At 44.3% G+C, this 142877-nt stretch overlaps 4 protein-coding genes and 1 long non-coding RNA gene across 5 annotated transcripts in view; 2 read left to right on the top strand and 3 right to left on the bottom strand.

The window, feature by feature from the left end:
• Positions 1-9481: 9481 nt before the first annotated feature.
• AP2S1 (adaptor related protein complex 2 subunit sigma 1) lies at positions 9482-16898 on the bottom strand. The gene is made up of 5 exons (XM_006208524.4): positions 16743-16898; positions 14105-14254; positions 10392-10505; positions 10074-10133; positions 9482-9866 (listed from the first exon to the last, which is right to left on the bottom strand). Exons 1-5 carry the CDS (start codon positions 16743-16745, stop codon positions 9765-9767), a joined length of 429 nt encoding a protein of 142 aa, XP_006208586.1. The 5' UTR covers positions 16746-16898; the 3' UTR covers positions 9482-9764.
• An 8248-nt stretch (positions 16899-25146) lies between these two features.
• Positions 25147-134206, top strand: ARHGAP35 (Rho GTPase activating protein 35). Its single transcript, XM_072966792.1, has 7 exons — positions 25147-25372; positions 61384-65259; positions 76915-77059; positions 119433-119510; positions 121314-121445; positions 128036-128141; positions 129008-134206. Exons 2-7 carry the CDS (start codon positions 61576-61578, stop codon positions 129363-129365), a joined length of 4503 nt encoding a protein of 1500 aa, XP_072822893.1. The 5' UTR covers positions 25147-25372; positions 61384-61575; the 3' UTR covers positions 129366-134206.
• On the bottom strand, positions 81273-82229 carry LOC140698048 (uncharacterized). Its single transcript, XR_012075449.1, has 2 exons — positions 82152-82229; positions 81273-81831 (listed from the first exon to the last, which is right to left on the bottom strand). It is a non-coding gene; the product is annotated as an uncharacterized lncRNA (long non-coding RNA).
• An 812-nt stretch (positions 134207-135018) lies between the features above and the next one.
• LOC102536435 (thymosin beta-4-like) lies at positions 135019-136331 on the bottom strand. Its single transcript, XM_072966396.1, has 2 exons — positions 136174-136331; positions 135019-135041 (listed from the first exon to the last, which is right to left on the bottom strand). Exons 1-2 carry the CDS (start codon positions 136304-136306, stop codon positions 135019-135021), a joined length of 156 nt encoding a protein of 51 aa, XP_072822497.1. The 5' UTR covers positions 136307-136331.
• Positions 136332-141927: 5596 nt separating this feature from the next.
• NPAS1 (neuronal PAS domain protein 1) overlaps positions 141928-142877 on the top strand; it is a 14896-nt gene continuing 13946 nt past the window's right edge. The window contains exons 1-2 of the mRNA XM_072968757.1: positions 141928-142049; positions 142476-142711. Of these exons, the coding sequence (XP_072824858.1) occupies positions 141928-142049; positions 142476-142711 (358 nt within the window). The remainder of the gene's footprint in view (positions 142050-142475; positions 142712-142877) is intronic.

Here is a 142877-nt window from a genome sequence, read left to right as displayed (position 1 = left end):
CAGTGCCTTGAGCTGCATGTAGACTGTTGCAGACAACCTCATAATTTCAGAGAAACTAAACTTACTCATTTAGAAAGTCTGACCACATACATTGTGGTGAAAACCTTACGAGAATCTGTTGAAAGACCACTTTTCGTGGTTCCTCAGAGGGGCCAAACAGTGCTTCCTCTTTTTTTAAATTAAACTTTTTAATTTTGAGTTAATTGTAGATTCATATACAGTTTTGAGAAATAGGAGGGAGAGTATAGCTCAGTGGTAGAGCATATCCCTAGCATGCACGAGGTCCTGGGTTCAATCCCCAGTACCTCTGTTAAAATAAATAAATAAACAAACCTAAATACCTCCCCCCCAAAAAATTTTTTTAAAAAATTAAGAGAGCACATGGAGAAATACAAAGCAAAATGCCAAAATGTTAGCAAGGGTTACATCTAACTGGAGGATACATGAGTGCTAATTGTATTATTCTTTTAACTTTTCTAGTATCTGTGAAATTTTCCATAATAAAAAATTGGGGTGTTGGGGAGGGTATAGCTCAAGTGGTAGAGCACATGCTTAGCATGCGCGAGGTCTTGGATTCAATCCCCAGTACCTCCTCCAAATAGAAATAAATAAATAAACTTAATTACCTCCCCCTCATAAAACAAACCAAAAAATACTGGGGGAAAAAATTTTTTAGAGAAATAATACAGAAAGATTTTGTGTGCCTTATACCCAGTCTCCCCCATGGGAACATCGTATAAAACTATAGAGCAGTTGATTCTCCTTATTCAAGTTATGTTCTATAAAGTTACTGCAACCCTGAGTTAGCAGATGCTGAACCACTGCTCCCGGGCCAACACAGAGGTAGGTTCCTGTGAAATTTCGGCCAGGACATCTCATGAACCTGTCAATATATAACTTTGCAGTGTGTGTTTCTATTTGAAGATACTTCCTGCAATGTACATTGTTCATTCTCTCATATTGAACTCAGGCCAACAGCACTATGACTAGTGCCTGAAGGAAGTTTACTTAACACATACGAAAGTCCTAAGGGTAGGGGAGAGGGTATAGCTCAATGGTAGAGTGCATGCTTAACATACATTAAAAAAATAAGTAAATAAACCTAATTACCTCCCTCGTCCCCCCACAAAAATAAAACAAAAATCTTATTTGGGGATGGGAGGGATAAACTAGGAGTTAGGGATTAACCTATACACAGCACTATATATAAAATAGATAACCAACACGGACTTACTGCACAGCACAGGGAACTGTACTCAGTATCTTGTAATAACCGCTAATGGAAAAGACTGAAAAAGAATATATGTATGTGTATATATCCGAATCACTTTTCTGTACACCTGAAACTAATACAACATTGTAAATTATCTAGACTTCAATTTTTTAAAAAGTTAGCAGTTAAAAAATAAACAAATGGGGGGTATAGCTCAATGGTAGGGCGCATACTTAGTATGCAGGAGGTCCTGAGTTCAATCCCCAGTACCTCCAATTAAAACAATAAGTTAAAAGAAATAAAGGCAATCTGTTTTTTATCTGTTTAAAAAAAAAATCTTCCGTATTTTCTTCTCAAGGCGCATCACAGCCTGCTTAGGAAATCAGGACAATTCCTCACCACTATGGGTTGGGAGTCATTTTAAACTGCAAAATCACCAAAAGAAAAAAAAAAGTCACAAAAATGTGAAAAACGTGGCACCAAATAGACCGTGAAAGGGATGCTTGTTTACAGTGTGAGAGCTGAAAGGAACAGGCAGAGCTTTGCCTCGGTCGACCTCAGCTGGGAATGTGTGTGTTGGGCGACTCAACTTTTTTGGCTTCTCTGCTCATGTCTGGAAATGACCTCGAAAGCACCGGGAGCGCTGATTTGGGTTTTTTTCCAGATCTGCATTCACAAATGGGGAATCTGCAGATAATGAGGATCCACTGGCTGTTCAGTACCACATCCAGGATGCTGAAACTGATGTGGTCTGGAAATAGGCATTTCCATCGCCAGGATTCCCCCTACCCCCAGCCCTTTTATAGCCACACCCGCTTTCTCTACTCCCACCCTCTCCTTAACCCCTGGGGACCACTAATCTAGTCTCCATTTCTAGAATTTTGTCATGTTAAGAATTTTAGCTGGGGGAGGGTGTAGCTCAGTGGTAGAGTGTGTGCTTAGCTTGCAGGAGGTCCTAGGTTCAATCTCCAGGACCTCCATTAAAGATAAATTTTAAAAAATTTTTTAAATAAGAAAATAAATAAACCTAATTACCTCCCCCCTCAAACAAACAACATAAATAAATAAAAATTTTAAAAAGAATTTTATATAATTCCATTTATGGAATCACATAGCATATAACTTTAGGGGGGTCCTTTTAAAGTGTACAATTCAATGGTTTTGTTTTTTTTTAATTTACTGTTTTTTAACACATTCGCTGAGGTAGGCAATCATCACCACCATTAATTTTAGAACATTTTCTTTACCTCCCAAAAGAAACCTCATACTTCTTAGCTGTCATTTCTCTCTCTCTCCATCCTTCCCAGCCCTTGGTAACCACTAATCTACTTTCTGGGTCTATGGATTTGCCTATACTGGAGATTTCATAGAAATGGAATCACCGGCTATGCGATCTTTTGTGTCTGGCTTCTTTCACTTAACATAATGTTCTCAAATTTCATCCATGTTGTAGCAGGGATCAGTACTTCATTGCTTTTCAAGTCTGAACAATATTGCACTGTTTGGACCTATCACATTTCTTTTGTCCATCAGTGATGGGTTGAACTTGATTCTTTTTTTATTTTTTAACAGAGGCACTGGGGATTGAACCCAGGACGTAATGCATGCTAAGCACCCGCCCTACCACTGAGCTATACCCACCTCTAGAGCGTACTCTTAAGGTCTAAAACCCACGGAGAAGATGGAGATCAAACACCATCTTTCCTTTTCTTCATTCCAATAAAAAAAAATATTCGTGTTACTAATAGCATTTTTCAAAATATGTGCGGAAATACTGGTTGAATCACCTACACTGACAATGCCACAGGCAATTGTGTTCTGGTGTTTGTTTTGGATGATTGCTGGAAATTGGATGGCTCAAGGAAGCAAGGATCTGAAATCTTAAAGGTAAATATTTTCTCTCACTCAATGCAGCTGCTGTTCTAAGTGCTCGGTGCCTATTCACTCACTTAAACCCCCCAATAGTCCTGTGAAGGAGAGGTTGTTATTATCCTCCCATTTGACAGATGAGAAAACTGAGGCTCTCTCCTGAGCCCACACAGCCAGTGAGTGGAGAGGCTGGGTTTGAACCCAGGCCGTCTGGCTTGAGTGGCTTCACTGTTGGTCACAGCTCTAACAAATTGCACAAAGTAAATCAGCATTGAGGAGGTCCTGGCATCACCTCCAGAGGCTGACCAGCCTGTCATTTTGTGACTCTCACGTTCAAAGATTCAGCAATTCTAAGGCTGCCTGGACACCAGGGAGTGGGTGGATGGATGTTAGGACTCTTGGGATTTGCTTCCAAAAAAATGCAGGCGTGGGCACTGGATGGGGTAGGGAGGGCACAGGGTCAGCCAATGAGTTAATAATGGAAAACAAACAGTCAAAACAACATCAGGTGAAATGAAGATGCTCAATCTTTCAACGAAGGCTTTGGCACAGAGACTCTCCAGCAGCAAAGGTGAGACGATGGCCCTGGCTGCAGACAGACCAAGTTCAATTCCAGATCTTCCTGGCTGTGCAGCTCCAGCTAAATAACTTCACATCTCTGATCCTCAGGCCCCTCCCCTGCCCAGTTGGGGAGACAATCCTGACCTCATTCAAAAGCCTGCACCTCCAGGGCTGACCTGCAGCAAGAACTTGACCAGTGGGGTGGTCTTAGGTGGGTGACTGCCCCTCCGATCCCATCTCCTCATTTGCAAAATGGGACAGTCATAGCACCTAGCTTTTATTGAGAAGATTCATTTGTTCATTCATTTATTTACTACTTATTGAGCATCTACTAAGCCTGATTATTGAACATCTGCCCTTTTAGGCATGGGAGTAGACCAGTGAACAGGGCCCAACTGAGGAGGTGATGTTTGAGCAGAGACCTGGAGATGAGGGAATAAGCCACACAAAAATCTGAGGGAAGAGTCTTCTAGGCAGAGGAACAGCTAATGCAAAGGCCCTGAGGCAGGACTGTGTCTGGTAAGGTCAAAGAAGAGCAGTGAGACCAGTGTACCCAGTATAGAGTGAATGAGGGGGAGAGGGAGGGTGATGAGGTCAGAGAGCAGACCAGGATCTTGTGGGTCCCGCTGAGTAAGACAGAAGCCACAGGAGGGGTTTGATGAGGGAAGTGACATCATTCATTTCCTGTAAAAGGATTCCTCTAGCTAGCTAGTTGGGGCCAAGGGCAGAAGCAGCAAGGATGCAACTGCAATAGTCCAGCTGGGAGATGCTGGCGGCTGGACCAGGGTGGGAGCTTGGGAGACATACTTTGGATACGTATTGAAGGTCAAGCCAACAAGAATTTTCTGCTGGCTGGGATATAGGGGGTGAGAAGCAGAAAAGAGGCATGAATCTCTTCGAAGTTTCCAGCCTGTGTACCTGAAACACGGTGGTTTTTATGCCATTCAAGGAAATAGGCTACTCAAAGCGCTCAGCGCGGTCACATACCGGAAAGTGCCTGACCTGTGCTGTGTCAATTAAAGATGTTGTCAGCCAAGGGCAGGATTGCATCACCAGGAAGGAAAGGCAAGTCTTACCTGGTCAATTTTGACAAGACTCTGGCAGGTGTCAGGCATGGAGCCAGGCTTCCACCTCATATCTCCCTCTGGGCAAGGCTGGCCTCTCCCTTCCCCAGGTCAGAAAGAAATAATCTCTCCCATTTCCACCTTGAATTCACTCTCAGCCAGATTACTGAGGCTCCCAAATGCTTCTGCCAGGCCTGTCTTCCCTCAGATTGCAGATAACTAATATGCCACATCTGAGCTGTTCTGTGTATGGTGTGAGGTAGAGGGCCAATCTACCCCCGTGTGCATAACCTGCCTCCTTTCTCCATCTTCCAGGACTTCTGATGTTGTTTTCCCCTCCCTCTTTTGTACATTTTCTTATTCGGTTGTTTGTCTTTTTCTTATTGGTTTGTAGGAGTTTTTTACATATTATGAATATGAATCCCTCTGTCAGTTACATGTGTTGTAAATATCTTCTCACAACTTGTGGCTCACCTTTTCATTTTGTTCATGGTATCTTTTGATGCCCAGAGGTTTTACTTCTAATACAGTCTTTTCTTTTATGGTTAGTAGTTTGTGTATCCTAAGAAATCTTTCTCTCCAATATGGCCACAAAAAGGAATAACAAGGTTCTGTAGGTACTTCTTTGGAATCACCTCCAAGGTGAAGAAATTGTGTGATCAATATGCCATCATTTGCATTGAAAGACTGGGTGTGTGTGTGTGCTCATATTGCTTCCCCAGGCATAAATGTGTATGTGGAAGGATATTTCTTGGTTATGCCAGCAGACTCCAAGGAGGGGAACAAGGTGGTTGGGGGAGAAAGTTTGAGGGGCACATTTTTTTTTCTCACTATATCCATTTTTGACCTATCAAATTTTGAAACAGGAATGTATCCTTTCAAAATCGAACTAATGAAGATTTTTACTGCAACAATCCTTCTTAACCTCAAGGTCACAAAACTATCCTCTCCTAATTTCTTCTAAACATTTTGTTTTGCAACCTACTGGGGATGACTTTAGTGTATGAGGTGAGGTAGAGCTCTGATCGCCCACCCTATATGGATAACCCACACCTTTCCCCCATGACCTGAAAGGCGACTATCAGATCTCCACCGTCTGTTTCTGGGCTCTCTTTTTTGTTAATCTGCTCATCTAATGTTATGCAAATACCATGGTCTCTTAGTTGCTAAGGCTGAATAATAATGATCTCGATTACTGGTTAGGCAAGCCCTTTCATATTCCTCCTCAACATTATCTTGCCTTTTCTTGTAGCTTTGTTTTCCAACATGAATTGGTTTCCTAGGGCTGCTTTAAGAAAGTCCCACAAACTGCGAGTGTTGAACGACAGAAATTTACTGTCTCCTGGTATTTCTCTCTGGAGGCTAGAAGTCCAAGATCAGGGTATTGCAGGGCTGGTTCCTTCTGAGGAAAAAAGGAACTTTCTTCTGTTCTGTTCCCCACCTTTCTCCTTGGTTTGCAGATGGCCATCTTCTCCCTGTGTCTATTCACTTTATCTTTCCTCTGAGCCTGTCTGTGTCTAAATTTCCCCCTCTTAAAGGACACCAGTCCTACTGGATTAGGACTCACCCTACTGTCCTCATTTTAACTTGATTGATCACCTCTGTAAAGACCCTATCTCCAAATGAGGTCACATTCTGAGGGGGTGGGGGTGGATTCTTTTGCCAGGGGGAGGGACGCAATTCAACCCACAACACAACATAAACTTGATCATCATTTTCTTAAGTATGGAGAGATTTGTAGGGGGGGTGACTACTGAGTGGAATTACATTAAATATAAGATAAATCTTCATCTCTGAAAATCTCTCCTTCTTCTTTTCTTACGTTTGGGGGGGATCTCTTTCAAACATCTGTCCCCTGAAAGGGAACAGAAACATCCTGCCTCCAGCATTCTAGAAATCTAGGTTCCAGTCTCATCTTACTGTGTGTCTTGAGGCAAATGGAATTCCCTCTCAGAACCCACATTTCCTTGTCTTCAAAGAGAAGAGAATTTTCACTGTGGCCATGATAATGCTGATAGCTACTTCAAAGCCTCATTCTGCAAATTAAGTGGGGTTAAGCCTTTAAAAACCTTAGAACCTGTGGGTCCTGGTGTGAAGGAAAAGCTGGGCTGGGCTAACAAGATAACTCACAAATCTGAGTATTGGAATACTGATCTGAGTTCTGCCGGGCTAACTCATAAATCTAAGTTAATTAGTGTTGGTTTGCTCTTTCCCTGTTCATGTTTTTTTTTTTTTTGCTAGCCAGCTGGATTTTCAAAGACGTATACCAGCTGGATTTTCAAAGAAGTATATCTGGCTTTGGAATGTTCGTTTGCTGCCTCCCTGCCTCCTCTTTTGTGATAATGATGCTGCTAAAGCTGTTCCATGCCTACTGGCCAAATAACCCAAGCTTGTATTTAATCCTATAAAACCTCATGTGCACGTCTTGGAGGTGCTCAGAGCTTCAGAGCAGAAGCCCCTCTGAGCCTGCCGGCGTAATACATCTGAGTACTCCAACCCTCCGAGTCGTGCTTGTTTCTTGGCTGGCCTGTTGTTTCCATAACACTGGAGCAGACTGGAGTCAGTAACAAGCTTCCTTGTTCGGTGGCTGTCTCAGGTTTCTCTGTCTCCTCCTTCAACACTGAATTTTCTTAAAAGCTCAGCACTGAGTCTTGCTGGTGCTTGGCCCATATGCACCCAGGATTGCAAATGCGTGGTTTAATCTGACGGCTAGACATGTTTTCTTTGACCCCGTATTTAAAAAAATTTTTGTTTCTAAGCAGACATTGAAACATGAGAAGATGTCACATTCAAAAACCTCTTGATGGTCAATGTCTCTTGTAAAATCAGATCCAGCCATACTGGGCCCACATTTCCCCAAGGCAACAGAGAGCTGAAGTGGAGTAGAAGCCACAGGTGGGCTCCAGCTCACAGGCTCCTTCAGGGAAGGAGTGGGAGTTTGGGATTAACACTACTATATACAAAATACATAAACAACAAGGCCCTACCATATAGCACAGGGAACTATATGCAATATCTTGTAATAACCTATAATGGAAAAGATTCTGAGAAAAAAAAATATGACTGAATCACTATGCTGTACACCAGAAACTAAAACAACATTGTAAATTGACTTACTTCAATTAAAAAAAAATTTGTTTTAAAAAGATGCAGGCAGAGATTGTCAAGATGTAGCCACAAGCCAAGGAATGTCAGGAGCCACAAGAAGCTGGAGGAAATAAGGAAGCATCCTCCCCCAGCGCCTTCACAGGGAGCATGGCCCTGCTGACGACCTGATTTGACTTCTGGCCTCTAGATCCACAAGAAAATCAATTTCTCTTGTTCTAAGTTACCCAGTTTGGCGTCATGTGTTAGAGTGGCCATAGAAAGCTAATAGTCTCCACGTCCTCATGACCTCAGCACCCTCCTCCAACCTGCTCTGTCCCCGTCCCAGGAATGACCTCGCCTCCCACCCCATCCCCCAGCCACAGATCCAAACCTCAGCCTAGATGCCCCACCCCGACCCTCACCCATCCAGGGTGGTCAGTCTCGAAGTCTTGTTATTTTAAGCCCCTAGGTTTGTGACCATTTGTGATAGCAGCAGTAAGAATCGCATACACTCTTGTACTGATTGTGTCTGTAAAGGAATTCACCTCCCCAAGCCTCAGTGTCTCACGTGTGAAATGACGATGATGACAGCTGGGGCTCACTGTCCAACTGTGTAAATGTCCCGTGTCTCGTGTCTCACCGGTCCCGGCACACAGCAGACACTTAATGTCTGTGCATGCTCACTGATGCTATGCACGACCCTAGATTGTCCCAGGGTTACCTTATTCACTCCTCAGGCATATCTCGTGAGATTAAAAACCATAGTGGGCCCATTTTCCAGATGAAGAAACAGAGGCAAGACAGAATATGTGACTTACCCAAAGGTCACACAGTGTCTGTGTGGCTGAGCTGGGACGGGCCTACCTCATGCAGCCGGGAGACCGACGTGACGCTATGTCACTTTAATAAGAGTGGACGTGGCATGCCTGGTGTTGTCCTCAGCTCTGCTAAGGGAGCTGTTCCCCGTGCAGCCAGCAGTCATCACTCTGCTCTCATTGGGCATGGGGGAGGGGGGTATGGCCACGCCAGGGGCACTAGAAACACACAGGGGTGTTTTCTGCTGTCACCATGGCTGAGGGCCACTTGGTGCTGCCATTTGGCAGATGGAGGCAGACAGTGTGGCCCCATCTGGGACAGTCTTATACTGGGAGGAATCATCCCACCCTGAGTGCTGGCACTGCTGTTGCCAAGAACCACCAAACACTAGGTCCAGGGCCCGCACTGACCACAACCTAGGGTCTAGTGGTTAAAAACGAGGACTCTGGAGCCACCTGCCTGGGCTCAAAACAAACCTGGTCCAGCTGCAGACCAGCTACGCGACCCTGGGTAAGTCTTTTAACCTTCTCTGAGCCCAGTAATCTCACCTGGAAAATGGAGCTACTCACAGTCCCCTCTTCATGATCTCATGAGGATTAAGTAAGGTCACAAGTGACAAGGCTTAGAACAACGCCTGAGACATTGGTGTTGGCTGTGAACATTGTTATTTTCGCAAGTGCCTGGTGTCTAAATCTGTCACCCTTACAGTCTCGGGGGGCTCTCTGCGGGCAGAAGCAGGTGTGAATGCACCTGCCCCTCCCCTCTGCCTCACTGAGCACGAGGAGTGTTTGTTGACTGCCTGACGCACTGATGGTGGGGAATGCGGAGTTGCCCATGGTTTCTAGGGAAGACAGGCAAGGGCTTGAGGACATAAGGCCAGGCGGGGACCACAGGTTTATTGGGGGCTCCACGCACGCACTCACAGCATCACACGATGACAGTATGGTTACTCAGTACACACGAGATGGCCTCCGCCCACATCTGGGGCCCAGAGGCCATGGGGTGCAGCCTCCTCCCTTGTGGCCCAGACCCAGCTGGGTGCATTCCTCCTGGGCAGCTGAGGGAGGGGGCAGCTGGGGTGGGCCCCCGGCCTGGGAAGGAGAAGCGAGCAGGCTAGTCCGGGGAAGGATCGGGGCAGGAGGGATGGCCCACCCTCACTCCAGGGACTGCAGCATCAGCAGCTGTTTGAGCACCTTCGTTTGGCTGGTCTCGCGGATCTCACCGGCCAGGAACATCTCGTCCACGACTGTGTAAACCTGAGCGAAGGGAGGTCGAGGGGAGACCCTGGTGTGAAAGGGGGACCCACCTAGGATGCTGGTCTGAATCTTTGAAGATGGGGAGCTCTGATGCCCGAAAGCCAGGGGACAGAACTCAGTGGAGGTACTGGGGTGGCTGTGGGGTTCCGGCCCACTCCTCCTTCCCCTCCCCTGGCTCCCTCATCCTCATCTTCACCAGAGACCCACCTTGTAGAAGTTGAACACCAGGTCCAGTTCACAGACATTGTGGAAATATTCATTTAAGACCTGGGAGAGGGAGACAGAGGTGGTAAGAGACTGGCAGGAAAGACACACACACATACACACATAGGAATAAAGGGCATCAGAGAGAAATGGCAAAAGACAAGTCAGAGCAACACAGAGGAAGGTGGGGAAGACAGAGACCAGAGGAAACAGTGAGGTGGGCAGAGAAAGACAGAGTCCCCCATCCCGCTGCCAACGGGAGGGCACAGAGGGCCGGTGAATCCCAAGGAGACTAGACACGGCCCCCGCCCGCCCGCGCACCTCCACGAAGTTGTGGATGGCCTCCAAGTAGGCCAGGTTGTTGTCGTTGACGTCCACGCAGATGCAGAAGTAGAGGCCGGCGTAGCGTCGGTAAATGATCTTGAAGTTCCGGAACTGTGGGGCAGAGAGGTGGTCAGCGACAGGGCGTGCCCAGGACCCGATGCCAAACCATCTAGTCCTTCGTTCCCTGTGTGGACCCTGCTCTGGGTCTGGCCCTGTGCTGGGGACGCAGTGGTGGCCTGGTCATCCCTGTCTGGGGCTCACAGTCCCGGGGAGAGAAAGAGATTCACCCACAGTTGTTCTCTGAGTGAGCAGGGCTGGGCTGTGGGAGCCAAGAAGAGGCAGGTAGCGAACCCAACCCGGGGATCTGGGAGGACTTCCTGGAGGAGGGGGCATCTAGACTGAGAGCTGGAGGATGAGTAGGAGTGGATGGGCAGGAGTGCTTTAGGCAGAGGAAACAGCCTGTGCAAAAGGCCCAGGGCTGAGAGAGAGAGGCTAGGGTATCCACAGCATCCAGCCCCCTTTCCTTGGCTCCTTGTTGCCTGCGGAGAGAGTCAAATTCCTTAGCCTGGAATTAATCTAGACAATCATTCCACAAACAATGCCCAAGTACCTGCTGTGTGGCAGGCTCTGTGCTGGGCAGTGCAGACTCATGCCTTGTAACCAAGGCAATCCCAGCCCTGCCCTTAACTGAACTGTGATAGACATATAAATATTACTACAGTAACACATAAATGCAGGAATAAATAAGCATGAACCAGTGATGCAGACTCAAATTTCATATGCATGTGTAAGTAGACCCAACAATAGATAGAGCTATGCAGACTGGCTAGGAAAGCATGTCTTTGGCCAAAATCTGAAAAACTCAGTCTGGCATATGTGAGTGTCGCCACCTGGTGGCAACCGCAAAAGCCAACACAAGTGCCTGGTTTTTATCCTTTTTTTCCTAGCTTATCCTAGCTTTGTTAATTTCTATACTTCGAGTATGTTTTCTAATTTTGTTACAGTAGTTCCTGCACATAGTCTATGGGTTAGTAGTATATATCAAGATGCTAACTCTACTTTTTTTTTTGAACTGATACAGATACATGACCAAATGTTTGAAGGCCTCTACTCTGGAGGGGGTGGTTCAAGACAGGAAGCCTAGAGGGCAGGAAAACTTTATCTGGAGGCATTACCAAATGACAGTCATAGCTGGTGTGGCCCCAGCAGGATCTGACCCTGAGCAGCACTCCTCTTTTGTTGAAATTCTCCCTTTCCTTCTGTCACCCTCCTGGTTCTGTCCTCTGTCACCACTGTGTCCCCAACACTGCCCTGCACAGGAATGGACATTGGAATGGGCTTCAATTTGGAGGAACCTAATATCTGAGGGCCAGGCACTCTCACCTGAGCAGCTGGCCTTTCTGGCTGCTCCTATCTATTGGGGCCTCACTGCCCCACCTCCAGGTCCCTCAGGTGCTATCACTTTCAGCACTCAGTATGGGACCTGTACTGTGCCACAGCAGGACACCCCAGGGGAGAGGACCTCCCTTATGTCCCCACTCCCTTTTCCTCACTCCTCCTGGCATCTCTGCTGGGATGTGAACAGACACCTCACTGCTGATCTTCACTTCAATCAATCTGCTGTCCTGAGTACCGCTGAGACGATGACAGCACCCTCTACTGACAGCCCTGTTTTCTTTCTTACTCCTTATCCAATCCTTGGCTCTGCAGTTGGCTCTACTTACAAAAAGCTTGTCGCCACCCTCACTGCTTCCACGCAGGTTCCAGTCACCAGTGTCTCTCACCCGGACCACAGCGATCCCCTTTTGAGTGGTCCCCTGAGAGGGGCCCCTAAAGCCTAAGTCAAGTCAGCTCATGTTCCTCCTTAGCTCAAAACCCTCTGTGCTTTCTGTCTCACTCAGAGTAAGAGACCAAGTCCCCACCACTGCCCACAAGGCCCTGCAACTTCTGCTTCTGTTATCTCTTTTATCTCCTCTGCTCCTACCATCCTCCCAGGCTCACTCCACCTCAGACACTCTGGCCTTCTTGCTATTCCAGGAATGCCCCTGTATGTTCCTGCCTCAGGGCCTTTGCACTTACAGTTCCCTAGGCTTGGAATGCCTTGCTCTCAGATACCATTTTCTTTCACTCCTCAAAGCCTTCAGGTCTAGGCTCAAATGTCCCCTCTTCAATGAAGACTTCCTGCCCAAACCATTTAAACCTGCATCCCACCCCACCCCTCCACCCTGCTGCACACACCCCAGGAATTCCATCCCCAGTAGCTGCTCCTTTTTTCTCCCTGGCACCTATTACCACCTGATATACTATATCTTCACTAACAGTCTCCTACGGACTAGGAACTGTCAGCTCTCCGAGGGCAGGGACTCATGTCTGTTATGTCCCCTGCTGTATCCCCAGTGCCTAGAACAGTGCCCGGCACACAGCAGGCCCTCAATAAATATTGGTTGAATTCTATCAGATGATCAGCCTGGTCTCTTGAACAGGTTAATACCTCAGAGACTTAAAGGTGAAGGCATCTCAACTAAAAGAGACAAAGAGACAACCAAAAGCAATGCAAGATCCTTGACTGGCTTTCGACAATCAGCTTTGATGATGATGATGAAATTTAAATATTGCTTGGGTATTAAAGCAGTAATATTAAGGAAGTATGATTCATTTTATCAGGCCTGATGCTGCTGTTTTAATGTAAGGAAGTGTTTATTTTCTGAGATGTTTCCTGAAACATTTAGGGATGAAATATCATGATCTCTGTAATTTAATTTAAAACACTACAGCAAGACCTAAATGTTCACTGACAGATGACTGGATAAAGAAGATGTGGTATAGATACACAAAGGAATACTATGCAGCCATAAAAAGAAGGAAATAATGCCATTTGCAGCAACACGGATGGACCTAGAGATTGTCATACTAAGTGAAGTAAGTTTGACAGAGAAAGACAAACATTATATGATATCACTTATATGAGGAATCTAAAAAAATGATACAAATGAACTTATTTACAAAACAGACTCACAGACACAGAAAACTTATGGTTATCAAACAGGAAAGGTAGAGAGGGATAAATTGGGAGTTTGGGATTAGCAGATACAAACTACTATATACAAAATGCATAAACAACAAGGTCCTACTGTATAGCACAGGGAACTACATTCAATATCTTGTAATAACTATAATAAAAAAATGAAAAAGAATATATATATACATACGTATAACTGAATCACTATGCTATAAACCAGAAATTAACACAACATTGTAAATCAACTACATTTCAATTAGAAAATAAATAAATAAAAACACTACAGCAAGTGATGGTTCGTTATACCATTCTCTACTCTTATGTGTTTGAATATTTTTATAGTAAGTTTTTAAACGGCACCAGCAAAAAATAATTCTCGGGCCAAAAACAGAGGAAAAGGTACAGCAAAAATGCAAACTCTTAATACTGATGAAATCTGGGTAGTTGGGTGTATGAGTCTCCAGCTGACTTCTCTCTCATTGTAGTAACCTGTATGTTAGAAATTTTTCACAATGAGAAGTACCCCCAGAAGGAAGACAGAAAGCTAAAAGCCTTTGAGTAAATGAATGTGGGGAGGAAGGAGTGTCTGAGGGGTTACTTCAATCAGAGGTTGGGCAGGAGGCTGGGAAGGAGGGGTCAAAAGGAAGCAGGGGTGGAGGAGTGGGAGGCACTGTGAGGGGGTATCTGTCACCTCAACGAAGTTGGTGTGTTTGGCATCGCGGACAGTGACCACGGCGTGCACCTCCTCAATCAGCTTCTGTTTCTCATCGTCATCAAACTGCATGTACCACTTGGCCAGGCGCGTCTTGCCTGCCCGGTTCTGGATGAGGATGAAGCGGATCTGGGGATAGCACGGGGACGAGGAAGTGAGAGCAAGAGCGGTAGGGAGGGTGGCCCAGGGCTGGATGGCCCTGCCCAACAGCTCCCCCCATCCCCGCAGGGGAGAAAGGGTCCCCATGTCCCTGCTGCCTGCCTTCCTAGGGTCTCGGCCACTCCTCAGAGCCCAGCCAGGCTGGCCTGGCTACTTGCTGCCACCGCAGGTCCCTGCAGTGCCCCAGGGGAGTGATTTCTCTTCCACCAACCAACTCTGCAGTCAGTTCTAGGGCGCTGAGTCTCAGTCTCCACTAACTCTTGTCAGCCTGGCCTTAAACTAAAGATCCGCCCCTGTCAGCCTCAGATTCCCCACTGGCAAAATAAATTTCCTTAGAAGACCTATCTTGTCTGGATGTTTTTTTGGGGAGGGGGGAGGTAGGAAACAAAGTCTGTTTGTTTATTTATTTATTTATTTCTTTATTGAGGGGATTGAGTTTGTTTATTTGTTTATTTTAATGGAGGTACTGGGGATGTCTGGGGGTTTTTAAGGTTAAATAAGTTTAGAAATTTATGATTCTGAAAAGCCAGCTCAACTGTCTTAGAGCTACTATGAACACTGAACAAGTTGATCCCAGAAGTGCTTAGCATAGTACCATGCAGCACTCAATAAAATTAGCTATTATGACAGAGAGGTGTTTGACCAAGTGTCTAAGAACACAGACTCTAGAGCCCAAATGAATCCTGGCACTGCCAACTGTGTGTCTGTAGGCAAGTCACTTAACTTCCCTGGACCTCCGTTTCCCCTTCTGTATAATGGACATAATGAAAGTACCTCCCTCATAAGACTATTGCATGAGTTAATAAACATAGAGAGGGGAGGGTATAGCTCAGTGGTAGAGCGCATGCTTAGCATGCATGATGTCCTGGGTTCAATCCCCAGTACCTCCATTAAAAAATCAAAATTAAAAAAAATTTTAAAGATTACCAGGCATGCCAATGAATAAATAAATAAACAAACAAATTCACCTAGCTAGGAAGCCTACCTTTGGGCCCAGTTCTGTTTGAGACAGGCATGCTTGTACTCATTTTATAGATGAAGAAACTGAGGCTCAAAGAGAGGAAGTCGCACAGCCAGAAAGCAGAGCTGGGAGTCCAAAGGCTTATCTCTAAACCCCTTTACCCTGATGTATCCAAGCCTCTGCCTTTTCATGAGAGTCCACCCTCTTTCCTAAGCCTTATTCTCCACACACTCCATCCCTCCTCCCCCAACCAATCAAGCTGGACGGGAACAGGATATTACACTCTCCTTCCAAGAACCCCTTCTGCTGAGCCAAGGAAAACCACTTCCTAGCAGGGCAGGGGTCCCGGCAGGAAGAGACAGGGCATGTGGTGGGGGTGGGGGTACCCACACCAGGCAGCCACAGCCAGTGGGCGAAGCCTGGGATATATGGGGCATAGAGGGAGCAGGGAGCAGAGCTAGAAGCAAGCCTACAGAGCTGAGGGAGAGCTCTGCCTCTTACCCCCAGATTTCCACATACACTTCTTCCTGTTTCTCCTCCCAATTAGAATCTCTCCACCTCAGGGAATCCACCCCGAGAAGTCCCTTCCCGCCTTAATCGTTGCCCCTCAGATGCTCCCCAACCTTCTCTGTCTCCAAGCCCCCTATCCTGGAGTTGTTCCCTTTTGACTTCCGCTCTCTGGGTTTTAATGCCCTCTGTCAGGTCTCCTCGCCCTATGTGGGGTCTCTTCATCCCCCGAGAGGGATACCAAATCCAATGCCCAGTTCTTGCTCCAGAAGTCCCAACCCCATCTCTCACACTTCCATGCCTATTCCTTATCCTCCAAGACCCCTCTTCTTGCAAAGACCTATTTCATAGCTCCCCACTCATTTCTAGTATCTTCTCCCTACTCCAAGACTTCTCCCTTTTATAGTACACTCTCCCTGAATCTAAAGCCCCATTCCCTACAGTTGCCTACTTCCAGTGTCCAGTCTCTTCTTGAGATTCTCTCTCATCAGCAGTATCCCGCCGAGTTCCAACACCCCCTCTCCGCCTGCAATGTCAGCTTCCTGCCTCAAGAGACCCCCTCTCCTATTCCAACGTCCCCCATTCTTCTCCAACTATCCTGCCACACTCCCAGAGAGCTCTTCTTTTGGGACACCCCCTCCCCCCATCCAATTTCTTTTTCCCTCCTCTGAGATCCTGCCTCGTGAGTTGCCTCCCTGTTTCAAAACCTTCCAGCCATCTCCAGTGTCTCCGTCCCAAACAGCCCTCTCCCCTTGCCACCTGGTCTCCAGAGACCCCCTAGCCTGGAGAGCCCCAGTACACTCCCATGCCCAGGATTACCGCCCAATTCCCCCCTTCCCAGGCCTCTCATCGGCCCCAATCCCGAGAGCCCGCGCTCGGCCCAGACCATCGCACCGTGGCAGGGGGGCTTGTCAGTATCCCACCAAGCCTCGAGAACCTGCACGTGGACCCACCCTTCGCCCCTGCCCAGCGTGGGCGCGCCCCCGTTACCATGGCGACGCCCGTCCAGACCCCAGCGGCCCCGGTCCCGCGGCTTCTGGGTGGCTTGGGCTCTGGCAGCTGTTTGGGGACCGAGGGCTAGAGCGGACTTCCGGCAGAAGAATTCGCCCGCCCTCTAGCGCACAGCCCGCTGGGAATTGTAGTCCAAAGAAAGGTTTCGCTCGTCTGGGCGGCCTGCTGGGGAAAAAGGACGGTCCCCTTTCCCAGCATGCTGTACAACAGTCCTTTTCCTACCACACCGTTCAGACTCCAAGTGTATGCTGGGTGCTATGGGAGAATATCTCCTCGGAAGACTACAATTCCTGGCATGCTCGACAGCCAGCTAGGAGAGAGTTGCATTTTGGGAAATATAGTTCCAGTGGTCCTCCTTCTATTCCCCTTCCAAGACGAGAAGGACAAGCTGGGAATTGCTGTTTGAAATAAGATACTGCATTGGGGGTGCTAGAAATGTAACTGTCTTTCTCTGCTCACCCAGTGCTTTGTTGAAAATATGTTGAGTGTTTTCTGTGGGAAACGGACAGTGGTTTAAGAGCATGAATTTGGAAATCGGAACTGTGTGCATACCCCGCTGTTGCATTTCTTAGCTGTGTGACTTTGGATCAGCAACTCACCTCTTAACTCAATTTCTTCATCTGTAAAAGAGGAATGATCAAAGGGTCACCTCAGTAGGGTTGTTTAAAACATCCGTAAGTTTCCAAAGTACTTGCACAATGCTCGGCACAAAGTAATTGCTCAATAAATATTAGTTAACATCATGAATGTTCACTGTTAACATACATCAGATATTAGGGGTCTTATTACTTCCTATCCAGAGGACACTTGTCTTCTTCAGTTACTCAGACAGATCAAGTGCTTTCCCACCTCCGCTCCTTTTCTTTGCACTTGCTGTTTCCTGGAAGTCCTTCCCCCATTTATTTGATGGCTGTCCTCTTCCTTTAGTTTAAACACCACCTCCATAGACCTATACAGAGGACCTAATATACAGAAGTTCCCCTCTCCCACCCCTAAAATCCTCTAAATCGGCAGTTAGAATGAGTTTTTAAGCCCTTTTATAACTGTTAATGATTTTATTTTGTGTGTATGTGTATGTGGGTCTTATCTGGATCTCCCATTAGGAGATAAGCTGTTGAGGGCAGGGACCCTGTCTATTGACTGTATATACATCCCCTAGAATACGGTGGCACATAGTAAGCCCTCAGTAAAGGTACTGATACTGAGGGGAGACTTATCCTACTAAAAACAAAGCATCATAGAACAATGTAAATTAAAAGTGTAGTATTGTTAGAAGAACCAACACATAGCTATTGAATAACTGTAGGGGCAAAAAGAGGTCAGAGATCATTTCTGTCTTGTTTGCTGTTCCATCTCCAACAGGACCGGGACCAGGACCAGGTAAGAAAGGTGCCCAGGGTGCAAAATTTAAAAAGGCACTCACTCTTAGATGCTAACCCAGCTCTTGAATGAGCCTGAAAGTGAGAACCTGGCTTGCCTCTCCTGGGTCCCAGTCCTGATCTCCATGCTCAACTTAGTGCCTGGCAGAAGTCTGGTGTTCAACAAACATTTGCTGAATGAATGAATGAACAGTAAGCAAGAAAACAGACACTGTTTCCAACCTGACAGACTTCGTGTTCTAGCGAGGGAAACAGACGTAAATGACATATGCAAATAAATAAAAATTAGTGAGCAAACAACAATAAATATTTCTGATTTCACACAGCTTCTATGAGTCGGGAATTTGGGAGCAGCTTACCTGGGTGATTCTAACTTGATGTCTCTCATGAGGCTGCAGTCAAGATGTCAGCTGGGAATGCAGTCATTTGAAGGCTTGACTAGGGCTGAAAGATCTCCCTCCCCAGGTGGCTCACTCATAGGGTTGGTTGATGAATGCTGGCTGTAGGCAGGGCCTCAGTTCCTTACCAGGTGGCCCTCTCCACAAGGACATGTGAGTGTCATGTGGCAGCTGTTTTCCCTCAGAATGAATGACCCAAGAAAGGGCAGGGAAGAAGCTGTAATGTGTTTTATGAGCTGGCCTGAAAAGTCACACCCTGTCATTTCTACAGTATCTTATCAGTATACAGAACCGCCTTATCCAAGGTGGGAGGAGGGGATCTGAATCTATCAGGCAAGAATCAGTGTGATCCATCTTGGAGAACTGGCTACCATCATTCTAATAGCAGAGGCAGCTGGCCTCACTAAAGAACTGCGGACAGCATTAGGCAAAGTGCGCAAGCAGGGAACAGACTTTGTGTCTGTTGTCAAGAATCTTATGGCCTGGGTGGTTTGGAGTCTGAGGCGATATTCTGCAGATTTAGACAGAAAGGACCAGTTCCAGCACTTCCACTTTAGTATGGACCATGGAAAGACTCTCTCCTTTAGGATGTCATTACAGCATGCTCATCATAGGGACAAATTGGAAAGAGGCAAAATATGCATCAGTAGGGGAAAAGCTAACTAGTTCAAATGCAGTCACATAAAATATGATGTAGGAGTTTAGATGAATGAAAGAGATCTCTGTGAGTTGATATGGACAATCACTAAGACATGTTGTTGGAGAAACAAAGGAAGCTGCACAGTGATACCTACACATTGTATCATTTGATTTTTCTTTTTATTTCTCTCCAATTTTTTATATAGAAAACTTCCATATCTACGAAAAAGCAATAATGGGGGTGGAGCTAGCTCAGGGATAGAGCACATGCTTAGCATGCATGAGGTCCTAGGTTCAAACCCCAATACCTCCATTAAAAAGTAGATAAATACACAACATTGTAAAATAACTATTACTCAATAAAAAAAAAGTAAAAAAAAAATAAATAAATAAATAAACCTAATTACCTCCACTCACACACACAAAAAAATGAGCAAAGGACTTGAATGGACATTCTCCAAAGAAGATACACAAATGGCCAATAAGCACACAAAAAGATGCTCAACATCACTAGTCCTTAGGGAAATGCAAGTCAAAACCACAATGAGATACTACTTCACAACCATTAGGATAGCTATCATCAAAATCAAAACAACAACAACAACAACAAAGAAAAAGCAAGTGTTGGCAAGAAGTTGGAGAAATTGGAACCCTCATTTATTGCTGGTGGAAAGTGAGATGGTGCAGCCATTGTGGAAAACAGTTTGGTGGCTCCTCAAAAAAGTTAAACATAGAATTCCCATATAATTCAGCAATTTTATTTCTAGGTATATATCCCCAAAGGATGGAAAACAAGAACTCAAAGACATACTTGTACACCAATGTTCACAGTAGCATTGTTCACAATAGCCAAAACCCCAAATGCCCATCAATAGCTAAATGGATAAGCAAAATACAGTATATACAAAATATGAAATATTATCCAACATTAAAAAGGAATTAAGTTCTGATACATGCTACAACATGGATGAATCTTGAAAATATTATGCTAAATGAAACAAGTCAGACATGAAAGTACATGAGTTATCTGGAACAGACAAGTTTACAGAGGTCGAAGCAGTATATGGGTTGTGTGGGGAAGGGAAATGTCTCAGTAGTAGAGCACATGCTCAGCATGTACAACTCCTGGGTTCAATCCCCAGTACCTCCATTAAAAAAAATATATGGGTTGCTAGGGGCGGGGGGCATGGGAGAGAGGCAAAAAGGGGAGTTGTTGTTTAATATGTATAGAGCTTCAGTTTGGTATAATGTAAAAGTTTTGAAAATGGATAGTGGTAATAGTTGAACAACAGTATGAATGTACTGAATGCCACTGAACTGTATACATAAAAGTGGTTAAAGTGATAAGTTTCATGTTAATTTTACTACAATAAAAAGTTACATGATTTATGTTAAAAAAACAAACAAATTTACAACTCAGTAGGCCCTATCAGCACCGTGGGACTATGTTCCAAGAATTTTTCTAAGAAATTCATTTATTGAAACCTCAAAATAACACTGTGAGGTAGGTACCAATATTATATACTCCATTTTACAGATGAGGAAATTGAGGTACAGAGGAGTAACTTGCCCAAGGTCACACAGCTTGGAATTTGTGAAGCTGAGATTCTAGTTCAGACATTTTGGCTCCAGAGTTAATGCCTCTGGCCACTACACTATACTGCATTAGTGCAAGTGTATAGAGAGGTCTGGAAGAAAACACACTTCTGGAGAGACCAGGGTATATGGTTGGGTTGTCCAAGGAGACTGCATCTTATCTGGGGTATTTTAAATTTTTTGTGAGGAGAAGAAATTCATATATTATTGGTAATTAAAAATAATTAAAATAAAATATAGAAAAATGGGCAAAAGATTCAAATAGCATTTTCACAAAAAATGCTATTCAATGGCATGTATATATACATACGAAACAATGCTTAACCTCATTAATTCATTTATCACTGAGGAAAGACAAATTAAGACCACAATGGGATACCACTACACCACTGTTATAATGGCCAAAATTAAAAAGATGGACAGTACACGTGTTTGGGAAACTGTGGAGCAAGCAGCTGAAATTCTTGTGCACGTCTCCAGGGATGGAAGTAGGTATATCCGCTTTGGGAACCTGGTTGAAAAAGGAGAACACATACACATCCTGTGACCAGTAATTTCACTCTGAGGTACATACCTAGCAGAAATGAGCGCAAATATTTACTAAAAGTCACGTTCTGGACTGTTCAGAGCTGCACTATTCACAATAGCCAAAAAGTGGAAACTACCCAGATGCTCACCAACAGTAGAATGGATAAACACATCGTAGTTCCTTCACACCGTGGAATACTTCACAGCACTGAGAATGAATGATCTACATCTCTACAAAGTAACGTGGATGAATGCAACAAACTATGTTGATCAAAAGAGGCCACTTATTGTATAATCCCCTTTATATAAAGTATTAAAGCAGGCAAAAGTAAACTAAAACAGGCATGGAAATTAGGATAGAGGGTCTCTTGTGCGGGAGGGGAGTGAGTGAAAGGGGACACCGGGGGGCTTCTCAGAGACTGGTCACATTTTTTCTTTATCTGGGTGCTGGTTACAGGGATGTGTTCTCTTGTGACTGTTCATCGAGCTGTACACATGTGTGATTTGTGCATTTCTCAGTATGCATGTTGTAATTCTTTTAAAATTCATGGAAGTTGGGACGTTCATCATCTATCCATCCATCCATCCGACATTTGGTGCGTGTCCACCAAGTGTCAAGCACTGGCCAAACCCTGGGATTCTGCAGGGAATCCAGGCATCCCCGCCTCCCGTGCCTTCCTTGTGATTGGCTGATCTTGCGGCCAATGGCAGAAGAGTTCACTTCTCTAGGACATCCCCTGCAGCAACAGCTAGCAGAAGCTTCCTCAGCTCGGTTTGTAGGCGGCGCTGTGAGCTCACTTGACTCCTTGGCCAAGCGCAGATCTGGTCCCCACCCTCTCTCTGATTTCTGACTCTGAGGAATGGAGAGAGAATATGCTCCAGCACCTTTACCCTCTTTTCAAAAACTCTTCTGTGGATTTTTCTGCCTGTGCATCTCCCCGATTCGGGTCCAGTTCCCGCCTCGTATCTACTCCAGCTCCACGGTTCGTGTGACCCCCCAGTCCTAACTATTCGGCCCTCCAGGGCCATGCTTGGAAATTTTGACAGCGGCCCAGGCCGGCAGTCGGCACTTCTCTCTGTCGGCTAATTGTTTACTCGCTTGTCTATTTATCCTGCAGTGGAGGTTAGCCGGGTTCGCGGAGGCGGCTGCCCCCAGGGAAGCCTGCTTCCTGTGGTTGGCTTGCTCAGCTAACACCCGCCCTCCTGTGCATTGGAAAGAAATGCAGTTAGGAAGGCCCTCCTTGATGTTTCTGTTCCTCCAGCCAGGGAAACACTGCCTGAGTCCCTGCTTTGTGCCTGGACCGTGCTAGGAGCATCAACGGTGACTGAGCCAGTCCCTACCCTGTCCTCAAGAGACTCAGTCCAGTGAGAGAGAAAGACTTACCACGAAATAGGGACAACCCAGGGTGGCCTGGGGTTGGTTGGAGGACCTAAAAGGGCCGTAGCAGCCTGGAGGAGGTGCCTAATCAGGCTAGCAGATCAGGGAGGGCCTCTCAGAAGAAGGGACATCTAAGCTAATATCTGAAAGAGGGGTAGGGATTAGTCATTGAACAAGGAATTTGTCTTGGCTACCATGCCCCCAGTGCCAGTTATCATCTCCTTTGTTTAGCATTGGATTCACTCATTTATTCATTAACAAGTATTTAGTGTGGGCCATTTGCCAGACTGAGGAACTAGCCAAAGTCTCTGCCTTCAGAGGACTCACACGTAAAATAATGATGTCAGTACAGAACTTCAACCCCTGATGGAGTGCTATGAAGAAGTACTTGATGCATAGTTATCTGACCCTCGTTGTTTAGGTTTGAGTCTCCTATCAGCCACTCACTAGCTGTGTAACCTCTCTGTGTCTTAATTTAGTAGAATAATACCTTTAACCTATTTGTAAGGTGTTGTAAGGATTAAGTGAGTGCTTTAGAATGTTGCCTAGCAGAAAGTGCCCATTTTTTTTTTTATCAAAGTATGAGGCGTCAGGCCAAATCTGGGATGCCACGCTGAGGAAGTGACTTCAAGTGAGAGTTAAATGAATAAGGCAGAACTGACTTGCTCCAGAATAAGGGGAGATGAGTATCTGAATCGAGAGAGCCCAGTCTTCTCTCTTCTCTAGGTGCTGGCAGTTCACAAATTTTCCTAAGCTTGGAAGGACCTAGAACACTGCATTGGAGTTATAAACACATATTCTGAAGTAGGGGATTCCAATGTCCTTTCTTCTGTCTTTCTGGTGTTCTCAAGTGGTAGATTTCAAAATAACTTACAAACCAGGGTTTGCAGTGGCAGCCTAAAGAAAATCTGGCCCACACACTGGATTTGTTTAGCCCACAGTGCTAAAAACAAACTTTAAAAAACATGAACGTCTAAAAATCAAATTTCATGCATTAAAGTGTTAAGTTTAAAAAAAGGTGTGTGTGTGAATGAAACCAATCCTAATCAGTAATTAGAAAACCTTTATTTAACGGGACGCTTTAAACTTGAGCGCGTGTAATTTATCAGCGTTTATAGAGCAAGGCATGATTTTCAGCACTTTACAAACGTAACTCATTAAATTCTCACAACAAACCTTACTAAACAGGTAAGATCATCACTCCATTTTTTAGATGGAGGGACTGAGTAAAGAAACTAAAACTGCAATTAGCATAGACTTTCTTCATGCATTCCTTAAATATTGACTAGGGTTCCCAGAACGTTCATCTTTCACGGTTCCTACTTCCGGAGGGGTCCCAGAGGAACCCCTCTTCAATTCAGAGGAACTCAAGGGTTACAGCGATGCTCCTTCCCATCACTACTGTTTCCCCTCCGGGAACCCGAACTGACATTTGATTTGCAGTCATTTGCACAATGCTGACTTGGAGGCCAGGGCTACACGAGGCACCAGGCCCTCGCCCCTCTCCCGGGATCAGGTGATCACAGAACCCAGAGCAAGTTGTAATAACGCGCGTAATGCCTGCAGATTTTCTTCACCGCCAGGAAAAAGAGCACGCGCTCCTCAGCCCCGCCCATTCTTCCGGAACGAATTGCGAGGCTTGGATTGGGCTAAGGCGGGCCACGCCTCCTCGTGTTCCCCAATCAACTCCCTCACTGGGTGCGCTCCCTCCTCGTCAGCCCCTCCCCACCGCCCCACGTTACGTCGCTCCCTCTCTCGTCCTCCGTTATCCCGGGGGATGCGGCTCGCGCGGCAAACCCACCTCCCCTTGCCTTTCATTGGCTGGTCAGGTCCCGCGCGAGCGGGATCGCGCCCTTCGCCTCCGCCCCCAAAGCTGGGCCATGCCTTTCCCCTTCTGGTTTCTCCAAGAGTCAGCGCGAGGTGGGCATCGGCTGCTTCAGGCGCGCGCAAACACGGGCGCGCGCGCCTGCCGCGGGCCACTCCCTCCGCCTCGCGCGAGTAGCTGCGGCGGCTGGCAGCCCCTCCCGCGCACGCGCACTTGCCCACCCAATTCCCTCTGCTCGGTCGCGGGTCCCCTCGCGCTTAGTCTCGCGCCGCAGCTATCGCAGTAGCAGCATCTTCTTGGGGCGCACGCGCACTGCATCCCCCGCGCCTGTTCCCTGGACGCAGGAGGACGCAGGCCGCCGCGGTGGCAGTGATCCTTTGGGGCGCGCACGCGCTTTCGCTTCTCCCTTGCCTCGCGCCAGTTATCCCCTCGCAGCACGCGCTCGGGGGCCGTTATTCCCCTTCAACGGTCCCCGCGCCACGCACGCGCAGTAGCGAGGGGCGCGCGCACGGGAGGGCGGCCGCAGGAAGGAGGCGCCGCCGCCGTCGCCGTCGCCATTGCGAAAGAGGGAGGGAGCGAGAGAGCGAGGCTGGTCCGCCCTCCCCCTGGTTCCCGCCCCTCCCCCCTTCCCCTCCCCGCCCCCCGCCCCGAGGGAGAGCAGCGGAGCGGCGGGAGGAGGAGGTGGAGGAGGCGGAGGAGGGAGCCCGCGAGGGAGGGTCCGCCCGGCCCCCCGCCGCCGGAGCTGCCGCCGCCGCCGCCGCCGCCTCAGCCGCCGCTGGACGAAGAGCAGCAGAACATGGCGCCGGGGCCGCCGTCGTCGCTGCTGGGATCCCGGAGGCCGGGGCCGCGCTGAGGGCGCCTAGCTGGTGAGTGCGCGAGCTCGCGGGCCCCGGCGGCGAGGCCGGGCGTCGCCCCGCTGTGGGGTCCAGGGGGAGGCGGAGACCGCGGGGCCCGGAGCCCGCGAACAATGGAGGAGCCGGAGGGGGAGGGGAGGGAGCGGCCCCCCAGTCCCCTGGGCCCCGGCGCCCCCGCCGCTTCGCGCTGCGGCCCGACCCGCCGGGGCCCGCCTCCCCTTCGGACTTGCCCCTGCCCGCCCCAGCCCTGCCGTCGCCGCGTCTGCCCCCACCTTCCAACCCATTGGGATCTCGGTGTCTGCCTTGGTCCCCCACCCCCTCACTTCAGCCACTCTGCTCCCAATTCTGCGTCTCTTCCGCCCCTCAGTAATGCCCTGCTCCCCTCTTGGACGCTGCAGTGCTCATGGGACCCACCTTCTTCGTGACTCTTCCGCATCTCTTAATTCTAGACCCCCACTTTGATATTCGTGACCCTTTTGCCTTATCCGATTCTACTCTCACCACCCTGGATCTGTCCCCTTCTTTGACCCATCTAGTGTTACCCTCCTCTGTTGCACCCTCAGGAGCTGTCCCGTTAGGACCTGCGATTCCACCTCCTTGGAGATCCATACGAGACCTTGTTCGTCTTGACACTGCTGCCCTCATGTCTTTTTCTTGGACTTAATTCCACCTCCCTCTTGGGCCCTATTGCCTAGTCACAAGACCTGCTGCACCCCTGGGCTCTTTGACCCTTGCCTGCCTCACTTCTGTCCCCTGCCCCCTCTCGGACTCGGCTGCACCTTGCTTGCCTCCTCCCGTACTCAGATCTTGCTCCCGTTTGCCATTCAGAGCCTTTCCTCCCTTCCAGACCTTTCTGCCTCTCCACTTTACCCCTCGTCCAATCTCAGATCTTGCTGAGCCCTCCAACCTGCTTGCTTTCCGACTTTGCCTTCCACGAAGCAGCCTCCTCCCCCTTCTCTGACTCTGCAGCTCTCTCATTTCTACCACTCACTTCTCTGACCTTTCTCCCTAACTCAAGTCTTTCCGCAGTCTCATGCCATGCAGTTGCCAATTCTGCTCCAATATTCTCCTTGCGGTTTCTTCTCTCCACCTCATTATTGGCCAGCTTATAAGCTGTTCCATTCATTTGCACCCCCTTCTTTTGACCTGTCTCTGTTTCAGTTCTTAACAGTTTAAGACCTGCTTACAGCCTCCTCTGTCTCCGAATCCTGTTCTCTCCATTTTGGTCCTTCTTGGATTTGCCTTTTACTTCACCAAACCATTAGTAATTTCTGTCTGATCCATAACTCCTTTCCTTCCCATACTGCATCTCATACCTGCCCCAAATGCTTTTTGCACCTGCCCTTTCATTTGTTCTGTTTAGCCCCATTCTCTCTATTTAATGTTTTCCTCTCAGCTCTGCCCCTTTCGGAGCTGTCCATTTGTTCACAAATTTTTTGGACCCATTTCAACTTTACTACTGCTGTCCCCTCTTGGAACCATCCTCTTTTACCCTGGTTATCTTGTAGCTGCCTCGCACCTCTATTGCCTCTCAATTCTAAGTTTTCCACCTTATCTTCTCTTTCCCCACTATTTTGATTCAGCTACCCCTCTCCTTTCTCGTATTTGTCCTTTTTTTTTTTTTTTTTTGCCCTGCCTCTTAACCTGTTTTTTGAGTCTCTTTTCCAACTCTGCCTAGTATAGAGATGTTTTCTCAACCATTCCTACTTGTCATTACCCCAGTTCCCTCTTGGAGCTGCCTCAGTTCTTGGCTAGAGTCTCCCTTTTGGTGTCCCTCTCCCAGTTCTGTACTTCATTGCCTTGTTTTCTTCCTTGTTTTTTCTTTCTTCTTGTATCCTGCTAGACTCCTTCCCGTTTAGTTCCAGTCAGATTTGTTTCTCCCAGCTCCCCCCTCCTTGACCCGCCCATTCTCCACTGAGTGCTTTCCCTCTTCAGATGTGCCTTTCTCTAGTCTCCATCCCTCAGCTTTGAAGAAGGGACTCGGTTGGGCCTCGGCCTCTCCAGGCTCTGATTTAGACTGCAGATTCTCTCAGCACGCTGACCCTGAGGGTTTTATCTCAAGGGATCCTGTGAGATCTGAATAAATAGGTGAAGGTTGGTTGACTGGTTACTGCTCTCTGGAGTCTGGGAGTGTCTTCCCCATTTCCCCCACTTCTACCAAGGTTATGGTGATGGGAGTGGATCTCTTCCCATTGCCCAGTTTTCTTTCCCACTCCCATTTTGTTCCCCAGCCCCTTTGGATCCCTGGGCTTTGTAGCTTTGTGTCCTTCAAAAAAGGAGAGTGCGGCTGCTCACAGGTCTGTCATCTCTTTCTCACTTTCCCTCCCTCCTCTGAGCTATTATAAAGAGACAGTTATACCCTCTTCCACCTCCAAGCCAGCACCGCTTGGGAGAACTTTGGAGTCTGCTTTTTGTTTTTTGTTTTCCAGCTGACAAGTATATTTTTGTTTTATCCTTGGCTGAGGAAATGCCAGTTCTCAAGTATTTCCCAATCCCACCAGAGGTTATGGCCGCACTTAGGGTTTACTGCTCTAGGTCTGCAGAAGCTGCCTTCCCTAATGGTCTCTGGTTTGCTGTGTGACCTTCGGGAAGGGTTGGGGAGGGTGGGCTTATTTTTTTTTCACCTCTGCTCCCGGAAGAACTCAGCTTCCTGGTCTTCAGAATAGTGAGGGCCTGGGTTTGGAAAGGCCTTTGTGATTGTTTGTTGAAAGAGAGAGTGCCAAGTGTCACTCAGATTTCTGCCCTCTGGTATTGCTGGCGTTCCCAGCCACAGGAGCGGAATGCCTCTAGGCAGATCCAGGCTGAATTTGGGAAAGGGTGGGGGTTCATTGCTGTATCAGGAGTATGTGGGTGGGCCCTGGCACTACCCAGGCCATTTGATAGAGTGAGAAATGGGTGTCAGGAATTGGCCGATATGGTTGGGATTTTGGTTTATTTCCTGGGAAATGTACCTTAGCCACCTTTCCTTGAGCTGCTTTCTTCAATGATCTTATGTTGGGGGTAGGGATTAGGAGATTCATTCAGAGGAAGAGGTGGTTTTTACAGAAAATCGTCCAACCATTTTACTTCCTTAACTTGGAATAGAGAACCTTTTGCATGTTCTAGGTTTATTTATTTTATTTCTTAAGTAAATCAACCTCCTGATTTTTTTCCCCCTGTGGCCCAGGTCAATTGCATATTAAAACAGCCGTCCAGCTGTGAAGGAGAATTTACTGGAAGGACTTTATTAACTGAGCTATGATCAAACTTTGTTTACTTCAGCACTTATTTAGAAGTAGTTCTCTGTGAACACATTTGAAATAAAGAACATGCACTGTCATCTACAGAAATGGACCATTGACTCATCAAATATTAGGGCATTTGTATATAAGACAGTGAAGGAGACTGGATAGTAGATCTGTATGGCTCCTTTACCTTCTGAGTTCTTAGGACTTTAAATTTTGTGACAAGCAGAGTCTGATAATTTTAATTTTCAATGGCATTTGCTTTCACCATTATTGACTTTAAGAATTTTGGTTCATTTCTGTTAATTTCTGAATTTTGACCTTGTGATGATCATGATTAATTCTCTGAATTTATTTGAGTTTATGTCTCCCATGTTGGTATAAATAGTTGTTGTTTTTATTCATAACTTGGAAGTGCCAGCTAATTAAGAATAAAAACAATTGTGTATGCAGAACCACTTAAATTTGATTCAGAGTTTTAATACTGCTGACAGCATAGAAAGTTTCTGCATGCTGAAAGCCTAAGTTTATTTTACATAATAGGAAAAGAGGAGACATAAGAACAAAGAGCTGTTTTTTCTTCCTAAACTGGTAGCTGATGTTCCAAAGACTGTCAGATTTCTCTGATAGTAGCAGAGTCTCCAGCCCCTGTATCAACATTTGCTTTCATGATGGAATTGGGTGCAACAGAAATCTAAGGTGGTAGCCTTGGCCTTCTGGAACAATTAATATGCCAGTTGGGGGTGGGGTGTGGAGCAGGCGATGGTGACAACTGTTTTTAACCTAGTAACATGTCTTCAGTTGTTCCTTGCCCTGCCTAGAAAATCTCCATGTAACTGGTCTGATTAAAGTTCCTATCTTTTTATACTAACCTTTCTTTTTGACTGTGTCCCCTCTTCCTTCCCTATTGCCCCCTTTTTTTTCTTGGTATGATGAAGGTCAAAGCATTTGGGACAATAAAAAATAAGAAAATAATCATTCCTATTGATACTGGACACATGGAAGAAGTTTTCTATGTGCAGATCCATGGGCCTGATGGTGACTTTTGGCAGACAGTCTGGGAGGAGTGAGGGTTGCACAGATGATTGATTGATTGTAAACTGTAGCCTCGTAGGTATTTGGTCAGTATGTGATGTGATGAGGAAACACATCAGGTTGATACATTGGAGACTGAAAAGGTGAGAGTGGTTGTTCATGTCCCTCTGGTCTTGTCTGCTTTCCCCTCTTTGGTCTGCTGTGGTGTTCCGAGAGGTGTTAGGTCTCTTGTAGGGCCTTCCTGTGATCTGCTTCAACTATTGTCATTCACCAAGTAGCAGTCTAAACAGTGTGTTAGTATACCCAGTCAGTGTGACATTTTATTGATCATCTAGTTCAGTTGTTTAAAATTTCTCTTTCACGGTCAATGAAATAGATAAACTTGGAGATTCTCTGCTTAAAGAGGGACGGTAACTAGCAGAAATCCCTTGGGTTTCAAGCAATAGTTTGAAGATCTGTACCTAGTGTAGCCTTCTCATTTACAGATGGGGAAATGGAAGGCTTGCTAGTAGCATGGTGACAGGCTTCCTGTCGTCATTGAAAGAGTCCAGGGCGTACAGGCAGGAGACTTTCTGGCCTTAACCTAATTAGATGGAACCTTGGACAAAGTGCATTCACTTCTCTGGGGTTCACATTCCTAGCCTGAAGTCTTGTGTGCCATGCAGTTCTGATTGTAGATTCTTGTCCTGGATCACATACCATGTTAGAGCTGGGAGTGGGACCAGACTCCTGGTGCTACTTTTAACCGCTGCCCCCCACCTCAATCAAATCCTGTAACACAGAATTGGCCCAGAGTAGGGAAGGGGGCTCTTTCCCTGGGAGATGCAGTAGAATGAATTGCATTACTTTGTTGCATGCTTTTTCAAATATAAAATGAACTCTTGCCTCTTTTTCAGCTATTTGCTTGAAGATTAGTTTGTAATTTGGGGAGAAAGGAGCATCCAGAGTGTATCAGCTACATAACTAAAACCATGTATCTCTTAAAAACAATGTGGAATTTTTCAGGCTGAGTCATTGTTGACATAGGCTCTCTCAAATAGCAATGGCAGTAGCACTTCAATTACTGGTATTAAGAAATGCAAACAAATCATTTATGTTCATCTTCCTGAAAATTAATTTGTTTCATTTTTGATACAGTGCTTTATTGGGCTTCATCTGTGAAAAATTCTTAAAAATAATACTTGGCATCTGTCAGTCTAGTTTTCATTTACTTGCTTCTCTGATATTAAGAAACACCATGAAGTTGTTATATTAGCAGAGAACCAGGTCCTTTCAGCCATGAAGTATCATCACAGGAAAGTAGTATTTATTTTAGTTGAAAATAGCCAGATTTGCCTGTCTCATTCCTTTATTGATTGAACATTTTCATTTTATGAATTTGTGGCAGTTGTGACAATTGCATTATGCATCTATATAGTGTAGGTATTTCATACTTTTTTCGCTATCCTAGTGTCTCTGCATTCTTATTTGGAAAATGTTCTCTTACTCATCACTATTATAATATTTGCACTTGGTAATCAAAGTTGAACAATTGAGAGACAGCTTCCTATGGTATAAAGAATGTTGAATTGATAATAAGAAAATCTAGGTCCTAGTTCAGGTTCTACAGCTTACTGCTGTGTGACTTTGGCCAAATCATTTTCACCTCTCTTGACTGCATTTTCTTCTTTAGAAAAACAAAGGGGTTATACTCGTTATTTCCAATGATTTCCCACCATACCTAGCAAAATACCTTGTACATAGTAGGCCCCCACTACATACATGCTAATTGAAGCCAAGCTGGTGCCAAAGCATTTTTCCCTTTTTTGGGGGGGGCACAGTGGGGAGATGTGTGCACTGACTATAATGGCCATTTTTAGGCTTGAAACTCTTAGATGGCATGTCCTCCTGGTCAGCATTTAATCCCTATACATACATACATACACGCATATATCCTAAGTGTCTTGAGCAGGGCCACACAGCTAATAAGTGGTAGGTCTGTGTTATAAATCCATGTCTGTCTAATTCAGAAATTTATGTTTATTTTATTAGATAGTCTTGTCTCACTGGATATAAGAATAACCTATAGTTCTGTCCCCTGAGGAATTGGTAGTCAGTTATAAATAATTAACTATACATATAATATGGAATGGGGTGAGGGAGGTAAATGTTGAATAGACTGTTCTGATTAGTTTCTGGCTCCTTGGGAGTCAGTCCTATATTAATCTTAAAGATACTCATATTCAGAGACTGAGCACACATTAGGTTCCATTCTTTTCAAAAGAATCTACAGCCACATGTACCAGCTTGTCTTTCTAGTCAGTATAGTATATTGAAAAAGTTGAGCATTTCATTTCTGACCTGGATTCAGACCCAAGTATAACAAAACTGTAAGTAAATTTGTCCAACAGAAAGAAGAAAGAAATGTTTGGTCATATAATGATCTTAAATCTGTATTTTCTTTGGCAAATAGAAAAGTATCTGAACAGGCCCTAATTTCTCAGATTTTCTTCTGAGAAAACTTTCTAAGCACGTAGAAATGTATAGATTAAAAATACGCTTTGCCTCTTATTTGTGTAGAGCTCCCTATAATGCTTTTTTTAAAAACTGCAATTCAAAAAGTTATTAAATAATGTTGGGGTGCAAGAATGTTGGCCAGCTACAGCTAATAGCCTCCTGAAGTGTAAAAAAAAAAATTGTTGCATGGTACTTCTCTCCATCTCTATTTAAAAAAAAGGTCAAAACCCAGGCTTCATCTATTACAGCCTGCACTACTTAGGAATAAGACAAAGGAAAATGATTACCGTTAATTGCCACTGGCAATTAAAAAGGATTCTTTGTTCAGTAACAAATTGATTGTGTACAAATGAAAGTCAGCACTGCATTAATACAAGATTATTAGATTCTTGAAATCAGCATCTTCAGCTAGAGTGGCTTTCACTTCAAGGGAATTGTTTCACTGGGAATAGTGTACCTAAATGCTTGGGGATAAAAGGTATCACTAGGTCTTTATTTTTCAAAAATGCTTGTTAAGTTTGTAGGTGGAAGGCTGGTGGATGCTGCTTTTGTGGTATCTTTTTCTTTTTTGGCGGGGAGGGGTGGGTAATTAGGTTTGTTTGTTTAATGGAGGTGCGGGGGATTGAACCCAGGACCTGGGGCATGCTAAGCACACACTCTACTACTTGAGCCTCCCCCACTTTTCCACACAATTCTTAATACATTGGAGACTATTTAAGAGTCTATCTGTAAGGCATTTAAGTCATGACTTTAATATATGAATGTGAATGTGTAGGATGATATTTATAACTTTTCCAACTTTATTCAAGGTAACATGTCTGATAACAAATGGGGTAACAGTGATCTCATACAAATTACAACCGTCAAAAGCGTTGTGTAGTAACAGATATTCCCTATTTGTGTTGTAACTCAGATTTTTGGGGGTCTCTCTGTTTACTGGGAATTAAAAGGAAATAGGTAGTGGTCACTGCTGTGACATGATGGGCCTGTCAAGCACTCAAACTAATGTGAACTTTCTGGAAATGGTGTGGCAATGTTTTAAGAGACAAACAATCCTTGATCTAGTTATAGGTATTTATGGACCGAGAACTACAGATGAGGACCGAGGTTTTATACAAAAATGTTAATTATAGTGATGTGTATTAAAAAGGAAAGAAACAATCTCAATGTTTTAACCTTAAGGGGATGGTCACTTTATGGAAAAGTCTAGAGTCATGAAAAAAGGATGTTTTTGGAGAATTCTTGACATGGGAAAGTGCACACAAAATAAAATTAAGTATGAGAAAAAAGCAGGATATACATCTATAAACAGCATGGTTCCAGTTATTTTAAAATACATACGGAAAAAAGTGGAAGAAATATACTGAAGTGTTAGTATTTATCTCTATGTTGTAGAATTTTGAATGATTAAAAATTTTTTTTCAGAGTTTTCCCAAATTTTCCACAGTGATTTCACTATTTTTGATTTGGAGAAAAAAGGTTAAACTATTCTTTTTTTTTTTTTTTCCAGTGTGGTTGTGTTATGTTTGTTTTTTCTTGTAAACATATGAAGGAAAAATTGAGCTGAGAAGCAAGAAATTAGTAGTAGGGAGATCTGTTGGACTTTAGTACCTTTGAAGGTAAGGCAGTCACCCTTTCTTAGAACAATAATTGAATTAATTATAGCAGTTAATTTAACAACAATATTCTTATTGAGTACCAGGAGACTCCTGCGTGTTCCCTCATATCCTCCTCACGATAATCCTCTTCTCTGAGGTAGGTGGTGCTTCATTTTCTAGCTGGGGAACAGAGGCTTCCTGAGGGAGCCTTCCCGAGGCCACAGGGCTAGTAGGTCCCTGCAGCAGCTAGGTTCAGAGCCTTTGTTCTGAGCTGCTGCTCCCTACACCTTCTCTGGTATACTTTACACTTAGCAGAACTGATTTCACCCCAGAGATGAGGAGAACTAAAGTCAACAGCTGATAGCTGTAGCTAAACCCTCAGTTCTCTCTTCAGCAGGGTGTTTCCCTGGCCCTCAACTATGCAAGTTTTGAAGGAGCCATCAGTGTATTAATTAATTTTCCTTTTCTTGGTCAAAATTAGGAATGGCCATGAAACTAGTTATATCATCCCTTTATGGGCCAAAAATCTTTAAATAAGGTTTAAATATTTTAATATATTGAATATATGTGATTACTTTTACTTTAATATTTAATAATTAAGGACTGTTAAGCAGAAGAGGGAACAAACTAGTTCTTTGTAGCTCTGGAGGATAGAGGTATAGAGAGACAAGTTTTATTTTTCCTTTTTCCTCCCCATTCAACCAGTGTTTAGGTGTGTATACAGTTTAGAGTACCAGTTATACAAAAACATGCCTCCTCCTCTTTCAGAGAGCTTATATGCCATTCATAAAACAAAAGCAATTCTTCCGTTCAGGTAACACAAGAAACACCCTATTTCTGTACCTACCAGAAAGTGAAAAAATTTAGGGGGCCAGTGGCCTGTTTTTTTTTTTTTTTTTTCCTGATCTTATCTGAAAGAATTAAGCGTGACTAAACATTTCAGTGTAAGAATGTGTTGACTAGGAAGATAGATTTCATCTTACTGTAACAAAGAACTTTTTAAGAAAGTGGTCCAGGTTCATGTTTTGCCTTGAATAAGGAATAATTTGGAGATTAAAAAATTTACTTTCTTTGTTTTTATTGTTATTATTTAACGAGACATTTGCATACACACATATCTGTGTATTTACTGGTTATTGTTTTCATGAGGGAGAGTACTTGCCCCAGGTAGCAGCCAGTTTTGGGGTCTTACTGGTGTCCCACACATGTCAGTGTTGTAGGTCATAGACCAAATAGCCGTTGTTGAGGTCTGTTTGCTATTCACGGTGTTAGGACTGAGGCCTCGGTTGAGCTTTCTCTCATTATGACATATGGCCTCAGTTTGAGCCCCAGTCCCACCTCTTGTCAGCTCTACACCCTTAGACAAGACATTTAAACTTAAGTGCCCTCAGGCACCTCATCTATAAAAAAGGGAATGTAGTAGTGTCTATTCAGCGGGTCACTGTGCACATTACAACGGGTAGTGTATTTCAGAAGCTTAAGATCATGCCTGGGTCATGCTCTGTAAATGTCATTATTAGTGCAGTGGTTCCAGATTTGGCTTTTACAGACCAGCTGAATAGTGTTGTGGTGGGGAAACAAATATTAGTTTACCAATTTTTAGTTTTGCCAAGAAGAACATTTTAAAAGATGTTCACTATTTTGTTAAAGAAAAAGCAACTAATATCAGAATAAAAGATAGCCATTCTCAAGGAAGTTGGCAGCTTTACATGGATATATGTAGATACGTGTTTCTAATTCTCATTTTTAGGGGAAAACTGGGGAAAACATTGCCAAAGGCCAGCACTTGTGTGATATTCAGATAGGTATTAGACAGATTCATGTCCCAGTTCCTCCATTTATTCTGTCACTTTAGGCAAGCTTTGATTTTTCTGAGCCTTAGTTTTCTGATGCATAAAATAAAGACACTAATATCTGTCTCACAGGGTTTTGTGAGAAAATGTATGAAAATGTTTGGCATATAGTAAGAGGTCAATTGATAGGATCTGTTATTCTGAAATGGTAAGTTAAGTGTTAAGCTAGTTAAGTGAAACGCACTGTGCTGCGTGCACTGGGAATTCCAAGAAGTAGGGTGTTGTGCTTGATTGCAGAAGTCTCCTACAAAGGTAGCTTTCTCTTCATTCTTTCCTCTCTCATTTGTTCTCAACAAGTCACTGGAGGCACTAGACAAAAACCTGACTGTTGTTCCCCTTTAGTGCTTTTCTCTAAGATTAAGCTCAGATCACTAGTGTGGTCTGTAGAATCCTTTACATTTTGGCCCTTCCTATCTTCCCAGCCTCATACTTCTTGGTCTCCAGGACACACTCTGTCCTTTTTCTACCTCTGTGTTTTTGATGAAGCTGGTTCCTCCTGAGAATTTTCTTTACCAATCCTCTGATTGGTGAATTCCTGCTCATCCTTCAGCATCCTCTCATGTCTACTGTTCTGAGACCGTTCTTCTTGGGAGCTCTGTACTGTTAGCACTTTGTTGGTGATACTATACATATCACTTGTTTTTGTGTAGTGATATGTTTGTATGGTTCTGTATCAGCAGTCACAAAACACCCATACTGTTCCCTCATCCCTGTCCCCCAGCCACCCAGTTGTCCCCTTCAGAGACATCAGTCTTTACCAGAGATACTCTGTGTACATATAAATAAGCAAATAGAAATATGTATGAGCTCCCCCACCCCTTTACATGAATAGTAGCATACTATAATTACTGTTCTACATCTTTTTTTCACTTAATATTTTGGGAGATTTTCAGTGTTAACATAAAGGAAGCTTCCTTGTTCTTACAGCCTCATAGTATTCCACTACACAGATACACTGTAATTAGCCAGCCTTCTTCGATGGGCATTTGATTTGTTTCCAGTTCTTTGCTTTTGTAGTCAGTGCTGTAGGGAAAACCTGAATTTATGTCATTTTGCACGTGTGAGATTATACCTGTGGGAGAAATTCCTAGAAGTAGAACTTCTTGAAGCTAGGAATTTGTTCTTTTTTGTTTTCCACTTTTTCTAATAATGTGCCTGACTGGTCGTGGGTGCCTAATTAATGCCTGAATGAAGAACAGAATAGTCCAGCTGGTAAGCCAAGATGGATTTTTGAAAAAAAGTTGAACACTTATACCCTAAGTCCTGATATCAGGGGTCTTCAGCTAAATCCTAAAGCTTGCTGAAGTCCTGGCAGCTGTTCCCCCCAAGGCTTTGGGCGTTATAATAGCCCAGAGAACATAGTTGGAGGATGTCTGTGTAGCTCGCTCAGCTTGGGACAGATTAGACTTTTCAAACAGCCCTCCCAATATGACAGTCAATACAATATTCCTTTCCGCTGTGAGCTCACCCCTGGGGAAATCGTTATACTCTCCAAGTGAAACTAGGTCCTCAGAGACTCCTGCATTAATATTAGCCAATCCTTCCTTAGTCTTTTCTATACACCAGGCACATTTTATGCACTCTACATGTATTAACTGAAAGGAATCCGTGTAGTAGACCTCAGAAATAGGTGTTATCCTGTGTCCGTTTTACAGATGAAGGAACTGAGGCAGCACATATTTAGGTAACGCAGGTAGATTCAGGGAGACGAGAGTAACCATACACCCCCACCCCCGTCCCTTAGAAAGTACCAAATTGTTATACAGTTCTATCAGGCTGGTTTTGTGTGTGTGCTCTCTTTTCTCTCTGTGGGGTTAATCACCTACGATTTCACATATTGACCTTGATTATTGGGAAATGTTTCTCCCACTGAAAGGTATTTGGGTGAGCATAGTGTGTTCTTTGGTTTGTCCCCTTGATCCCTAGTTTAGCTTACCTGTTAAAGATTTCCAGAGTAATCTAGCAGTTTATTCTAGTTCCGTTTTCCACTTCTTTTTAGTGAATTCCTAATTGGACTTTATAATCTAGTCTTTTCATCTAAGCTTATTATAGCAAAACACAATCAGAGCCTGTTACCCAGTTCATTTCTATAATGCTTCCTTGAAACATTCTGCTTTGGGTTTTGGGGAAATGGCTCTGGAAATTTTGGTATTGCATGATTCTGAAGGGAAGGGCCAGTGGCATGTGTTTCGTGTCATCAGCCAGCCTGGAATGCTCGCTTTAATAACTAGTTCAAGTGCCTGTCTTCCCAGAAGCCTTCCCTAGATCCTTCCTCTGTTTCTGAGGTTGGAATTAGCATCAGGGCTTCTTTTAGATCAGCCCTGTCTAATAGAACTTTCCGCAATGTCCTTTACAACAGCCACTAGCCACGTGTTTCTACTTGAAATGTAACTAGTGGGACTGAGAAACTGAATTTTAAATTTTATTTAATTTTTATTAAACCTTCAGTGGCCAGGGTATTGGGGAGTGCAGATGTAGACTGTATCCTCCATAAGGGAGAGGTTTTTCTTTTTCCTACCTCTCCTAATTGTGACACAGAGCCACACTTCTTATGTATTTGATGAATGTTGGGTAAATAGCTCTCAGGAGCTGAATTATATCAGGAAAGTTAAAATATTCCTTAAAATTCTACTTCCTAGGGATGACCACTGTTAACAATTATGGATTTATTTTTTTCAAACAATTGTGTTTTAATTGTAGAAAAAAATCGGCAGTTTTCATTGACATTTCAGTGATTTCTGCACAGGATTCATCCTTGATTCTAGAAATCAACATTAATCAAGGTTTTCGGGTGGGGAATTTTAGGAGTTGGAGGCTTAGAATGTGGATCATAAATGTAATAGAAAGAAGTATGACTGATATTACCCAAGTACCTTTAAGAAGATTGTTGTGACATAATGGAGTTCTGTCCTAATGATTAGAGTCCTTAGTGAAAATTGAAGAAAGAGGATGAATCATCTTTCTTTCCTCTTCTGTGTCCCAGATGATTTTGCTGGCATTTTGTTTCGAGGATGAGTTGAGTGTTTCAGGTGATTTTGGCTTGACTCCTTCTTGGGGTGAATGGGGTGTTTGAAGAGAGAAAGATTAAAGGGGATTTATTACTTGCTCTCAAGACTGAAGAAGTAGAAACAGATCTGCTTGAATTTTTCTCTTCCATAGTAGAAGCAGCATCACAGGCCAAGTTCTTTTTGTAAATGTTGTGGGTGGGAGAAGGGAGGTGGGTGTGTGCACATGTGTGCTCATGTGCACACACATCTTTCCCATGTAAATATGTCAGTTATTTAATTTTATTAAATTCCCTTGAATCTTTAATAGTTCTCCCTACTCCATATCATCTGTTTTGGAGAACTTCCTTTCTGTTCTGAAATGGTGTAGTATTTACATTGAGTGGGCTGGTGATGTTGGGGCAAAGAGAGACATAGATGGAGAGAGAGATAATAAATGATAAAACTGGTGCTCAGAAGTAAAGGAAGGAATTTTTTAAAGTCTTTGAATTAAGTGGAATGTAGCATTGGATCCTGGAACAGAAAAAAGAATGAATGGATAAACTGTGAAATCCAAATAAAGTCTGTAAATTTAGGGTTTTGTACCAAAGATAATTTCTTTGTTTTTACATGTGTACTGTGGTTATGTTAACAAGGGGAAGTTGGGTGAAGGGCATATGGGAACTCTGTGATATCTGAAATTTTTCTGCAAATTAAAATTATTCCCAAATAAGGTAAAAAAAAAAAAAAAGGCCAGGAGGAGCAAGAGCATTTAAGGGCTGTGACTTCATCTAGGGGGAGTGGGGTCTATATAAATTTCAATTATGTAAGGGCCTTCCAGAAGCTCTGCCTGTCTCTGTTCACTTCCCTCCTTAAACTCAATGTTCCAGCCATGTTGGGTGACTGTAGCTCTCCCAGAGATCCTTGCTTTTGGACCTTTTTGTATACTGTTTCCTTTTTTATGGTATATTCTGCCACCCCCTACCCCCAACTAAATCAAACCAAAAAAAAAAAACTTAACTAATTCCTTTTAATTCTTTTTTTTTCTCTTCTTTTTTTGAGGAGGAGGTATTAGGTTTATTTATTTATTTATTTATTTATTTATTTATTTATTTATTTATTTATTTAATGGAGGTACTGGGGATTGAACCCAGGACCTTGTGCATGCTAAGCAGGAACTCTATCACTGAGTTATAACCTCCCACTTCCTTAATTCTTTAGGTCTGCCTTAGATTTTATTTCCCTCAGAAAACTTTCCCTGCCTGCAGTGGTCAGCCCCTTATCTGACCTCCTGAGTTTAGCCCTAACAGCTGTGTTCTGATTGCCTGCTTTCTTTTCTCCTTATCCAGTTGCATTTTAAACTTCTTGAAGGCAGGGGCTGTACTTTTCATCATTGTATCTCTAAGCATATAACCCAGGAATCTAGGCAGCATTGATGTTCAGCAAATGTTTCTTAAGTATCTTCACAATAAGAAGCAAGACTCCTGCTCACAGCCTCTCAGGCCCCACTGGCAGTTTCCCTCATCCCCTTAGGGCTGCTGTATGCTGGCATATATGCCATTGACGGCCAGATCTGTGCCATAGAGGGAAATCAGGACTATAGAGATGAGAAAGCACATTTTTAACAGACTTACTCTTGTATTTCAAGCTCCCAGGGATTCAATTTAGGAAAATACTTTGTTTTAAGATCTGCTAGTTATGTACCAGATTACCTTTTCCTGTACTACATTAATTTATACCTCTCTTTACAATAAAAGATAATGAATAGGTTGTTTTAAATCTGTTCTTTAAGTAAACCATTATCTAGATAATTAATTCGTCAGCTATGACCCCTGCTTGTGAATTTCTTACCTTCTAGTTGGGGGAGCAAAACATGCTTACCCCACAGTTTGTTACTGTGGCTTAATATGAATCTGGTAGTGAGGGGAGCAGGGGCTGTTCGTTGTGGTGGCAATGAGACATGGCTAGTACTGGGTCTGCTGCCCCTGTCTTCAGTTTCCCTTACTGACTGCTAACAAACAGAAAGGTTGATGAATTTGGGTTGCCTCTAGTTAGGGCTAAAATGCAGATTCTAAGGAAAGGTTATGAACTCAAGGGTCTGTGGAGCCTTAAGAGATTGAGATGGGGGAGTGTCCATGCTGCTGTCAGGAGTATGTGCTGAATTTTGGTTCTGTTTATTTCTGTGGAGAGAGGATCTGTAACTTTCATTTAATTCTCAAAGGAATTCTTGACCCAAAAAAGATTAGAACCACTGGTTTAGAGTAACACTGAGACCCATGGCCTCGTTTTGTCTCCCTTTTATTTCACTGTTTTAGATTGGGCACTGCCTTTTATTTTTCTCTGATACTTATTTGGAGGAGTCTACTGTTGAACATCTAAGGGAGGAGTGTGGAAGTTTTCTTTTTGGAAGCTTGGTATCATGGCTCTTAAGCCTTCATCTGTTTTCTTACTGTTTAGTAAAAATGTCATTTATATTTGAAATACTGATTATTGCTTTTCTAGGTCCAAGTAGCTGAGACAGTGGTCATATAAAGATGAAAATGACTAGGTCCTGGCCTTAAATAGACTTTCAGTGATATACAATGTAAGTGCTCAGAAATGGTAGCTAATAGTTTCATGGGAACATGTATCATTTAGTATCATGGCTACAGTCTTGGAGGGTATACAGGGTAGAATAGAACTTTACATTTTATTGAAATTTCACTGTTGATTTATCTCATTACCTCACTGATATGTTGTAAACCTTTGTATGCGAGGGTGTAACAAATGAGGTGCTTGGGGGCCACTGCCAAGCTGGAGAGGCCCAGTTGGAAATACAGCAGTGACTGATGTCCAAGCTGTGACACATGCATTTACATGGAACTCTTTTTAAAGACTGTTGATGCCATTTCCCTCCTTCTGTGGACAAGGTTCTCTTTGCCCTTAGTCACTCAGCAACTATTTATTGGACACCCATAGGGTGTGTAATACTGGACTGGACCCTTGGACTGGACTATTTACTTTCTAGGAGATGGCAATATCTTTTGATCTCTCCCCATAATCAATATGGTGACAAGGTCCCCTCTGCTGGGAGGCACTATAGATGAGCTTTGGAAGTCAAAATGCCAGAGTTTCAAACTCAGCTCTGCCATTTCCCAGCTGGGTAGCCTTGAGTCAGTTCATTTGACTCCTCTGAGCTTCAGTTTCCTCATGTGTATAATGGAGATATAACTACTATACAGGACTTTTGCATTTTATTTTGCATATCAACTGCTTTGCAGAGGGCCTGTCACATAGTCAGGCCCAGTAAGTGGAAGCTGTATTGTTACTAGCTGGTGGGGATTATAAATCTTAGAGAAATTTCTTTATTTTATTTATTCACTAAGGATTATTTTTTTTGTCACTCTGAAGAAAGAGATTCTACATATGTTAGTGGGGGAATTGGGTACTCCTGGTTAGTATAGAAACAATGGTTATGTGTTTTTTATTTGTTTGTTTTGGTTCTGTTTGTTCCACAGTTTTTGCTAAGGAAAGGTTCTTTATCTGGGTTCCTGAATTTTGTGTGTGTGTAAGTGCGTTTTTCTGAGGGAGGGTGTCCGTATTTTCATCAGATAGTCAAAGGAATTCTTAAGTTCCAAAAAATTAAGAATTGGTTAATTGACCTGTTAGGTTGGTATAATGTCACAGTTGGTACTTTTGATCCTGAGATTATCCCTTAGAATAAAATATTACTGAGAAAACTTTTCCAAATACAAAGAACATAGTAAGGATATAGAGTGAATACTCAAAAGCTTTTGTGTGCTACACTTTTTTTAAGCTGAGAGGAAATGGGACAAGTAGGAAAGGAAGAGAGGTATCAGGAGGGAGTAAGAAACTGTCTGAAGAATTAAATGCTTGCTTCTTGCCCACATATTTCACAGATTGATTCCAGGTAATTAATTAATGAGCCCCCTTTTCCCTGTACTTCCAATCAGACTGGATCACTTGTTTTCTCCTGAACATATGTTAGGGTTTCTCAGCTCATTTTTGTCTCTCTGTCTAGACTCTCCCTTCTCCCACAATTTGCAGGTCCAGTTCTCTGTGCTTCAGAGTTCCTTCCTGATGCTGTCTTTCTTAATTATCATCAGCTTATAAATCCCTTGAAAGCACTCACTCTCATTCATCTTTTATCCTTCAGAGGCACAGTCCTTTAAATAGAGTTAGGCACTAAATGAAGGGTGCGGAACTAAAGTGAAGAATGATGCATAAGAAGGAACTAAATCTTTCCTTAAGGGAGGAAGAGGATATAAGTTAAAATTATTGAAAACAGAAAAAATGATCAGTTGCCAGTGTGGATTCTGAGTTCTGGGAGAGAGTTTGGGAAACCCGTTTATAGCCCGAGTGACAGTCTAGGTAGGGAGAAGCCACCCTGAGTTAGGAAGTATGAGTGTGGGGAGTGGATACCCAGTGTTACAGCCTTGGCCAGATCATATCATTTCTGGACTGGGGTTATCCTCTCTGGAAAATGGATTGGACTTTTTGAACAAGTAAGAGCAGTGGTGGTGCTGAGCACCTGCTATGTGCCAAGTACTATGAGAATATGATAGAGGACAACGAGATAAGACCCCCTGCTTCTATTCCAGTGGGATAAATTGGATGGGTTAGTCCCTCCACCAGCCTTAAAATTCTGTGATCTGGAGAATGGGGCACCAACCTCTGCTTGGATTGTTGTGAGAATTAAATGAGAAAGTGCTTTGAAGATTATAAAGTCCTCTTATTTATTTTGAGTACCTTCCACCCCTCCCTTTGAGCTATAACTTAAACAGATTAAAAATGTTTAAAATGTGTGTGAAGGTCACTGCCAGCATTTTTACATTAGCCAATCCTCAGTGAGGTTTTCATGCATTATTGTAAGCACATTAGCATAGGAAGATTGGATAGAAGCTTTTTGCACCAATAGGAGTATGAACTAATGATCACAGGGTTTAGGTAGATTCAGGCACTTAATTCTTTCCATTATAAGTGAATCCATTAACAGGATTGGGATATAGATTTGTAATACCATCTTCACCAACTAAAAATGTACACTTACTTATGAAGAGTGCATTTACTTATGAATATTTTTTCAGTTTTTCTCCATTGAGTTTGTTTATACCCTCCCCTTCCCCCTTTTCTCCCCTAAAGATTTTAGGCTGACTGGCTTTTAAATTCTTAAATACAATTTCATATTCGTGAAGGCTACATGTTGGGGAAAACCAAAACTCTACTGATTTGGGGCTTTTTTGACCATAAATTCAGGATATTGTTGTTCTTCAAGTGCTTCCATTTTGTGATTAGGATGAGAATTTTGAAGTACAACTCCCTTGCCCTTAAGATTGTCCCTAGATCCTCAAAACAAAGAGCTAATGATGCAATTAGGGTGCAATCCATTGCCTGTGGATTTCAAGGAAAATTATTTTCCACACAACTCAAAAGCTCATGGAAAAAGTCAAACTTCCTCTCAGATCTGGTGAAATTTGTCAAAAATGACCTGATAAAGTGGGATTCTTAACCTCAAGTTTAGAGTTTTTGAGTGTTAAGCAATGATATGAAATTTCTAAGGTAGCTTTGATTTGTGAATAAAATGTCAGTTCTGAGTCATTCTTTGAGCTTTTTTTTTTTCTTTTTTTCCTTTGAAACTTTAAATGGAACTGACTTTGTGCAGTATTCTGGTGTTTTTCACTTTTAGTGAAAGGAAAGACTTGGGTCTTCTTTCGCTGTCTCCTGTGTTACATCTAACCTCTACTGTTTTGTGAGTTCTTGGGTTGAGATAAAAGAGATGGAGTTTCACCTACCCACTGATTTTTAGTATGTCTATTTTAATTCTTCTAAATTTGAGACATTTTCTTTGCATATAATTGAATTTTATGTTTGTCCTTACTGGGGGTCAAACCCCTTAGAATTCATATGAACACTGCTGTCCAGTCAGTAAGGAAGAGATACTTTTTCAGCCTTGAAAGAGTATTTCCAAAATAGTGGAGTCATATACCTATTTTTGGTGACTTTTCAGGTGTATTTTCTGTGTGAGTAGAAATGAAGTTTTGCAATTGGTTGAGGAAAAAAATGAGGTTAAATTTAAGGGAAGAAATTAATAGCATCCTTTCCCTTCTTTGGTTTGAGAAATGAAGAAAGATGTATTTTCTCATAATTTAATGCTCAGATGTCTGAAGTCATGTTAATTTTTAATTGTGAATTACTGAAGTTTAAAGACAACCATTTTCCATCAAGTCTCATTTTGAAAATGGTCTTTGTGGTTCAACCGTGGGAGACATTCTGTTTCTTCTGAGTCTTGGGTGACATTAGTGTGCTCATTGAAGAGACAGCATATTGAATCCTTCTGACCTTAGATGAGTCATTTAATCTCCAGTCTCAGTGTTTTTAGGTTTGGAATGAAGAGAATACCTTCCCTTCCCAAGTGGGTTTAAGAAGCCATAAGACAGGGTATGTAATAGTACTTTGAGCACATACACATTTTTATGGGGAGTGTATTATTGAAGTTTTGCCTCTAGGTAGATAAGAGGCTGTCCCCCTTACAGTAGAGAGCTCTGCTGAAAGAGCAAATGGGTTATAGCAGTCACAGCTTCTATTTTCTCCAGAAAGCTCAAGCTGCACAACTGGTTTTGTCCATTCTGTCTTTGTACCAGTGCAGTGTTGGGGTTAAGCCATGTGCATAGGTTTCAGAAGCAGGCATCTAGGGCCGCACAAAGCTAGGTGATCTAGAATGAGTCACTTGATATCCCTGAGTCTGTTTTCTCATCTGTAAATTGGGGATTATAATAGTACCTAACTTGTTGGGTTATTGTGAAAAATGGAATGAAATCACATATGCGTATTGTTTATTTGGTACTGTGCCCGGCTTATGAACATTTGCTATTATTATACAAAAGAGATGACTAAATGGGAAAACAACTGGTGTAGGCCTGTGTGTGTGTATTTATAAAGCTAGTTCTAGGGCATCTTCTGTTCCGTCATTTACCCCACTTAACTGTGCAGTGGGAAGACTTCACATTGGCGTGGGACTCCTGCTCTTACTGTCTTTTTATTTTTCACCTGGCCCCAAGAAGGTCCTCAGTAAATGTTAAATAAGTGATGAACCTGAAGACACTCATTGTGAAGTGCTAGGTTAATTATCAGAGAAAGATGTGATTGTCAATGGTAACTGCTAGATATATTTTTGTATATTCCAGTTTGTTGAGAGTTGAATATCTGTGAAGCATTCAGGAAATCCCATTTTATCAGACCTTTTCATTTTCCAGTCTGAAAGGAATTTATTGTGCCTAATACTCGGAAAATGCTTTTATTGGGTTGTACAGCATGGTTTCCTATGGCAAGGTTGTTAGAAGTAATAACGGACTAGCTAAAAATGTTCAAGCATTTATCTCTTAGGTATGTTAGCAAATGAAGTATGAAAATGACAGTAGTTGATGGCCCAGTTTCATCAGTCAGCCTGGAAATCAAAAGAATCAAGCTCTTTGTGCTCTGGTTGAAATTTACATCTTCTCTAAGGTTTCCATTTCATGAATTTTTTGTTAATGGAAAACTGGGTCAGCAGATGATGTGATAAAGGGCCATAGGTGTGGTTTTAATAGTTGTTAACCTCTGGAGTTATCAGGTTTTTATTTAGTCTTTTAAAAAATTTACACTCTCCAGCACGTCTTACCCTTATCTAGGTTTAATGTAATGCCTGAAAATGAATTTAAGTTAAGACTTAGAGATGTCTAAGTGATCTCTGAGCAGGTTGGAAACACACATTTGCACCTGTTCTAGATTGAATCAGTTCTTCGTCCTTCTAAGAAAAGTAAACTGTGTTCTGGGCAGTTTTTTGTATTGGGGTTTTCAGGCTAGATCTCCAACCAAAAAACAGAGGCCCTCATCAGAAGTACAGGTTCAAAGGCGGCTTTGGAAGAGGTGAAAATCCCTGTGCCGATTGAACTCTGCCTTTTCTCCTCAGTGGCTGCATCTCAGGACTTGAAAGAGCTTTGGAATCCTTTGTTGAGCGCTTTGGATGAAATTTGTATTCAGGTTGCTTTTTAAAACTAGACTGACTATTTGCTTGGCCTTCACTCCCAAACTCTGCGAATTCCAAAGCTGTATAACAGACGTCAGTCAGATACCTAAGAAGTACCTCCTGTGTATGAGGTTCTGGGGAAACATAGAAGGAAACACATAGAAGGATTCTTTCTATTCCCTAGAAACTCGATGAGTCAAAGAGGGAAGTGATATTGACTTCCTTTAAAAAAAAAAAAAAGTATGGCTAAACTATGCTACAAATGTACACCTAGCATTTTAATCTTTAAAACTCAAAAATTACATTGTAATATACCTAGGGAGACAGTTTCTTGGATTTCACTTTATTGGATTAAAAAATTCATTCTTTTGCCACTTTATATTTCATTTTCCATCTTAGTTCGTATTGCTATTTTTATTTCCTCATTATCAGCTATAGTATCAGTTAACTGTCCAATCAGAAAAGTGGGAACCACTCTAGACACTTCAAGAAGAGAGGGATTTAAATGCAAGGGATTTGTACAGAGGTATTGGAAGGGCTGGAGGAGCAAAAGGAGGAAAGGAGGTGTGTGTAGAGGAGTACAAGGGAGAACGGTGTTCTTACTCAAAGGTCGGAAAGCTGCCTTTGGGCTGAAGCCCAGGAGTCTGCACTTACAGATTTGCACTTATAAGTGAGCTCCTGATGCTGCTGCTGTTGGAGCCATATTGCCACAGCTCAGCAGAAATCCAGAAGCCAGCACTCCACTGATGCTGCTAGAGCCTGTGGCGTGTGCAGTTGCCTAAAATCGTCTGCAGTTGCTCCACTGCTGCTGCTGCAGACATACCAGAAGCAGGAAAAAGTGTATCCCTCTTCCTGCCAGCCAGTCTCCAGCCTTTGACAGAAACTTGCCAGGTAGCAAAGGAGTCTGGGAAATGTAGTTTGCAGGCTTTTAGTTCTGGTGATACAGAGAAGAGTACAGGAAGTGCAGGTGTGGCTAGATGAACGCTATCATTGCTTGGGGATGATAAAGTCGTCATAATGGGCCTGAGCAAAGAAGCATTATTTTAAACTGATAACATCCAGATAGGTGGAGAAGTGTGGTGACAGTCCAGATAAAGGGTATAGCCTGGGTGGAAATGTCAAAGCAGGAATGTACAAGGCATATTCAGGGAACAGTTTTTCTGGAGCTTGGAATTCTTATTGAAGGATATTTGGAAATAAGGTTGGAAAGGTAGGTTGGAGTCAAACTGGGGTGTAAGTATTGCAACAAAACTGTTTTAAAGGAGCAGTGGGAGAGACCAGTGAGGAAACTCACATGATAGTCCAAGCTTTGGAATGAAAAGGACACAACTAAGGCCACAGTGGTGGAGTTTGAGAGGAATGGTACAATCCAAGATAAGCTTTTTAGTGGTGTGTGTCAGTGGGTTGGGGCAAGCCATTGGAATAAATAATGAATTCTGATTTTCTGTTGGTTTTTCTACATAAATTTAATATATTGATTACTTCATGATCTTTGAAAATCTCTTCTCTTACTTTTTATGCTTTTACCTCTCTCTGGGATGATGCCTTAGTGAGGTAAGACTAATATTGTGTGAATCTCTCTCGAAGTGGCACTAAATTCATTTTGATCATAAACTGTATTGGTAAATCTGAAACCTGTGTAACCTCTGCAGGGGCCTTGATAACTTGAGGTGACACTTTTATTACTTGGGGATACCTTTTTGGCTTTTTCTTTTGACACTAATTCACTCATCCCATTTAATAAGTAATTAGGGAGCCAGGGACTATGTACAGTGCTGAAGTTGAACGGGGAATGGAATAGATATGACACTAGGCCTCCATCTTCTTGGAGGTAACAATTTAACAAGAAACACACTAAAGGAAAAATGTTACTGGGCCTTGGAGCCTTTGCAGTTGCTGTTTATTCTGCCTGGAACGCTCTCTTCCCAGATTCCCACATTATTAACTCCCTCACTTTTTTTTTTGTAATTGTCTGTTTCCCTTTGTTAGAATATAAACTCCATCAGGGCAAAGATCTTTTGACTCTTTTGTTGATTGCTGTATCCCCAGTGCCTAGTGTAGTGCCTCGAATAATAGTAGGTAATTTACAAAAACTCAGTAATTTTTTGTTGGATGGTTGAATGAAAATAAATGAATAGGGGCTTCCAGGGAATTGAATAAAGGCCACAGTGGTCAGAGTCTAGTGAGAAGGAAGTAGAAGGTGGAGATGAGATCACATAGGGATGTATAGGAATTTGGGGTTTTATTAGAAGGGCAGAGGGAAGCTCTGAGGGGTTGTAAGAAGCAGATCAACAAGGTCAGATCTGTACTTTAAAAAGATTTGCTGCTCTACAGAGTATGGATTGCAGAGAGTAAGAGTAGAGTGGGAGGGAACACTTGAGGCTGTAGGGATCCAGGCGAATCTAGCTTCCCTGGCAGCGGGCTGTGTTGTTTTTTTCCCCCAGCTGTTGAAATTTGAGTGCCTGTTCTGAGGGTAGGGATTGATTGTTATCAGTCTCATTATAATTGCATGCACTTAGGTTATCGTTGGCCCCAAGGGACCTACCTGTCTTCCTGGAAGAACATCATTGTCCACTGATCCTGCTGACGGATGAAAGCTGTCAAGATAGCTTGGCTGTGAGGTGCCATTTAACTACTTTGTATCTGTATGCGCCTCCTCTCCCCTCTGAGATTTAATGACCTAGTTAGGGAGAAAGTCCAGGCTTCTTGGCTACTCTCCAAGTGTTCTACCACTATAATGTTAATATTACCTTTCTCAGAGTTCTTCTGAATCATTTGCAGGCACAGTAAGTGGTTTTTTAAACGTTGATTTTGCCACTTTAAAGACTATACTAGTACTTTCCTCTGTAGGAATTTGAGTTTGCTTTGGTTATTTGAAGAAGACGTTTTCGCTTGCCTTTGCTTTTTAAAATGGAATTGAGTAGCCTGTGATAGGTAGGAATGTTTCTGCCTTCTGACATGTTAGTTGGCAAAGTAGTAGAGGCAGCCCTTAGTAAAGGTCACGTTGGAAGAGTATTATTTGGGTACTGAGCATTCTTGGCATTCTTGTGGAATGATACAGGTTTATGGCCTTTTTATTAAGTTCTTAAAAATCAAATGGTCTTTGATAAGAAGCAAGCTTATATAAAACTTTGACTCTAGACAACACTTGCCTTACTGTATTAGATTATAGAGTATGGCTTGTGCCTGTAGAAGTATGGGTTTTGGAGGGGGAATCAAGAAAAGGGTGTGAAAATCTGTATCGAACATATTCTAGCCCCATCCAGGCAATTAGCTTACTGCAGTCTTAACTGTGTGGAATGTGGACATACAGCTTTCAAGCTCAATTGCCTTTTGATTGCTCCTGACTAGGCATTTAGCTCTCATGATTCAACTGGTTGAGTTGAGCTTTTGTTAAATAGGCAATATGGAAAATGGAGTTTAGTAGCCTAAGTTTTTTTCTTTTAACTCATGTAATTATAAAACTTGACAAGTCATGATACATAGATTTTAATTGCCATCTCTGAAATTATCTGCTCTGTTTTAAATGAGACAGTGGGCGAATATATAAATTCAAGGACTGACAAATTATTACCAAATAACACCCCCCCCAAAAAAAGAACCCACAAACAACAGTGAGAAAAATCCCATGTTACTCTATTGTGTAAGATTCTTCACTGGGCAAAAAGGGCTCAGGAAAGTGTGTATCATTCCTTCACCCAAGTGTACTCGGGATGACCTTAATGAAGGAGACTGAAGGGTTGGTGTGTTTGATGGGGCATTTTGGTATTAACAGGTTATATAAGTTTACATGCTGATACCTGTGCTCTTTAGGGGAGTTGATAGCCAGAGGGATCATCCTGTTATGGACAGCAAAATTAAGCCCCTGATAGGCTCTTACACAGTGGGTTTTCTGAGCAGAAAGTTGAAATAACATTAGATGCAGGAGCAAGTGAGTGGTCTGAGGAATTGGGAAGATACATGCAGGAAGTGAAGGAGCCGGATTGAGTCACCTACGTCCATCACCAGATCTTCTCTTCCTTCTGCAGATGTAGTAGTCACAATAGACATGTTATAAAAGTTTTCATTTAAGATTTTAATATACTTGATGCTGTGGGTAAAGTCAGTCTGCTAAGGTTTTAAAATGACGGTATACTTTTCTTTCCCGTCCTTTCATGTCAGTAAGCTATTTGTTGTACACTGATTTTAAGACTTCTCTAAAGTAGCTGAGATATGTTCCCAGGGCTGTGTGTAACCTGGGAGTAGGAGGTGAGGTCAATGAGGGAAACACTCAGTGGGTTTATGTTGGGATGAAACAGTGTAGGTTTTCTGTACATATGTAACTGAGAAAGGTATGTTGTCACTTCATGTGAGCATATTTTTGATAATTTGAACTCAGACATGGTTTTCTGATTAGCAGCCAAATACATGAGGTCAGAATCTTTTCCTCTAGTAGGTAGGACAGCTGTCATGGAAGAGTAGGCTGGACCTGTTTTCCTTCTTAAGTCTGAGGGCTAAAGTAGTGGTAAGAGGTGACTCATTGGTTTTCATGCAAATTACTGGCCAAGGACTTTCAAGGAATGGTGGTTGATAAGGAGGAACTAGTTACTATTCTGGTCTGTTATCTAAGGGAAAATCATGAAGCTAGCATTTTGTAGGAAATGCCATTTATTAAATTCCTTATATGATCACGAGTGTTTTCTTAGTTATTTTTGGACTCCCCAGCAGGACATGTTACTTTTATAGTTTGAAATTTATCTTGAAGCTGTGGGTAGTGGATCAGTGCTATATGGAACGTACAGCAGAGGCTCATGAAAGTACATATGGTGAGGGACAGATTGGAGCTGTTATAAATGGTGCTGGCTGAAGGGCACTCCTTTTTGTCCCTTTCCTGGTCATTTTGATTCTAGAATTTGATTAACTATCCTCTCTGCCACCCACCCATGGCAGAGTGGGGTGTAGAAACAGCCCTGGGATGAAGGTGGGGCTGAGGGTGGGAGAGAGGCTTTGCTTAGAGCACAGGTCTGATAGCAGCTTCTCTGACTTCCCTTTTCCTCTTCAGCTTCCGCATCTGTTCCTGAAGGAGCTGGCTGCCAGCTCTCCCGGTCTCTGCATTCAAGGGGCTTTCATTTGGAGAGACAACAGATCAGTCATCTAGAAGTCTTTTTAGTTGTTAATCCCAAGAAGAATCTTAGGGATTTCTTTTCAAAAAATTTTCTTCAGTTTTCCTTAGATTTTGCTACTTATTTATCTGCCCTTTCCCCTTGACTGACTCCCTTGACAGTAAGACATCACAGGGTCATCGGTTTAAGTATGGGAAGGAAATTACGGCCTTGAGCACAGTTAGAAAGAATCTGGCTCTCAGGCACTTCCTGCGAGCCACCACTAAATTACAAAGACTGGGCCCTGATGAGGCTTTTCAAAGGGGCGTCTTGACACTACCACTATGTCTGAGTTTCCGTCATAAGCAGTTGTTTTTCATGGCGCTTATTATGACCAGGTTTGAAGTGGCCTTTACACAGAAAGCATTTACCTGGTAAGGTGAGGGAAAAATAGCAGACAGATATGGAGGGACAGGGAATGTACGAAGATTGCTGTCAGAATTCCCTCTTTCAACCCAGACCTGACCATGCCACTCTTGCTCAGAATCCTGCCGGTTTCTCAGAATATGAAGTCCAGACTCTCCTTAGTGTGGAGGGCCCACCGCACAGATTTGCTCCCAGCCTCTCCCACCATACATACTTTATGCTCCCTGTTCCAGTTCTCTGGCCCTGACAGGGTAGTGGAGTGAGAAGACAGGCCTGGGGCGGGGAGGGTGGCTAGGAGTGGGGTGGAGTCAGACCTGACTTCTGGACCGGGCTCCATCCCTTTCTAGCTAAGTTGTTCCCTTTCTCTCTGTCTCAGTAGTCACTAATTTGCAGAAGTTTCCTGAATGAGAGGAGAAAAGAGCATTTGGGGCACAGGAGGTTCTTTTTGACTCTTGCCTCATGGCAAAATCGTCGGAATTAAATCACCAAATAATCTGATCATTAAATGGTTTGTTTGAACCAGGAAGTCTTTTGAGTGTTTTAAAAAACTATAGGACTTGTAAAGTTTTTTTCTTTTTATGTGGGACTCCAGCATATATATAAAATAGATCAAATTGAGTTGCTCTGTTTTAAGGCTGGAAGGTCTGATGTGCCACCTGTTCACCTTTCTCCATAGCCCTGAAGAACTGCCATTTACATCTGGGGTCCTCCAGGGCACTGCTTCTCAACTTTTCTTCTCATTGCTACAGTGAGGATTAGAGTCACCTGTTTGACATGAGCCCAGGTAGAGGCCTAGTGTAGAAGGGGGAGAAAGTATCACAGTGGTTGAGAGAGGACCATGTTCAAATTCCAGCTCTGCTTGCTAGCTATGTGAACTGTGTTTCTTTGTTTCTCTGATGAATTGCATCTTTTTAAAAAAAGCTATAGCGAAAAGTGTATAAAATATGAACAGTCTGAACAATTATGAAGTGAATTCATAACTCCTGTGTAACCAACTCAAGAAATAGAACAGAAGCTCTGCTTATGTCCTTTTTTTACCATACCTCCTTTCCTAGCCTCAAAGTAGGAACCTGAAATATGATTTTCAGACATTGAGGTGATAAATATTTGAATAAGAAATATTTTTATAATAACTTGTAAATAGTACCAACATGTAATATGTTTTCATTCAGAAATCCAGTTTGTTTTAAACATACTAACTCATAAATCTGTCTCCTCCAGAAAATAGGGATAAGCACCTCAATTTACCAGATTTTATAATATGATTAATTGAGCCTAGGGCATAAACCCGTACTGATTCCAGTCTCCTTCCCGTGTTCTGTCTTGTAACTGTTCAGTTTTTCATCTCTCTCAGACCTCTGCTTTCAACCTTATTTGAAATAAGGCAAGTATGTAAGTAAATGTGAAGGCTAAAACATTAAAGGAGAAATACAAGTATTGATTATGCTTGTGTGAGTCCTAAGTAAGCTCTTTAATCTGTGAATTCAAATTGTTCTCTACTAAAATTTGCTGTATTTAGAAGTTGTTCTGTTAATTCTATTTCCATATGATCATTGTTCTTATCTTCAGTACGAGTGAATTAAATAAACTAAAGCCAGCCATTCTTTTTAAAAAAGTTTATACATGTGACATAACCTTTATGACCTATAGTAGTCTATTTTAGGACTGGCAATTTGTAGAATAATGCAAATGGGTAGTGAGGAATAATTAGAAATAATGGGCTGAAATCCTCATCTTAGAATGCCATCAAAGGAATAGAATAGTAAGGCTTACTATTGGATTTGAAAATAAGCCACCTATTTTTCCCAGTGGACAGAAATGCCTGTTTCTTCATCGAGTTTCCCTCTACAAGACACATTTGGTTGAACAGTCCCTCCACTCTTGTATATTCAGAGAAATTTTTACAGAGAATGTAATTTGAAGAAGCAGTTTTTCTACTGAGATGTTAAAAATAAAACTGAATAGATCAGAAGTGCTCAGAAGCAACTGCTGAAATAATTTTGTAGGTTTTCTTTACCATTTCAAAAATCAATATGAAATTAGTCTGAATACCAGGAAATTCAAAGGTAAGACTTGGCTATATTTTTGTGTCTTGGTTTGGTTAAGAATCTCAGCTCACTATATTAATGGCAGATAGCCTGTGATACTAAGGTGTATTGAGTAACTTCAATTTTGAATGGGCCTTGGTGTTGCATTTCCCTTTGGCGTAGAATATTTTTTCAGGTTATCAGAAATCCTGTGCTGCTGGTGGTGGTGTTCTTAATATAGGTAACTCAGAGAAGTTGTGCTGCATTGGTGAGAAAGATTTCTCATTCTCAGCTTTTGGTTTTGTCTTTGTTTATAGTTGCTTTGATCAGATAGCCTGATCAGAACTCCAGAGCTACCTGAGAGAAAGCTGCTCAGGATAAAGTTTAAGGAAGTGCTTTTGCTGAAAGCCGCTCCCTTCATTCATCAGGGGAGTTTGATTTCATCCTGTGAATAACTTAGCTTAGAAATTTTTGTTTCTTTGGGGCCAGCTTGTAGAGTTCTGCTTGAGAACTGTGTCGGTGAAAAATGCGCTGTTTGCAGAAGTGTGGGCCAGCTTGGGAGGTGAGATTAGAAGTGTAGCTATGTTTTTCCACCTTGGAATTCAGAAGTACCTTTACCAGGTCTTGGGGGAAAATGAGTCAATAGGACCATTAAGGGACATTTATAAAAATTATAAATGTAATGTCAGAGGATCTTTCATAGTTGCTCTTTAAAAAATTAACTTTGGACCAGATTATTTTCAGAAGATACCTGAGTTACCAGTCCTTGAAAACTGTTTTTGACCCCTTTGTGTTTTCCTCATTGGGCTCTCTGGAGAGTGCTGTCCTTTGAGTTTACAGAGGGTATAGTCAGAGCTAAATGCACATATATACCCAGTGTCCAAGAATAGCCCATCTGTTTCAAGACAAGATGGTTAAACACTTAAATCAGTCTTTCCAAAGATCCAGATGACCCATTTCAGAGATTTCCTGTACCCAGAGCCCTGGGGATATATGAGATTCCGTGGCTGTGAGGAAATCCTCCCTCCTACACTAACTAAATAGGAGTAGGTGTAGATAGCCTATATTAGCAGGAGCAACCACCAGTGCTATTCTTGCGCAAATATTTACTCTTTGCTTCGTTTGTAATCCATGGTTTTCTGCCCCTTCCCCATCGTATTATTTTAATTTGCACTGGACTGAACGATAGAAATAGAATTGCTGTATTCAGATGGATTTTCTTTCATGTAAGATGATCAACTCCCTAAACTATGTTAATTTGTTGGGTGAGGAGTTGAGGTAGCAGTGTTAACAACAATAAATAACATTGATGGGATAAAAGATTACTTTCATATTAGATTCTCACAAGTAAAAATACTGTCTGTTCATAGTCTGAGCCCTGCTGCCCTTCTCATCTTCTGCCTGACATGCGTGAACACTCTGTTATAGTCAGTCTGTCCGAAACATATATGGTGCTTTTCCATTTTGATCACCATCATTCATACCCTTTCATATCTTTAGAATGCTTGGGCCACCTCTCCAAACCCTGCCAATCTTTTATGTACCAATTCAAATTTTACTTCTGCTCTGACACTGTTCCCAACCTACCCCAGATCTGAATGATCTCCTCTTCCTTTCTCTGGATCCCAGGAAATGGTCTATGCCTTTTTTTTTTAAGTGAAAATACTGTATCTCAAAGTAAATTGTAAGATTCCTGCCAGCAAGGACAGTGCCCCATTTCTTCCTTGTTTCATCTCATCATCTTAGATATAAATGTGTATTTGATTTGGTTGATGGACAGCTTGGTTCTCAATTTGAAGGATTAAGGACTAGAGTAATACAAAAATGGTTAACCTCTCTGAAATATTATGAAGGAAGGAGAGATTTAGCTGCTCTGTAATTGGGCCATCAAATGGCTTACCTTTCTTTTACTCAATGCTAGAGGCTATGTTGTTCTTGTTGAGTTTGATGTCATTTTGAAAGACACTTCTCATGTGGTAAAGAGATGAGCAGAACAAGGGCATTACTTCACGTTTTGACAAATCACACTGAAGAAATGACATCTCACACAGAGGAAATGATACACACCTCTGTATCTTGGTCAGATTCATAAAGATGATCATTCCTATTTATGGCTAAATACTCTGACACATTGTGCACATCACTAATTTTAAGGGTCTGTAAATTTATCTGGATTTTACAGATGAATGAATTGCATAAGTGAGGACCACTTCCAACTTTTCTTATTTAATTTCTTTCTGTAAAGGAAAACCAACAAAAACCTTAAGAAAATTTACTTTTAACAGGTTTAACATTTAACAAGATGAAAATAGCAGCATTGGGTTTTTAAAGACTATTTTGTTTTAAAGTCAGTGATTCAGTAGACCAGAGAGTAGTATTCTCTTCTTACCGGCGCTTTTATATCCCATCCTTCCTGACCTGCTTGGAAAGTAAATTCCTTTGAAAAAGACCCTCCTTAAGGAATTTCTCCTACAGGAAAAATGCTTCCTGGTTAGATGCTCTCCTTTTGTTCTTCTTCTCCCCTCTGTAGAGCTATGAGTCTTACCATATATCTACTTAATGCAAACATTTTAACCAGCTGTTGATAGTAATTCATAGCTTTGAAAATCCATTCAGAAGTTTAATGTGTTGAGAAGCAGGAGGTATTAAGGGTGCTGTTAGTTACAATGCATATTTCCATTCCTTTGTCCTATTAGAATTAAGAAAACTTATGGAAACAAAGATTTTGCTTCCTTTGCTAGTGGCTATGAAATTATTTTCTTATATTATGTAATATTAAGCAATTATTATACAATATATTATTTTTAGTTTGGTGGTGTTTTGTATATTGTTGGTTGAAACAAAATGCATTTTCAGAATTTATTGGCTGTTCTCATAGGTAGAGACAGTAGTTTGGTTATGAGTGGTGGTGGTAGATCTGTGTCTTACAGGCATTTCAGATCACAGACAGAGCCCAGAATCATTTCCTGGTTGGGGGGTGGTTGGGGATGAGGTTGCGGGTTGGGAGGGTGAAACATACTGATAGAGCTGTCGACAGTATGAACTTTAGCAGTCATAGTAATACCAGATCACAGTGGCATTTCTGTGTCCTATGAAATGTCTACTATCTTGGGAATGTTACCACTTCTTGCCCTGGGTGTTTTGTAGAGGTGTTAAAAAAGAAGACGCCCCTCCTCCTACCTTCCAGTTGAGGCACTCCTTGGGAAACTAGGGTCTTTGTAAAACTAGTCAAATAAACAACTCTGGAAGCTTGGTGACAGGTTCTAAAAAAGCTCTCAGATGTTTGCATTATGTTTTAATTCAGCATATATTTGTGAAAAAGGATTGAAAATACTCCTGAAATATTATCCTTTCTGAAGTAGTTGACTTACGGTGTAAAATATGAAACTAAATGTTAGGTTCCGTGTTTTTATTTCTCTAATACAAGTAGCTCAGTAAAGCTCAGATAAAAGGAGTTACTGTTTCAAATAATACTTTTTTCCTCCTCTGCTGTAACTCTCCAGTTTTAAAAGGATTAGTATTGGCAGATTATTAAAATAGATGTTCAAGTTTTGCTGTTTAAGTAGCTTAGTTGCCCACAAAGAACACCAATTCCTGTCAGATTTAAACTGTAAAGACATTGCAAAGTCTTGGACATGCCCTGTCTTCTACTTTCTCTTTCTTTGCCTTCAGATCATTAAATTTAGTGACTCAGCTAATTTTTTTTTTACCCACCCCTTAGAAAAGTTTAATGTGTTTGTGACCAAGCACTTAGGGTTATTTCCTTTAAACCAAGTGTTTGAGATGTTTTTAGATTTATAACAGTCTTTGTTTACTGTGTAATTCAGTCCAATTGAGGAACTAGTAAAACTGCATTATCCAGACATCAAAGACAGGCATGTAGGAAGAGTGTACTTCTACCAGGGAAACTATTAGGTTTCGAACAAGAGGAAAGTTACCAGGTGTCCAAAAATTAACCACTTCCATGCCAGCTAATTCTCATTTCTTACAGCTTTTTTAGTTTAGCCAGCAGCATTCTGGGTTTAAAATATCAGTTGCTACATTCTTGAGAGTTTAGAGTGTTGTTTTCTTTGGCATCCTTCAGATAGTTGAGATTTCGACTTGAATGGATTAAATGGAATATCCTGCCATTAAAAAAATTGTAAGTAACAAGGTGTTGGATGAACTATACATTTTAGTTTAGTTTAAAATTGAACGTTATCTTTATTTCTTGAGGTTTAAGAGCAGGTTAGGGTTTTGTTTTCCTGAGATTTCTTTGAAGAGAGATTATTCAGCCCACTTTATAGAAGGTAAATGGGATGATTTGCCAGCTGCATACCAGCTGGTTGCTTAAAGTAGGACCCGTGTCACCAAGTTGCATTTCAAGATTGGTCAAATGGATGACCTTGAGTCCGGCTAGACCCTTGGATGAGGAATTGATAGAGAAAGGCTCTGTTAGGTGAGCATTCTTGACTTCCTTAAACCTTCATCAACATTCCTACCTGAGGCTCTGTTAAACCCGAGTCTCCTCATTAAAACAAAATTGTGTATGTGTACTGAAGAGTAATGCGCAAAAAGCACTTTGATTTGTAGAAATCTTCCCTTTTCAGGTATTTCAGAAGATGTATGTAAACATCTTTTAGATGTTCATAAGCATCTTATATTTTACTTATGTAAGCTGGGAAAGGTTGGTTTTTTTCCTCTTTCCCTTGGGTATCATGCTTGCTCCTGGTGAAGTCTGGAACTTGGCTTCTATAGGAGCATGCTGTTAGGTTATCTGGAAGCAGTTGCTTACAGGCATTGAGATTTCTCTTTTGAAAATGGTCAAACAGTTTTTACATACTACATTTAGCCACATTTTGTTTCCACAGAGGGTTTGGCTTTCTGGGTTATCAAAGGAAGATATGGATGTTTGGGAAAGGTCTGTGACCTTCTGAGGTTATCATAGGGGACAACTGTGTTCTCCCATTCGTTACCCCCTTGTATCAGTCAGAATAACGTGTGGTGGTCTGACTTCCTGTGGTATTTCTTATGAGATAGGCTCACAAAAAAAATATTAAGCTTGTGGAAATGCTGAGTTCCAGATTCAAAAGAAAATTGCTCTGTTTATTTTAACTTCTCTTGGGGAGTGTCTCAGGAGACTGTTCATTTGGCTATAGGCTCAGCAATTGCACAGTTATATTTGCGTATGTTAGTGGACTGCAGTGCAGTGCAAACAGTAGTAGCCAGAAGACTGCAGAAGATTTATGTAGAGGCAGCCAAAGACTACATATTTTAGTTGTTTCAGATGGAAAGTTGTTAAAGACTTTGTAAGATATCATCATAACATTTCATTACTTCACCTATTCAAACCTTATATTTTTTTTAAGGTGCAACTCCGAGGGGGAGGGTATAGTTCAGTGGTAGAGTGCCTGCCTAGCATACACAGGGTCCTGGGTTCAATCCCCTGTAACCTCCATTAAAATAAATAAATAAATAAAAATAGTTCCTCCTCCCTCCCCCCAAAAAAGGTACCACTTCTCAGCTGCATTCTATGGCTCCCCATAGCCTTTGGGAAAGAATCCAAGCTCTTTGAAAGTGGCTTAATCTGGTCCCTGCTTACTTGCTAACGCATCTCACCGGTCTCCTCCCCATACACACTTTATTTCAGCTGTTTTCTCATGGGCCGTGCATTTTTCTGGGGAGAGAGGAGTTTTTGTACATTTCATTCTTTCTGCTTCAGGTCTCCCCTCAGATGGAACTTCCTCCAGCAAAACTTCCTAAATCTAAAATGCTAGGTTTGGGGACTCTTTAATATGCTCTAATAGTCATTCATTTATTCACTCCTTCAGTAAATATTTGTGTCAAAACATCATAGGACACAGAAATGAACAAGGTAGGGGTAGGTAGGCCTTTTTCTCACAGGACTTATGTTCTTGTCAGGGAAACTACCTCATTTTCACACCCTTAAAAAAAAACCTTATTTGGAAATAATTACAAACTTAGAGAAAGTCGCAAAAATTAAAATAGCACAAAGGAATATCCTGTACACTTTACCTAGATTCATCTATTGTTAATATTTTACCTCATTTGCATTCTTAACTCTCAGTATGTAGATGTAGTTTTTTTTTTTGAACCAGTCACATACATTATGGCCTTTTTCTTGCAGATACTTCGGTGTGTATTTTCTAAGAGTAGGGCTATTCTCTCACATAATAGTTACAAACCTCATAAATTTACATGGATAAAATACTTTTATCTAATACTCTATTCATAGTCCAGTGTTGTTGATTGATCTACTGTTGTGCTATGTAGGCTTCCTCTTCCTGTCCCTACACTCCTGCCATGTACAGAATTCAGTCTAAGATCAGATAATTGCCTTTAGTTACGATGTGTCTGTAGCCTCCTTTAATCTGGAATATTTACACAGCCATTCTTTGTCTATTATGATACTGGTATTTTTTTTAAGTGCTGACTCCCCTCACTGTAATAGAATCTTACTTATTTTGTGTTTGCCTGATGTTTCCTTGTGATTAGGTTGTGGTGATGCATTCTAGGTCATCAAACTGCATAGTCATGTTGTATCCTCCTGGGGTATCACATCTTGAGGCCTATGATGTCCTTCTGGCTCTCTTTGATGGTGATAATTTTCATTACCCAAAGTGTTGCCCAGTTTCTCTATTGTATAATTAAGTGTTTGTTTGTTTTTCTTCTTCCCTTCGAGAACTAATAAGTAGTAATAACAGGAGACACCTCATTTCTGTGCCAAATCCTGTTCCTAATCAAAATTTCCCTCTTAGATTTAGCATCAAGTGATGATTCTTGTCTTATTCAGTATTGAAAACTCAAGTTCTTATTTTTTGCAGTGGGTCATTAATTCCTTACTGTACTTAATTATTTTGATGTTCAGTGTCCCGGATTTGACCACTGGGTACCCCTTCAAGCTGGCTTCTGTGTCTTGTGAGGTGCCCTTTCGTTTTTTCGAGCACTTCTTTCCTTTCTTGTACAGGAAGATGTTCCAGGCTCATACTGTACCAACCCTGCCCTAGCCCTGGAGTCAGCCATTTTTTCCAAGGAGCTTGCAAACTTGTTTTAGCACTTAGCACAGTGCTTACTTGTGTGTCTTGTCCATTAGATGATATTATATCCCTCTGAGGGTACAGGTAAAGTCAGTCTTATTTGGTCTTACATCTTCACTCAGCTTAAGGCCTGGTACATTCGATGTTTACTATAATTATTTGTTGAATGAGAAAATTGATTTTTACTATGGTTTGGTGATTAAGATTGCGTTCAAAGTTATGATGCTGATAAGTTTTCTTTTTTTTCCCCCATCTAGGAAGAAATGTTGGCTATTTGGCGATGAGAAGTGGCAAAAACTGACCTCGCACTGGTATATAAGCACTATGAGACCTGACACTTGCGCTTCGTGGGCAGCTGGCCCCCACTGATAATGTTGGGAAGCCATTGGTTCCACTGGAGAACACTAATCTGATTTGGAAGTGGCTGATTGTGGCAGGATGTGTCGACGATGATGATGGCAAGAAAGCAAGATGTCCGCATTCCCACCTACAACATCAGTGTGGTGGGATTGTCTGGGACAGAGAAGGAGAAGGGCCAGTGCGGCATTGGGAAGTCTTGTTTGTGCAACCGCTTTGTGCGCCCGAGTGCTGACGAATTTCACTTGGACCATACCTCTGTCCTCAGCACCAGTGACTTTGGTGGGCGGGTGGTCAATAATGATCACTTTCTCTACTGGGGAGAAGTTAGCCGTTCCCTGGAGGATTGTGTGGAATGTAAGATGCACGTTGTGGAGCAGACTGAATTCATTGATGATCAGACTTTTCAGCCTCATCGAAGCACGGCCCTGCAGCCCTATATCAAGAGAGCTGCTGCAACCAAGCTCGCATCAGCTGAAAAACTCATGTACTTTTGCACTGACCAGCTGGGGCTGGAGCAGGACTTTGAGCAGAAACAAATGCCAGATGGAAAGCTGCTAATTGATGGTTTTCTTCTTGGTATTGATGTTAGCAGGGGCATGAATAGGAACTTTGATGATCAGCTCAAGTTTATCTCTAATCTCTACAATCAGCTTGCAAAAACAAAAAAGCCTATAGTGGTGGTCCTGACTAAGTGTGATGAGGGTGTTGAGCGGTACATTAGAGATGCACATACTTTTGCCTTAAGCAAAAAGAACCTCCAGGTTGTGGAGACCTCAGCAAGATCCAATGTAAATGTGGACTTAGCTTTCAGCACCTTAGTGCAACTCATTGATAAAAGTCGGGGAAAGACGAAAATCATTCCTTATTTTGAAGCTCTCAAGCAGCAGAGTCAGCAGATAGCTACAGCAAAAGACAAGTATGAGTGGCTGGTGAGTCGCATTGTGAAAAACCACAACGAGAATTGGCTGATTGTCAGCCGAAAGATGCAGGCCTCTCCTGAGTACCAGGACTATGTCTACCTGGAAGGGACTCAGAAAGCCAAGAAGCTGTTTCTCCAGCACATCCACCGCCTGAAGCATGAGCATATTGAGCGCAGGAGGAAGCTGTACCTGGCAGCCTTGCCATTAGCTTTTGAAGCTCTTATACCCAATCTAGATGAAATAGATCACCTAAGCTGCATAAAAGCCAAAAAGCTCTTGGAGACCAAGCCAGAATTCTTAAAGTGGTTTGTTGTGCTTGAAGAGACACCATGGGATGCCACCAGCCACATTGACAACATGGAGAATGAGCGGATTCCCTTTGACCTAGTGGATACCGTTCCTGCAGAGCAGCTGTACGAGGCCCACTTAGAGAAGCTGCGAAACGAGAGGAAAAGAGCTGAGATGAGAAGGTCATTTAAAGAAAACCTGGAGACCTCTCCTTTCATAACTCCTGGAAAGCCTTGGGAAGAGGCCCGCAGTTTTATTATGAATGAAGATTTCTACCAGTGGCTGGAAGAATCTGTATACATGGATATTTATGGCAAACACCAAAAGCAAATTATAGACAAAGCAAAGGAAGAGTTTCAGGAGCTGCTTTTGGAATATTCAGAATTGTTTTATGAGCTAGAGCTGGATGCTAAGCCCAGCAAGGAGAAGATGGGTGTCATTCAGGATGTTCTGGGGGAGGAACAGCGATTTAAAGCATTGCAGAAGCTCCAAGCGGAGCGTGATGCCCTTATTCTGAAGCACATTCATTTCGTGTACCACCCAACAAAGGAGACGTGCCCTAGCTGCCCCTCTTGTGTGGATGCTAAGATTGAGCACTTGATTAGTTCTCGGTTCATCCGACCCTCTGACCGGAATCAGAAAAATTCGCTCTCTGATCACAACATCGATAGAATCAACTTGGTGATCTTGGGCAAGGATGGCCTTGCACGAGAGTTGGCCAATGAGATACGAGCTCTTTGTACAAATGATGACAAGTATGTAATAGATGGTAAAATGTATGAGCTCTCTCTGAGGCCGATCGAAGGGAATGTTAGGCTTCCTGTGAACTCTTTCCAGACACCAACGTTTCAGCCCCACGGTTGTCTCTGCCTTTACAATTCAAAGGAATCTCTGTCCTATGTGGTGGAGAGTATAGAGAAGAGCAGAGAGTCCACACTCGGCAGGCGAGATAATCACTTAGTCCATCTTCCCCTGACCTTAATTTTGGTTAACAAGAGAGGAGACACCAGTGGAGAGACCCTGCATAGCTTAATACAGCAGGGTCAGCAGATTGCTAGCAAACTTCAGTGTGTCTTTCTCGACCCTGCTTCTGCTGGCATCGGTTATGGACGCAACATTAACGAAAAGCAAATCAGTCAAGTTTTGAAAGGACTCCTGGACTCCAAACGTAACTTAAACCTGGTCAGTTCTACTGCTAGCATCAAAGATCTGGCTGATGTTGACCTGCGAATTGTCATGTGTCTCATGTGTGGAGATCCTTTTAGTGCAGATGACATACTCTTTCCTGTCCTTCAGTCTCAAACCTGTAAGTCTTCCCATTGCGGAAGCAACAACTCTGTTTTACTTGAACTGCCAATCGGACTACACAAGAAGCGCATTGAACTGTCAATTCTTTCCTACCATTCCTCATTTAGCATCCGAAAAAGCCGATTGGTCCATGGGTACATTGTTTTCTATTCAGCCAAACGTAAAGCCTCCTTGGCTATGTTACGTGCCTTTCTTTGTGAAGTGCAGGATATTATCCCCATTCAGTTGGTTGCACTCACTGACGGCGCTGTAGATGTCCTGGATAATGACTTAAGTCGGGAACAGCTGACTGAGGGGGAGGAGATCGCTCAAGAAATTGATGGAAGATTCACGAGTATCCCCTGTAGTCAACCCCAGCATAAACTTGAGCTCTTCCACCCATTTTTTAAAGATGTGGTGGACAAAAAGAATATAATCGAGGCTACTCATATGTACGACAATGCTGCTGAGGCCTGTAGCACCACAGAAGAGGTGTTTAACTCCCCCCGGGCAGGCTCTCCACTCTGCAACTCAAACCTGCAGGATTCAGAAGAAGATATCGAGCCGCCTTCTTACAGCCTGTTTCGAGAAGACACATCACTGCCCTCTCTGTCCAAAGACCATTCAAAGCTCTCTATGGAACTGGAGGGAAATGACGGGCTGTCTTTCATCATGAGCAATTTTGAGAGTAAACTGAACAACAAAGTACCTCCGCCAGTCAAACCAAAGCCTCCTGTCCATTTTGAAATTACAAAGGGGGATCTGTCTTATTTAGACCAAGGCCATAGAGATGGACAGAGGAAGTCTGTGTCTTCTAGCACCTGGCTGCCTCCTGATGGGTTCGATCCTTCTGATTATGCCGAACCTATGGATGCCGTGGTCAAGCCAAGGAATGAAGAGGAAAACATTTACTCAGTGCCCCATGACAGTACCCAAGGCAAAATCATCACGATTCGGAATATCAACAAGGCCCAATCCAATGGTAGTGGGAATGGTTCCGACAGCGAAATGGACACCAGCTCTCTAGAGCGAGGCCGCAAGGTATCCATTGTGAGCAAGCCAGTGCTGTACAGGACGAGATGCAGCCGGCTAGGGAGGTTTGCTAGTTACCGAACCAGCTTCAGCGTGGGGAGTGATGATGAGCTTGGGCCCATCCGGAAGAAGGAGGAGGATCAGGCCTCCCAGGGCTATAAAGGGGACAATGCAGTCATTCCATACGAAACAGATGAAGACCCACGGAGGAGGAATATTCTTCGCAGTCTAAGAAGGAACACTAAGGTAAGACAGGAGTTTAGGAGTGAGTCATAGGAGTGGCTTACACAGTGTCTTGGTGAGAGTTCATTGACGACGATTTTCAAGGACAGCTTATTCTGGTAAACTGCTCTCTGTGTGTGTGTGTGTTTACTCTTTGACTTAGCACGAAAAAGTAAACAGCGTCTCAGATAGCTACTACTGGTAACTCTCTCAGGTTGTAAGGACCTTGGATAGATAAGCCTGAGTTGTCTTTGTCCAAAACGATAGTTAGGTAATTACCAAAATGAGCAGATCATGTAGAAGTTGTCTGTGTCCTGACAAGTAGCCAAGCCAGTGACCATAATGCTTGGTCTTTCTTCACTAGAATCCAAAAATCACATGCCTTAGTCTTTGACTGCTAAACAAACGTTTCATCCACACATTTCTTAAATGCTTCTTCCCCTTGCTGATCTGTAAAGGTTGCTGCATTTTAGATTGGGAAAAATTGGATGATTATTTTATTTGCACACATAAATCAATGAAGGATCTTCAAGTACATAAATGGAAAATAAGAACCTTGCCACTGTGTGTTATAAACCTATCCCATATTTGTAAAATTGGAGAGCCCTCCAGCTCCTTAAGCGAGTTGCTGCTGCTATCATTGAGAGCTTCAGGTTTGATTTAGGGACCACAAGTGAGGCAGGAAGGGGAAAAGAAAGAGTAAACCATGTGTGTTAGGAATGTCAGGCCTGTTGTCAGATGTAGTGGAAACAGTCCTAAATGCAGCAGCAGATGAAGTCTTATCTTATGTGGAATTGCAGTGTGCAGGGCAGCATGTCCTGTCCTCTGGGACTTAGGCTTTGAGGTAGAACAGGTATTTCCCAACTTTTGCTTTTTCTCCATTTAGAGTAGAGGGAATTACCCTTTGTTTTTCAGAGAAAAACATCTTGATGAGACATCACAACAGAACTCTGTTATATGCTAGCTCTAACTCAGGATGGTGGTGTACAGAGTAATTTCTCTGCATTGAAAGCTTTTGCTCCTTTCTCTACCATGAAGTGGCAGAGAACAGAGTCACTTGTCTGAAAGTGTTTCAGGGAACTTTGGAAGAAAGGTGACCTAAAACTTACGTTATTGCAAAACATACCAAATCAGAAGGATCTAGAATCCAGGCTCTTTAGAGAGCTGACAATTCCATTGTAAAATGCTATCTGGAGGCCAGTTCTGCAGCATATATTAGTTAAAAGGGGCCTTGGAAGTGGAGGAACATGGCGCTGTGGCCCTCACAGGGAAAGCTTGTTCCCTTTGAATCACTTTGTGTTCCTTGATAGCATACAGAATGCTTTTCAATCACCATTGGCCAGAGCTTCCGGAAATTTCTTCCTTGTGTAGTTTCATAAAGGGTAGGGCAGTATCATTGTGTGTTCTGTTCATTTCCCATTCTGAGCTGAATATTGATTAACACCATAGGCATTCTTCTGTTTGATTTCCCCTTGGTCTGTTTTTCCACTTATATTCCTTCACCTGCCTTCAGTATTTTGTTCTCTAGAGGTTAGTAGTGGGCAGACCCATGGAACACAGTTCTTATTTAGGAAGCCCGTCAGTAGCCTGACCAGCCTCCCAGGATATCTCCAAAGCTCTCGTGTTTGATAATACTGGAATCCAAACATTTTGAACGTTTTAACTTTCTTCTCTTCCTCCTCCACTCCCGATGAAGACTGTTGCCAGCCAGCTTATCTCAGTGCTGACAGTCTTCTAGTTTGTGGGAGTGTTAGCACACCTGGGAATTAGGAAGGTGGCATAATATCACACAGCGAGTTATAACTGTTTTTCTGACTTCTAGCTGCCTTTTTAATTCTGTTGAAAATAATGCTTTTAAAATACATTCCCAAACAAGCTGTGCTTTAAAGAGTAGGCTCAGCAGAAAACAGCTGGTTCCCGTAAGTCTCCGAGAGAGCTGCCTCCATGCTGGTGATGAGCACTTCCTGACCTGGAGCTTCCTTGCACTGGGCTTCTGGGTCAGCCTGCAAGGAGTGATCGACTTCCCGTCTGTCTTAGTTATGTGGGCCACACCTCTTCAGGTCAAATAAAAATGATACCTCTGGCCCAAGAGCAGTAGCGTGCCAGAAGTCATTTAGGAGTATCCTTTGGAAAGAGTGAGTAAAAGGTGAAATTGTCTTTTCCTGCCTTGGAAAATGGTGCCTTGAAATGAGCTGCTTGTGGCTGCTTTGTCATCCTAATGGAGAGATAAGCAAAGCCTTCATTCTGTTCCCAGTTGGAGCAAACCTCCTATTAAAATTTGCTGCTGTTAAGAAATCAGACACTTGTTTTACTGGAAAAGCAAGATACCATGGGGCAGAGAATGGCAAGCCCTCTACATGGGGGATTTGGTCTTTGATTTTTTTAATGGCATGACAAAGTAATACAGTACTTATTTGAAGTGAATGGGGAGCCAGTTGGTAATGGAAAACACACTAGTTCCCACTTCAGGCCAGACACCGCTGGGGAAATGGCACAGATCCTTATTGCCTAGACCTTAGCACCCAGTTGAGGAGGCAGTGAGACCTACACAGCTTCTGAAAATCAGTGGTCTGCCTGGGAGGGGGCACCACCAGGGTAAGGGATCGGGTCTGTGTTGGGGCAGAGCAGAAATCCTGTGCTAGGGGTGGTTAAAGTAGTGTAGTGTGTGGTGAATAGGAGCTCAGACTCTGGGAATCGGGATCAAAGTCAAAATCCTTCACTTCCTTACTGGGCCTTTGGGCACCTCTCCACGTCCTTTCTGTAGCAGAGGTGAACATAGTAGCATCTTCCTCTTAGGGGGTGAGAAATGGAATGAGAGTATGCACTGGAAATACTGAGCATACTACATGCTAGATAAACATTAGTTATTATTTAACTTGACCTTGAAGAATGAATAGAAGGAGGTGGGTAAGGAAAGGCTTGAAGGTGAAAATATGCATGTTATATTCAAGGAAAGGAGAAAACTGGTCTGGTGTAGCTGAGGGCTTGAGGCACCAACATTGTCCCTCCCTTTTTTATAGATTTTAACCCTGTCTATTATTACTTAGTTGCTTTCTCAGCCCTCATGCTAGAAACAGCCCTAACAACAACAACAACAACAAGCTATGCTCGGGGTGGGTACATATATGATGTGGAGAAAGAAATTGCTCAGTGCCCTTAGCCAATTTGCTAGATTGGCTCCTTACTGTAAAATTGGAGTTGGAGTGAGGGAATCACTTTCATTTCTGCTAGTGAAAGTACAAACTGTAAAGCTGACTCTCATTCTGGGTCCTTTTCCCAGCTGAACCGTTTAGCAACCCACCCTCATAGTGGGAGCCTTCCGCACTTGCTGAATGAAATTGAAAACCTACGATTGCACTTCAGTGGGGTCCATGAATAGATGCTTTGTAAAGAGTTGTCGCTGCACATGGTCTCTGTTTCCCAGTGCCATGCGTTTGCAGAGATGCGATCAGGACCAGCAGGGTCTTATTTTAAAGCCAAAAAACAGGCCTGGGGTGTCTTGCTCCACAAAGTGTGCCCTTTGGGCAAGCTCAAATTGCCAAATTTAGTGTGCTTGACCACGGATTTAAAGAGAAGACATTATTGGCTATTTACCCTTCTATCTGATGTGCTCTTATTTTTGTGTTTAAAAAAAAAAGACAAAACAATGATAAAGAAAATCTTTCACTCACTGTAGCTACCACATGACAAGACAACCTATTGAAAAGCAAACCAATTCAATCACGCATTGTTTGGTCTATAAGGCACCAAGTAACCAGTTTGACAGTTTGTGTCTCCCCCCCCCCCCAGTGAATTGGCTTATTTCATTGGATTCAGTGAATTGGCTGGTTGTTGTGGCTTTGTGTGGACACAGCTCTCATTTTGTGAGGCCTAGAACGGAGTTAGTTTCTAGTGTGAAAAAAAAAAACAGCTGGGGAATTGGACTGCTCGCTCCCCAGGGAGGGATGTTGCATTTTGACAGACAGGCTGAATGGTATGAAATATGAGCTCTTTGTAACCTTGTAACCTGCTCAGGAAAGACTCTCAGTGTGTGCTTCAAAAAAGGCTAGCCCTACTCAATGAGCTGTAAGGCCAAATAAATACGTTGGTGTTAAAAATGGGTTGGGGTGCTGACTTGACCTTGGGTTTTTTGATTCCCAAAAGAATTCTCTTTTTAAAGACATGCTTTTGTTCCAAAGTACATGTTCATTTGTTCTTTTAGGAAGGAAACGTTCAGCTCACTGCATGGACATTGAGTGCTTGTATGCCTGGCATTGTGCTGAAGTACCTACCATACGTGTGGTGGTGTTTGTGTTCATCTAGTTTGCAGTCACAGGAATGATAAGAGTTTATACTTGTACTTGCGTGCATTTTGAATGTTACTGAAGTGGAGGTACAGGGTACTAAGGAGTCCTATTGCAAGGAGTTCTACCCTCAACCAGGATACCCAGGAAAGCTCCCCCAGGAAATGATATATAAGGCTGAAACTTAAAGCATGAAGCGGGCAAAGTCAGTGAAGATGGAGGCTTCGTGGGGTGAGCTTTTGAGAAAACAGTATGGAACTTGGAGCAGAAAAGGCACAGCATGTTCAAAGACTTGCAGGAGACCTAGGGTGGCTGCTGCAGAGAGTGAGGGAGAAGCGGGCCGAGTAACAGGGCTGTGGAGCCCATCTGAAGGGTTTTGTACTTCCCTACACTTGCTGAATACTTACTGTCTGCCAGGTACAATACCAGGCATTTTCACATCAGTTTTTCATCTATTTTTCTTATCGGTCTTAATGGAGTGATTTTTTAAAATCCTGGTCTTAGAGATGAGGAGACTGAGAGGCTTAGTGAGATGAAACATCTTGCCCAAGTTACTGTTGTTCCTAAATGGAGGAGTTGAGATTTTGGAGTCCCAGTCTTCCAACTTCCACTTCCATTGGGTTTCTAGAGTCCAGTCTCCAAGAAAAATGGTAATACTCAACAGCCAGGCACGTATTTGGACCACTCAGTCAGTCCTGTCAGTTTGCTCATTTTGGACAAAGGACTTTGGCTATTGTCTAAAAACATCGATTTCCCCACACTACTCCCTAAGAACAGCATGGTGCTGTTTGTTTCTAGCTTCTGTGTCTACTTGAGTAGAGGACAAAAAAGCCATGGAGACACTGAAATAGCAACTGGAACTTTGAGAAATTGTTTTGAACTGGTGTCACTCATTTCTCAGTTTATTTTAAGCCCAAAGAACTGCTGTAGTTTGTTTTTGGTGACAAAAACAGGCTATCTTTAACTATCTGCCTTGGCTTACAGCACACCTGTTCTTTAAAAGAAAAAATTTACCATAGGCAACCCAAATCGATTTTTCAAAGAACAGAGAATTGCTCTGATCTTCACTGAGCCAACTTGTTCTCCTCTACCACCTAGTGGACTGAAATCTTTGTAGGGACTCAGATTATTTCAGCTCAAATCAGGAATCACCTCTACTTCCACAGAGAGAGGCCTTCTGAATACTTTTTATCCAGTATTTGAGAGGAGGCAAGCAGAAAAACTGGCCCACAGCTCTGGCCCACAGTCCAGATTTAGTGAGTGTCGAATCAGGCAGGACTGTTAATAAATATTTCCTGGAACTAGTGGACCCCCCTCTCTGCTGAGCCTGTCGATTGTCTTGGCCATTCAGTCTGAGGAAGCAACAGGGATTGACCCAGATTCATGCCTTTCTAGAGCAAAAAGCTGTGGTCTCAATTTGTTTGGGGCCTGTGAGGGGATGACTGGCCTTTCTTTCTTTTCCCATCATGCAAGAGAGTTAAGGATGCTAGGAAGGCCGAAACTTCGTGCTACTTCCTGTTCCATCCCTATATAAAGATGCTCTAACTTGATGAGTGACCAGGTCATAGTAAAAACTGCCAGCTTGAAGGAGACAAGGCTAAATAAGCATTTGTGCTTTCATAATAGACTTTACCAGTAAGAACAGATACACCCTCATGTTTTCTTTTAAACTTGGGCTTTGATTTTTTTTTTCAGAGCCAGAAGGAAGAGCACCAGTCAGCCAAGAATACATCTGGGGCATGAGCAAGTAGCTTAATTGAAAGGTCCTTTTGAAGCTGTGTTGGAAATGAGAGAGGATCATCGCCAGAGAGCTATAATGTTGAATATAGAATACAGGAAAGCATTATGGGGGAAACCTATAGTAATGTAGTTTATGGAATCTTTGGGTTTTCCTAAGATTCCTTCCTGTTACAGTTAGTCTAGAGTGTACCAGTACACAACTTGGCAAACCACGTGAGTGACCCTCTAGGGCTTTGCTTATGTCAGTTTCACTCTCAAGAGAAGGAGTTACCCCGTTCAGAGGACACTGCCCCTGTTCCAGACTACGTTCTGTACATGGCATTCCTCCTTTAAAAAAAACAGACTGGATTCTGTTTTTTACTTATTAGGTATGTTACCAAGCATCTAAAAGGCTGTACTCAGTAGTATAACTCCAGTGACCATGTTTTGTGATCCTAAAATCTAGATAAGTAATTTGACTTGAATAAGGATATTTATGGAGAAGGAGAGAATATTTGAAATTGACAGTTTAGGATCACTAGATAGCTCTAAGTGCTGTTTCTGTAGAAGATAGAATATTCTTTGTTTAGAAAGGGTGGCTGACCTCTCCACTGGAGCCGTGAAAGACTCATTTTTTTCCTTTGTGGCTCAGTTGTTATTTATCTATCTCTAGATCACCTTTGCTTGCTGTGCATAGATATATATCTTGTCTTACCAGTTAGATTGTAAGTTCATTGAGGACAAGAGATGACTTTGGTCCTAGTATTAGCTGTGCTGCTAGTTTGTTAGACCTTGGGTAAAACTCATTAAAAAGGAAGACTGCATAGATGCCTGCACTTGAGGAACTTAGCCCACTAGGAAAATGGTCAAATGTGAATGTCGATGACTGTCTCTTTTACAGTGTGCACAGTGATACAGGGAATTGATTACCTCATCTGTTTTTTTAAAAGGGAGTCTGATGCAGTACTGTCGATATGAATAAGATGTTCTGAACCTCACCTCCTCACATCCTAGTAAGAGCAACACAATGTTAGAAGAAGAAAAAAATACTCTGTACCCACAGAGGTAGTCCTCATCTCATTTAAACTTAGAAAAGTATAAAGATACATCGCCCTTGTGTATTGTTGGAAACTGTTTTTGTTCAAGAGATTTATTGAGTGTCAATCGCACATTGGGCTCTGGAACCTAGTCTCTTACAGGCGGATAGAAGGAGCCCTTCTCTTTGGGGCTCCTTCTTTGGCTGTTTCTTGTTCTTTGGCTGGCATTTAATCTTCTTGCCCCCGTGGACTTGGAGGAGCTGTGGAGTGGGCTTACCATCTGATAGGTAGGTGACAGACATCTTCCTACTCTGCAAAGTCAGGAATTTCCCCATTATGTTCTTTTCTTGTTTCAGAAAAGCCAAGAGGCCAGAGGCAAATTCCAATCACCATTTCTCGGCAGTGCAACACTGGCATAAACTATTGGTTCATTTCTTTGTTTCCTTTGCCACCTGGTTAGTATCAAGACTAAGAATCAGGCATGTTTTTAAGGAAACTGTGAAATAAAGAACAATGGACTGTGTTATTCATTCAAAAAATATCTATCTGAAAGGACAAGGTGAAAATGATTTGAGTTGGTCCAGTGCTTTGTTTATATTGATAGCATTTCATCATGGAGATAGTTCATGTAGGGGAAAGAACATGGAGCGTTGATGTTCATAGATCAGCTCTCTCAGTGCTTAAGCTTCTGTTTTTCTCTTCTGTAAAATGGGGTTAATAACCCTTACTTTGAAGGGTGATTGTGAGGTTTCAGATAACTGTGCAGAGCACCTAGCACAGTGTCTAGCACATGGCCACTCCTAATTAATCTGTTTTTGACCCAGTCAGGCTCTAAACTTAGAGGCGCAGAGGTGTAGATTGTTCTCAGGGCTTGGTTTCCCCTGGCTGAATGCTTTTTTCAGTTCAGCCTGCTAATGAGTGCCCCTAAAAGAAGATGGATGTTGGGATGGAATTATTTTCTTCTCTCTAAGGCCCTGCTGCTGAGAGTGCTCCCCCTACTCCCTTATGAGTGACATGAATCTGACCTGGGACCGAGACATCTGGCAGGCCACTCAGAAGAATGGCATTTCCATCTTGACATGTGCCCAGTAACCCTTCAGATGCCTGCGGTGTTGCTTGTTATATCAACAATCTGGCTCAACTCTTGGCATGCACCGCAAAGTCTGATTTCCTTCCTAGGAAGGTTTAGAATTAGTTGTGCAAGAATCCCTGCCTGATTTTGTGACACCCTAGAGAGCCTTCAGTTATTTCAAGGAAGTATTTTGACATTCTATAAAGCAGAGTTTGTTTAAATCTTGGAGAGAGAGACAGAGAGAATGAGAATGAATATCAGTGTCATTCAACAAGGGGAGTTGATGCTGTTGCCAGCGTTTACGCTCTGTTTTGTAAGTTGAAGTGCTGAACTAGGTTAGATCTTATTAGTCTCTTTGAGGCAAGAGGGATAAGAGCATTTCTCTAATTTAGCCTTTCATCTAATGGCAGTCTCCTTGACAGTGAGTATGCCAGGTAGGTTGCAGTCTCTGCTTTGAATATTTACAGAGCAGTCCTTTCCTTTTTTAACAGCTGGGATGTTTTTTGTTTGTTTTTAATTTATGTGGCCAAAATTGCCTCTTTGTCTTTCTCTTATCTCTCCCATCATGACTGTATAAAATAATCTCTCTTTCCATGAGATAGTCCTGTAGCTATTTGAAATAGCTGTCGTAGTGCCCCATTCTCTCCTTTTGTTTCCAACTTAAAGATCCCTGGTATTTTATGTGAGTCTTTATTACCTTTAGAAGTTCTTCAGATTGTCAGTGTACTATTAATCGTTTATTTAATGACCCATTTATTCATTATGCATATCCCGAGAACTTTCAGAAGGCAATGAACCATAGTGGTAAAGAGTGCAGGTTTTGTAGTCAGAACTGACTTTGGCAAGTAACTGGATTTTTCTATGACTCATCTGCTTCACCTGTAAAATGAGGTTTTAACACCCATACCCCACCCCATGAATCTGGAATAAAATAATACATATAAAGAATTTAAGCAAGGGTCTGGTACATAGTATTCAATTGATGGAGGCTAAATTTTCTAGCTAACTTATTAGATTGTTAGAACACACCTCATCGTCTTGTTCTAGTGTTGAGAGGGTGGAGGAAATATACAATTAAAATTTATTATCTGTTTACTAGAACTGTAGTCAGAAGACATTGTAGTGATTAGAAATAGTTTCCTTGCAGCTCTCTTAAAGTTCCACTTTTTATTTGGAAGCCTCAAAGTTTTGTTGAACGATAATGCTACTGTTATGTTAGTTTTGACAGGCAAATTCTGCCTGGTTGGGGTTGAGCAAAAGAGTGGCGCTTAAATCCAGATGGTCTTCCTTGTGTACTCATATTCTACAGCTAATTGTTTAAATAGAATGGCATTTCTAAAGGAGAGCGTTGCTTGACTCATTGTTATCCGGGTGCTACGCTGTGTAACAGTAGAAAACACTCAGCCTCTCTCTTTCCTTTAGTGACAGCTCACATTGGGCCACTACTGTACGCTAGGCACTGGGCCACTTCCAGTAGGTCATATCATTTCACCCTCATGACCACCTTATGAGGCATGAACTGTCTCCAGGATGCTGAGTTACTTGGCCAAAGTCACAGAACTTGTCAGTCAGGATTCAAACCCTGTTAGATTTCAGAGCTTAAATTCTTTATGTTGTACTTCATGTAACTAGAAGATGCTAGGTAGATAGTCTAGATTAGCTAAATTATTTCATGTAAAGATAAATTATAAATCATTAATTTGCTCCTTTGATAAAAAGTCTGAAGTCAGAGCCTGTTTGCTTCAGGCAGTCTGTAAGGGGAGAGAGCAGCAGCCACTCCCTGCAGCCTGAGAGGCTATGTCACTGGTTTGAGCAGGAGTGGCCATATGGCAGTGACAGGGCCAGGGCAGGGCAGGCTTTATGGAGTGCCTGTTCTTCTCTGGGACTCAGGATCCATTAACACTGCATTACAGTCTTCTACCCCAGATCAGTGAGCAGGCTGTGTGAGGACTGGATCGCCTTTGCCTCTGGGTTGTCATTTCAGGTGATGGTAGCCAGCAGCCCAGAAATGGCCTTGTTCCTTCTTTCATGTACATTTTATTGATTTTATTTTCTGCTGGGTTTTTTTTTTTTTTTTGCCACTTGTGTGCACAGGAAGTCCTCAGTGAATCTCAGACTAAACAGGAAGTGATTTGTTCCATATAAAGAGGTACCAAAAGGAATGAGGGTGAGCGGGATAAGGAAAAGGAATGGTTGACCCTGATCTAGAAGCGAGCTAGCTGTCCCCTTTAGTGGACGTTATGCAAAGGTCCCTAAATCCTTTTAAGTTTATAGGTTGAGCATATTCGTAACTAAACTTGCCCTTGTAAATTGATCTCATTAACTTGGAAATGAAACAGAATTGTTGGAAATACATCTGGGTCCATTTACCTTGATCCTATTTTGTTACCTTCTCTTGTATATATTTTAACAAAAGGTCAGAATTTCAGGTGTATTTCTGTGGCTGTAGGAAATTTACCATTTGTCTAGAGCATTTTTTTCCCTCGTGATCTTCAAAATAAAAGGACTGAATAATTTTGGAGCAGAATATCTCAATAATGTTTATGAGCATGGGCTCTGGAGACGGACCCTCCTGGGCTTGAATCCCAGCACTGTCACTACTAGTTGTGTCATTTAGGCATGTGAGAGGTTTTTCCTTGGTAAAATGGAATGTTGTAGAGTTTAAAAGAAAATAGTATCTGGGACTTGCTTAGTACATAGTAATAAGCTCTCATGTAGTTGCTGCTGCTGCTGCTCTTCCTACTACATGAGGAAGGTGGACTGCTGGGGAGGAAAAGCCAAAGAAGTATCTTATTTGTCATGTTTGATTAGTTGATTTTAACCTTTTCTAATGCAGAAGCCATTGGGAATTAACCCCAGGCTGATGTATCAAAGAAAATTCTTGGGGCTTTCAGCAGAATGCATGCCCTTTCTCTTTTTCTGGAGGAGGAAATTACTAGTTTTTAATTCCATTTTTAATCTTTTTAAAAGAGTTTGGCTTCTTGAAACATTATCTGTATGGGATGTTTGGAAAACTTCCTGTTTACTCCATTGCACCTCTGATAAAGGATGTTGGGCGGTCATCTCGTGGTTACTAAATAAACATGGCCTGTTTCTTATAAACACCTTTGTTCTGATAGTGCAGTTTCATGCTCAAGGTGTGACTCTGTGGCAACTTGCCAGCAGCTTGTGTGATACTTGGAATCTAGAAAATACGAAATTAATGAGATGAGTAAGTGGGTCTCTATCCTGCTTGGAATCTTTCTAGCAGTTTCCACACCACTGTGAGTTCCCCTCTGGAAGCCTTACTGATGTTTGAGTTGTAAATTAAGACTCTGGGATTTCAAAATTGTAGAATAGATAAACAAGATTACACTGTATAGCACAGGGAAATATACACAAAATGTTATGATAAATCACAGAGAAAAAATGTGACAATGAGTGTGTGTATGTCCATGAATGACTGAAAAATTGTGCTGAACACTGGAATTTGACACAACACTGTAAAATGATTATGAATCAATAAAAAATATTAAAAAAAAAAAAGACTCACTTTGTTTTTGTGCTTTCTTTTCCTTTTCCTGAACAGAAACCAAAGCCCAAACCCCGGCCATCCATCACGAAGGCAACCTGGGAGAGTAACTACTTTGGGGTGCCCTTAACAACTGTCGTAACTCCAGAGAAACCGATTCCTGTTTTCATTGAGAGATGTATCGAGTACATTGAAGCCATAGGTGAGTGTTACCTCAGAGCAGATCACAGCTTTCACTGTCTATAGGATGCATTCTAGAGGGCTAAGCCATCTGGAGATTCTGGAATCATTTCTCATTTTCTGTGAGATGCTTTCTCAGAAGAAGCTGAGCAATCCCAACAGCTGTCAGACTTGTGGATCCTCCACCTTCGTGTAGTTTTGAGGCTTGTCATGCAGGATCTGTTAGGCCTTCAAGTGTGTGGGAGCAGTTTTGGTCTCAGGAATGCAGTTGTGGCTGCTTAGGGTACTTTCTCAGTGCTACCCCAGTTCCTTGCCGTGGCATGCAACCTGTTTGTCCCCTACATAAGTCTCAGCAGGGAAAGGGTTTTATTTGTCAGTGACTTCAGCACCATAATGGACACAAATGGTAATAATACATTTTGGGTTAATAAAAGGAATGTGTAGTTGTGATTGTTAACAACCCTTGGCCATCAATCAGGTGCCTGAAATTCATACACTGATAGAATTTTTTCCTGAGGTAAAAATCCAGCTAGGATGCTTAGATATCTTCTAGTCAAGCAGCTGCATTTCAGTTCCCACTGACGACTTGGTGTTATCACAAAGGCTGACTGTCTTAAAACTTTCTGCATTGTTCTTGGATTGTGTTGAAAATATTTATTCTGTTCATTTAAAGCTCCGATAGTGTGTTCCCTTGGCATTTCTTTTGAAACCCCTGGAGCTTCCAGTTTCATGTCATTGTTTTCCTTGATTTTCTCCTGGATGGTCGTTCAGTGGGCACATGGTTATGCGGATTCTTGAGCATTAATAGTTGAACTCAAGAATATAGACTTATGCTAATTTGAAACCAAGTTACAGGCTCCCTATGTGTTTTTAATTTCAGTATCACCTGTAATGATGTAAGTATTGCATGCTGTGGACAACTACCAAGCTCTGCTGATAATTTCAGCAGCATCATAGTAAGCTAAGTGATGATAATGTTTTCTCAGGATGTGTCAAATCTGGGAAAATAGGTTTCAAATTGAAGCTCTCTAAAGACTGGACTTATTTTCAGGGTTTTCTCTGCACTACAGCAGGGTCGAATCACAGTAAGCACTTTGCATAATCATAGCAGATTGGTAGCTTTGTTTAGTCCTTTCTGTACCCAAAACCTTTTGTCAGTGTCCATCTTCTTGACATTGGTTTTATATTAGTTTCTTCCTGGCATCTCTCCCTTGGTCAAGGAGAAAATATATAGGAAGTAAGTTTAAGTGATTCAGGCCTCTCCTTGCTGACCAACACTTTGGAGAGGTAGTTTTATATCATTTGGGGAGGCGAGGGTGGGCATGGAAGCCTTTTTTCCTTAACTTGTTATTTTGAAATGATTTCATATTTATGGAAAAGATACCAAAATTTTAAGTTGTAACAAATTGAAAGTTATGACAGTTCCCAGGTTCCCTAAATGTTAACATTTCACCACATTCCCTGTACCATTCTTTCTTTCTATATATTTGTATCTTTTTTTCTTAAATGTTTGAAAGTTATAGATATGATGCACCTTTACTTCTAAACACTTCAGTGGGCATTTCCTCAAAACATTCTCTTTATATAACCACCATGCTTTTATCAAAATTAAGACGTTACGATTAACCCAGTATTAACCTATCTAATCTGTAGATGTTTTCATATCATCAGTTGTCACAGTAACATCCTTTAATAGCAAAAGACAAAAAATATTTTGGTCCTGGACCTAATCTCAGACCATGTGTTATGTTTAATTATCAAGTCTCTTTAGTCTCTTTTAAACTAGAACAGTTCAATTTATCTGTTTTTCATGGCCTTGATAGTTTTAAAGAATACAGATCAGTTATTTTGTAGGAGGTTCCTGAACTTGAGGGTTTTGTTTCTTGTTTTTGATGTTTCCCTATGGTTAGGTTCACGTTTATACCTTCAGCAGACATAGCTGGGAAACAAGGCTGTGTCCTTCTCAGTGCATCATACCAGGTGGCATGTGTTGTCGATTTTTCCCATCCCTGGAGACGTTCTCTTTGATCCCTTGATTAAGGTGGTGGTGTCTGCCAAGCTTCTCCACTATAAAGCTACTCTTATCCCCCTTTGTATAAGTAAGCATTTTGTAGGGAGATGCTTTGAGACTCTGCAAGTATCTGGTTTCTCGTAATATTTTCACCTACTAGCTTTAGCATCTATTGATGATTCTTGCCTCAGTCAATGGTCACCTTAGTTTTTCCAATGCCCTATTTTTTTTTTAAATCATTTATTAGTTAGAATTCTGTCAGGGAGAGCTTTCCATTTTCAGGGGGATCCTTTTGTGAATGGGCTCCTCGTCTGGCTTACCTGTGGTAGCACCGGATGCCTGATTTATCCACGATGTCCACAAACTGAGCACATCAGTGGTCTTGACCTACTATACGCACTTGCTTCTCTGACTCTTCCACTGTGATTAACTTGTTTAACATCCAGTGACAAAACTATACCTCTCTCTGCTCTTCTGCCTCTTCAGCCCTGCCCCTAGTCCACCACAGCCACCACTGGGCTGCTGCTTCTCTTAAAGCTCTATTAGATTGCGCCACTGCTCACCCTGTCACCAAAAAGCTTGGAGCTTCAGAGTCCTCTCTGACTCACCTAATCTGTTCTCAAATGTGTCGCTTCTCCCTTGTCGTCTTCTTGGCTCTGTCCCCGCCACTTCATTTCCTGTCTCACCGTCACCCTCCTTCTCAGTCCATCCTGATTATGTGACAGTTCCTCTATATAAACCTCTTCTTGGTTCCTCATCGCCTAGCAGATGCTGGCACTCTCTTGACTCCTTTCCATACGCAGTACTGCAGTCCTGTTGTGCCGTGGGGTCTGCCTGCTCTCCTGCCTCTGTCCTTTCCTCTTTCCCTCCCTCTGTCCCACTCCTTCTTTCTGTTTTATACTACCGTAGGCATTAATTTTAAAATTGTTTTACAAGAATACACACAATGTATTAGAAGATATGGCCCAAGCAGAATTTTTTTGTGTTACTCTGCTTTGCATACGCCCTTCATGTGGTTTGAAACGTGTCCCACATTCCTGCTTGCCTCTGGAACTTGTCCTCATTCTTCAAGATTCCCCCACCCCCAGTAGCACTTCAAATGTGACCTCCCTGGTAGTTCTCAGCACGTTTCAACTTCTTGAGAATAGGATTCTCTCTTCTCGTCTTGGAGAACCTGACACATGATATACGTTAATTGTGGGTAGAATGATTGGTTTTCATCCTGGAGTACCTTAATTCCATTGTTCTCCTTGTCTTTCTTTTTTCTTTTAAATTTTGGTCATATACATCCCCTCATTGGCATTAGTTTATACTTTTATAGAATTTCAGGAAAAATATTAAATGTGAGTTTAGTGTGTGTGTTGGGGGCGAACTTTTTTCCTCTTTACAAATTAAAGCATGTTCATTGTAGAAATTCAACAAAAGGCAAAAACTATGAAAAAGAATTTAAAGATTCATTGATGTTCCACTATTTTCTTGTAGTCTTAGTTCTCTGCATTTGTATAGGTTTTTACTTTTACATAATTCAGAGTATGTGGTATGATAGTTCTCAAAAAATTTTGAACATAACTCAGGTAAGACTAAAGAGCCCTCAGTTTACCGGCTTACCTACTCCTGTTTTCCTGTGGAAAAAAGAATTCAGTAACGAAGAGTTATGTTGGAGGACCATTTTTTGACAACCATTGCTTTTTAAACCAATACTGTTCTATGAGCATGTTCCCCTGTCATTAAATACTCTGTAAAAATATGACTTTGAATTGCTGTACAGTGTTCTGTTACATGGCTGTAACACACATGGTTTAAACATTTCCCTATTCTTGGGCCCATGTAGCATTTTCTCCTAGTGTACTTAAAACAGATTCAGTAGAAGAGGCATTTGGGAAGAGTGATGTAGAGCTTCAGATCTGCAGTTAGATCACGTTTGGAATCTCTGTTCTGCCATTTGCTCATCTGTAAACTGAGGGTGATGACAGGACCTGCCTCCTCATGCCGCCGCCAGGGTTCAGGGGACTTGCCTTTTGGATGCAGAGCGTGGCACCTGGCACACGGACGTGCTCGGTGCGTGCTGCTTGTCGCTGTTAGCTTCCCCCATAATACACTTGGTCGTCCTTCCTGTGGCCTATCAGACTACTGTTAAATGTCAATTATCCCTAACTTTTAAATTTGAAAGTGGTAAAACCTATTGAAAAGAGTAGTACAATAATTACCCAGTACTCACCAGTGGTTAACATTTTGCCCTTTCTCCCCATAATATTTATTGTTGTTAAACCATTTGAAAATGAGCTGCAGACACTATGTCACGTCACTCCTGAAAATCTCAGCATATGTCTCTAAGCTTAAGGATTGTCTCTTCCATCACTGCAAGAATATTATCACTTTTAAGAATATTAGCATTAATTCAGTAGTATTTCGTATACAGTTTATGTTTAAATTTACTCAGTTCACTTAGAACTGTATCTGATAGCTGAGCATTTTGTTCTAGGAGTCAATCAGTATTCACAGTGCATTTAGTTATAGCCTCCTTAGTTCCTTTCAGTCCAGAACAGTTCTCCCTGCCTCTTTTTTTTTCATGACTTTTTTTTGAAGAGTCTAGACAGCTGTCTTGTAGAATGTCGCATTATGTGGTGTGCTGTCTGTACATCTCCATTGTCCTCAGCCCCCTTCTGACGCCACTCGTGACCACTTCATCACATGGCTCTTGTCTGAGACAAGGGCTGGGACTGAAGACATGGTGGACGGACGGAGCAACAAGACTGCTGCCTCCTTCCCTGGACAGAGCACATCTGTGAATTGGGCATAGGGACTCTGTAAGATTTTGGTGAATGATTAATTGGATGATTTATGGATTAGGGATTTTTTTCCCCAGTTCTGACTGATTTATACTGAACTTACATTTTTCTTAAGGAAAGCCTGTGCTGACATCCGACCACCCCATCCCACCTCTCCCTCTCTTGCTCGTGGTACAAGTTTCCTCATGGTAGTCCAGGCAATCACTATTGGAGGTGATATTCCAAATGAAACTTGTTTGCCAAGACTGCCCTGCCCCATGCAGTTCAAAGTCAAAAGTCATTGTGTCCCTGTTTTTGTGTCCCATCTTACGCACCCTGGTACTGTCCTCATCCAGGCAAATAAAATATTGCGTCATCACTTTCAAGGGAAGTGCTTGGGAGTTCAATCTCCTGCCGGTTATGGTGAGGCCTTTCGTGCCTCAGGGCCTGTGTTGCTACCCACCTGCCATGTCACAGCCAGTGTCACAATAGAAGCCAAACAAAACCAAAACCTTGTGGTGGAGAGGAAATGGCATGACCGTTATGAATTGGGATAACTTGAACTATCCCTTCACCTTAAAAATATTTTTTATTACAAGACTAATGTATTTGCTCACTGTAAAAAATGTAATCATTATAAACATAGATGTTATATAGGTATATATATAACAGTATGTAACAAAGTGAAAGTCCTTTATAATCCCAGATCTCCAGAAGTAATCAGCATTAATAGTTGGGCTGTGTTTTCTGCTAATACTGCTCCCCAAAATGTTTAAAAACATGAAGTAGTGTACCTGCTGTTCTCCAGCTTGTTTTTTTGTTTTAATTTAATACTGTTGTATCTTAGGCATTGTCTTAAAATTTCATCTCCAGGCCAACTGCATTTTAACTTTTGACCTAAGAAGAAGGTGGCGAAGTTGGGTTCAGAGGGAGTCTCTGGGAGTACAGGGAGAGAAGCTTTGTTGGCAGCCAACTCCACATTCCAGAGGTGGCCCATGGCAGGTTCCTGTGACTCCCAGGTCCCAGCCCCATGTTTTGTGAGTAAATTGCCAACTCCTCCTAAACATGAATCACAGAGGAAGGATCGCTGCCTTCTTGCCTCAAAACGTGCTGATCCTGCTATTACCAGGACCCTGTTGGAGATCCTCCCCCATATTCGTAGGCTAGCTCATAACATTGTGGGTGGAGGTTGGTTCCGGTTTGCACCTGTCTTTTCCTGAACTTTCTGACCATTCGTTTATCCTTGTTTAATATTGTCTAAAATTGGAATGTGTTCAAGAAATAACCAGTAGGTAGAACAGCTTTCAGATTGATTTACAGATGCTTTTAGCCCAGTCCAGGCCCAGGGACAACCTCTCTGCTTGCTGTGCTAATAGGATATTAGATTGTTCACTCTCTCAGCTCCGGTTACATGGGAGGGCTGGAAAAGGGCATGTAACTACTGCAGCTGCTCTGGGGTCACCATGGCGGGGAAGGGGGTGGGCACTGACTCGGGGTCAGACTGACTTTACATTTCTGGCTAGAAAGCTTTTTCTTCCATTTTTCATCCAAATGGAAAATTTGTTGGGGCAATGGCGTCACTGCTGCCCCTCTGTAGCAGCAGGACTCCTCAGTGAGAGAGAGCATTGGCCAAGCTAATCTGAGATGTCTGATACATGGCAGGAAGTAGGAATATTCACTTCTGGACAGAGTTTATCTCACTGGAGTTGGGGTGAAGACTTACTTTTAAAGCCTACTCACAATCCTCTTGAGAGTAATTTCTCAGAATAAGTATGCTATCTTTACACCTCACTGTGGTCACAAAACTAAGCTTTTAAATCTGGGATCTCTGGGCCAGTTTTGAGTCAAGGTTTCCTTCCCGCACTTAGGGAGAAATATCCACGTCCTACCACATAGAAACCTCTTAAGGGAGCGTCAGGTGTCACTCCTGCCCATCCCAAAAGGTCTAGTATCCTGGAGGCTGAATGCCTCTTACCCTGCTCATCTGGGCTCTGCTGCATGTATTCCCCAGGCCTGAAGCCTCACTTGTCAGTCATTTAACTAAAAGTAGCATTCTCTAGGAATGATTTCTTTGAATAATGTGTGAGGCCAAATCTCCTTGCTCCCTCTTTATGTGATTTGTTAACTTTTTTCTTTTGGCTGCGGGAGGGGGCAGGTGACAGTGCAAAAATTATTTGACATCTAGTAGTCCTTTTCTTAATTGCTTTGCTTACTGAGAGGTGACCAATCCCTAGCACCTCTAGCAAATGCTGCAGAGGGCTGAGAAAAAGAACTGTTTCCAGGGAGAAATAGTTTCACTTGGATAGAAAGCCTCTCTTTTTGCTCCTTGAATTATAATGTATTCAGACCATACTGTATAAATAACTGATAGGCTTTGGTTTTGTTAGTGCATCTTAATTTCTGTTAGTCTCCGTGAAATGAAAAACTTCCTGTAGTCAAGAAAGCCTGCAGCTATTTAAAATAATAATGTCAAAGATGGTCTGCCTTCACATTAACTCTCCCCATTTTCTATTCTTGACACATTTATTGAGTGCTTGCTATGATCCAGGCATTGTACTGGGTACTTGGTGTATGTGATCTCATTTCACAGGAGGTTGTTTTGTTGCTGTAAGAATCCAGACTTGGTGGGAAGGTGGCCCTTGGGAGGGGGTCAGGGTATATCGCAGTCTTTTATCCCTGTAGGGAGGGCCTCGGTGTCAATAAAGTGTTACCTGGCTAGAGAGAAGGTGGCAGCATTTATATTTTCTCCTCTTGCTCTCTGAGGGGAATCCTACCCCAAAATCTGGTAACAGAACCAGGACTCTGCCTTTCAAGGCAGCACCCACCTGGGCACAATATTACGGTTGAAATTCACATTTGTTTCCGAAAGCCCTTTGCTGGAAGGCCTGGAATTGAGCCACACAACCCTGTGTTGGGGTTTTAGTGCCTATACTTTGCAGGCTGCGTAATGCAAGAGGGGTTTTTTCTGTCTGCTTTCCAGGGACACTCCTTGATGGGCAGCAGAATTGGGTCATTCAAGCTTGACCTCTCATCTCTAGTTGAGTGGGAGAATCCAGATACTGCACCAAGTGGGTAGAAAGCCAGAAATTTCCTGATAAGCTGTTAGTAGATCTAAAAATACTTAGCTTACCATCTTTTGATTGGAGGGGGTGGATGGATGGCAGATTCCATTCATTCAACAGATATTTATTGAATTAATTTATTAATACATTAATTAGTGTTTGGCATCATGTTGAACTAATGTTGCCTCATGATGTCCAGGGGTAAGAGAGAGAGACATAATCACACGAATGAATAATTAATTCAGACAAGGAACACTGTTGGATTTTAAAATCACTGGAGACTAAAACAACCGACAGGAAAGACCAAGTAATGATACGGAGCAGTTAAAACCCTTGCCACACCGCTGCTGTTGAGGTGAATAAACAAACTAACTGGTGCATTTATCCACTAGAATACTACTCACAGGCCATAAGGAATGAGTTACTGCTACACGTAGCAACATTGTCAGATCTCAAAATCATTATATGCTGAGAGTGACAGAAGGCAGACACAAAAGACTACAAATTATGATTCCAATTATATATGGCTCTGGAAAATGCAGACTAATCTTTAATGACAGGAGACAGATCAGTGGTTGCCTTGGAGCTAGGAATGGCAAAAAGAATTGATTGCAAAAGGGCATGGGAAAACTGGGGGGTGATGGATGTATTCCATATCTTGATTTGGTGATGATTTTACTCATGTATGTATTTCAGAATTATCAAATTGTATACTTTTAATGGATACAGTTTATTGTATATAAATTATGCCTCAATGGTTGATTTTTTTTTTTAAATCACTGGGGCAAAGTATTGAGGAAACTTGGTATTTGCATGGTCTCAGAATACCACTCAGCATACTAATTACTAACTGCAAAGGGGAAATGTACCTTTAGAATGGAGAGAGATGGGAGTTACCACTTTAACAAAGTGATCAGAGCCTCAGTAGCAGTTCAGCCTAACACTGTGTGCTGCCTTCTTGCCAAAAATATTTCATCCTAACCTTATCATGAGGAAACAATCAGACAAATCCAGAATGTGATATATTTTGCAAGACAGCTGGCCTTGACTCAATAAAAAAGGTTATTGTCATGAAAAAGAAAATTTGGGAGCCTAATGCAACTTTTGCATTTGTAACATGACCCCTTTCCCATTGGAATAGCCAAGTGTTAAGTCCATGAGCTTTTGAATCACCTCTGGTGTTCCTGACTTTCCCACACGGTAGTTGGCCTTAAGCTGTCTAAGCCTCATTTTCCTGTTCCTTCAAACTGGGAATAAAAATAATGGCTCTTTCAAAGGGAATTTTTTACAGTTAAATGAACTCCTGTTTTCAGTGTTCTTAGCATAATGACTGGTACATAGTAATCACTCAGTTGATGTTGGCCATCATTTTGGTAGCTCCTGTTATACTGACTTGCTGTGGTTGTGGAAATTCAAACAGGATACTTCCCCCAAGTAGTAATAGATGAGACTAGACAATGTCTGTAGGCAGTTTCTTAAAACTTCTCATTGAAGTGTAGTATCCATTAAGAAGAGTGCACCCATCATAAGTACAGCTCAGTGAATAGCCACAAACTGAACACAACCTGTGTAACCAGTACCCAGATGAAACAGAAGATGACTAGCCTCCTCTGAAACTTACCAGAGAGAACTACTACCCTGGCTTCTAACAGTTACAGAATAATTTTGCCTGCTTTTGTACTTTAATAAGGGAGTCATACCAAATGCATAGTTTTGATCTAGCTTTTTTCACTCAACATTATGTCTGTGAGATTCTTCTGTGGTTGAATCCGTAAATTTACTCATGGTTGTATGAATCATTAATTCTCATTACTGTATACTGTTACATCATATGAACAGTCTATAGTTTATTTATTCATTCTACTCTTCCTGGATATTTGGGCACTTTCCAGTTTTGAGCTGTTAGGTATAGTGCTGCTGAACATTTTTGTACATGACTTTTGGTACATATATATGCACTCACATACTTTGAATATATACCCAGGAGCCAGGAATAAGGTAGTTTTCAATAATTAATTTTAGCATGTTGAAGATGTTGGTTTAAAAGATGTCTTGAAGCAATTTCAGTCCCTGGAGGGGTAATAAATCTGAGGCTGAGGCTAAAGCAGTAAGGGGAATCTCTGTGCTACTTATTTATGGCTTTGTGTTTCCTGTCTTTTAAGGGGTAAGGGGCATTCTGGCAAGGGTGTATGTGGGTGCACAAAGCTGCACATTCTTCTGGCAGCTAGATCATTCCCATTTGCAAAATGTGCCTGGCTGGGAGGATCTTGAATTCTTCCAATACCTTGTGTAGTGGTGCAGCCCTTTTCTACGCTGGGGCTCTCCCTGTGGTTTTGAGTTGAGACTGTGGTTAGCACAGATCTTGATAACCCTGTGGCTTTTACTTGATGGTCCATCATAGGGCATTGCTCCCTGAGTAAGGTTTATCCATTTGTAGCAGAGATAAGTAGGTGTGCTTATTGACACCTACCAGTGAGATTCTAAAATGAAAGGTTCAGCCCTGTGGGCAGTTTGTAAGGGGAGGAAGGGTGAGGCAGTCTGGAAGCCAGGCTGTTACCCTACTGTCTCTGAGGGTGAGCATGGAGCCCTGCAGCTGTGGCTAGAGATCAGCTTGTCTGCTTTGTTCTCAGGTCAGGGGTGGCCCACGGCTCCTCTGTGCCAAATGGAAGCCCTCTATAAAAATGATCTTTGACAGAATGCTTAGAGCTGTGACCTTCCTTCTGATTGAGCTCATTTGCCTGGGTAAATGATCAGAGTGCTTTCTGCATGGCAGATTTAAATTTCACCACTAATTGAGGGTAGCATCTTTGGGGAGAAACGCTTGCCATTAAATCAGAGGCCTTTGGGAGACAGCCTAGCAACAAGCACATCAGGGCCAATGATTAAATGGCAGAGAGTGGAGGTAGGGAGAGGACAGAGTGCAACTGTTATCAGTTACTGGGGGACAGGCCACGGAGAAGCCAAGTGAGAACTTCTGCCGTGTGCCCGTGGGAACTGTGTGCATGTGCAGTACACGTTATGTATGTTTTGGTGGCCTTTTCCCCCCTGTTTTCTTGCTGCTGACCAATCTGTACAGGATGAACCTGAAGCCGAACTGCCTGGATTTAAGTCTCCATTCTGCTGTTTGTGAACAAGTGTTTAACCTCTCTGTGACTCAGTTTCCTGGACTGTAAAATGAGGACAAAGATAGTACAGTACCTGGCAGTTTGTAAGTGATCAGTTAGCATTTGTTGCTGCTGCTCTTATCATTGGTACTAAGGTGCATCTTCCACTCTTGTTGGGCCTCTCAGCTTGCTGGAGCGCTCGTTCAGTTGCCAAGCCCTGCTGTCCGCTGGACTTTGTTCCCTTGCCCCGTGTAGAGGCACCTCGCCTTCAACGTCCAGCCCAGTCCTCCCCCTCCAGGGAGAGTAGCCCGTTGACGCACTCCCCTTGTTGAATTTCAGAGGGCCTGATAGCCAGACGGGTCAAGCATGGACTTTGGAACCAGTTACACTCGGTTCAAAATCCCAGCTCTTCTACTTTTCTTAGTTAAACTGCTTCGCGCCTCTGAGCTCTGTGCTTCCTCTGTAAAATGCAGCTACTGATAATACCCACTTTATTAGGGCTGTGAGGATTGACTGAGATTATGTGTATAAGGTATTTGGCCTGGCATATAATCAACATTCAGAAAAGGGGAGACTTTGTTATTTTGTGGTGAAATTTTCAGTATTAACTTCTTGCTTGTCCTCTTATTATTTCATGGATTGGTTTTGAGTCCTTTTTTAGATGTTCACTCCTTAACAGTCAGGGATGTTTGTTACATGTTGTTTTAAATCTTCTCCATACTTACTCGGGCTGTGATAAATACCAGGGAATCTTTTTCCACAGAGCTATCTTCACCTCCATTTTACTTTACTTTTTAGATAACTCTGCATTTATTTCTCTGCCTGGTTCCAAAGTGCCAGAGGAACTCCAGTGCTTAGAACTGCGAGGCTCCTGTCCTCTTCTCATTCATTCAGCACAGAGAGATTGAGCACCTTATATACTGTGTGCTATGCACTGTTCAAGATGCTGATGATACAGTATTGGACAAAAGAGATAAAAGTCCTTGCCCTCATGCAGTGTACACTGCAGTCTAGTGGGAAAGACAGTGATAACAAAATAGAAAGAATCTTAGTGCTTGAGAGGAAAAAAATGAAACAGGAAAGTGGTATGTGAAATGTCTAGGGTGAGGGTTAAAATCTTAGATACAGAGGGCTGGAGGAGAGTCATTGATGAGAGCCTGAAGTGAGGGAGGGACCGAGCCATGCCATTACCTGGGGAAGGGACCTTCCAGAGAACAGCAAGTGTAAAATTCCTGAGATTGAAAGATTCCTGGTAAGGATCTTGGCTTTTACTTTGAGTGAGGTAAGAAGCCATTGGAGAGTTTTGAGTGAAGGAACAGTAGTTAGCCTTTGTTTAATAAAATAACTGGCCACCATGTGGAGAACAGCACTGACCCTTGAGGACTTGAATGCACTTGATCTAGCTGCCTTTCTGCAGATCTTTCTCCATTCTGCCCTTTCTTTCTCACCCATGCTGGCAGGAGTTCAGCTTTGCTTAGACCTGAAAGGGTGGATGGAGGTATATAACTTTAGCATGGGAACAGCCTGGATTAGAGCTCAAACTAGAAGAATGCAAGAAATGGGAAGTAGATGGGTTACTTCCTGATTCTGACTGGCTTTTCCAACCTCATCTTTCTTCACGCTTTTCAGTTTCATGCCTCCATGTCTTTACTCATCATTGTTCTGTCTCACATGTTATTTCGCCTCCCACCTGAACAAATCCTTACTCTTTCTAAAGCCTTCCCTCTCTAAACATGCCTGTTATAGCAGATTTCCCCATGTATTAAGGTTAAATGAGGTCATAAGGGTGGGGCCCTGGTCTAATAGGGTTAGTGTCCTTGTAAGAAGAGACATGAGAGCTCTCACCAGAAACCAAATTTGCTAGCACCTTGATCTTGGACTTCCCAGCTTCTAGAACTGTGAGAGAATACATTTCTGTTATTTAAGCCACCCTGTCTATGATATTTTGTCATAGTAGCCCAACCAGAAGAACACAGATGGCACAGTAATTGTTGCAGACATCAGAACTCCTAAGATCCTTGAGGTATGGACTGATCCTTTCTTCACGTATATATCCCTGTGGAGCCTAGCCCTCCAGAGACCGCAGCCAGGGATCTTTGTGTTTACATGACCAGAAGAGAGCAATTGGGTCAGTAAGAATGGGAATTGAGGCAACAGAAAGTCAGAAGGACTGAGGCTGCTGGAAGAAGACATGGAAGAATATCACTTGAGAATCCTGGTCTAAAAAGATAAGCTCACTCTTTTGTGTTGCTCTTGGCTCTCAGGTGGTTTGTTTGATGTGTAAGATGACTTGGGTATTGGACAGTTGAATCCCACTTTTTCAAACAAAGATGGTGCAAGGCCTTGTGATTTCACCCCAGTTTTGTTCCTTCACCCTTGGCTGGAATCCTTTGTCTGCTTGAATTTGGTGGCCTCCCAACAGTTTAAAACAAACTCACACAGTTTATCTTTTCAGGTAATCTGCAAATTGGTTGAAACAAGACCTTTCTAGTATGTAGCTCCTGATAACTGCAGCTACAATCTGTGTTTCTGTTTTGTGATCTGTTTTTTGTGTTTCAAAAGCCACAACAGTAAACTCTTTCTTCTGTTGTGGTTGTCAGGAGCCAGCATTTGGGCTCTGGCAGTAAGAGATTGTTTTTTGTGGAAACTTAATCTATAATGAGGTACTTCACTTCCCAGCTTGGGCACTCTGTGAAGAGCATGTATTCCTTTATAACTCATGAAGAGAATGAAGGACCCCAAATCTGGGTAAATTCAAAATTCTTCTGGGCCTTGAAAAATGTAGGTTATGTAGTAGTTGTTGTTGTTTCAGTATCACTAAGACTAAATGAAGAAAAACAAGGTGAAAATACCAATCTGAATTGAACTAAATATAACAACTATTGATTTTAAGAAGTCCCTTAGCTCTAAATTGCCCCTACCCATGTGATAACAGCTATGGGAGGGGGGGACAGTACAGTAGTAAGTGTAGGTATTAATGACAAGTTAGGCTAGTTTGAAAAACATTAAAATGGGCCGAGTGTGTATCATCGGAGGGAAGGAATGTGGAGGTAGCTGTTTTAACAACAGTAATGATGAGGATAATTAACATTTAGGAGGCCTGGTCCTAAGCTCTTTATAAGCATTATTTCATTGCATCGTCATAGTGAGGGGTAGAGCCCCAGAGGAGCTGTCCCTTGCCCACGCACAGCTAGCCTTTCAACAGCCTTCTTGGCAGCAATTAGGTAAGGCTGACAATATCTTCCTAATCTGAACATCACTATTTCATATTTCCTGTGTTTTGGGTAAGGAATCTCCATCTTCATAGTGATCTTTGAAGGAAAGGACTTACACAGCATTTAAATAATATAAGCAAGACTACAGGGGAACTTCTTCAACCACTTAGGGGAAAAATGGTTCTTTTTTACAAAATGGAAACTGCTTTATTATTGTCATACTTTTCTTCTTGAAAGATAAAAAGAAGAAAGTAAAAATGAGCCTTAATGGTGCCACCCAATTATAACCGTTGTTTAAAAAGATAGATACTATATAGCATAGTGGTTAAGGCAACTCACTGGAATCAGTCTGTTTGGATGCCAGGCTTAATTCTGCTCCTTATGTGCTCTGTGATCTGGGGCAAGTTCTGTCTTAGTTTCCTCATCTGTTAAATGGGGATGCTGACAAAAAACAGTATTTGATATATCCAGATATTCTCTTGAAGTTAACCAACTATTTCTGAGTATTTGAGAAACACTTGTTTATAGCTCTCAACATACTAATCACAAATGACTTAACTATTATTAAAGCAGACCTTCTAACACTGCTTGCTATTCAGATGGTGCAATCCTTCATCTTTTTTTTTTCCTTGTAAAGTCTGATTTAAACTATTAAATGTATAGCTTAGATGATTTATTCTTCCAAATAGGCTTTCTCAGTGACTTCAGATTTATGAAGTTGGGCATTTTGGTGTGGTGGTAGGGTGATTGATGGCAGGCATCCAAACATCTGACTTTTAGTTCTGGATCTGTCATTCACTCATGCAGGCAATGAGAATCTTCAGTAGTCCAGAAGACAATGAATGGGATATGGTCCTGGCCCTTAGGACTTAGCAAATGAGAACGGGGAAATCAGTACAGGAGGAGGGATATGCCTGTGTTCAAGACCATGAGAACCCAGAGGAGGGAGCTGGGGTCCTTTCATCTCTCTTATGCTTCATTTCTTCAGTACGGAATGGAGGTGCTGTCTGCCTCACCTGTGCTTCCTGATATTGAAGATGACAGAAGGGACACATGGAAGTGTTTGTAAGTTATGAAACTTGGCAGCTGTTCTTGTATTGTGGTGTATTGGTCTCATAATTTGAAAGGTAGAAGTAAGGCCTTCAGTTACTCTTGAATAGGCATGTGCTGGGTGACGTATCTCATCTAATCTTTACAGCAGCCTTGTGACCCAGACAATCTAATAATGCCAGGAAGATTAGAGGTGATTGGCAGCCATGCCTTCCCAGGTAGAGCGGGATTATCACAACTTTGGTCATATTTCTGGCATATCTTAACTATTAAGAGGTTGTCATTTTGATCATGGTCTGTACCTAGACTTTTTGATTTGGTGGGCCAGTACTGTTATCCTCAGCATTTTGGCGGTGACAGAGGGTTGCCAGCTTTTTGTTCTGCGAAACAAGGATATTAAATTTTTTTAAACTATCTTTTATGGCTGTTATTTCATAAAAGGGAGAATACTCCAGCAATCCCAAAGTAGTAGGAGAGATGATTTCAGAATATAGGCTTTGCCTTCTATTAATTTTTTTTAAATCATGTGTTTGATGTAAAATGTGCAGTGGGACAATGTGCAGTGAAAAGGTAAGTCTCCCTCTAAGCCCCCCACTCCAGTTCCTCTAAACTAGCAAACTTTTTTTGTCTGTATATAAGTTGTAGATACCTTGTTTGATTTCTTTATAATCTTTCTTATAGAATGTATTCATTTGTTTTTACATTTGAAGTTTTTATTGTTTCCTTTGTCTTCTAAGCTTTTGATATATTTAGAAACATTTACCCCACTCCAAGATTATTTTTGAAAGTCTACCATAGCTCTTCCCTATTTTACATTCCCTATGGTTTTATTTTTATCTGAAATTCATTTTGTGAAAGATGCAACGTTATTTCAGATTTGACAGCATTGTTTATTGCATCACCTATCTTCCTAATTTTTAAAGCTATTTGTATACATTACAGTATACACTACTGAATTACAATATGCATTGGAGTGCCTTTCTGAACACTCTCATCTCAGTGATCTAGCTAGCTAGCTACCCATCCATCCATGTGCCAGAACTACACTGTTTTAATGACTGAGTTTATAGGTAGCCACTTTTGAATTATCTTGGCTTTTCTCACTTGTTTAATTTTCTTTATGAAGTCTTTTGTAATCCTGCTGAGATCATATTAAATCATACATTTACTGTTGATATCTTTATGATGTTACATTTTTTGTTGTTGTTCCTCAGGGGCATTTTAAAACTTCTCTTCATATAGTTCTTGGCTTTTGTTTTTTTGTTGTTTTTTTTTTTAGGTGCATGTATAAAAGGGAGAAATAGGTATGTGTTTATATAGATGAAGGCTTTTGATTTCTGCATATTAATTTTGTACCCAGACTCCTTACTGAATTTTTTATTGCTTATAATAGTTTTTGAAATTATTCAGTCAGCTCTATTGAAATATAATTTACCTATAACAAAACCAATTATAAGTGTATACCCAGTGAGTTTTGACAAATAATGTACAATTATGTAATCACCACCACAATCAAGATATAGAACTTCTTGGGTTTTTTAGGTAAATAAGTTATAGCATCTGTAAATAATTATAATTTACCTCCTTTTCCTCTGATTTCCCCCTCCCCCTGACTATATTGGCCAATATATTTGTCCTCCAGGATAGTGTTACATAATGCTAGTACAGTGGATAGCCTTATTTTATTCCATGCTGACTGTAGTATTTTTTATTTCATTTATTATTTATCTATCCATCCTTTTTTACTAAGAGTTTTTTTCATTTATCAAGAGTAGAAATAGGGGGTAGGATATAGCTCAAGTGGTAGAATGCATGCTTAGCAAGCATGAGGTCCTAGGTTCAATTCCCTGTACCTCCTTAAATAGATTGATAGATAAAACCTAATTACCTCCCCCTGCCAAAAAAAAAAAAAGTGGAGTTAAATTATATTGAATATCCTTTGAGCTTTTATAAAAATGCAGAGATGCCATCATTATAATTTTTCTCTTTTGATCTATTTGGGAATATATTAAATTAATCTTCTACTGTTGACCCACTTGAGCAGTCCTAGAATAAATCATACTTGGTGTGACATAATGGGAAATAGATATTTGGTCTTTATCCCCAGGTTCTGGCACACAGCTCCTAAAACCATTGATATCTCTGGACTGATGAGTCTCTTTAAAAGCTAGGGATGACTGATGACTTGGGGCCCCTAGATAGCTTCAGGATGCGGCTGGTCACCAGAAAGACCAAGACAAAATTAGAGGGTTGGAATTTTTAGTCCTGTCCGCCAACCCCTGGGGAGAGGCAAGTGACTAGAGACTGAGTTCAGTCACTGAAGGCCAATAATTTAACCAGTCATACCTACGTAATGAAGCCTACAGAAAACCCCTAAATGATGGAATTCAGAGAGCTTCTTGGTTGAGGTGCTGGGAGGGTGACATTCTCTGAGAGAGCATAGAAGTTCCATGCCTCTTTCCCTACACTTTGCCCTATGCATCTCTTCCATTTTCCTGTTCCTAATTTGTATCTTTTATAATAAACCGGTAATATTAAGTAAAACGTGTTCTTGAGTTCTTTGAGCTGATTTGGCAAATTATCAAACCTGAGGAGTTGTGGGAACTCCTGATTTATATCCTGTCATCCAGAAGTACAAGAGGCCTAGGGCTTGTGACTGGTGCCTGAAATGGGGGCCAATCTTGTGTGACTGAACCCTTAACCTGGGGGGTCTATGCCAATTACAGGTGTCATTAGTGTCAGAATTGAATTGAATTGTTGGCCATTCAGCTGGCGTCCAGAGAGCTGGAGAATTGGTTGGTGTGAGAAAAAACCCACACACATTTGGTGTCAGAAGTGTTGTGAGTAAAAACAGAAAGCTTGGTTATACCTTATTATTTTTAAATGTACTGCTGAATGCTGTTTGCTAATAGTTTTTGCATCGGTGTTCATAAATGAGGTTTTTCTGTAGGTATTTTTTTCCTCTTGAATGCTCAAAAATGTTTTTGTCTTTATATTCAAATGACCATTTTGCTAGATATAAAATTGGGTTAGCCTTTCTTTCCTTGTGGACTTTACAGGCACAGTTCTGCTGTCTTCCAGTGTGGGCCTTGCATTGGAGAAATCTGAGGCCAGCCTGTGTTTTACCTGATGCCACAAAGATTCTTCTCTCTCTCTTTTAATAAGTTTTCCAGGACATACCTTGTTAATTGCATTAAGTTTTTCCTGGAACATAGTGAGCCCTTTTAATCTGTAGATTTGAGTCATCCTAACTTCTGTTCTTGGTGTCCCTTACAGGGTTTTCAGCAATGTCTTTTCTTTCCCATGTGTTTTTTATTTCTGTAATGGAAAAAGATTTATTTTCTCTTCTACTTCCCTGTGCTCTGCCGCTAGATGTCTTATCTACTTTTGTTGTCTTACATCTTTTCTAAGTGTATTTCTGCTTTATACACTGTTTCAGAGAGGAGATTGCATTATTCATTTCTTTTTTAATTCATGGGAATATATTTTTATTTACTAATGGCAGCATTTTTAATGAATGTTCTTTGCAGTTTGTTTTTCTTGTACTTAAAATATTTTTTATTTTATTTATTGTTTTTTTGCTGGTAGTCTTATTGGAGATCTTGTGCTGGTTCCTTTTTTATTGTGATTTTTAAAATGTACATAACAAAGTTTATCATCTTAACCGTTTTTTAAATGTACAGTTCAATATATGCTAGATCCTTTTATAAAATTATCATTCACCTTTGAACGAGGTGATTCCTTCCAGTCTAGCAATTTGTGGAAAATTCTTCTGGGGAGGGACTAACCTAGCAGGAGTTTTTCTTAAATATTCTATATGTGGATATTCTAGTAGCCTTTCTTGCCCTCAGACATCTGGACTTGGCAGTTGTAATGCCCCAGGCGTCTCTCTCTGTCACCCTGCCTCCTTGATAGACCGCTCCCTGTAGGTTTGACTTGTGTGTGTGAGTCTTCATATCAGGCTGAGTCTGAGGGAGCCTCAGTCACCAGTCCCTGAGCCAGTTTCCAGTGTTTGAAACAATGGATTGCCGGTGTTGCCTGCGTAAAATGAAGCGTTTACTTTTTAGAAGGAGACTTGCATGCTTTGTCTGACATCGGTAATAACAGGCATTCTCTCTGATCGCTTTCCCACACCCTTAATTGACCTTTACAGCATTTGGTGGTTCTTACTCATATATTGGGGTTTGGGGTCACAGATGTCTCTAGTTTTGTCAAAGACGTGATGTTTCTGTTTCTCATTCTCCTGGTTTCTTTTGTGTGGTTCTCTAGAGGAGAAGGGGTAAAATCTTTCTTCTGCCATTTTAAAATGAAGTATAATCTCCTAACTTTAATAAATTTATCATTCTGAAAAATTCATTTTTATACTCATTTTTTGCCTCCTGATGAGAACGTCCTCACTACTGATGATTGGGAAATTGCTGCTTTTGTGTCATTTGACGGTAACCTGATCTTGCTGAGGGAGGGCTTGAGGGTTTAGTGAGAGGGATGTATTTAGACCCTTTCCAGCATTCTCTCCATTAGCCTGGCTATTTCTGTCTCCCTCTGATTTTATTAGCATTTCAGTTAGATCTCTTTCCTCGGTTACCCATCTTCTTGTGTGTATATATATCACTATGCTGAGAAACTTGAGAAAGATATGTCTCTTTTATGATCCAGCAGTGTGTGCTGCAGGAGTAAATGCAGACCAGTCTAATCACCAAAACAGGAAGCTCTTTGTGAGCTTTTAGGTATCAGATCCCTGTGGTTTCCTTAGACCTTGTAGTATGGAGAATTGCATCGATTTTTATTTTTTAGTCTACATAAGGAAAGTTCCTTTTTAGGGAATAGATTTTCTTTTTCACTCCAGCCTTATTACTGTCATTTCTTTAGCTAAATTTTTTATTTTCCAGCTGGCCATAGTATCTCAATCAGATTAGGTTAAAATTTCAGTAGCTTAAAAGAGCAAAGCTTTTTTTTCCCCTTCCCCTCACCCATGATGTCTGTTCTGGGAGCTGTACTCTGCATCGTACTCACTCAGGGATCCAACTGATGGAGCAGCCACCCTCTTGAATGACAGTGGGTGCGAAGGGAAAGAGACCCCTGGGGGAATCTCACTCAGCAATTAAATGCTTAGCCTCACCTCACTTCTACTCATAAGGCATTGGTCAGAGCTGGTCACTTGGCTTTACCTAGCGACAGTGGGGCAAAAAGAATTTATTCTTTCTGGTTCTCAGGAAGAGAGATTGGGACATTGGGAGAAGCACTAATGACGACCATGGCTACCTGTCATTTGTTTGAGCAGAGTTGGCAAGTGTTCCATTTTCTGGAACAAGTGTTTGTATTTGTACGTTTTTCTTTTAGCATGCTAGTGGATCAGAGCGTCTTTGCCTAGCTCTGCATAGAACTTCCTGGATGATTGTGCAAAGGGAGGAGGTTGGGAGCTGATCTCCTTTCTCTTTTCTGCATGATCTTACTTAATCCCCATACAGCCTTATGAGACAAGAGACTATTGTTTTCCTGTTTTAATGATGAGCTGCTATTGAGAAAAATTAAGTCATTTGCCCAAAAGTGGCTTAACTAATAAGTAGCAGATGTAGATCAGCTCAAATGTTGATCTGTCTAATTCTAGAGCTCAGGCTCTTAATCTTCTTTATTTATGTCTTAGGGCCTGAGTGTCCCCAACTTTTAAATGTAAGGCGTATTGGACTAGCTAGTCTACAACGGCCTTCCTGACTTAAAAATCTGCCTACCTTCCTATAACTAGCAGAACAGCCCTTGTTGTCTGTGCTTTGAAATACTAGCCCTTACAATATTTGGCCTTTCATAGAAGCAGGGAACCAAAGCCCGAATAATTTTTAAATGGAAGTCCTGATATGGCAGAGAAACATGATTCATGGCAGTACAAACCAGACTTCTCATGTTTGATTATAGTGTGGACCTTGGCAGCCAGCAGTTGTGGTGGCTTGATAGTTTCCGATCAGAATGTCCAGAGCCAGCATTCTTTGTGTGTGGGGATATATGCACAGTAGAAAGGTGGTTTCTTGGCTTTCTAAGTAAATCTGGCAGTTAGGAGTCCAGCTTTTAAAATAGGTCAAACTCAAGACTTTTTTTTTTTTTTTTTTTTGCTGGGTCCTAAACCTAAAGATTTCTACTCTTTTTTAAACCATTTGTTGTTCTTGTTGTAAAACAGATGCTCCTTGTTAAAAATAATCAAAGGCAGAGTTTAAAAATTGGTGCAAACGTGTGCTGTTGGTGGGAATATAAATAGATATAGCCATTTGAAAAGGTAATTTGGCAATATCTTAAAATTTTTAAACTTGTATGTTCTCAGTCTCAGCCTTTGGCCCTTCTGGGAATTTGTCCTATGGAAATGTTTGCATATGTCCACAAAGGTATGTACAAGGATGTCTATTAATAGAATAGTGCATACACATGGTGGAGTGCTAGGCAAGTGTTAAAAATACTAGGTTTATCTAGCCAATATGGGACTATATGTCCGTGATTTATTGTCAGGTGGGAAAAGCAAGTTGCAAAATAATGTTTGTAGTGTGATCCAGTTACAAGGTGGCGAAAACCTGTGTATGTATGCTTCTGACTCGATGTGGTGAAACATAGGGCTTTTCTATTTACTCTCTGTGTAACTACTATATTGTATGAAAAGAAGTTTAACAATAAATATATATTACTTTTAAAAGATGAAACTGTATAGAATTGTTTGAAGTAGAAAAGTATAGTTGCTTCGTCATTCCTCGCAGTTATCTACTGTTAGGAGTTTGAGTGGTTCCCTTGCAGAGATTTATTTTCTGTGCATCTACACTAGTATCATGTGCACAATGTGTTTGTAAACAGTTGGAGCAACACTAAACATACTGTTCTATGGCTTGCTTTTTTTCCACCTAAAAAAATATTGTGCATATTTTCCCATACTGGTAGGTATAAACCGCTCATTACTACTACCGCTCCTTTCTCCTCTTCTGCTTCAGCATCCTCCTCCTCCCCTTCACTGCATAGTATTTCTTGGTCTGGATAGATCAGGATTTATTTGCTGTTGAGGGACATTGTTTCCATTCTTTTGTTATAAACAGTACTGCAGTGGAAATCTACCTGTAGTCCTGTGACACATACAGGTGTACAAATGTATCGTAGGATAAATCCCGCAGATTGGCCTGAAAAGTGCTTTCTATATTTTGATGGGTATTGCCAAAATGCTGTTCCGTGTGTAAGGGTAAGCACAATGTTTTTTAAATGGTAATATGTTAGAATTACAAGATGCCTTAAAAATCGTCTAGTTCAAAAAAAAAAATCATCTAGTTCAAGGGAGGAGGGTATAGCTCAGTGGTAGAGCACATGCTTAGAATGCATGAAGTCATGGCTTCAGTCCCCAATACCTCCATTAAGTAAAAAAATAAATAAACCTAATTATCTCCTGCCTCAAAAAAAATTAAATATTTTTTAAAAATCATCTAGTTCAACTCTCTATAACATGGGTGAATCTCACGAACATGTGGAACAAAAAAGAAGCCAGAAACAAAAGGATACATGCTGTTTGATTCTATTTATATAATAAAGAGAAACAGGAAAGATTTACCTGTGCTGTTATAAATCAGGACAGTAGTTATCCTTGGTGAGGAGTAGAGACTAGAAGGGGGCTTCTGGAATGCTGGGAATGTGCTGTATATTGACCTGGGTGCTGTTTACATGAATGTGTTCTGTGTGTGAAAATTCATCACTGTGTACTTCTCCATAAACTTATAAATATGTATTATACTTCACTGAAAGTTTTTTTTTTTAAACAGCTAGTCTAACTCTTTGGTTTTGTACATAAGACCCCAAGAGTTGAAGGGGTTCCTCCCTCTCCTGACACATGCAGCTGAGGTCTCCTGAGAGCCTTATGCTGGAAGCCAGAGCCCCAGCCAGTCTTGCCAGGATTGGACTGGTGATGCTGTTGGCACTCGTAAAGGCTGTGAATATTGTGACAGTGTCTCTTACCTTGAGGCCCTTGAAGAATAATGGTGTGTCTGAGAGCCTGCTGACGTGTCAAAATGGAGTTTCTGGTTTTATAGCTTACGCTGCTTTGTTTGGGGAAATCCTAGCACAGGCCTCACACGCCCAGTCGATTGACAAGCTCAAGTATACAGCTGAGGAAAAGTCCAGTTCATTCCAGCCAGCCTCTCACTTGTGATTTCTTTGACTTAAGCCTTCTTCTCATTGCATCCTAATCTGTACTTTTTCACTGCTTATTTCTAATTGTTTTCAGGCCAGTCCCTACTTCAGATAATTGTATCTTTTTCAGTAAAATTGTTTGTTCAAAGTAAAAAAAAACATTTCTGCATTATCCTTCCTGGCCTGCTTTAGGAGGGTGGGGGAGTGGTAGATTCCAGGGAACTGTTTGCATGATGTGTGACTCCAAGGTGGGTGATTTTTCAGCATCCAGGATTCCTTTATTTTGCTGTGGAGATTCTGTCTGCAGACTTTCTGTGAGACAAAGCATAGTTGGACATTTGAGCATTTCCTGTGGTCAGAAATCTTCCTTGTGGTCAAAAATTTGAAGATTAGGATGTGTTCAGAGCACTTGCTGGCAAGCACACACCTATCAACTTCGCTCGTGCTAGTAGCACAACTGTGTGGGATGCCGTGTTGATCATGAGTTAGAAATCATGACTAAATTACAAGAGCCAGCCTTCTTAATATAAGATAGCCTTACTAGCATGGTCTATTCCATGTCCTCACAATACTAAGAGATTTGTGCAAACTTTAGGTAAGTCTGTAAAGTCCAGACTGGCCATCTCTTAAATATTAAACATTCCCGACACATGGAGGAAATGTTAAAGATAGTTATTCATCTGTTGTAAAGGGGCATTGGTAACTACAGTGCTGGAGGAAAATATTCCAGGTATGATATTGAAGACACACCAAATTGGTAAGTTCTTGTTTTGAACCAAATGGGGCCTTCTGTAAGCGGGCATTCAGAAAATTCACTCCAAGCCCCTAGGCCACCTCACCCCTCTTTTCCCTTTTGTTTCCCTTCATCCTCTGTGTCCCCTTCTCCACTCTGGCCTCAGCAAATCCATTTGTTATCAGAGATCCAGCTTGAATCATGCCTTCTCACTGACTGACCATCCTTATTTGTGCTGGCCTCGCCTTCCCTCTTCTGGACTTCAGTGCCAGTATTGTATGTGTACACTACTTAGCATTTGCCATGTTCTACCTTTTGGCTTATCTTTTATTGTCTTGAATTTGATTATATGTTTCACATCTTTACCTCATCTCCCTAAGTTGTCACCTCCTGAAAGGACATGACAGTGTTGGTGATTTTTGTATTCCCACTATGCATGGGATTTAGTATAGTGTCACCCAGGTAGTATACTTTCAGCAATGATTTATTGCTGTGATGCTCTGTTCCAAATGCCAACATACATCATATCATATCCTCAGAGATGAGATTATTATAAAGAGAAAATTGAATTTCTAATTTATTTTGCAAACTTCAGCAGGTGGCATCTTTCATATTCCTTTACACACAGCCATAGGTCAACCACCACTGAGAAACCGTGTGACAAAATTATTTTCACGTTCTGACTGATTCAGCCAACCCTCTGAATTTGAGGCCGTATTAGTTTGAGAGGACAGTTTCAGTTCAGCAGAAGAGTTGATGTGGCTTGTTGGAGCTTAGTGGAAGAAGATTTTTACCTGGGTTTTAAGATCAATATGTGAATTCTTTGAAAAGAAAGAACAGGCACAAGCCAACATGGACCCAGGGTGGGACTAAACGTCTCAAAACCTTGCAGAAATGACAAGGAAGTCTTTGGTAGCCTGTCCTCATATGAAGCATGGACCTAAAATGATTGATTTCCTTTTCATATTTTTATTCAGATATCTTTTGTATCCTTCCTCTGTATTTTATGGCAATTACTTTATCAACTATTAAATCTTAAAAATGGGGTCTTTTCTAAGATACTTGTTTTACAGATTTGACTTTCTTGTTTTTATATCAAAATCACGTTTCCTAAATTCTTATTTTATAGTGTTCTAATAACTGATAGAATTAATCATTTTCAACTCTACTTCCTATCCCCCTATTTGCTCTCTTTCCCACAATATTCTATAGCCTCACAAATGTTTAGTTTTTTGCCATCCTAAAAGAATAATAAGGACCTATTATGTGCCAGTTCCCCTTAGGTGCTAGAGGTTCAAAGATGAGTAAGACAGTTCATGTGGTCCTCGCAGGGCTCTCCGTCTAGTGAAGATTACAGTCAAGGCCAAGCTAGTAAAGGAAATACTTGGTGGGAGACCTTCCATTTCTCTGCAGTCCCACTGCCCAGCCTCATATACACCCAGCAGCCACCATGGTGTGCAGGGCCCCCATCGCACCTGCCTCTGTGTGGTATTTTCTGCTGGCTCTTTTAAAGATGGTTTTGCTATTTTTTTCCTTTTTTGCAAAATGTCTTGTGATTTTTTAAAGTTATTTCCTTTAGTGCATTTTAACCATTCCATTGAGATTTTTGTTTGATTTATGTTTAAAATGCAGTTAAACATCTTTGTGTAGTGTATGGTCTTTCAATCCAAGATCATAATATCTCTCGCTATTTTTTCTCTTCATTTTTCTCAGTCATTGCAGTTGTTTTCTTTACTTTCTCAGGTTGATGAGTCAGGTTGAGTGTAATTAATTTGTCAGTCTGTAACTCTGGCTGGGCCTGTCGAGTACAAGGCATTTTCAATGCTGAGAACATCCCGAGCCTAAGGCCAGGTCCTATCAGAAAGAGAGCTGCACAGAAGAGAAAAAATTAATAGTACTAGTTCACAGCAGTGAGTTTGCCTCATGTCTGTGAGGCTGAAGCATTAGGTGAAAGTCAGAGAAGGAAGGAAATCCCTTGAACTGGCTTGGTGCATGTCTGGGCTGGGGGCTTGGCTGAAAGATAAGTTGGATTCTATAGCAGAGAGGATGAGGAAGAATCTTCTAAATAGGGAAAGTGGACTGACTGAGATTCAAGTGTAGAGGAGAGAGGTGCGTTTGACCTTGTAGCTGTGTTGCCCTGGAATCCTCCAGGTGTCAGGCTCTGGCTTTTAGACTTGACCAGGGCTTTTCAGACTCTGTGTCTTGGATCCCTAGGATTCTAAGGAAGCGCTTCTGTGTGTGGAAATGGGGAAGGCAGGCCACCAGGACTCTGGGTCGCTCACCCTTAAGTTTCTGTTTAAGATTTTATTTGGAAAAAGGCTTTTGGTGCTCCTGAGAAAGCTGGTCAACAAGCTTGATTCCCCTTACAGTCGTCAGTGGGAAAAGTAGGGTTTGAGAGTTTTATCTGAGAGAATTTGCTGAAGCTCCTGGAGGCGGCTCCCTTGCTATGTTCCCACAGCAGTCAGCATAGTCAGTCAGTCCTGTTGTCTTTACCACTTAAGTGGGTCTTGAATCTGGCCCTGCCACCGCAGTTAGTCTAACTCTTCGTGATTGTGATCATAGCTTCTCAGTAGTTTGGGCTTTCTGCTTCTGGTCTTACATCTGTTCAATCCTTTATCCACACAACTGCAAATATCTCCTTAAAATAAATTAGATAACATCACCTTCCCCTGTTTGAGAATTCTTCAGTGGCTCTCCATTACCTCCAGGATAAAGTTTAATGCTGTTGCCAGAAGGATCAGCCCCTGTCCATCATTCTAGCCTTACCTTTTGCCATTTTTTTCATCCACAGTGATAAACTTCAGCCTCACAGATTAGAACTGCATGCAGCTTCTGATGCTTTTGTGATATTTCTCACCCGCAGTGCCTTTACTTGCTGTTCCATTTCAAGAGTCCCCTCCCGGCATCCTTCTCTGGCCTACCCTCTGAGCCAGGGCCCACCACCCTGTGTTCTGTGGTGCTCTGTGCAGTCCTGTGTGAGCACTTACACACTGGACTCTGATTGTCTTCCTTCCTCAATGGATCCTAAGTTCCTTGAGGGAATGGACTGGGTCTTCATCATTGTATCCTCCAAACCAAGGACACAGGGCTCTAATAAATGATTATGAATGAGTGAATGGTGTAGATATTCAGAAGACCTCTTCCTTCAAAAGTGCCATTCAGTAGAATTGTGGAATTGTATCCAAAGAAAGAGAGAAGTAAAAAGATCCATATAATACTAAGGTCTTAAGCAAGGTTGCAACATGTGCGCGGGAACAAACTTCCTTGTGTTCTTAGTGTGAGGGGCGGAGAGGGTGTGTTGCTAACAGTCCAGGGCATGTGTGTGAAACTTTCTTAGGTAGGACATTTAAATAGAGGAGCTCAGAAGGAAAGGAGCTGCAAGTCAGCAGAGCAGGGGGAAGGAAAGCAAGTGAATCAGGCAGCCAGGGCTAATGGGAGACTTGGTGTCCCGAGAGTGAGGCTGGCCGTGAAGATTCAAAGGCATCTTTCCTGAGTTTAGGGAGAAATGTCTATAAATCACTTTAGAATTTAGGGTTAAAAATAATGTGGAGAGGCAGCATTATTCATTATAAGCGAAGAGTGGTAACAACTCAAATGTCCAACAGATAAATGGAGAAACAAAATGTGGTCTACAGTGGAATATTATCCAACCATAAAAAAGAAATCTACACATACCACAACATAGATGACCCTTGAAAACATCATGCTAAATGAAAGAAGCCAGTCACAAAAGACAGATTCCATTTATCTGAAATGTCCAGAATAGGCAAATTTATAAAGACAGAAAGTAGATTAGTGGTTGCCAGGGGATTCCTGGTGGGAGGAACTGATTGTGGATAATGGGTGCACAACTCTAAAATTTACAAAAGAAACCATTGAATTGTATACTTTCAGCGGGTGAATTGTGTGGTATGTGAATTATATTTCAATAAAACTTGTAATAATAACAATAGTGATAATAATAATTTTAAAAATGGAGACTGGGTGTATAGGTGTTTTACTCCAGGGGTGGTGGAGGAGTACTTTAAATTTTTCAGTCCACAGAAGAAACCTGTGTTAATTCAGAGGTCCTTAGAGAAGAGACCTGCTCTGACAAACATTCCTCATTGCCTGGCAACTTCTCTTCTCCTTGGTGCACTCTGGGACTGTTCGAGGTAGTGTTCAGCTGGCAGGAGCAAGCGGGGGCTGGGCAGAGACAACATTGGAGTCTCCATGACTCTCACTGAACAGTTACATCTGGTTACATCTGGGATAATCCGGGCAGCAATGGGCAGACCGTTAGTGAACTCCCTTCCTTCAAGGTGAGAGAGCTTGGCTGTCCTGTCCTGAATAACTGCAGAGTGAATTGTTGTCTGTGGGGTGTTATCAGCCTCAAATAAGCAATCAGTTTTCTCTCCTCACCCTCGCCCTGTGAAAAAAATCTGCTCATGCCATGGTTAGATGTCTCTGCTTGCAAGTATTCTTAGGTTGGATTTGGCTTCGGAGTTTATTTGCATCTTCGGTTCTCTGTCCTCTCTGTTTTCAGGAATCCTTTCCTAAGTACCCGCCCTCCCACTTGTCCAAGGCAAGGGAAGGTGTCACTACTGGCAAAACCAGTAGGCTCTTTGCTACTGATGTGCAGCCCTGTTGTAGTGTCACCGCTCTGCATTGTCTTTGTCACTTTGCTTCTCTGTTCCCTGCAACACTGCTAGACTGTAAGGAACTCAGAGCAGGGACTGTCTCTTCTTTGCCATCACCTGGTACGGCACCTGACATGTAGGACGCACTCGGGTGTTTATTGAAGGAATAAGTGGATTTTTTCTTCCTGTGTACTAAATTAGATTAGGTCAGATGAGGAAAGAGTCACTAAAAACAAGATGAATTCTTAAGGATTGATCATTTAAGAGATCTCTTATTGGCTAGAGTCTCTCTATACTTTTGCCTTTTTCTGCTTTTCTTTTTCCTTGCCTAGGCTCTTATACTGCATAAAGTTTTGTTTCACCTTTGAATGCTGGAGGGTGCTGCTGCCACAAGAGCCATCTTTGAAGTTTGCTCAAGTATTTGTTGTTCAAGGGACCTAGTGCAGTTAGAGCTGGTCACCTGGGGAGAAGCAGATTCTCAGGCCCTGGAATCTGTGACTTGAAGGACTGTGCAGGTTTATGTTTACTTAGGAGTGCACAACCTAGGGACTGTGGATAGTCTCCTGAAGGTCTGCGAACTCCTGAAAATCAGGGCAGAGATTGTACATGTGTGTGTGTATATGTGTGCATGCATGTGCACGGTGGATGGACCAGAATCTACAGCCTTTGCTAGGTCATCAAAGTGAGGGGAGCCTCCTCCTCCCAGAAGGTTAAAGACTACCGTGCAGCCAGGTGTCTGTGGAACACCTCTGTATGATCCAGAGCAGGCGGGGCTGGTGGCACACCCTTGTCCTTAAGGACTTGATGGTTCAATAAAGGTAAAAGGATTTGACCTTAAACCACTTAGAGCTTACAAAAGAGAGGTCAGAGAGGGCTGGGAGGTAGATCTGTTGGGACTTAAAGGATGAGTAGGATTGATATGATTGAGCCTAGATCAAATAGTTTTCTCTTCACAGCTCTCTAAGACAGGAGGTCTCATAGCTTCCCAGTGATTCCATGCAAATTGGTGGCCCAGGTTGGTTATAGTTCACCTCCAGCTTTACTGTGTGCCCCTCCCCTCCCACTGGATCCTTTCCAAAATGAGAGTCACTGATCTCGTATACTCATGACAAACAGCAGTAATTGCAGCTAATAAAACTGTTTTAATGTTTTAATGCAGTAATGTTAGCTCCTGGCTTCATTTCCAGTATCTTGCCTCCATATTACAGATTGAAAACAGACTACCCTCTTGGGTGCTGGAGTTTAATAACTCCCTCAGTCTTATCCCTTCCCGCAGAGAGATGGCCTGGCACATGTCTGTCTCCCTTGAGTTTTCACAGTGACCTCAAGAAACAGATGCCAGTGTCAGGGAGCACTTTGATGGGTGGTACACAATTCCTCAGAAAACACCAATCCAGTCTTACCTGGAACTGCCCTCCGAAAAACTCCACCAAACTAGTAAATGGAAAATGGCTACTAAGTGTTTGGAATAAGAAGTATGCATATATTTTCAGCTTTGCTGAGAGCAAATTACAATGTTGCCCTGATGGGAGACAGCGGGACAAAAGGCCAGACTCTTACTTGAGCTGATTTCCTCCAGCTGTTGGTGAACTCCCAAATTGCTTAATCTAATTGGGAAATGCTCTTTATTTAGCCCTAGCATGCAGCGCAGAGCCTTTCACAGAGAGGTGCCAAAGCAGCATCTTTGGGCAGCCTGACAGGTGTGACCCTCCGTATAGTACACGTTCCTTAACTTCCTTGAGTCTGTTTCCTTAACTGTAAAATGAAGATGAAAGTAGCTTCTTTGCAAGGTAGTTGAGTGTAGTAAGGGAGATAATTTGTACCAAGTACCAGCTTGGAGCTCAGATTGCCCAATGCTAAGTGTTTCCACGAGTCTCATCTCATTCTCATAGCAATCCTATGTAAAGATACAACTTCCAGTTTTCTGATAAGGAGAATGGGATTCAGAAAGATGAAGATAGGAGCTGGGATTCCAACCCAGAGCCGTTACCCTTTCGGCCATGGTGCCTTCCCTCACTGGGGTGATTTGAAGCCCAAAGAAGACAGATCAGTTGGGTTCTGGCAACTAATGGAGCAGTGGGATCAGGCAGCTAATGTAGGACTCTGCTCCCTTATACCAGTATCCTTATTTCTCTCTAACTGCATGAGAAGGGTTTTTTCCCCTCCTGAAGCCAAATCTGTGGGGTCTTTTCCAACACCACTTGTCCAGCTCTCTGACGCCAGCCAGGTGTCCTGCAACTCCTGCTAGCTACCCGGAGTTATCATCAGACTCTACAGATTTAGGGGCTCAATCCCACAGGACTGCCCTCACTTCACATGCCAGTTGCAAGTCCCCAAGTTACCCACACTTTGACCTGGCCACGAAATCGGGGGCTCCCACAACCTCCCCCCAGGTTCAGTAATTTGCTGGAATGACTCAGAACTCAGGAAAATGTTATGCATTTGACCCTCAAACAACACAGGTTTGAACTGCGTGGGTCCACATCTGCGTAGATTTTTTCTGTAGTAAATACTGTAGTACTACACCACAGTTGGTTAAATCTGCAGATGCACAAACACAGGTATGGAGGAACCACAGATACAGAGGGCCAGCTCTAAGATTTTCAGCTCTGTGGAGGTTCAATGCCCCTAACTCCTGCATTGTTCAAGGTTCAATTGTGCTTACTATTACAGTTTATTATGAAGGATACAACTCCAGAACAACCAAATGGAAGAGATGCATAGGACAAAGTATGGAGTAAGGGACCCAGAGCTTCCTCTCTGTGTCCTCTCTGGGCACGTCACCCTCCCAGCACCTCAGTGTGTTCACCAACCTGGAAGTTCTCAAGCCCTGTTGTTTGGGGTTTTTTAGAGGTTCTATTACGTGGACATGACTGATTAAATCATTAACTGTTGGTCATCGAGCTCAGTCTCCAGTCCCTCTCCCCTACCTGAAGGAGTGAGGGTGGGACTGAAAGGTCAAATAACCCTTTAATCAAAGCTTGGTCTTTCTGGTGACTAGCCCCCACCTTGAAGCTATCTATGGGCTCTCATTATCATAAACTCAGGTGTCTTTGGAAGGGGTTTGTTATGAATAACAGAAGTTGTTCCTATCACTCAGGAAATTACAAGAGTTTCAAGAGCTCTGTGCCAGGAGCTGGGGACAAAGACTAAATAGATATTTCCTATTATATCACACTACCCCTTCCCTCCCCACAGGGTTCCTACGTTTAAAACCTTGCCAGAGGACTTCCTCTGCTCCTCTGTGGGCACCTAGGGCCAAAGAGGCCACTGTCCTCTGAGGCTGGGAAGGAGCATCAGGAAGAGCCAGCGCTGGGCCAGTGAGCCTCTCGTCAGGGTGGGGAGAACTGTGCTCGTGCGGGGGCTTTTTCTCCCTGGAGCACCTGACACACTTCGTTAGCTAATCTCCCGTGATTTAGAGGACAGTATTCATCTCAAATTAGCACTAATCCCCATTTATAAGAGAGGAAACAGATCCTGGAGTTCTTTGGGCAGAGGCCACTCACAGCCGTCAGGATGGAAAGGACACACATTCCAGGCCTTTCATGTGTGCTTCAGGCTGGTGAAGCCGTGAGCTTCATAGCATCAGACTGAACAGATTCAGGATTTTACCAAGTTCCTTCACACTTTGGAAACAGCCACCCTTAAAAAGCCTCCATACTTCCATCCACATTTATCATACCCTCTTTCTAGAGCTACTGTGGAAAAGATTTAGAGCTGGGACTGGAGCTGTTAAATCTAGTCACTTATTTCCCTGCAGTCAGCCTAGATCTCTATAATTCTGTCTTTCAGAGAAGGCAGCTAATGTCAGTACAGATACTCCCATCTATCACTATAACAGTTTAATAGGTGCAGTTACAGCCTGAATACACCAACAGGCTTTATGTGAATAATTGCCATATTTATACTGCTTCGAATTGATGATAAAGCGCTAAAATATGGGGTATGTAGTTTCATTGCTGTGATTTTTATAGGGGTTCTATGCTACTTAATCTCTCCCTCCCCTTATAATTCTAGGTTTCTTAGCAAATTGCTTTCTCATTATCCACATAGTTTTAAAACAAAGCATTCTCCACTTTTTTTGACTATCTCCCATATGCCCATTTCTCACCACCTTCCTGTTTTCTGCTTGCTTGTTAAACACCAGTCACTTGCATTCCAAAAATACCTCCTTGCCATAAAAGCAGGCAGTCAGTTCCACTTTTGCCTCTTCGAGATAAGCAGAGTTCATGTAGCTTGTGACTCGGCATTGCTAGCAGATTTCCTCGGGACCCAGTGCCCTGATCAGAACAGCGTGCCCTGGCAAACTGCCTGGAGAGCCCTGCAGCCAAAGAGAAGTAAAGCCTGTTTCAAGAGTAATCCTGCCCTTCCATCCAAGACAGAAACCATCTGGGTGGAAGCCCAAATCCCCAAGACAGTTTCGACAGGCCTATCTTGTGTGGCTGTTTGAGTTGCACTTTCTTTCTCCACCACAGGCAGCCACGGGAGACACCCCTCCTCTCTGAGCCAGCTGAGAAGAGAGGAGGCTGTTTGCCCCATAGGGCAGTGCCACAGGCTCTCCTGTAAGAGTGGCCCTGGGGGGCAGCACCCACTCTAGACAGAGGGCCCTCGAGCGCTCTCTCTCTCCGTCTCCCTCTTGTGTGTGTGACTATGTTTCTGTCCAGCTTCTAGGAGTGGGTACAACCCTCTTACAGGGGATCCCAGCCAAAGCCAAACCATTGCCCTGCCCTGTAAAGGTGAACACCCCAGATGGGAGACCACACGTACAGCAGCAGGTGACTTACCCTGGTGAGATAATGAATTCACCAAGTCCCTAGGACTTCTCTAGGGAGTAGCAGATGCAGGGAAACCAGCCTGTGAAGGAAGGTGGTGGGAGCTGGGTGTGCTTGTTCATGAAGCATCTCTGTGCTGGCCAGGCCTGAGGCCAGTGTGCCTTGAGGCACGAGGCTGGTTGAGAACAAATTTCTTCAGTCCACTTCCTTCCTCTTCAGCCAGAGAAAGTGCACCTTTGTTTTCAGGCATTTACCCCTCCTTTCTACGAGTAGTTACCGAATGCCTTCTTCAGGTATGCGTTACTATGCCAAGTCCAAGTACATCGACGCATAATCAGAAAACATGCCTGTTCTCTGCTAGGAGGACCAACATTCAGCAAATAATCACACAGCTGAACAGTGACTTTCCCAAATTTTGCCCAGTGCTGTATAGGAAAAGTATGGAGGTAGAGGAGTGCAGGGATTAAACACAGGCTCTGGAGTCGAGGGGAACAGTAATAACGGTTGTATATAGCTCATGGGGCTGTTGTGAGGGTGCTGAGAATGCGTGTGAAGTTCTTATCAGTATCCCTGGCCCACAGGACATTGCATAACTGTAAGCAGTTTTTATTATCATTAACAGACTTAATTTAGATCTAGGGGTCCATGGAGACTTCTGAGGAAGCAATGTTTAGCCAGCCAAAAGGTGGAGGTCAAACTAGAAGGAACAGCCTGTAGGAAGGCTCTGAGGCAGGAAGGGGTCAGTGCTTTGAGGCCCTGAAAGGCTAGCGTGATCAGAGTGAAGTGGGGAGAGAGAGGGCACAGGGTCAGGCGGTGATGCAGGCTGCCCAGGCCGTGGGTGGATAAGTGTGTATTTTATCCTAGATGCGGAGTGCAAGGATGGTAGGCTAGTGAGGACCATGATCGGCTGTTCTGCTGGAGTATTATAGACTGCTAACCTATGAAGTGTCTTTTCTTAGTAAGGAGGGGCCAGGAAAGAAAGGACACTGGCCAATGGTTGGTGACATCTTTGAATCTTTCATGGTTCATTGGGAATCAGGATCCTGAAAGAAGTTAACCTCTGCCCTCATGAATCTGCTTGTGACCTCAAGGGGCTCTTCTGCTTGGGGGCCTGCTGTGGAAGGGAAATTGGCCCTGTATGCACAGAGGTGGTGGTGATGTATTGTACCTGTGTGTCAGTTTGGTTGTTTCTTTGTTGGTAGCCCTTTGTTTAGTCAGTGAGATACCCACCCCCACCCCATACCCCCACAGTGGTGGCACTAGCTCGCCTCGGAGTCACACTGCCATCACCCCTGTGCCACTAGGCTTGAGTGTGCTGCTGAAGTCACACTCGGAGCCGGAAGGATGCTCACATTTTTGGCAGGAGGCTCTCCCAGCTGCTCCTGGCTTTAAACATTCACTGCTGCTTTGCAGAGTGCAGTCTGTTCACCTCAGTCATAGGTAACACTCTTCTCTCCCCTCCATCCCACGCTGCCCAGAATGAGCAGCACCAACTCTAGGCCGGCCTAAGGTTCACTTTGTCAGTGTGGTTTCTCAAACGCATCTCTTGGGGTATGCATTTTCTTGAAAGTCAGGAAAACAACACAGCCCCTCGTTTGGCTCAGAGCAGGGTCCAGAAGCCCTCTTTCACAGTTAATGACAGTAAATACATGGATAGCCTATAAAGGATCGGCCAGATGCTAGAGCCATATGATGCTCCAGACTTAGTGTGATATTTTCATTTCTTTCCCTCCAGATCTCTTCTCTCCCTTCCTCCTCAGCCTTGAGATTTATGACTTGGCTGTGTGTACATACAGTGGTGCTGGAAATTTATAAAGCCACAATGCCTAGTTGTGAGGCTAACACCCGGTCAAGCAGTCATAATAGAGTGCTAGTGGCATTCTGTCGTGGGGAGAAAGGTTTGGCACTGCCAGAAACAGATCTTGATTGACGAGGGAATTACCAAGAGAAGACAGCTAACAAAGGGGCACTGGAGGGGCCAAAGTGACCCTAGTGTTCAAGTAATAGAAGAGCCAAAAAATCATTCCAAGCACATCCAAAACAGGAAGGCAACAGGGAGATCTAGTGGGGATTCTTTAATGTCATCAATAGTAGAACTTCATTGTAGGAATATAGCAGGGACACTGTCCACTGGCTGCTATCCACTGGGAGAGGAGGCAGCATTTTTTTTCTGGCTCTCCCTGCTTATCCTCCATTTGACAGATGAAAACATTGAGTGGGGTGCAAATGAAGAGAGGAATGCGTATGACTGAACAAGGAAGGAATGGAAAACCCTTCTAACCCGTTGAGAATCTGGCATGTATAGGATGTAGCCTCCACATAATATTTAAGGGATAAGGGAAGCAAGAGTTAACATTGGAGGTTGTAGCATAACATTTAAATGCACAGTCATTCAAGACAGACTCGAGTGGGCCAGTTCAGATCCTACCCCCACCACTTACCCAGCTCTGTGGCCCTGGGCTTAGCCTCTCTGAGCCTCTGTTTGCTTTCTATAAAATGGGAATGAAAATCATAATGTTTACCTCAAGGAATTACCGGGTAGGTTCACTATGTTAATTCTAATGATGAGCTTAGAAAAGTGCCTGGCACATAGTACACCCTCAGCAAAAGTTAACTGTTATTATTGTTTTACTATTATCATTTCAGTGTGCAGGCTGTTTGTATTACTTGCTTTCATATGTGTGATCTCAGTATTCACAACATCTTGATAGAGTCATTAATAAACAACCCAGTTTTTGAGGAGGAACCCAAGGCTCTGAGAGGTAAAGTGATTCATCCTCGGTCACCCAGCAGCTATAAGACAGAGAGCCAGGATCAAAACTGAGATCATTTTAGTGTCAAAGCCCATGCATGCTTTTGATACTTTTCTGCAAAATGGCTTGTTTTGGCTGAGCCCTCAGAGCTGGCCATGCCTAACGGCAGGTGCTGCTCTCAAAGCTTGTTAAAGTGTAGAGAAAAGAAAAAAGTGGCAGGCATTATGCTGTGGACTCTCCATAGGTTATCTCATTTATTCCTCGCAGCAGTCTAAGATGGTGTGTAATCCATTGCAAAGTCAGATGAGCAGAAGTTAAGGTAGGATTCGAACCCATATCTCCCGGACAGCAAGACTCGGGTGCTTCTCCACTTGCCAGCTTGCTTTCCACTTAGATCATTAGGCTAATAGCTACTCCCTTAGCCCTGTGCTAAGACCTCATTAAATGCACCCCACTAGGATGCCCAATGGGAACTGTTCTGTGTTGTTCAGAGAAGGAAAGGCAGGAGCAATTGCCCAGTATCTTACAGCTAGTAAGTAACTGCTCTGATTTTTTTCAGTGATTTACAATGTTGTGTTAGTTCCTGGTGTACAGCATAGTGATTCAGTCATGTGTGTGTTCCTTTTTCTATTCCTTTCCGATAATAGGCTATTATAAGATACTGAATTTAGTTCCCCCATGCTATACAGTAGGACCTCATTGTTTCTTTCTTTTATATATAGTATTTACATCTGCAAACCTCAAACTCCCGTTTTATCCCTCCCCACCCAAGTAGCTTCTGATTTTGACCTAGATACCCAGCTGTACCCTTTCATCTTCCATTGAGGTGGGGGTGCTGCAGTGTGATCCTCAAAAGGAGATAGACTGTAGAGGTACTGTTGGCCTCTGACCTGAAAGGAGGGCTTTTTACTCTTCCTGAGAGGTCAGTCCTCTTCAAGACAATTTGGATTGTATGCTCAAGGGAGTTTCCTTTTGTCCCTGTGTTCTCAGCGCCCTTCTGGCCTTGAAACTTAGTCTGCCTGAGACCTCTTGGACATATGAAGGAAAAGGAGAATCATCTATTAGATGCAGCTTCATCCTCCTTAAAAGTTGACAGAAGTAGTTTAGTAGTCAAGACCTGTCTGGTGTGGGGCATTTTAGAGCACAGGCAGCGCTAAGTAAATTTTTTTTTAAGAACTAAAGTGCTGAATTTGATATCTAAATATAGATAGTGAAAAATAAACAAGCCAGAGTTTGTCTTGGAGGAAGTATTGATTTGTTGCTAGAAAGGAAACTTAGAAGGAACTGAGTCCTGGTGTGAGTGAGCGCACAGTCTGACCCAGGCAGACTGCGGATAGACTTCTGGCCAAGAACGCTGATGCTCAGAAGTGGTGCTTGGATCCAGGGATTAAAAAGTTGTTCGGACATTTCAGAAAAATGAGACACATACCAGAGCAGAAGGTGATTCTGCCCTTGGTTTCCAGGCTCCTGCAGGTTACCTGTCCATTTTCCTCGTGCCCCTGTGTGCCGAGTACCACAGGCATCTCTCTGGAGCTGGGGTCAGTGGCCGCCAATGTGACTGGGAAGTCAGGGCTAAAATCTGCCAGCTCTTAGCCCATGGGAAACGCCTCATGGCTGACAGTGGTGGACCATCTAGCCTTCCTATGTCACCAAAATAGTTTTGAGGAAGTCCATGGCCGAAAGCTCTGTAAAGGATCTTATCTGCCATGTTGGTGCTCAGCAAATATTTATTGAGAGAAAAAATAAGGACTCTGCTTTTCTCTTTACCTTTTTTAATGTTCTTTTGAAAATCATACATGGCTATGGTTTAAAATAATGTGTAAAAGACTTGCTTACGTATAAAAAGCACCAGTTTTAATATTTTATAGAAATGCTTTGTTCCTACAGTATCTGCTGTTTATTTTCCCTTGTGTATTCCTCCCTGCTCCGTTTTATTGAATCATAGATTTTAAGAGTCAGAGAGACCTTAGAGGTCTGGACCATCTTCTAGAGTGGTGACAGTTGTCCAAGTGTGGTTTCCTGACCAGCCAGCATAGCGTCACCTGGGAATGTGGGAAATGCAGGTTCTCGGGCCCCACTCCAAACCGACGGGAGCAGAAACCCTACTATAACCAGCCCTCCGGGGTGATTCTGATGCATGCTCAAGTTTGAAAACTAGTGATTTAAAACATAGTAGTAAAGGAACACAAGCTCTGGAATCAGATGGGACTCAAATCACAACTCACTGGCTCTCCGACCTGGTGCATGTTACTTTGCCTCCTAGCCTCTGCGTTCCCACCTGTGAAGTGAGATGAGTCATCACCTCTCTGAAGGGGCTGTTGTGAGAAGTGATTTAAAAATGGATGGAACACACTTAGCATTATTTATCTCACACATAGTAAGCGTTCAGTAAATGGTTTCTTACAAGATACTGTTAACTGTCTTTGTAGACCAGGTATTAATCTCTTAAACAGCAGCCCAGACAGATGGCTATCCAGTGAGGAGAGTCCAAAAGCTCTGGCCCATTCCACTGAATGACAGCTGCAGCTATTGCTATTTTATATATTGAGAGAATCTTTGCCTTCCTTGGGTGGAGAGGGTATAGCTCAGTGGTATAGTGTGTGCTTAGCATGTATGAGGTCCTGGGACCAATCCCCAGGATCTCCATTTAAAAAATAATAATAATAACAGTAAATAAAAAGCCAGATTACTCCCCTCCCAAAAAATGCAATAAATTTTTTAAAGAGTATTTGCCTTCCTGTCATTTCCATTCTTGGTCATAAACTGTTCTCTAGAACCACTGAAACAAGACTATTTTACATAGAAATTGTTGAGAGTTTTGAAGATAGTGACCTTGGCTATTCTGAACTTTCTCTTGTTCTATTTCCAAAGATTAAAAGATTCCCAAAAACCAGTAGGGCTGTGTAAAACCAAAAAAAAAAAAGAAAGAAAAAAGGCCTATCGCTGAGCCTCTGCTATGAGTGGGTCTTTGGAGACTTACTGTGTAGAGATGCCTCAGAGTTTAAGGTTGAAGCTCTCTCAGGTGGACCTGTGGGCATGGAGTAGACCTTGTGGCTAGACGGTACTGCTCTCTGCTGGCAGGTGGGAGACAGAGTCACCCCCGGCGTGTTTCTGTGTGGGCCCCAGGATGCACACCCCTTGGAATTCATCATCTCTGCCCGGGAGCCTGCTCCAGGCCCCCACCCGCCCCTTTTCCTGCTCTGGTCTTAGACTGCTTGGCAGGCTGCCCTGGTTCTGTCAGGCATCCTAATTCTCACCTGTGTGGCTAGCCGTCTGTTTCACTAGCAGCCTGCACGGGCGTTTGCAGTCTACTCTAAGGTTTTTGTTTTTATTTAATTGATGTCTAATTAATAGTTGTGAAAAACTGTACTGGCCAAGCAAATGATACCTTTCCTAAATTATGCATGGTGTTGGGTAGGGCAGTGGCAGGATTGCTGTTTTAAAATGGGATTTCGTAAAAGAAACACATGTCCAGATTACAGGAAGTACTGAGTTGGTGATTAATTGATGCTGTGGAGCTGGCCTTGTGATTTCAAATGCTTCCATTTTTGTGATCATCCATCTAGTAAGGTTTTATCAGGCCCACACCTCTGATAGATTCCAAATAGCTAATTCGCAGTTTTCCTGCTCTGTGATGCCAGGGCAGGTAGTCATTAGGAGGCAGTGCAGAGGCCTCCTCGTCCATGCTGAAGGTCAGGGTTGCCAGATGATGAGTGGCCTGAGGCTGGATCAGGATCTTGTGCGGTTGAGAGAGTGCATCTCCATACTGGGGCTCAGGAATTGTGGACATTGCTACTTCATTGGGGACTTTTAAAGCTCCAGCCATTTGTGCCATTGTTTTCTTTGCATTAGAGAGGGCTGGTATGCAGGTAAAGAGGAGGGTAGTGATTTTTTTCAACTTAGGGGGTGAAAATGTTTGAATCTGTTGACACCTACCCTGGGCTTGCCAGAATGTAGGTAATTTCATGTCTACGCATGTGACATGTGTTGCCTGAGATGTGGATTAGGTAGAGACTTCAAATATGTCTGAGTGGAATTTAGAATAGTCACTGAGAAGAAAGAGACCATTGTAAAATTACTAACTAGGGATGGTGAACGGGGTTCATCCTGACCTCTGACTTTTGGAGGCTGACAGAAGTAGGGGGAATGCACCATCTCAGAAGCCACCCGGAATACTGAGGGCCCGTGGGCTTCACTCAAGTGTAGTATTTCTTCACGAGGTGGAGGTGGTTTGGATCCCAGCCTGGCGGTGGATATATGTCCAACATCTTCTGAAACAGTGTGGAGGCAGAAGAGTGGCAAAGGCCCTGGACGCTTAACAGCTGTGCAACTTAGGGCGAGGACTTCACCTTTCTGAGTCTCACTTTTCTCATCTGTGTTCTGTCTCTGTCCAGTAGCTCCTACTGTAAGGGATTGACGGTTTTATGGCATCATCATTCGTCTAATAAATAGTGAGTGGTGGACAGATGTGGGAAAGCATATAGCTCAGGGCACAACATGATGACCACGCAGAAAATGTTAACTCCAAAGGGGGTGCATCTGGGGCGTCAGGTTTGGATAGTGTCTGCACTTCTCATACCGAGTACAGTGATGGTAGCTCCTTCATGGCTGGGCATTGCACAGTACGGTATCCTTGGGGTTGGTCCATTAACCTCCTTTTCTCTGGGGTGAGAGGCCTGTGTGCAATTAACAGCTTTTAAGCCAAGGAATTGATGACTTTTGCTTTGATGTTCTTTAAAGTTAACCTGCCACCAATCTGGGGCCCCAGAAATAGACTGACAGCTTTTATCTCGCCTGATGGGCGCCTCTCCAGAGGCAGCAATTATAGTGATAACTGACGTTGAGACACTTGGCTCTCAGGAGCCTCCTAATTGACTTCAGGGCCTGGTCCTCTCTCTACTGTCCACACTGCCTTCTGGTATTCAGTGGGGGCTCCAGGGTGCTTCCGCAGTGCCCCCTCAGCTAGCCAGAGTTGCTCGAAACCACAGTCTTCAGAAGGGACCCATGGTTGGTTTGGCCATGAGATCCTGTCTTGGTTTTCACAGTGACTTCATTGTTCTTTAGACCCATAGTCTCAGGTGCAAGAGTGGACTTCCTTCCCAGAGAGAGGCAGAATGGAGTCGAGAGACAGTGCGTGGAGTCCACTCCAAGCTGAACAGAGCTTCCTGTGCCGAGGGGTGGGGAGTGGAGGGAGTCAGTCTCTTACTTGATATTTTATATTTTTCTATATTGTTATTCAACTGAATTTTAATATTGGGTTTTTTCTCTTGCCTAACACTGTATACCAAGTAAGTTCCAGAAGGATTGCAGAGTTAAATGTGTTTTTAAAAAATTATAAAAGTAGAAGAAGGAGGAAATAGAGAATATCTGATCCAGGAACAGGAAAATCTGCTCTAAGCATAAAAACAAATGAGGACATCATAAACTGATCCTGAAAACCTAAAAATTTTGAATTATGTATTTCAGATAACATCAGTACGTAAAATTAGAAGACAGATAACAAAAGAAAAAAATGTAAAAGTATATAACATTAACATAGTCAGTTCCTTAATTTTCAAAGACTTCTTTCAAGTTCAAAATGGGAAGAACCACTCCTGGTAGGAAAATGAACAAGGGCATGAATTGGAAGCTCACAGTGTAAAAAATACACACTGGCAAGCAAGAGTGCGTTAGCCTTACTAGCTGTCAAAAAACATAATTGTGGGTTATTTCTGACCTGCCTCGAAAACTTGGGAAAGTCTAAACTATTAAGAATAGATTTTCTTAAGTTGTTATATGCTTTGATGTCTTTAAAATCATGTCGTAAAAAAACATTTAATGATTAGAGTAAGTTCCTAACGTGCTTTGTAAGTGAGAAAGGATAGTTAAAACTTTTTGTTAAAAAAATTAAAATTCAAGAGTGTACATTAAAATGTGGACAGAAGTTATCTTTGGCTGAGGTACTTCTACATTATTTTAATTTTTACAAAAAACAAGTATTTTTAAGTTTTTAAGTGAAAAAAAAAAAGGATGCTAGTGAGTTGAAGCATTTGGGCAAGTCAAGAGTGCTGAGCGCACACCTCTCACAGTGTGGGCCTCACGGACTCTCCCTCTTTCCTGAGTCCAGCCCTCCTCATTCTCTGCTCTCCACTTCCTGCTCCTCAAACACCTGCTGGTTTCTCCTCAGGACTAAGCACTGAAGGCATCTACCGGGTCAGTGGGAACAAGTCAGAGATGGAGAGTCTGCAGAGACAGTTTGATCAAGGTAAGACCACAGCCCAGTCGGACATCGGAGGCTGGAGCCAGTCAAAGCAGACACGACACCCAAACTGCCAGTGGTGCCCCTCAGGAGTGCTCCTGCCTCAGCCCCAAAGCCAAGAGGTGCTGGCTTGGTGACAGAGAAAGAGAACATATTTGGCCCAGCCTTGCCTCCATGGTCACACTGCCCCAGCAGAGGGGGAGCAGACCATGTCATTGCACAGAAGCATCCTCCCTGCCAAACCTGGGCTGCACCCCCACATCACCATCCACAGACACCTTTCCAGCTCACCCTGGCCCATGCCTCATTCCCCAAGAAAGGGCCTTGCTTCCCTTGCACTGGGCCTCGCAGGGGTAATTGCAGGCATGTGATGTAAAAGTTGGGTTGAGGTGACAGTCTTGTTTTGACAGGGCCCCAGGAGTACCCTCAACCATAACTGCCCTCCTCACAAAGTGCCTGCACAAGAGAAACAAAGCAAGGGAGCATTTTGTGATTAGCTGAGCTTTGGGCCCCAGACTCCCAAAGCTGAACTCTAATAAGTTAGACTGGCTCCTGGCAGGGATTTCTGCCTCCTAAGCTGGGTCAGGTCTGAGAGGTCTCGAGCCAGGTGGCCAAACTCTAACCTTGAGACCTGAGCACACTGTGGGATGAGAAGTCACACCCACCATGCCAGAGCAAATGAGCCGAGGCAATAAAATTCCACAGCTGCCACTGGCCAGAGAAAGGTGAGCTGAGGATCAGAGTAGGGTCCAACTCAGCATGTGGCTTGGCCTCAGGAGACCAAGCCCAGCAGCGCACGCGGGCCTGCAGGACAAAGGAGCCGCACTGGGAGCAGACACCCCGCCCAAGCACCCGGGGAACCATAGCACTTCGTGTAGCCACGGTCAGTCTCTGCTGGCTGGCATCAGGAGGAGGTTACCCATGAGAGAAAGGAAAGATGTGTTAGTCTTGTGGGATAGGAAGCATGAGGTCAAAATGAGGGTCTTGCCATACTTGGGTATATACTTGTATGTCTGCCAGAATCTGTGCCAGTTTATACCCCTAGATGGAAACAGCTGATGTCTATCAGTAGATGATTTCTTACAAATCAGAAATGCCATAAAGTATGTAGAGAAAAATTAGAGACAGAGGTCAGTGGTGTCATAAGTGGAAGGGGCCAACAGGGGAAAAAATGGGTCTCCTTACCCTACCACCATAAGGAACAAGGATGGAGATGGCAGTCAAGCTTGTTGGTAAGAGGGGAGGGTATAGCTCAAGCACTAGAGCACATGCTTAGCATGCACGAGGTCCTGGGTTCAATCCCCAGTACCGCCTCTAAAAATAAGTAAGTAAGTAAACCTAATTACCCCCTCCAAAAAAAGAAAAAGAATTAAAAATAAATTTTAAAATAAATAAAGATTGTTGGTAACATTTTTGTAATCCATCAGGAAAAGTAAGCTGGCCTTTTGGGAAAGCCTCTTCTGTTTTCCCTGAGCAGGAGGGTGAAAGGAAAAGGTAGCAGCAAATCCAGGCCTGACAAGGGGGCTGCATGGCACAGGATGGGGGTGCAGCTCTTCCACTCAAAAGCTGGCCTTGGAAGGTTGGGTGTCAGCTTCAGTCTGCGAATCTCAGAACTTCTTTTTAGCAGTGCCCGGGGATGCTACCTTCTGTCCAATCTGTGATAATCCTGAGTCCCTGTCGAGGCACCAGGCCTGCCCTGGGCAGTATCCCTGGGTCCTCAAAGTTTCCCTGCTTATCCCAAGCGCTAGATTTTCCTTGCTTCTGCCCAGCTTAGATTGACCTGGCCTCACTCTCCCAACTTCCTTTCAGACCACAACCTGGATTTGGCAGAGAAGGACTTTACAGTGAATACCGTGGCTGGAGCCATGAAGAGCTTTTTCTCAGAACTGCCAGACCCCCTGGTCCCCTACAACATGCAGACTGATCTGGTGGAGGCACACAGTGAGTAGTGGCAACCCAGCCTGGCTTGTGGGCCCCTGACCCCACCCCAGGCTGACTGTGTTGGGCAGATTTGGGGGTGGGGGTGGGGAGCAACATAAGCATGGGTCCTGCTGTCAGAGAGCTGACACTCTGGCTCTCAGGACTGAGGTTTGAAGGACATAAGGAAAGGGAACTAACAAGATGACACTAAGGGGACTTACAAATTAGGCTTCTGCCTTTGTAGACCAGAGGTGCTTCTCTGAGGGTTCTGTCAAGAAAGCTGCAGGTTGCCCCAAAACGCCATGAGTTAAAAGCCTGGTTTTGGTGTCAGACTTGGGGCAAATCCCTGCTTCTTTGTTTGTTCAGTGTAAACATGGCCGACATAACCTTTCCTGACCCTTAGGTTCCCGTTACCATCCCTTCTATTTATTAAATAGGGTTAGGCAAGGTCTGGAGGCACAGCTATGTAACAGACCTTTGAAGTGATAGGTATTACTTTCCTTTTCCCTCCTCTCCCTCTCTGCTCTCCTCCCATCTCTCATAGAAGGCAGTTGACATGTGGTCTGGGGCCAGATAACCTCTGAGGAAGCCAGCCTCTGGAGAGAAGGGGACAGCTCCAGTGGCCCTGACCAGATGATCACCAGAGGCTGCAGCAAGTTAGCACCTCTGGTTTTAATGATCACCTTTGTACACCATCCTGCCTGCACCTCTGGTGGGCCAAGACCCCAGAAGCAGCCATGGCTGTGGAGGTACAGAAAGGAGTGTCTTTGCCAGCAACCAAGGGTGTGGGGACGTGGAAAGGGAGCTGTGTTCCCTCGGCTCCAGGACATTAGTCTTAATCTTGTCACTGCCCAACTCAGAAGGAATTTTAAGCAATACAATTTACCCCCAAGGCTGATGGTGTGGGCAGAAATTGGGAAGCGGTCACAAATCCACAGGACTATTAAATCCTAGGTTATAGACTGTTAGTGGCTTCAGGAAATAGAAGTACTGACAGAAGCCTACCCCTGAACTGTAGAGGGGTGCCCCTGTCAGAACCTGACTTCTACCAGGGCTGCTGGGACCCCAGAGTCACCATTCCATGGTCTGCATTTCCCATGATGTTTGTTTCCACAGCCTAGGTGCCACCTTCATCATATTTTATGCAGCCAGTCTTGGTGGATTAAAATCCTTCACAGCCCCTAATCTTATCCAGTCCCACAGGGATGGGGCAGAAGCACATAGTTCTGGGACTGTCATAAGGTTCTCTGGCCTTCTTACCTGTCTGCCTTCTCAGGACAGGAGTCTGGATTTCTCCAGATTAGTTAGGGTGTGTGGGATTGGTGCCAGCATCTCTGCTCTGATCCTGCCACCCAAAGATAGAGATCCTCCCAGCAGTCACTTCTCCAGCCAGCTCCAGGCTGGCTCAGGTGTGAAACACATAGGAAATCTCTATCTGGAGCCAAATTTCTCTCCACCTAAGCTAAGCTTGTCTCTGGGCAGAAGTTAGGAAGAGAAGGTGTGGGCTGGTACCCAGCTTGCTGTAAGGCTGGAGGTTTCTGATAGCATTTGTCTTGACTTGGCGCCACCTAGAGGCTTATAGGGTCCTGGCACCCAGCAGAATCCCATTGTTTCTGCAGAAATTGCTGACATTGGCATCTTTTTGTTTTTGGAGGGTTGTGTGGGGCCAGAGAGGAAGGTGTTATTGATAAGTAATCAGCTGCCCTTCCTATAGCAGCTTCCACTGCTGAGGAAGGGAACTTCTTGCTGCTACTGCAGCCCAGAAAAGGGTGGAGATTTTCCACTTCCTCTTCCCATTGTGTGTTTCCTGTGCCCCAAGCTAGTCAGATGGAACTCCGTTGTCTTGAGACTGGTAGAGGGGAGTTTATCTCCCTGACAGGGCACCTCTCACAGCCAAAGCAGCTGAGTGAAGAGTGGGGCTGTGTATCTCGGGGGCTGGGTTTAGCTGAGCCAGAGACACCAACCAGGCAGTGCCAAAGTTAGTGTTAAGGGACATGGAACAAAGATGCTCATGCCCAAAAGTAGCTCTTCCCAGCCTGGCTGGTTTCCATGGCAACGTCAACTTGACCAGCTCTATCCATTTAATACCTAAGAGCTGTTGTGTCTGTATGTGTTCAGGGCTTGGAGATGGTTTCAGATCCCATCACAACAAATACCAAGGTCAATGTCAAATTGTTCTGTTAGCTCCATAATCTCACAGTATTGAACATTGCTGAAATGGTGTCTACAAATAGAGAGTTTTTGTGATTATTCACCAGTTACCTTCCTACCACATTCAAGGAGATCTGTGGGAGATTCAGAAATGAGTAACAGCAGCAGCTGAAGCCCGTGCTGCTTCAGGAGTGGCGAGCAGGGGCGTGCCCTCCTATGCTGCCCTCCCCCAGCACACGTTTAAGTTATGGGCTGGAGGGCACGAAGTAAGCTGAGCTGGAAGTGCAGAGAATGCAGAGAGGAGGGAGTGAGGTAGAGGGCCTCATGGGAGAGATGGCACCTGAGCTTGGCTTCAGATAGGACCAGGATCTCAGGAGGCAGCGAAAGGGCCTTGAATTCCCTATTCTAGCGTGCCCTCACACCTCACCCAGCCGTCAAGAAATACTATCATTTAATCTTGCTCCAGATCTTCTCCTTTTCCTCTCACAACCCACCCCACCACCACTTACCTGGAATCCCTCTGGTCCAGCCAATCCCCACACGCCCTGTCCTATGTCTCTTGTGCGAAAAGGGGCCCTAGAGCTGGCTCTGTCTCAGTCCAGAGACTCTGAGCCTGAGAACCTTTGGCCTCTGGGCCCCATTAACCCCATAACTGCTTGAAGTTTTCTGTGCACATCTTAGTCTACAGAGAAAACCAATATCTTTCATCAGAATGTCAAAGGGATGTACGACCCAAAGTGGTTCAGAATGCCAGCTTAGCGTCTCACCCTTTTCCGTCTACAGATGAGACAGCTTAGAGCTAGAGATTAATAAATGGCTGATTTGCAAGGTCACCAGGCGGACCAGTCTTGCTGCTCGCTGAACTCTGGTTCACGTGCTGCCTTGTGATGTTGCTTCTTCTGAGATCTGCTTCCTTTTGTCTGTCTAGATAGCTGTTTAAGGTCACAGGGTGTTCCTCGCCTCCTAGCACTTGCCAGGCTCTGTGTGGGACAGGGCTGGACAGCAGTAGACAGACGAGCATGCAGTCCCTGCCTCTGTCTGGTGGGATGGGAGACATTGAACAGGTTCCTGCAGGAGGAGGACACTGAATCTTCCATTCTGGGCCCAGCAGCATGAGAGTTTAGTCTTGGGCTCATCTCCCACCAGGAGAGGTGGGGGTTATATGCGGTGCGCCTACATGCATCGCTGAGGTGGCTGTGACCTCAGCCGGTATTTTCCTCTTTTGGTGGTGCCGATGTGCAAGGTGGTCAGAATCCATTGAGGATTTTCGTCTAGGCACTGAGTTGAGTGGTAGAAAATCCAAACCCAGAGCCTGGTTGACAGCCTGGGTACCAAAGATGGCAGCAGAGTGGCACAGCCAGGGCAAGAACAGGGTTTGGGATCAGGGTCCCTGACCTTGGACCAGTATTCTTACTCTTTGAGCCTTGTATACTGTGATGGATGTGGTGCGCTAACCTCTGAGGTCCCCAGTGACCTCTGACTGTCCCCTCCCCTTCCTCCTGAGTTGGGGCCTCAGTTTAGTTGCCCGGTGGGTGTTCAGACTTTGTCTTGATTCAGCTGGCCTCAAAATGCCTCTTCTGACCCTGTATTGATGTCTCAGGTGACTGACAACCTAATTTCAAAACTATGGTATGTTAGCTGGGTGGGCCTAGGCCCTTACAGAGCCCCTCACCGCTTTCAAAGGGGATTTTTGAAGTAGGTAAGGGCTCTCTGAGCATGGTGGCAGGCAGGTCATCCAGAGCAGGCGTGCTGAACTTGGAGACAGAGCTTGGTGCCCACCTCTCCTTCCCTCACCAGCCTTGCATCCTTGGCGTTGCCTCTAGTGTGAGTTTTCTCAGCCAGCGCGTGGGAGAAACCAGCTCCACCTTCACTTAGGCCGTGGGGGGCCGCACCAGGAGTAAGTGAAATCGCCCCACCAACACCCTGGCTCTGCCCAGAGGTAAGAAATCACTGGTGTCATTGACAGCCATAACAGCTAGTTTGAGCCTGGAGTAGGTCCCTCAGCACTGGCGGGGGTTTGCTTGCTTGAGGGAAGACAAGTCAGAAGGACAAGGTCAAGTCCAAAGGACATCTCGAGGTGGACCTAGCTTTTCACATGACAGACACAGGGCTGGCTTCGCACTTGGAGGCTTCATGTTGCTCTCCTTGCTTCCTGCGGTCTCCTGATACTCCTCAGCTCTGCCGAGCTGCGCCACACAGCTATGGGAGAGGGGGAGGACGCGCGGGGCTTGACCATCTGGGTCCCTGTTAGGCTCCTAGCTGACGAGCTCGGCAAGGAGAGGGAGGGAGGCTAACGTTCCTGAGGATGGTCCCTGAATCACTATCCAGACAGGTTCTGTCACCCCTCTTCCCTCCCAGTCCCACCAAGGAAGAGGGAGAAGCAGCGGCCATCCTTATTGGCCAGCAGTGGAAAGGAGAGGGGACATCCTGGCAGGCAGTGGCATTATCAGCCCCATTTCCTGCCTCCAGCCAGGAGGACAGGTGAGGCTGAGCTCTTACATGAAGGTGCTTAATGACAACAAACACAGCTGTGTGTCTGTCATACAGGCACCTAGGAGAGGCCTGCACCAGACTACATCTGGAAGGAGGCACAGTTATGTTATTAAGTGAGATTCTGAGCCGTGCACGTGCTTCTTTTGTGTTCTTCAGCACAGTCGATCGTCCTCCCCAGGGCAGTTTACTTCTTTTAAGTAAACTCAGTGAAACTTAACAGTAAAGGATTTTGAAACTCAAGGCCAGACAAAAAGTGTGCCCTTGATGTTGAACCCTTAAAATAAATCTTGGGATCAGAGAAATGAAGCTGATAATGGCCCCACATAATTAGTTCCTGTGTTTTTCTTAGTCATTTTCTAACAGACAAATGTTATTTTAAAATACTTTTTATCAAGCCACACTCTCAGGTCAAAACATTTGCCCTGTTTCACGCTCATTAGCCTGCCAGCGAGAGCGCTCAGTAGCTCCATCCCTGCCATCTCTGCAGCCTCCCCTTCCACCACTTCCCTGAGACTCAGACCAGCTCTCAGCTGCTTCTCGTGTGTCTGGCTGTTGGCTCTCTGTTTCATGGTGTGGCGTTCCCGAGTAAAAGAAGCACTGTCCTCAGCCCCTTTTTACAGTCAAAGAGAATGACGCTTAGATGTGTCACTTCCCCAGAATCATACATCTCCTGACTGTGACCCTTTAGGCATGTCGCCTACTACAGAGATTTTTAACTCAGGCGGCCACAGGCTTCCTAAAGGACATATGGGTTTGGGGCATCTGTGAAGCTCTAGGAGCTGTAGGCAGAACTATACACAGTTTATTTTTAGGAGAGGTGGGTCAGAGCTTTTATCTGTCCCAAGGAGCCCATGCCCCAGACAGTTAGGAACCATCATATTTCTTTCGTTTGTTTGGGGGGTGGGTTCGGGTTATTTATTTATTTATTTGGGTACTGGGGGTTGAACCCAGGACCTGGTGCATGCTAAGCACATGCTCTACCACTGAGCTATCTTCTCAGCCCCGGCTTTGGACCATTTTTGTCCCACTAGCCCAGGACGGCTCTCCCAGCCAAGGCAGGTCAGGTCCAGTCCACTTAGGCAGTGGGAGCCCGAACCCCAGAGAGCACAGTGGTCCCGGCTCAGACTTTGCAGCCAGTTAGACAGGATTTGATTCCCAGACCGAGAGACTGATTTCTGCAGCCTCTCTTGGCCTCAGATTCTTTATCCTTGAAATGGGTTGATAACAGCCCCAGCCTCATAGAATTGTGAGGACTCACGGAACCAAGCCTAGCGTGGATTAGGCTTTTCATTTGGGTTAGCTTGTTTTCCCTTTCTCAGTACACTGGGATTCCACGATGGGCAGAGTACGGGTGGTAGTGGGGGCAGGGGGTACGCAGTCCTTTTGATGAACTACATAAGAATTCCCCCACTGTTTCCATCAGCTCTTCCACTAAGGAGATATGTGGAGGGTCCCTGTGACTCTAGGAAAGGGACAGAGGCCTGGTCTTGTGACAGACTCCCTCGTAGACTGTCTGTTGGCATGGGTGGGTGGTTGTGCTCACCCGTCTGGTCAGGAAGCCAGGAGGTTTTCTGCATTGGGGTGCCTGTCTCCAGGGGCAACTGGAAGAGCAAAGAATGGTGCCCTTTATGATAGAATCTCTCTGGATCGTGGAGTCTCGGCTTGAGGGGGAGGGGTCAGGAAGCCCCAGGCGTACAGTGCTTCCCTTCAGCAGGGGCCTGGGACACGGAGGTGGGCCCGGTCCCTGGCCCTGTGCCACTGCCAGGTGTGCCGCCTTGGGCCCCGGCTTGCGGGGAGAGGATGGGGTTGGCCTTGTCGAAGGGCCCTGGGCTGCCCTTCGACAAGGTACAGTACCCAGTGTAGCCTTCCTTGGCTGCCGGCCCACTGGTTTCACCAACTGCCCAGGACCAGTATCTGCTTTGAGCCCCAGACCCACCAACCTTGGTCTTGGTTTTCTCTTTCCTCAGAAATCAATGACCGGGAGCAGAAGTTACATGCCCTTAAGGAGGTACTCAAGAAATTTCCAAAGGAAAACCATGAAGTCTTCAAATACGTCATCTCTCACCTGAACAAGTATGTTGCAGGGCTTGCTTATTTGGTCTTCCCTCCTTTGAAAACCTCCAATCAGGGCCAGTCAGCCGCAGAATGGGGCTGATCAAGGCTTTGTCCTCAGCTTGGTGGCAAGGCCAGCCCAGCCTGTCAGGGTGCTGGTCCACCTCCCCAGTGGGGGCACATCTGGCTCGCTGAGAAGCATCCGAGGCTTTTGGCCCCTCATCTCAGGTTTTTGTTCTGGTTCTGTCTGAGTAGAGGCCTGGGTACCCCCAGCACGTCCGAAGTCCTTTCTCCAGGATCGGTGTTTGCTGACTGGTGTATGACAGAACACTGGGCTGAGACAGATGTGCTGTGTGAAAGAGTGAACTCCAGTCAAGCAAGTACAGGGAGTTGCAGTCAGGAGGCCTGTTAAACTGAATGGTTCCCAAATGTATTCACACACAGAATAGATTCTTTTTTCCAGGTAAACGTATTCCTCTCTTGACAGAAGTGGTGTTTTATGGAACCCTGGCTTGGGGGACACACACACTCCCTCTCTCTGCACAACCACAGCATTGTCTCCCACTGGGGACTTGGGGGAGAGTCCCTGAGGCATTCTGCCCACCTACAGGGCTTGCGGGGGCCTCGGGTGAGCCAGGGTATCAGGGCCGCTCCTCAGGGCCTGGCCACGTGGAGACGCTGCAGCAGAGGACGGAGCGTGGAGGCGCTCAGGCCTCGACTCCCAGGCCAGGGCCACGAAGAGCTGTGCTGGGGCGTTTTCTGTTCTCAGGCTGCGGGTGGGCAGGCAGGGAGAGCAGCCAGGGCGGCAGTGACCATGAGCACAGGTGGTCAAGACCAGGGCCCACTGCCCTGCAGAGCTCTGACCTTGAGTTTGGTGTCACCTGCAGAGTCAGCCACAACAACAAAGTGAATCTCATGACCAGTGAGAACCTGTCCATCTGCTTCTGGCCCACCTTGATGAGACCCGACTTCAGCACCATGGATGCCCTCACGGCCACGCGGACCTACCAGACAATCATTGAGCTCTTCATCCAGCAGTGCCCCTTCTTCTTCCACAACCGGCCCATCAGCGAGCCTCCCGGGGCCACGCCCAGCTCCCCCTCTGCCCTGGCTTCCACCGTCCCCTTCCTCACCTCCACACCTGTCACGAGTCAACCGTCTCCACCCCAGTCGCCTCCGCCAACCCCCCAGTCCCCGATGCAGCCACTTCTCCCCTCCCAGCTTCAAGCCGAACATACGCTGTGAGCCCCTGAGGCCCAGGACAAAAGGAGACAAGGTCTTCTCTCTTTGATGGTGGCATTTGGCCTTGAACAGAACCAAGTCTACTGGGCAGGGGTGAGGAGGGTGTCCCCGTCTCCTGTCACCTCAAGACCTGAGCAGTAGAACCAGCCAGCAGTCCACCAGAGGCTGGGCCATCCAGTGCTCTGAGCCCAGCACTGCAGACCCGGGGCTGGCTGCAGGCCACAGCTGGGGCCCTGCCCTTTGACTTGGACCCTTTTGAGGACTGAACTAGCCCAGCAGCAGCCCCCATGGCCCTCCACATGCTCGCTGCTCCCTGGACCCCTCCCCCATCAATCGTGCACACCAGCCTCAGGGCGTCCGCCCACAGGACAGAGCTCTGGCCTTGGCTGGGGTGGGGAGGAGGAGGCTGCCCCAGAGCTGGGCCAGCAACCCCTAAAGAGAACACTTCCCGTCCATTGCGCCTGTCTCTTCCCACCTTCCCTGTCTGCACCCCAACCCCAGTCAGGGGGTGCAGCCTGATTATCAGCCTCCTGGGAACCCGTAGGCCATGGCTCTGCCGCCCCAAGGTACAGTGCTGAGGTCATTTGCCCGGCAGAGCAGAACGGAGGGAGAGTAGCTTTGTGTCTGGACTGAGAGAGTGCAGCTTCCCTCCACCCACCATGCACTCCCCCCCTCCCCACATCACAGGCTTCAGGGATATATTCCCTTTAAAACAAAGGAACACTGGAAGAAAAATGGAAATTTATCCCTCCAATAATTTTTAAGAAGAAAAGGAAGAAACTACAGGAAGAAAACTACAGACCTCAAGATTCAGCTCTCTCCCCACCTCTGCTGAGGGCAGACAGGTGGAGGGTGGTCCTTGTCTTCGTGGCAGCAAAACAGGGATGCCCAGGGGTGGTTGCCTGAGAGCCTGCTGGGTTCCCACTTAATCCTGACACTAGATTCCCCCTCAACCCAAGAATACAGTTTGAGCCTTTTGTGGGAAAAGCTGGGGAGACCAGCTGCCTTGGAACACACTACAGTGCTGTGGGAACACTACTGCGTGCGTGTGTGTGCACGTGGGGGGTGGGGGCCGCTAGGGGTTTTATTTCATGTATTTGGTGTTGAAGTTGAATCATTTTCATCCTGGGCTGTAGGTGGTGCCAGCCTGGGTATTTGCGGGAATGGGGCAATGTGGGGGGAACTCTGTAGTGTGGTGGTCAGCTGGTGACACACGGGGCATCCTTCATGCTCCCAGGCCTTCGGGGCCCAGAGGAATGAAAGGCACAAAGGCCACCAGTTGTGAGGAGGGCCTTGTGCCTGCCTGTCACCATCCTCACCCCATGGCCATCCCCTGCCCTTCTGGCCTTTCCACTGGCCCCTGGGAGAACCCTTCTCATGCCTCACATCTGTCCCCAAACACAGCAGCCCTGCTGAGGCCGCTCCAGATACTGTCTGTCCCCACTCCCCACACGGCTGGGCCGTGGCCTCTGCAGTGGAGAAGCCTGACACTAAGGTACCGCGGGCGTAGGGGCGTGGGGTGGAGGGCCCACACACCACACAGTCCTCCGGGTCTCTTTGCACTTTAAGAAGCAGCACCTACGGTATGTTCGAGGATGCCTGGGTCGCCTCAGCCGGGTGGCCTGACAAAGTAGGAGATGCCTCGGAATGATCTCGGCCACTCCCAGCCCCAGATGCTTCCTGTTGGCTGTTGGAGGGTGGGAGTAGGCCCTTTTCTCACTAATTTCTTCCTCTGGATAAGCTGGATATCTTACCATTTGTAGTTCTTGTACGGCAAAATAAGGTGCTTGGGAAAACTAAATTACACCTGCAAGTTTTACTGCCCCCTTAAGGATACAAGTCAAAAAACAAATCCAAGGTACATGGATGCTTTATGTAAATGATGGATGATGAATTTCTTTTCTGGTGCATCTGTGCCTGATGCTTTAGGTCAGGGCTTGGCTGACAGGTGATGTTTATGTTTAGTTTTGACTGAGATTGGCCTGTGTTTCTCGGGCCCTCCACCTCCCCCAGCTCTGAGTCCAGGCTGGTGAGGTAATTACTCCATTGAGTTAATCTCTGCCCTTTTCTCTAGGTCATGTTCACCTACTCCCAGTCACCCCTTCAAGGTATTGGGTGGGGGGTGGAAGGGAAGCCATGGAGGTGGCCTAGGGCCACTCTCTGTTGTGTGAACTAAAACCGAAGTAGCCCAGTTCCCTCCCACTGCCCAGTCTACACTGCCACCTCCTTTGAGCTGGCACACCAGGCCACACCGCCACCTGTAGCCTGGCCTCTGCACCAGGAACTTCACAAGCCCTCAACTCTCCTCCTTCCCGAGCCACTCCCGTCCCTGAGACTGCATAAACATGTAAGTGGTAGGTGATTATTCCGGAAGGGGAGGGGGCACAGTAAGGGACAAGCACCTGTGCTGTGAAGCCCTACCCATGCGGGAGCAGCAGAGACCAGGCTTCCACAGGGCAGCCTCTGGTCTCTGGGCAGCTGCAGGGCCCCTTCACACACCTGCACCCCTCCTTCCCGTGTCTTGCAGGACTTGAGGGATGCGCCACCAGGGACTGGTGGCTGGTGCCCTAAAGAGCCACAGTTGGACAGGAAGCTCTTGGGATCTCCTTAGTTTCCTCTGCTAACTCTAGCTTCTCATTTTCTGCTGCTTGGGCTGGAGGACGTTTCTCAGTCATTCTGAGTTATTGCCACCAGGAGCAGAATTGGGCCCTGGGCTTCAGCTTCCAGTTGCGGGGTGGAGTCAGCATTCAGATCAAATGGGCACTTAGAGGGGGCCCACGACGGGGACCCATGTATTGGGGCATGCTGACCTTAACTGGAATGTCCCACCCCTCCCATTCATCTAGCATGTTAAGCTCTGGAAAGTTCTTTCACAAGTCATTGTGTGAGCTGCACCACAGCTCTCCTGAGTGGCGGGAATGGCAAGCATTAATTAGCCTTGGCCAAAATGAATAAGCAGGTCCGTGGGGTGTCAGACATGCTGCATGCCCCACAGCAAAACAGTGGGGCGCCCGGAAGCTCTCCCTGTCTGGTGTTCTTTTTACATTCACGAAAGTGTAGACACCACGTTTGGAAATGAACAGCCCTTGATTGTAAGTGTAAGGCTATTCCGGATCTGTGACACTGATGCTTCCACAGAGGGAAGTGGTCCAAGGTTAGGAGGCGTGGCTTGTGAATTTGCCCTGAATTCTTGGCTATGTTGCATATTGGATATTACAGTGCATTTATTCCTACATTCTGTCAAGCCCTTCCTGTCGTGACGTTTTGAAGAGGAATGCTAAAATGTTGAGTACTGTTTCCTGGGTTTTCCTACACCCCACTGCCACCTTGGTCTTCCTGCTTAAGGCAGGAAGCACACTGCAGGTGAGATGAATGCATCTGTCTTCACCAGGGTGGACGGAGGGTGACATCCTGAGGGCAGCACTCTGGCCAGGGAGGAGCTACGAGGGATGCCTTCCCTTGTCCCTGTGCCTTGGCTCCTGGTTTTGGTGGGGGTTGCTGGGGCTGGAGGGATGCCCTGTGCCCTAGGCCACAGCTCTTCCAGCCTCAGTCCTGAACCCCAAAACCAGCCAGCTGCAGCATTTGTAGTCAAAGATCTTGTCCATCTGTGCACTCCCCAGTCTCCTGTGAGGAGAACCACACGGTTTGGGATTAGGATATCTGCCAAAGGAAGTGTCAGCTCAGCCAGTGGCTGCTTTTCCAAGAGAAGAAAGTTCCAGGGACTTGGGTGGGTTGCTGGGGACCAGGCTCCCTCTCTCCACAGTCCTCATGGGCATGGTGTACCATGGGCCCGGCTTGCTGGGGACAGTCACGGGGATCAGTCCCAGGCGCTGCTGACCACAGACCTTGGATGGAGGAGTTGCCTTCACTCCTGTTGCTTGGCAGGTTCAAGCTGCTCATTTGTGCTTAGGTGAAAGGACGACTGAGCGTGTATGCCGGACCTGAGTCACATCACTGACTGCTGGTGATCACACCAGTGAAGGCCTGGTGTGAGGGAAAGGCCATTCTCTTCCAAGGGCCTGGGCCTCCCCCCGGGCTGGGCCTGCCGTCACTGTCTTAGAAGGGAAGGATTCTTCTTACCTCCTCCTGGGAGCCATCTTTCAACTGGCCATCGCCTGCAGACTCCTCCAGGGTCAGAGGTGGCCGCCCGCAGCTCCCTGCCCCGCAGTCCAGCAGCCCGCCTGTGGCGCGCTCCAACAGTGATGTCACACTTGAGTGTAGTCGAGACAGGGCGTAAGTTATTGTTTGCATACAAAAGAATCATGTTCCCTGTGTACATTAAAAAAAATGTCAGAATTGTATGGGAATAAAACTTGTTTGAAAATTTGGAATAGTGCTGCTGCCAGCTTATTTTTCTGGTACTTGTATTTTCACATGTTAAATGATCTTTATATATGTTGGATTAACAAATATTTTGAGTTTCCTGAGAAAGAAAACATATTAATGGTATTGAAATGTGTTAGTAGTCTGGCTGTGTGCCCAAAATTCTGTTTCGCAGCAAAAGTGGAGAACTGTATGTAAAGAAAGTATAACAATTATTTCATTGTATTTTAGGGGCTTTAACCAGGACATCCTCTAGTTGGTGTTAGGAATGTTTGCTTAATTTCCAGATTTTTTTTTAAACACATCGTGGGTTTTTTGAGGCTCCAACCTTATTAGTGCATGGTCAGCTGTCAACTAAGGCTGAGGCATCTCTGACTGAGGTGTTTTTGTTTGGTTTTGTTTTTTAAAATCATGTATTTGCTACAAAGTATTGTACTTGTCTCGATGGGAATGGTGTAAAAAACTGAAAAGGCCTTATGTGATATGTATCATAGTTAATAAATCAATCTTGTAAAAAACCAGACCTGAGAGAGATGAAGGTGGCCCCTCCACCAAGGGCCCGGAGCACACCCCCAGCGGGCGGGCCCGTGGTCCCATGGGGACACTGGCTCCATCTCAGACATCGGCAGGAGGAGCACCGTGGGTCTCTGGCCAGGCGGTGAGAGGGCCCCCAGCACCCCAGGAGAGGAGCTCTCAGTAGAGCCAGGCCTACGGGGAGCTGCCACCTCTGGTCCCGGAACTGCTGTTAGGAGCCCCTACCTGTGCACGGCCGCACCAGCCTCCTTCCCTGTCCCCTGGCAGGGTGGGCTGCTTCCTTGGGTCCACAGTTATTCCTGCAGTTTACTTCAGGTTGTCATACAAAGCATCACCCACAGACCCCTGTGGCCTCAGGGACCCAGCAGGCCAAGGAGACAGCAAAGCTCCTGTCCTTCCTTCTCACTCCTGGTTGTCTGGGCGCAGGCCACACCAGTGGTGCAAGGGTTGGATGCCAGCTTTACTCCTGGGTGACCCAGGAGAGCTGGCCTTAGGACAGCACCTCCAGGGATGGAGGTTGGCCGCCCCTCAATGAAACCTCAGCCACTCAGGCTCGGCCTGCTCTGTCCCTGCTCCGTCCTCACCCCTTCTTCCTTCTAGGCTCTCTAGGTCACCTCCCAAATGCCACCAGCAGCCACGACCTCTCTGTTCCCACTGCCTCCATTCTGGCCCCAGGCCTAACTCAAGCTCGCCTGGACTCTGATGGGCCCCCACACCTTCAGTGGCCTCCCCGCCCTCAGTCCTCATTCCCCAGTTATTCCAGAAGGAAGACCTGTGGTAGGAGTGGGGACTCGTCACCTTACAAGATGCCCCGCTCCCCTCCTGTGCCCACAGCAGACACGGTCATCGGTCACAACACTCCCACGGAGCTTGGGCCCTACACGCCTCTAGGCAGCCACTGCCGATCAGCCAGCTGTCACTGGCTTCTCCCTGGGCAGTCCCTCATGCCTGCTGGGGGCCAGCCAGGGTCCCCTCCCTCTGGACTCAAACTGCCTGCCTCCCCTTCCTCCAGTCCATCTCCCGGCATCTGTCAAAATCATTCCCATTCTCTGAATGCAGTTTGGTTGCTTCCAGCTTCCAAGTCTTTGTACTGTTCCCTCTGCCTGGAATTCCTTCTATCCACATGCCCCCAAACCTCACCTCTGCCATTCAGAGCCTTGCCTGTCCTTCAAAGCAAGTCTTCCTCTAGAAAATCTTCCAGGATCCTTTCACATGTTGACTTACCCCACACTTATTTGCCTGCTACCAGGATTTATGTGACTCCCATAAATGCTTCAGCATTTGTCCTTTTTAAAAAAATTTTACAGTATACAGTTGGTACTCAATATGTGTGCCAACATAAGTCTGTCTTTTGTCTCTAGTTCTTGATGTTCAAGTTACATGTTGTTGTATACTTAAACCTCTCAGCCACCGTCCACCCAAGTCAAGAGCTTGGAGGGGGCCGGGCCTGTGGCTCCCCAATGTGTCCTTTCCGAATGCCTAACAAGGGGCCTTGAACATGGTAGGTCCTCGGTTTTTTGTGGTGTTTTTTGTTTTTTGTTTCTGTTTTCAGGTTTTTAAACTTTTTATTTGCATATTTTAAAAATGTGCATTCAATAATTAAAATCATTTGAACAAAAAAAATGGCACACTGATTAAACTGCATTTTACAGTCTGCACGACACCTTGGACCACCTTGCATTTCATTCTAGATTTCACTGTTGACCCACCCAGCTTCCTCCTTCACCAACATGCAAGTTCTTTTCCTTCCCTGCCTGCCAGACAGGCAGATGGGAGAGGCAGGCGCAGCCTTCGTTGTCAGTAGTTCACCATTTTTGATGTGAAAAGGGGCAGCACAGTCATTTCAACTTGATCCAATCTCTTTGCGTCTTACAAAGTTAAACAGGTAAAAGAAGTAAAATAAGAAGGTAATGCTTGTGGAATGTACAGTGCATATTGGCGGCACACGTCTCACTTGACTCGCCTGCTTGCTTCTCCTGTTCAATTGTTTCTTTGGAAGGCAGTGGATTTTTCTCTTGCGTTTCTGTCTTCTTCAATTTCGACTTACCAAATTTCTCAATCTCAGCCATATCGGGTTTGTCAGACATGGTTGCAGGCTAAGCGGAGCGAGGAGCAAGCAAGCTGAGTCCAGTCTATGCAGTGCCCACTGCCGAGTGCCGGTCCTCGGTTTGTAGAATACAGTGATGCATCTCTGCCTTGCCCTTGACTAGAGGCTCTGTCTATAAGCTGACCTCTCCCACGTGACTCCACTCCAAGCGCAACATTCCTGTCCACCTGCCTGTGACACTCGACTTGGTGACTCCAGTGTGACACATCTACAACCAAATCCTGACCCCTTTCTCCAAAACTGTTCCCCACAAGCCAGAATCCCTGGAGGCCTCCTCCGGGTGTTACTCTCCCATTCTCATCAACCGGGCCCACCTCCAAGATCCATTTTACCTTCCACCATTTTCCTCATTTCCTGCCACCCTCTTGATTGAATCTCACAGCCTCCTCTCTGGCTTCCCTGCCTCCAGCCACACCCCCTTCCATCTCCTTGTAGCAGCCAGAGAGAGCTTTTCAAAACAGATCTGGCCATGCCACCCCCGCTTAACACTTTCTGGGGCTTCCCAGCACCCGCAGAGACAAACTTCAGCAAGTCCTGTGAGGCCCTCTGCGGACCTCCTTGGGAGTCTTACTACATTTGTAGCCCGTGATCCAGCTTTCTGATTCCCTGAGGGTCTGCGCACCTCAGGCGTTTTGCACATGCTGGTCCCTCATGGAACATTGTCCTTCCCTCCATCCACCCCTCCTTGCTAATTAACTCCCTCCTTAACCTTTAGCTTTCAGCTCTGTGGACTCTTCCTTGGGAAAGTCACTCCCTCCCCGTAAACCAATTCCTTTGCTTTCAAAGAAAAAAAAAATCTTCTCTTCAACAGCATTTTCCTCTGTTTGTTACTCATTCAGATTGTATTTGCCCATTTAACACATATTTCCTGAGCATTTACTCGGTGCCAGGCCCCCTGGGACCCAGCCGGGAACTGACCTCTAGTGCAACAGACACAGAAAACAGGCAAAGATATGAATGTATGTATGCTGTGATATTGAGCGCGCATAAGGTGTTAGGAGGGAGGATGTGGATTTGGCGGAGTAGGGATGTTATTTAGGGTGGTCGGGAAGACCCCTCTGGGGACGTGACATCATTACAGCGGGCTGGTACCAGGGTGAGACACTTGCCTGGGGTACAAAACTTAAAGGGACACAAATAGTGATCAAGATAAAAAATATTTCAACGCATTTTTTAAAACATCAAAGCCAAAAAAAGTCCATGATGATCAAAATTTTAGATAAAAAACAGATTCAGTAACAGTGCTGTGAAGCCTGAGGCAAAAAGAGAACTCAGTAAGGCAGCCTGGAATCCGGAGGGAAGTGATTAGACCAGAGCAGGGACAGTGAAAGTGGAGACAGGAGGTGGGAGTCCAGATATTTTAAAGATCAGGGCGACAGAATTTGCTCAAGATTGCACGTAGCTGTGAGAAAGAGGAGGTGGGATGACTCCAGGGTTGACACAAAAGTATCTAATTACCATCTGTTCCCAAGCTGCAGCCAGCACCTAGCAGTTACTAGGCGCTCAGGAGCGCCCGGTCGACTGCGGAAAGTGGAGAATGCGGCGTTACTCCACGAGGCCACCAGGGGTCAGCAGAGCGCCGCCCTGTCCAGCCATGTTCCGGCCTGGGGGCTTGGGAAGCGTTTTAAGGGAGGGGGTTAGGAAAGCAAAAAGCAGTGGGGACAGGAGGGGAGGCGGGATCTGAGAATGCGGTTGGGAGTGTCCCAGGAGCAGGCTGAGAAGCAGGGGGATGAGCTACTACTCCTGGCCTTTCATCTAACTATCCATCCATCCATTCAATCCAGGGGGCCAGGCCACACAGGGCTTCATAGGGCAAGATAATAAGCTCAAAGTTTGGCCTGAGGGCACTGGGGAGCCATGGGTGTGGTTTGAGCATGGCAGAAACTGGGTCGAATTTGCAGGACGAGGGAGAAGAAGGTGGGGAATTCAAGAGACACTGCATACAGGGAACTCTGCCACCTGGGTGGAGGTTAAGGAGCACTCAGTCGACATAAATATCAGTAAGACAAATCATATTCATCAAAGCTAAGAACATTTGAAAAAAAGACACAAATGAACTTATTTACAAAACAGAAACAGACTCACGGACATAGAAAACAAACACGGTTATCAGGGGAGAAAGGGGATGGGAAGGGATAAATTAGGAGTTGGAAATTTACAGATACTACTATATATAAAATAGATAAACAAGTTTAAGGTGGGGGAGGGTATAGCTCAAGTGGTAGAGATGTATGCTTATCATGGAGGAGATCGTAGGTTCAGTCGCCATGGAGGAGGTCCTGGGTTCAATCCCCAGGACCTCCTCCAAAAATAAATGAACCTAAATAATTACCTCCCCCCCCAAAAATGTTTAAAAATAAAAAGTTTATACTGCACAGCACGGGGAACTATATTCAGTATCTTACAGTAACCTATAATGAAAAAGAATCTGAAAAGGAATATATATGTATGACTGAAACATTATGATGTACACCAGAAACTGACACAACGTTGTAAACTGACTATACTTGAATTAAAAAAAAAAGAACTAAGAATTTTTGGACACCAACAACGTATCAGGCCCTATTTTAATAATTTTTCATGTATCAACTCAATTTTCACACAAACTCTACAAAGTAGGTATTATCATTATCCTCTTTTTTCATCTGAGGAAACCAAGGCACAAATGGGCCAAGTGATTTGTCCAACATCACAAGCTAGTAAGTGGGGGTTAGGATTTGAATCCAAACCCCATGGCTCTTCCTTTGGCTGCTGTATGTAACAAATGACTGGCTGGCTGGCTTCCAACAACAGAAATGTATTCTCTCACCATCTGGAGGCCAGAAGCCCCAGATCAAGGTGTCAGCAGGGCTGTGCTTCTCCAAAGGCTCTAGAGGAGAACTGTTGTTCCTCGTCTCTTCCAGCCTTTGGTGGCTCCAGACGTCCCTTGGCATCCCTCCAATCTCTGCCTTGTCTTCAGTGGCCTCCTCCTCTTTTCCCCTGTGTATTTCTCCTGTCTGTCTCCTCTTCAACCTCTTAGGATTCTTGTCGCTGGAGTTAGAGCCTGAGTTTGGACTTTAGAAAAATGAATTCTTTCTGTATTCATTCTCTTAATACTTATTTCTCTCACTAACATTCTATTTTTGAGATGCATATGGTTGTGGGGCACAGTGGCTCATTTATTTTGGGAGTACTGTCAGATTATCCCCATTTTACGGATGAGGATAATGAGACAGAGAGATGAAGGAAGCTGCCCAAGCTCACAAAGTGGAGCCAGAAGTAGAACTTGAACCCATTGAGTCATCTTCTTAAAATGAAGCTCTCTTAACAGGGAAGAATGAGGTTGTTTAGGGAGAAGTCATTGGAATCCCCAAACACACAACTCATGCACCCCACATACCCCCATGCTCTCAGTGTCTACCAAAATCCTTGTCCCTCTCCTTGATTTCCCCTGGTGACAGGGAGCTCATCACCTCTGAAGGACACATACTTTCCTTCACCCTCACTTCCACCCAGGCTGCTTTGGGAGTAGTAGGCTCTCCGTGCTTTGATGGAAAATACTCCCAAAGCAGAGGAAGGCCCAGGAGAGCTGAATGCAGCTGAGAGGTTGAGAAGCCAGGCTAGGGCAGGAGGTGTTGGATATGCGCCCCAGGTGGTAACTGCTCACTCCTTTGCCTGCCCTGGGTACTACACCAGCCCTCTTGGATTTCCCCAAACCTTTTCTCAGGAGTCCCCTGTAAAATGTCCCTCAGTTTCCAGCTGGAGGACCCCAGCCCCTTCGACCTGGGGCCCAGCCTGATGCGCATCTGGGCCCAGAAGCTGCCCTATTTCTTCCCAACTGTATGATCAGAGCTGCAGAAGGGCACAGACCTCACAGAGCAGCCCGCCCATCTCACAGATGGGACACTGAGACCCCAAATCGTGTGTGTTTGAGTTTATCAGTGACTCCGTAAGTGATGCAGAGGTGAAAGGATTTGTGTCTGGGTATATGAGGGCAGACGTGAGGACTCGGGTGTCCCGAGGGGCTGCTGGGATGCTAAGTTCTCTTGGGGGAGATGGGGTGATGGTTCCTCCCAATGGGGTATGGAGATAGTGCCTGAACTCTGGTGTTCCCCTCTCGTGGTGAGAGAGCTGATTCCGAGGTTCTCGTTTTGATGCTACGGGACTGGACTCCCGATGCTGCGATGGGGTGAGGGGACTCGGACACCTCAGCAGCCCGGGACTCCCTTGCTGGGATCCCCCCACCACGGAAAAGGCCAAAGTGGCTAGCGCTGGGCAGGACCGAGGGGCGGAGACTCAGTGGGCGGGGCTCCAGCAGACCCCGCCCCCGCCCGCCAGCGCTGTCCCCGCGCAACCAAGTCTGCGAGGCCTGGGTGGGCGCGGAGAGCCTAGCGCCACAGCCCGCGCACCCCGCCAAGCCCGGCCCGCTCCGGGGTCTATGGGGCCGCTCCTCTGCGCCGCCCCGCCGGCCCCACGCCGTGCCCGGAGCCTGCCCCGCGGCCAGGTAACGAGGCTGTGGGTCTTGCAGGTAGGGGACAACGGTGGCTGACATGGGGGGACGGGGAACTCCTGGGTCCTGGAGGAAAAGAGGACCAGAACTCCAGTGTCCTGGGGGCTAGGGCATCAGAACGCCTGTATCCCGAGGCTGAGGGAAGGGGCGCACGCATGTTTGGATCCTGGATATAAATAGGGGATGGGGGGTTCTGGACGCCAAGGTCTAGGACATTTGGACACCTGGTTGTGAGACTTGGGGGCGGCGTGGATATGGGGGAGAAGGGTGGATCCTGAATACCTAGTCTTGGAGGAATGAAGACCCAATTGAACATGTTCCTGGTTCTGAGGGATCCGGATACCAGGACACCTGGGCCCCGAGTGTCGGGTCCATCCTGAGGGCGTCCTCAGGCTGAGGCTCTGGCCACCGCATCGGGGGTTGAGGCGCGCAAGCCCAGGTCTTCAGGGAGGAAGTTGTGGTTGCCGAGGTTTGGCGGCCCGGACACGTGGCACCACCCTGAGGGGCCGAGAGTGGCCCCTGGGCAGAGCATGGGGTGGGGTCCCTGCCCTCTGCCCCTCTACCTCCTCAGCCCAGCCCGGGAAATAAGCGCACCGCAGATGTGAGGAACCGGACTCCCCAGATGGGCTTGAGGGGGACGGTTCCCCGAGGCAGAGGGCTTTGGGGGCTGGAGCCGGGCTCGCCTGGGCCCCGGCAAGGCGCCCGCCCCCCGCCCGGCTTGGGCATGCTTGGCACGCAGCGCGCGGGCCGGTCGGATCCGTATGCGCGCCGCGTGCGCCTATTGGTATGCGGGAGCCGGCCCGGCGCGGGCGTGAGGCGGGCGCGCTGGCGGGCGGCGCGGGGGAGGCGGCGGCGGGGCACGTCCTCGCCCTGAGCTGAGCCCGGCGCGGTAAGAGCTGCGGACTGTGCAGCGGGGCCTCTAGGGAGGGGAAACTGAGGCACCATCTCCTTGCTGGGACCCTGCGCCCCACGCGGACCTCGGTTTCCCTAGCGGGTGTCCCAGGTGCTCCCGCGGGCACTGAGAGCTGCCTCGCGCTCCTTCCCGCTGCAGGAGACGCGGGTCCCGAGTCCCGCAGGCTGCTCTGAGCCCGCCTGAGCGGGTTCCCGCGGAGATGGCGGCCCCCTACCCCAGCGGCGGAGGCGGAGGCGAGGTCAGATGCGGGGGAGGTCGCGGCGGCAGCGTCCCGTGGGACTTTCTGCCGGGGCTCGCGGTCAAGGCCCCGCCCGGACCCTGGTGAGCAAAGCCCCGCCCCTCGGGCCGTGGCCCCTCCCCCAAGGCGGCGTGCGGGGAGAATTCTCGCTCACTTTCTGCCCCGCCCCTGGGGCTAGGCTTTCTTATCCCGAGTTGGTCCACCTTGATTCTGTTAACACCCACCCCGCACACTTCGCGTTCAGTTCCGAGCCCCCACCTCGGAATTCAGACCCAACATTCTCATCTCTCCCTCTTCCTCCTCTTTCCCCCAGAATTTACACCCAAGGTTCTGTCCCCACGGCCGGGTGTAGAATTCACACTCAGGTCCTGCCTCTACCTCCAGAGTGCTGAATCCACTTCCAACGTCCCTTCCTGTTTCCGAAGCCCTAGGAGGCAGGGCTCGCTCCCAGGCCCCGGGTCCCTGAGCCCTGGGGCCCCGCTGACGCCCCCTCCGCGCCGCCCGCCCAGCCTGCAGGCGCAACGGAAGGAGAAGTCCCGTAACGCGGCGCGCTCGCGGCGCGGAAAGGAGAACCTGGAGTTCTTCGAGCTGGCCAAGCTGCTCCCGCTGCCCGGAGCCATCTCCAGCCAGTTGGACAAGGCGTCCATCGTGCGCCTCAGCGTCACTTACCTCCGCCTGCGCCGCTTCGCCGCTTTGGGAGCGCCGCCCTGGGGTCTACGGACTGCGGGGCCGCCGGCCGGCCTCGGTGAGTGCGCATGCGCGGGGGGGGCGCGGGGGGCGTCCCAACGCTATCCCGGGGGAGCAGGGAAGCCCGGATCTGAGGTGAGCGCCGGCCCTCGCCCCGCTCCTGCACCCGGAGGGAGTATAGGATTTGGAGTCAGATAGACTTTTTTGTGTCCCTATCAGGCAGC

Source organism: Vicugna pacos, chromosome 9, assembly GCF_048564905.1.
Source record: "Vicugna pacos chromosome 9, VicPac4, whole genome shotgun sequence".
NCBI lineage: Eukaryota > Metazoa > Chordata > Mammalia > Artiodactyla > Camelidae > Vicugna > Vicugna pacos.
This window is presented reverse-complemented; position numbering and strand designations above follow the sequence as displayed.

Excerpts from the sequence above, each read along its gene's own strand:
- AP2S1 (XM_006208524.4), bottom strand. Across the intron at positions 10,506-14,104 it reads AACACACCAACTTCGTTGAG|TTCCGGAACTTCAAGATCAT; the intron begins GTGACAGATACC and ends TCTGCCCCACAG. Across the intron at positions 9,867-10,073 it reads TGGTGTTCAACTTCTACAAG|GTTTACACAGTCGTGGACGA; the intron begins GTGGGTCTCTGG and ends CCCTTCGCTCAG.
- ARHGAP35 (XM_072966792.1), top strand. The coding sequence starts at position 61,576 with ATGATGATGGCAAGAAAGCAAGATGTCCGCATTCCCACCTACAACATC. Across the intron at positions 65,260-76,914 it reads GTCTAAGAAGGAACACTAAG|AAACCAAAGCCCAAACCCCG; the intron begins GTAAGACAGGAG and ends TTTCCTGAACAG. Across the intron at positions 128,142-129,007 it reads GTCATCTCTCACCTGAACAA|AGTCAGCCACAACAACAAAG; the intron begins GTATGTTGCAGG and ends TGTCACCTGCAG.
- LOC102536435 (XM_072966396.1), bottom strand. The coding sequence starts at position 136,306 with ATGTCTGACAAACCCGATATGGCTGAGATTGAGAAATTTGGTAAGTCG. Across the intron at positions 135,042-136,173 it reads GAAGCAAGCAGGCGAGTCAA|GAGGGGAGCGGGGCATCTTG; the intron begins GTGAGACGTGTG and ends CTGTGGGCACAG.